At 39.8% G+C, this 144179-nt stretch overlaps 2 protein-coding genes across 4 annotated transcripts; one reads left to right on the forward strand and one right to left on the reverse strand.

Annotated features, from left to right (window-relative positions):
• The first annotated feature begins 3370 nt into the window (after positions 1 to 3370).
• On the forward strand, positions 3371 to 119536 carry PCGF5 (polycomb group ring finger 5). Of its 3 annotated transcripts, none has more exons than XM_045853947.1 (10): positions 3371 to 3489; positions 55123 to 55417; positions 76822 to 76918; positions 82392 to 82447; positions 82560 to 82619; positions 85737 to 85885; positions 99954 to 100052; positions 101859 to 101948; positions 109556 to 109615; positions 113671 to 119536. In XM_045853947.1, the coding sequence occupies exons 2-10, from the start codon at positions 55306 to 55308 to the stop codon at positions 113716 to 113718; spliced, it is 771 nt and encodes a 256-aa protein (XP_045709903.1). In that variant the 5' UTR covers positions 3371 to 3489; positions 55123 to 55305; the 3' UTR covers positions 113719 to 119536. The 3 variants fall into 3 exon arrangements, with proteins under 3 accessions (XP_045709903.1, XP_045709902.1, XP_045709904.1); XM_045853946.1 differs by lacking the exon at positions 3371 to 3489 and adding an exon at positions 52672 to 52837; XM_045853948.1 differs by lacking the exons at positions 3371 to 3489; positions 109556 to 109615 and adding an exon at positions 52672 to 52837.
• A 7810-nt stretch (positions 119537 to 127346) lies between these two features.
• LOC123829019 (NADH dehydrogenase [ubiquinone] 1 alpha subcomplex subunit 5-like) lies at positions 127347 to 141329 on the reverse strand. Its single transcript, XM_045854505.1, has 3 exons — positions 141270 to 141329; positions 128704 to 128787; positions 127347 to 127547 (listed from the first exon to the last, which is right to left on the reverse strand). Exons 1-3 carry the CDS (start codon positions 141327 to 141329, stop codon positions 127347 to 127349), a joined length of 345 nt encoding a protein of 114 aa, XP_045710461.1.
• Positions 141330 to 144179: the final 2850 nt, after the last annotated feature.

The raw sequence follows: 144179 nt of genomic DNA on the forward strand, positions 1-144179 counted from the left end.
AATTATGCCTTAAAAAACTTTTAAGGAACAACTCTGGCTCTCGTATTTACTAGTTGAATAGCTATGGGAAATCATAATATTTACTTATAATTATTGAAGACTGACTGTATGCCAGCCACTGTGCTATGTGTTTTACCTGGAAAAACATTTAATTCTCACAACAACCCACTGAGGTGGATTCTACTATTTTTCCTATTTTATAGATGAGAAAACTTAAACATAAATAAGTTCAAGGTCATATAGCCTAACATTTGTCAAATCGAGAATTTGAATACAGGTAGTCAAGCTCCAGTGCTCATATTTAACTATCATACTATTCCAGTTATCTAAGTCTTCTAGGTATCAGTTCTCTCACTTAAAAATGGACACGTTGGGCCAGACAATGTCTTTCTGGCTTTAAAAATGCTATGATTTTAATTGTATGAATTATATCTCTGCTTAATATAGTTAGGGTTAATCTGGGTTTCTGAGTAGTCTGTCTTAGAGAAATAGGATCTAAAGACAAATTTCTGAAAACCCGTTTTTATTTCCTAGCTGTCTTTTGGGTTTCAGATAAGTTGGATGATAATATTCACTGTTCCACCAAGCATGCCCTTCCTCAATCTCCATTTATTGAAATTCTACCTATCTTTCAAAAGCCATTCTCAACAGTTAGAGATTTAGGGTGGAGATGTATTAGAGGGTTGGGGTTTGGGAGAAATAGCTGTGCTGATGCAAGGAAAAGATATAGAATAATGAAGAAAGAATGGAGGTAGACACTTAGAGATGAGGGAGGTAAGAGTCCTGTCGGCAGTGTTAAGGGTGACCCCACACTAGTAAAGCCTTCTCCATAAAGGGCAACAGTAAACCCACCAAAGTTATACTCAGTGGTGTCCAGCTAATCGGTGTGAGTTGAGGCTTAAATGAGATGACATGTGAAATATCTAACATGGTGTCTAGAGAGGCATCAATGTGATAGCTCCAAATTCCATGACCTGCCAGAGGAACCTCTCATCTCTGCCATGCTGAAGAAGGCTGCCCTCCTGCCTGGAAGGAGAAGCACAAGCAGAGGTCAGAAGAGGTTCAATGGGGAAAAGAGAAGTCAGGAGGATAAGACAAGTACAGGCACCCAAAGAGAAAAAGGAGAGCCAAAGCTAGAAAAGTAAGAGAGAAAAAGGAAATGTAAGGGAATCATGGTAGAGAAGAGAATAGATATAGGAATGGAAGCAAAGAAGAAAAGGAAAGAGGGAGTTATGAGGCTTGGAAAGAAAAAGTTTGTGCTGCTCCTGCAGAATCTAACCCAGAGGAAGAGTCCCAGAGGTAATCAGGTGCAGCACCCAAGCTGGGAGCACTAGTCACTTGCCACAGCTCTCAGACCCATTCTCCCCAACCCCCACCGCTCTGCTCCTGCTCTGTCTTATAGGGGTTCTCCCCTCTGCCCTCTGTCATCTTGTCCATTGGCTTCTCCTGCTGTTTACCGCTGGGTGGCCCTGTGGTATTGGAAGAAGGAAGAAGTCAGGGGGGTTCTTCCACTCTCTTTGCTTCGGGAGGCACCCTAGCAGTAGTTACATTTCCTTCCAGGCTCCAACTCCCACTGGATAAGCCCTTCATGGTTCTGGCAGCCTCCTCCCCAGGTCCCTCCAGCCCTGTGGGGGGGTGGGGGGGGGGGGGTTGGACTCAAACACAGCAGCTGCTAATCTCAGGATTGCCTCACCTTCTCCTGGTTGCACTTCTAGTTCTTTCAACCCCCTTGTAACTAAGTCACTGCAGTGAATTATCACTATTGAATTTTCTGGGAAAGAAAACATTACTCTCATTTGGATTCACCCTCAGAGTTGAAAGGCAACGTTCCCAGTGGAAGCAGCACATCAAAAGAAATCCAGCCATTCCAAGGGTCAGGGAGGGTCAGAGTTCACTTCTCCAGTGTCTGATTGTAGAGGAACACTAACTGTCAGAGTTGAGGGACTCTTAGCCTAGGAGTTATCTGTAAAATGACTGAGTTCACGGCCATTCATGTCTATTCCTTCCTGATTTACTGTACTCACTTTGATCACTTGAACCTTAACTTAAAGAACATCCAAATTTTATTCCTCCCAGGGTTATTAAGTGCCCATTACGTGCATAGAGGATGCATCGCTAGATGTGGTGGGGAGGGGACACAGGAGAGATGAAGGGCATTCTCAATTTTTGGATGTGTCTGTTTTTAGCAAACTGAGGTTTGTGGCTATCAGGAGACCCTTTTGAGTTTTTACAGTCCCCGCAGAGCTGCAGACACACAGAGACAATTTTATCTTGAGAGCGTTCATCTCTGCCATCTCCCAAGTCCTGTGAAACCAGGCTCCTGTTCTTCAGGAATCCACAGACGGGTGGGGGCACAGTAGGCACAGACTGACCCTCAAGCCATGCTAATGCCAGCGGTAGGGTGGATTCTGCAGCGAGTAGGGGGGATGCATGCAGAAGACAAGCTGAGTCTGAGGGTTTGACAAGTGGAGGGAGCTCTGGGATTTTCCGGTTTCCTGGGAGAGAACAGAGCAGGATCAGTATTAGCTGTGAAAGGACAGAGGCACCTGAGATGTTGTTGTCTGTAGACCAGGCTAAGCGGGGGACGTTCTGGCAGTGGAGTGGAGACTGAAAGGTAGAGGCGGCCTGAAGGACTCTGAGACTAAGGGACTGGGGCTTGAGGACATGGGGAGTCATTGGCGGTTCTTGAGCACCATGAGGCAAGGTCACTTCTGGGATGGCAACTTTGCTGCTCGGATGGATGAATTACAAGCAGAGGAGAAGATGGGGACAGGAGAAGGAACTGCAGCTCCCGGGGACAGCTTGTGCAGGAAGCCTGGGCTTGACCATCGCCCAAGGGGCAGATCAACATCTGAGCTTCCTTTCCATCCATTCAAGGGCAAGTTTCCTCCGCCTGGGGGGGCGGGGGACGAGGGAGCGCCCCTTCCACGGTTGAGTGATACGCAGTCTCCAGCGTCTTAAGTTTCCAATTTCTCCTTGCCAATCGGCTACTACAGGTGGGCGATTGAGAGCTCTGGGCAAACATGTGGCTCCAGGGCTGCCCACGGCAGCCGCCGCGGTTCGTCCCCTCCAGGCCCGGGCGCCGCCGCGGGCCGTGCCGGGCAGGGTGCTCCCCGAGCTGCGCGGCGGCTGCTCGAGGAGGCCAGGCGGGCGGCAGCGAGAGGCTGTGCCCCAGTTTGTGTCCAATCAGGGAGTGCGGGCTGTGCCCCGAGCCGGGCAGCAATGCGTAAACAAACCCACGGCAACTCCTCCGCCCCCTGGGCTCGCTCGCCCCGCGCCCGCCGCCGCTGTAGCCGGCTCCGCTCTGCTCGCGCCTGCCCGCCCCGCTGGCCGGCCCAGCCCAGCACCCCCGCCCCTCGCAGCTCGCACCCCCGCCGCCCCGCCCCGCCCCCGCCGGCGCGGGCTCTCTCACCTACCGCCCCACGCGCGCGCGCTCGCGCACCACGCGCCCCGCGCGGCCCGCCCGGATCGTGGCCTCTCGAGAGCAAGGTAAGGGCGATGTGCGGGGACCCGGGCGGCTTCCCCTCCTGGCGCGGCCCGGGGAAGTTTCTGACGTCGCCCTTTTGAGCTGGGCTGGGGGAAGCTCTAGGCTCTCGGGGAGCCTGGCGGGCGGGAGGGGCGGCCCGGCCCCCGGGGGTCACAAGTTGCCCAACCTGACATTGGTGCGGGCGGGCGGCGCGGCGGGACCCGGCACCGTGCGGGCGAGGGGAGGGCCCCGAGGAACTTTCTCCTCCCCAGAGGGCTTCCCTCCAACAGCGGTCGCGGCCCCGCCGAGGGAGCAGCCGGCTCCCTGGCTAGAGGGAGACCATAAATGTGTTTGAAGAAGCTGACGCAGTTGGTGACGCTTGCTGCTTCCTGACGGCGACCGGCCGCGGCAGCGCCTTCTCCGAGGAGGGACGAGCGAAGTCGGCGCTCGGGCCCTTCCCCCGCCCGGGAGCCGCGCGCCCCGGTGCCTGGTGTGGGGCCTGTGGGCTGGGGACGCAAGCATCTGGTCCCGCTCCCGCTGGGGAGCGGGCCCCGGCAGCGCGCGTCGCTTCCGTTTTGATTCGCTCGGGTTATTATATAAGATGTCACGGAGAGGAAAGGGGCGAGCGGGAGGCATGTTGGCGAGGGAGCGTCGGCCAGTCGCGAGTGGCGGGAGGGGCAGGAGTCAGGGCCGGGCAGGGACCCACCTGTGCGTCCCCCGCGCCCCTGCGAGCGCCGCCCGCGCGCGTGCGGGGTGGGATGGAGATGAGGTCCGAAGGGGCGGTCGGACGTGCCCGCCGCTCCTCTCCGGGACCGGGAACACTCAGACAGCGGCCGAAACGTGCCTTTCCTCTCGGCCGCCTGGCTTGGATCTACACGTTTCTGGCTCCAGGCGTTTGTACTTTGAAACATTTGTTTAATATTAAGGAAGCTGCGTGTGCGGCCGTCATAGTACGCCCGGAACGTGTGCCCCTAAGCTCCAAAGCGCTGAATGAATCATCGCCCGGCGGACCGGGCACCGATGATTCAGGCGGAGTATACACGCGCGCGTACTCGCCGCGTGCCTCTGACCCAGGGTTACCTAGCGGTCCTACTGCAGCGAAGACGCCTGGAGGGGCGGGGAAGAGTTAATGCAAAGGGTTGACGGTTTATTTTTTCGCCCCTTCCACGATTGGGGGAACTTTGGGGCTGTCAGTTTCCGCAGATTTCCCGAGGCTTGTTTCACATTCTTGGAAGGGTTACAAGATTCCACCTGACTGCATTAATGAGTCGGTGGAGGAGCGTTGATTCGCTACAGAGCTGGGTCCTGTCTCATTCAGAATTCGGATGGTGTCAAGTGAAGTTTTGGGCTCTGAGAGAATCCTTCTAGTAATTACCTCTACTTAAGTACCGCTAAAGTAATTAGCAAAACTTAGAAAAGTTAGTGGATCTTAAGAGAAAAACAAGTGACTCCTAAGTAGAAAAGTCCTACTTAAAGATTTTATTTTTGGGGGCGGGGGCTTAAAAGCCAAATCCTAATAGTTTGCCATTAATAGCAAACATATGACCATTGTGATCTCCCTGAAAGACTAACTTGACTCGTTCCACCACAACTCACCCTTGTAAGATTGAGTAAAAATTTTCTCATCACTTAGTACTCTGCTTAGCAAGGAAGGCCCTCTGGATCGTCATAAGTAGCTTCTTACTCCTCACTCTAAGAACCACCTCCTAGTCCTATTTCATTTTCTTATAGTACTTCATCGCTCTATTTAGGGGTTCTTTAAATGCTATCTCTGCATTAGGATGTAAGCCCCACTCTGTCAGGATTTTTTTTTAAGGATTTTATTTATTTATTTTTAGAGATAGAGGATGGGAGAGAGGAAGAGGGAGAGAAACTTCTGGGTGAGAGACACAACCATTGGTTGCCTCTCGGATGCCCCCAGCTGGGGACCTGGCTGGCAGCCCAGACATGTGCCCTGACCGGGAGTCAAACTGGCGACCTTTTGGTTCTTTGCCCTCTGGCGCTCAGTCCAACTGAACCACACCAGCCAGGGCTTGCGGGCATTTTTGCCTGTTCTGTTCACTGCTATAACTTTAGCACTTAGAACCATGCCTGGTATATATTTGGCACTCAGTATTTGTTGGCTCATGAATATATACATTCATTTTTCCTGATTTCTTGGTAGAAACATCTTCAACAGTTAAAATTCAGTGCCTTTGTGGGCCAGACACTAAGATGGTACCGTTCTCATTTTTTTCTTCCACTTTTTTTTGGTTGGTTTCTTCCTCTGTGCCGTTAACTTACAGCACAAGATGGGTTTGTGTATCACATCCCAAGGTGCTGAGTATGAAGAAAGAGAAGGCATGTGGAGCCTTGTCAAGGGAAAGTGTGTTACTGTGTAAGTCAGTGGAGGATTAAAAATACTCTCTGTGCTAGTTGGAAAAAAGAAGTGCAGAATATTGAAATGGAATCAGCAAAATACTATATTTTTGTAGTCTTCTCTCCCCATTGCCTGTGCCCCAACCTCAAATTTAGCGGTAGTTGGGAAGGTCCATAGCAGGTAGAACTTAATATGAAGCATTAACTCAACTAAATGAGTACGAGGTTTGCATCTCTGCAGAGGTCTTAACTCTGCTCTTGTTAATGTTGCTAACTTAACTCCACAGGAGAGTAGATCAAACAAGTTATTTTAAATTATACTTTAAACAATTTAAGTGTATTATAACAAATTCAAACTATAATAATAAGCCAATGATATAATGGAACAATTTGAATGTAGTGCTTACTACTACCTCCTTAGAAGGTAAACTTTATGTTATTATAAACAATAAATTTGGGAAGCATATCAGCCAGCATTAGTGTTGTAGTAATATTTTAAGAACTTAGTACTTCCAAAGTCACTGCTAGAAGATTGGGCACCCAGCAATTCCTTTTCAGTAACACTCATTGTGGTCACTTACAGAAGCATACTCTCATGAGGGAGCTTAGATAAATTTAAAGCTAAACAGGACCTTGAAATTGCTTGGCATACTTCATTGCTTTTTACCCATCGCTTTTCTGAAGAAACTAAGGCACAGTGAGGTGTCTTGCCCAAGATGCTGGGCAAGGATGAGAACCAAGGGTTCTGGTGTATTGGTGGAAGTCCCTGAATTTGCCAAAGCTCCCATAAGTGGGGGAAGAGTGACTTCTGCCATTAGCTGATTGTCTGCCTCTTGGGAACGCTCAGAGAGTAAACTGTATCTTATACTCTCCCATGTGCCTTGGACATCTAGCAGCTCAACCAATGCTTGTTGAACGTGGTTGGACAAACAATGTATTTTAAGTTGAAAATATTCTAAAGAATTCAAAACGCAGGAACACAAATCTCTTTTCTAGATTGAAGAAGTTTTCTGACAGTCAGAATGCTGGCAGTAATTAACCTTAGAACTTTTATGGTAATGAAGCTACTATTTAGTTTCCCTGCCTCCAAAATTTCAAATAAAATAGCTTATAACTTAAGTGCACGCACTTGCTTAGTTAGCTTAACTGGAGAAACAGCAGGAAAAACCCCTGGTAGGTCTTGCCTCTGCCACAGTGTCCACTAGAAAAGCCTAGGCTCTGACAGCCAGATAGGCTCGGGGCTGAAGCTCAGCTCTGCTCCTAACGAACGGGGCTGGCTCTCTGTAGCAAACTGCCTAACTTTTTCAAGCATTCTCTCATCTCTAAAATGGGGGTAATAACACTTGACCCTAAAGGGTAGTTGGAGGACTGGCATGACATACATACAGTGCCTGGTGTACACTAGGCTCTTAATGAATGATAACATCTGTAATCAGGACTTCCGATTTGTGTGGCCATGGAAAGAGCTTAATCTCTCACAGCTTCAGTTTTCCCACCTGGAGAATAGGGGTTAAGATGAGAGGAGGGAGGATTAAGTGATCTCTAAGATTTTGTCCATCTCTATAGTTTAAGAAGCCAATAAAGAATGCATAATTCTCCTGTAATTTTAGTTTAAATGAAATGATTCATAGTGGTCTAACCAGGGGGACTATAAAATGTCTGGTTTCTAGGCATTCCTAAGAATTTAGCATAGTTAACTGTGATGATATTAAGTATATTTTCATTATTTTATATGCTATGTCTTGGATACAGAGTTAACTTAATATTTCCTTAATGCTTCAGTCTCTCAGTTTACAATCTATAGGGCAGCATAAGGACTATATAGGTTAATCAGACATGAACACTGTTTCTTTGAGAGGCTTAAGAGTCATATCTTAACCTCCTAACTGGGTTGTCCAAGTTAGGAAGTTACGAAAATATCCTCTAGAAGAGAAGCATAGAGAGCCTAAGTTACAGTAGGGACAGGTGGGTTGGGTAGAAATAAATGCAAAAGGACTTGTTGACTAATTGGGTGAGGGAATTGAGGGAGAAGTCAAAGACTGAGACTGAATGACTTTGGGTGGTGATGGCAGGAATTGAAATAGTCATGAAGGGCCACAAGTAAAGGCACCGCAAGTAATGTGCATTCAGTAGAAATTTGTGTCATTAATGGAAATTATTGGATTTGGATATTTTAATGAATTTTTTTTTTTTTTTTTTTGCCCATGGACAGTCTAGATGGCTGGGAGCCATTAGAAACAAGAAGATTTGGGGACATCCTTTTGAGGGGATGGTGAAGCTGTGAGAAAGGGTCCAAGTGTAGGGAAAAAGAATAAAAGGCCAAGGTAGGGCCTTGAATAAACCATTATTTGTGCCCTTAGCGGGGGAGACAGATAGAGGCTTATAGGACGCTGAGAAGAAAGAAGCAAGAAGAAAACAAAGAAGAGATTGGGTTAAAAAAAATGACAAAGGAAAATTTGGAGGAGGCTGATGAGGTAGAAGGGCTGAGACTGAAGGCTGGAAAGAAGTCATTAGATTTGTTATTGAGACCATTGTCAATCGCCTTTGAGGATCAGGGCCAGTGCCTCAGTGGAGAGGGAAGTCAGCCAGTACCTGAAGAGTGCGTGCATGGGAGGGAGATGAAGTGAGTCCCTGTCAGCTGTGACTGGACTGTGAACATCTGAGAGGACAGCGACTTGAAGCCATGAGAATGCCAGCGAAACGTTCTTAAAAACAAAACCTTAAGTCCTGAGGATGTTGTAGCTGTCAGTGGAGAGGAAGGAATTGAAGATCAAGAGAGGGAGTGGGAGGATAATTACTGTACCAGGCCCTCCACTGATAGGAGAGACGAGAGCAAGGTTGGGTGATTGTGCATCCCGATTGCCCAGGACAGTCTTGGTTCACAAGTGTTATCCCAGTCTGATTATGGAATAATATTTTAACAAATATTTGGACAAATAGTGCCTATTTTTATTCTAACAGAAAGACTTTTGAATAATATATCATTTGGTGACCCTACTCATGACACAGGTACTCATGGAAAAACAGATGTGATGCGGAAGGAAAAAGAGGTTAAATGAAAGTAAAGAGAAACTGAGATTTAGAGAGGAAAGTTGAAAGCTGAGAGGGAGGGTGGCTGCGTTCAAAGTGAGTTGGTTCCTTTCTCTTGGGGAAAAAAATTAACAGAGGAGACCAGTTGATTTGCTGAAAGTAAGCTGGGAGTGAGAGGGGTAAAGCTGGGAGGTGGAGGAGAGTGGGAACGGTTGGGAGTAGCTGTGGATTTGCAGGAGCCAAAGGGATGAGGGCCCTGACAAGTTGCTAAAAGGCCTTAGCCTTGTGACAGGACAGATCTTCCCTGTGTTTAGGCTTTCTCTAGCAATGCTCAGGAAGTTGGAAGTGGAGGTGGGTGAGTATCAGGGGAACTACCAACTCCATACAGGCCCTTGTTGAGTAGATAGGCAAGTGAAACCAGTGTGAATGGGCTGGGAAAATGAGCAGGAGATGTGAGATTAGAATGTGTTGTGAGTGGCTAGTGTAGGAAGAACAAAGAAAAGAGAAATGGTAATGTGCAGGGGTGGTTCTAAGCTACTGGCAAAGGGTATGTGAGGAACTTTCAGGGTGTCTTACTGTTATGGAGGGATCAGTTATGAGTGATGATGGAAATTCTAAGTGTGGCCAATTCTGAGGATGGAAAAGTGACACAGGTAGAAGGTAGAAGGTCATCGATCTTAAGGAACTATGAGGTCAAGATGTTAAAATGATTATATATCAATGTCAGTGACTTTTAAACATTCTGGAATACATTTATTATTAAAGCCTTTCCAAACTTTTAATCCATAGATTTGGAAAGTACCTTAAAGATAGGGAAGTTATTTCTTCATTTAAAAGATGAGGGTGCTAACATCTTTTAAAGACTTTCTGGAAAGATTATAACTTACCCAGATTACAGGTGTGTATCTCTGAAAAGAATTGGAATCTCTGAATCTCAGTTTAGCATCACTGTATAGGGCAGAAGCATAGGATCCACTGAACAAAATTTTAGAAAGCTTCCTCACCATTCAGCTCATCTACTGCTTTTGGAACACCAGTGTTTGTGGACCTGGAACTCCACTGACAGGAGCTCCACTGAGGAAAGGCCATATCTGACAAACCCACTACCAGCATCATACTCAATGGGCAAAAATTACAAGTGTCCCCCTTAAGATTGGGAACAAGACAGGGATGTCTGTTTTCACCGCTCTTATTCAGCAGAGTACTAGAAATCCTAGCCACAGCAATCAGAGAGGAAGAAGTTATAAAAAGCATCCAAATTGGAAAGGAAGAAGTAAAACTGTCTTTATTTGCAGATGACATGATACAGTACATAAAGAACCCCAAAGATTCCACCAAGAAACTACTAGAGCTGATCAATGAATTCAGCAAAGTAGTAGGATACAAAATTAATACCCAGAAATCAGTTGCATTTTTATATGCCAATAATGAAGTAAGAGAAAGGGAAATTAAGAAAACAATTCCATTCACAATTGCTTCAAAAAGAACAAAATACCTAGGAATAAACCTAACCAAGAATGTAAAAGACCTGTACTCAAATAATTCTAAGACACTGAAGAAAGGAATTGGAGAAGATACAAATAAATGGAAGCACATACCGTGTTCATGCATAGGGCGAATTAACCTCATTAAAATGTCCATGCTACCCAAAGCAATGTATAGATTCAATGCAATTCCTGTCAAGAGTCCAATGATGTATTTCACAGAACTAGAACAAATATTTCAAAAGTTTATGTGGAACCACAAAAGGCCCTGCATAGCAACAGCAATCCTGCAAAAGAGGAACAAAGTTGCGAGAATTATGCTACTTAATATCAAACTATACTATAAGGGCATATTAATCAAAACAACATGGTACTGCATAAAAACAGGCACATAGATCAATGGAACAGAATAGAAAGCCCAGAAATAAACCCATACCTTTACAGTCAATTAATATTCAACAGGGGAAGCAAGCTCATACAATGGGTTAAAAATAGTTTATTCAATTAATGTTGTTGGGAAGATACATGCAAAAAAATGAAACTAGACTACGTCTTATATCACACACAAGAATAAATTCAAAATGGATTAAAGAGTTAAATGTTAGACGGAAACCATAGAGCTCCTAGAAGAAAACATAGGCAATAAAATCTCAAACATTGCTTATAGCAATATTTTAGCTAATATATTGCCCACTGCTTTTAGGACACCAGTGTCCGTGGGCCCGGAACTCCACTTGTGGAGAGTCCATCTGCACAGACTTCTAACTAAAAGGCAGGTGATGGCACCTTTGAGGAGGACCATGAAAAGCACCGGTTCTTCCTCACCAATCAAGGAACAGATGACAGTCAGAAAACAAAATATTAACTTTGTTATCGATGAAACTTAGAGAACATTGCTTAGTGAAGCCCACAACAGTCTGGTGCACCATCTACACTAGTCTAGACTTCGACCCTACTGGATGGAAAGTTTGAGGCTGCAGAGCAGAAACACCCAAGTTTCTGCCTTTCACTGCCCTGGCAGAGAGAAAGATTAAGAGGCCAAATTGCTCCTGCCTAATATCTTTGGTAGAAAAACTCCACCCATTTGAGAACTGGGAAACAGACCTACGGCTGTTACACACCAGCCACGTAAATTGCTCCGCCTGGAAGGGGATGGAGATGGTGTAGGGCAGAGAAGACAGGAGTAGATCAGGAATGTCCCTCCTTTGGAAACTATACGAGAGTAAGAAAGAGGTATTTGTTCCCTTTAAACATAAAGTATTGACCTCTCTTAACTCTCTTGTTTGCATTTCAGTTAAACCAGCTTCTGAAACACCAGGTGAATTTTTCTGTTACCTAGAAGTGAGTGTAATGACTCCGAATGGTTTGAGCACAGCCCTTAGTTAATCAGTTTCACAGTCGAACCCCGTGGATCCTTCCGTCCTCCCAGGTCGTCTCAGGAAACCCGCAGATGTCAGACCAGAAACTTCCAGCTTCAATATCGTGTTTTTGAATTCGGCACTTTGGAAAAATAGGAAGGTCTTTCTCCTCATAAAATGTTTAAGGAGCCCTTCTTGGACACGGCACACTTGAAACTAATCCTTATTCTGTCACTATTAGTGACTTACTAATAACTACTGAGTGCCTTACTTTCCTCATCTGCAGCATGGGAGAAAATAATACCTGTTCTATATCCCAGGTATTGGATGTGAAAGCTTTTTCAATATAAATAGTCTTGTGCAATGGTATCAATATCACTTTAAGGGATTCAATGTCAACTAGGAAGTTTAAGAGCTTTTTAAAATGAAGTGTTTCAAATAAACAACTAAGATGACTATTGAAATTTGGTGGGACTCTGCTTTAGGCACTCAAGATAAATCACGATGACCTTTCTTCCTTCATCCCTGTCAATGTGTCTAATAATTATGGCCAAATGAGATTCAAGCACTATGTTTTCTGACAAATTAAATTTCTGCTTTTTCATTTCTCTTTTAACTTTTAAAAGTATTTTTATTGTAAAATATAACATCTGTATAACTTCTGAAATGTAAATGTACAGTTCATTAATTATAAAAAGTGAATATCCATGTAACTACTACCCAGCTTAAGAAATAGAACATTTTAATTTTTGCCCTCATAGGAATCATTTTTCTTTAAAAAAAAATGTGTGTGTGTGTGTGTGTTTTAGGGAGGTCACGAGTAGTGGCAGTAGGCAAAAATAAGTATAGAATATGTGCGCCTTTTCAGTGGAGTTAGATCGAAGGTGTAATATTAGTTTTCTCTTATTTTTACTCTATAGCTATTTCTTCTATAACTATGGCATTAGTGTTTAGGACAAGTGCTGCGTTTTCAGCTTTAAAGATCAAAATCTTCAGGCTAAGAATCTTCAGATTAGTGCTCTCTGGATGTGAGTGAAAAAGTTGTAATCCTTTGAATGTGAGAAAAGTCCTCGTGCTTAATTATTTTGTAAATGTTCTCATCATCCCTCCTTTGCCCATCTTTAGAAGCAAAACAGCTAAGACTCCAGTATTGATGACAACTTTGTGCAGTAGTCACATGTCTTCTTGGGAGGAACTTAATCATTATCGAGGCAAATACCTTTCAGCTCAGCCCACCATCGACTAGATTTGAAGTGGCAAGGAGGAGTCAATGAAAACAGCCTAATTGCACAAAAATCTGTATTTTCTTTGTTTAATTATAATCTAGTGTTTCAAATTCTACCATCTTTTAAGACTAGGTGAGTCAGTAAATCAAAAGTGTTTAGTGGGATTCAGAAAAGGATACTCTTGAATAAGTTTTGTATAATTAAAAAAGAAAATGATAAATATTGAAATCATTGGGAAAGTAGTTTAGCTAATCAGGTGTGTCTATAAAAACAGAAAAGTTACAAGTGTTTAAAAAATTAATAAAGGCTCATCTTTTGGGGCAGTTTGTTTGGTGGTAAGATTTAGTTACAGGGATTTTAGATTAGAATTTGGTGGGCTGAACATGTGTTTACTGTCAGTCCCTCCTGGGACACCACTATAGAAATGGTAAACCCGAGAAGAGGCAACAGCAGATGGGAGATGCCAACCAAATTTTGGAGGTTGAAAAGCAAGTAGACCTGGGGCAATTGACGTAGTATAATGGAGAAAGTTGATACTTAAGTGTCTTATAGGGGGTTGGGAGTACCTACCAGGGAGAAACAACTAGTTTATTCCCCCAAATCCCAGAAAGGCTCTGGAATTAGAGACTTTGAATTGGGGCCTAGGGCTGACAATAAGGGACTGATTGAAAGTCTGTAAAAGGAACCGCACCCTCACTTAATTTTCCCTGTTCCATACATACAGCAAGACAAAGTTCTTGCCGGAGACTGGACATTTTTTTCCCTGGAGGAATGGAAGTAAATGAACAATGTTCCTGATTTAGGGATTCCAGGCAGGACAGAGGGGAAGGGTGTAATGCTCAACTGAAAACAAATTTAATGAACTGTGCATACCAAACAGTGAGACCCTATGCTCTTTTTACCTCCCCTGATGCTGGGAAGGATATTATAGGACTCCTCTCAGGGAAAATGAAGATCCCTACAGTACAGGCCTATAGATACTGACAGCTGAGGTCCCACAACAACAGCAAAACAAACTATAGTGAGCCCACTAATCCACAACCCCACTTCTCCTCCTCCATGAATGTGGAACTTACAGTGAGCTTTTTAGTGCCTTCTCTTTAGTACAAATAGATAACCAATGAATATGAAATCAGAACAAATGAGAAAAAATTATGGAGGAAACAAATACAAGGAGAAGAATAAAATGAAAATAATCAAAACTAACACACATGTAATTAATGCAATAAGGCAAGGCTATAAAAAAGAATCAGAGAATAATGATCTTGAAAATTAAAAGTAGCATAGTAAAAAAAAATCATTGGAAGGACCAGAAGATAAGGTAGAAATACAAGCAAAAAGAAAGAAAACGGAGAGAAAAAATAGAATTAGATGATCAGTTTGGCAGGGATTATATCATACTAATAAGAGTTCCAGAAAGGAGCTACAGATAAAAGTAGAGGAAATTGCCAAAGAAGTAATTTGAGAAAAGTTTTTAGAACTGGAGGACATACATTTGTAGACTAAAGGGATTCACAAAATAGATAGGAGAATGAATGAAAAAAAAGATCGATCAATGTATAAGACATATTATTGTAAAATTTCAAGATGCCCAGAAAAATGGGAATATCCTAAATGTCATATTGGCGTGGGTGGTAGTGGGGAGGAGGACCCACATGCAAAAAAAAAAATGGAAATTGGAATGGCATCGGATTTCTAATAGTAACACAGGAACCTTAGGACAATGGATGAATTCCTTCAGAATTCTGAGAGAAACTATTTACAATCTAGAATTTCCAACACAAACTATCAAGTGGAAGACAGAATGAAGACAGTTTGAGGGTATGACAGGTCTCAAAAACTTATGTCTATGCATCATTTTACAGGAAACCACCAGATGGTATATTTTACCAAAACGTGGGCATAAACCAAGAAAGAATAATAAATGGGTTTCTAGAAACAGGGCATCAAACATAGGAGAAAAGCAAAAGAAAATTCTGGGATGACAGGAGAAATTTGAAGGTGACAGTACAGCCCTAGAGAGAAGCCAGTCCAAACCAGAACACCGGGGAGAGCCACTCCTGGACTTTCCAAATGAAAACAAAATCAAAACTGATAGACGATCTGATATATCTGACCAAATGCAAGATATTCTTCAGAGGGGCTTTCCAGTCCCTGTGGAGCATGTGGGATAAATTATTGATTCAAAAAACCTAGTACATTAAAAAAGGACAATTATAAACTCCAGAGAAAGAGCAGCAGAAGAAAAGACACATAGAGTGAGATGGGCTCAGCAGGTGATAATATTCACATAAGTCATAATGACATAAATCACTAGTGTACTACTAAGCTGCGCATATGGCCAAGCTGCTATAATAGAGACTCCACAGGACTGTGACCTGAACAAAGAAATTTACTTTTCCCTATGTGACAGTTCAAGAATGAGCATTGCCAGTGAGTTGATGCCTCTGCTCCGTGCAGCTTTTCAGGAACCCTGATTCCTTCCATCTTGCTGCTCTGCCATCTTCTAAGACATTGTTCTGATCTGCTTGGTTAAAACCCAGGGGTAGCATATCATGCTCCAGCTTACAGATGGGGATAGAACAGTGAGGGGCAAAGGTTTAGGGCCCATGCCTTTAAGTGACACACATCACTTTCACTCATATTCCAGTGGCAAAAATTTAATCACAAGGCCACACCTAGGGCCAATACCAACATGTTCAACAAGTGGTAACCCAGACACTGACCAGTCATAACACAGGTCTGCTGTAGAGCAGGAGGGTCCTGGTACATTTACACAATGGAATACTACTCAGCCATGAAAAGAATGAAATCTTACCTTTTGTAATAGCATGGCTGGACCTAGAGGATGTTATGCTAAGTGAAATAAGTCAGACAGAGAAAGACAAATACCATAGAAACAGACCTATACATGTAGAGAAGAGACTGACAGTTGTCAGAGAGGAGGGGGCTGGGTGGGCTGTGAAAAAGGTGCAGAGAGTAGACAGTATAAATTGCTAGTTACAGAATATTCACAGAGATGTAGATCACAGCGTAGGAATATAGTCACTGATATGGGGCCAGCTGGGTACTTGAAACATAAGAGACCACTCTGTAAAGTACACGATTTTCTAACCACATTGTTGTACACCTGAAACTAATACAGAATAATATTGAGTGTAAACTGTATTTGAAAAATAAAAATAATTAATTAAAAAAAGAAACTACCAAGGAGAAAAAGAATGTTCTGGAAACTCCTTGCTATATCAAATGTTAGCCCTTTGTTTGCCAGAGAAGGGAACATTGGGCAGGAGAAGGTCCCTGGGAAGGTGTGACAGCAGCTTGGGCAGCGGCCATTTAGCATCAATGTGGCAGTATTTTCATAACAGTTGGTACAGTGGTACTAAAACACACAGCCTGAATATCAACCCTGACCTTACATGACTGCAAGAGAGGCTGGGAAAAAATGGTGACATAACTGTATTAGGAGACTAGACGAAGATGAGCCAGTGCATAAAAGGACATCAGTATTTACACAAATTACTGTGTTTTTTTTTCCGTGTATTATGCTCACTCATGTTTTGTGCACGTAATACATGGAATTACTATACCCATTATCATACCCATGGTATGTAATAATAACTATACCCATGTATAATACACAGCCTTATTTTTCCCTCAACAATTTGGGCAACAAGGTGCATATTATACACTGCAAAATATGGTACTAAATTAAAATGGAAAAGTAATAAGAAATATCAGTGTATATATTATTTAGGATATATAATTAAATATCAAATGAGAAGCTAAGTGGTTTTTAAGTAGTTTGCCCTTGGGAAATGGTTTTGGGGGTGAGTGGAGAGGTGATGCAGGCTATTGCTGTGCTTTCATTTTGAGCCTGGCAATACTGTTTGAGTTTTTAAACAGTTTGCATAGGTCATGTTGATCAAAGTAGAATTAATAAGATAAAAAGTAACGCAGTGCTACTAAGTGGATTAGGGAATGATTTACATGGATCCAGAGCTTTCAAAAGTATATATTAAAGGTTAAGAAATGTTATTTTGAAGTTAGAATCCTTCCTCACAACTGTGATTCCAGCCCTCACTGTGTCTCAGAATCATTTGAAGGAGCTTTTTAAAAATTCAAATGACTTCCTCCATCCCAGGATTCCCACTTAACTTGGCTTTGGTTAGGTCCCAAAGAGTCAGTAACTTTTAAGAGGACCCCAGCCCCTTCTGATGTATAGGGAGCATGTTTAGTTTAGTAGCTTAAACTCCTTTGCTTCCGCTTTTCAATTGTTTCTTGCATTCTTGCTATCCTCTCTCACTAATTTTCCTTCAAGTCAGGTCTTCTCTACCTCTCACTTCTGAGCTAATACGGTCTATTCTGTGTCAGAAGAGCGGGAGGAAAGAAAGGGAGAGACAGGGGAGAGGTCGTTTGGAGGGCCGTGAATAATAAGAATGGCTATACAGACAGCCAATACTCACTTTCTTTTGTTTTGCAGAAACTACTTTAATTGATGACCTTATCTTGAATTTCTTATAGAGTAATTTTAAAGCTCAAGTTCAAGTGAATTTGAACTAATAACATTTTGCTATTTCTTTACCTTCAGTGTGGCCTCCTGGATCTAAATCAGCTGCATCCTCAGACTGCCCTCAAGTTCTTTTCCTTCGGGTTTTGCCCCTGATGCTCCCAGCTGTGGTCTACCAGATGTTCACCAATAGCGGCATTTCTGTTTTACACCTGGGATCACCAGCAGTTTTCGTAGCTCCCTAATTTTCTGTGAGGCAATTCTTAGAAAGGTGATTAGCAAGCAAGAGATGAAGAAATATTAGAATTATATATTTACCAAAGTTAGACATCTTGTTACATTGGTCTTTGACTAAAGAGATTTAATATACCTGAAAGAAAAAATGTTATGTGAATGAAAGAAATATTTAAGACCTCAGGGAAAAACTTCTTTAAAAAAAGTCTAACTAATATTAGATTTTTAAAGATACCAATAATTACAGGCATAGTTAAGGTTTCCTTTGTACTTTTCCCAGTCCCATTTCCAGCCTCCCTAGACTCACTGGTCCTCGTGAACAGGGAGTGCCAGTGACCTGCCTGTGAGGGTCGCACATCAAATCAGTGCCTGCCCGGTACTATGACAGGACTTCCTTCTAGCACTCTCTCCAGTATGTGGGGAGCTGTCCCACCAGTTTCTGAGGGATTACCTTACATTTAATACATGTGTAAAGCTGGGCCACAGTGTGACCCTTAAAGTGAAGGGTTGATTCATCTCATCAACAAGTCTTATTTAGAGCTTGCCCACTTAGTGCCAGACTCTCCCAGGCCATTATTACATTGCAAACTCAAATTCATTGGATCTCGGGTGGGGCCTGAGATTCTGCATTTCTAATAAGCTCCCAGGGGATGCTGCTGGTCCACAGATCACATTTAGGGAAGCAAGGTTCTTGCTAATGGTTGTCAACCCCCGTTGCTCTTTAGAAGCTTCTAGGACCTGTCCCTAGTGATTCTGACTTAATTGGTCTAGGGTGGGGCTTAGACATAATATACATATTTGTGTGTGTGTGTGTGTATTTTTCAACTTCCCAAGTGACACTAATATGCAAACAGGATTGAGAACCACTGTTATGAACTCTGCACACTTGCTGTGACACAGGTTATAGGGAACCGATCTGCCCAGCAATGGCAAATGTAGCTCAGCCCCATGGGAAACCCCATAGGCATGTGGTGACACACAGGATGCCAAACCCACGGATCAGTTCTCCTGTGGGAAATCAGGCCTGCAGTATATCTAGGCTGCTTTGTGACTTGCTCTTGCTGAAACTACCTCACTCTGAGTTGAGGCAACAAATGCTTACTGCATATCTTTAAAGTAACTCCCTGGAGTCTGTGCTAATTCTCCCAAGGATTGAAGTGTAACCAGACCAATTACTCTTATCGTTCCCTTGCATTTACAACATTTTTTCCTTGTTAATCTGTAAGAAGTAATCATCCTTTCCATTGCTATCTGTAAAAAGTGATTACCTAAAGCAAACCTAAGGATAATGAATGAAAACATTTCTTTGATGTATTCTATTAGAAAGCCAATAAAAGCCTGTCAAGGCAAGGGTTGGGCGTTCCTCTTGAGAGAGTGGCCGTGCAGTCTCTTTTTCTCCACAGGACTCAGTAGTCCGTGTGAATTTGTCTCGTCTCATCCATAACACCGCGGACACTGCAGGCCAGTGTCCACATCACAGGTAAAGCTTTCTTATGTGGATTTTGTAGCAGTCTGGGAAGCGCCTTATAGAGCCTTTGTGATAGGAATCCACCTGCTTTATAGATGCAGTTCATGGAGAAGGGATTCCTCTTGGATTGCTAGGTTCCTGAAGATGAGGTAGAGGTGGCTAACAGAGCAGGCATACCTCAGAAGGAAAACTGGCCTTTTCATTAAAACCCAGATGTCATCCGATACAGGAAGGATATTTGAAATGATGAACCAATACAAAGTTAGTATCTCTTTATACAGGGGGTCCTTCTCTTTTCTACATCCTTTCAGTAAGAGATCATGGAAAAATAATGCTGTAAACATTGATGCTTTATGTTTTCTTCAGAGAATTCTATAAACTTCTTATTATCCCTATGTATATGTTTACCTATAAATATGTGCTCTTACAAAGTTTCTGTGTAGCCAGAATTTATATTTTTCATTTGCCAATTATTTAGAAAAATTAGAGTATTTTCTGTACATTTTCTTTTGGTTCCTAACTTGTCTTAAAAAGTGAGTGACTTAGCCCTGGCTGGTACAGCTCAGTGGATTGAGTGCAGGCTGCGAACCAAAGTGTCACAGGTTTGATTCCCAGTCAGGGTACATGCCTGGGTTGCAGGCCATGACCCCCAGCAACTGCACATTGATGTTTCTCTCTCTCTCTCTATCTCCCTCCCTTCCCTCTCTAAAAATAAATAAATAAAATCTTTTTCAAAAAAGTGAGTGACTTACCATCTTGATGAAGGGATTTGTTTATTCTCAGGAATTTCCAGTGCTAATGGCAGATTGATGATTTGATTTTCTCAAAAATCAGAGGTCTTAGCTCAGTTCAAAGGTTAATTGTTTTGTTATTATTATAAGGATGTTCCTAGAAGCAGATAATACAATTTTATGTATATTAACATCATGTTAATTATAATTTCTTAAGGACAATAAGCTTTAAAACTAGCAGATTAAAAGTAAATATTATTATTCTGCTAAGAAATTGGAATCCTCTCCTTCATTCAATTATAAAATAGGCCTTAGATTTTATTTCCTTAAAATTATCTTGTCCACCTCATGGCCACTGATTTCAGTTAAGTCTCATTCATGTTAATTTCCTCACTGGACCTCGCTCCCTCCATTCTTGGCCCTTACAGTCCTTCTGCCAGAGTCCTTTCTGGTCTCCAGGGTCCTCTCTGCCTGAGGACAAAGTCCAGACCTCCAGGGTGTCATGTAGAGCCTTCTGACTTGGCCCTACCTTTTCTCCACTCTATCAGCTGTCATTTCCCTAGATAGCAGTTTAGTCACTTCTTAGTTGAGGACTGGGGAAGAAATATTGGAGGCATGAAAGGGCAGTTTAGGAGAGTGGAAGAATAGATCTCACAGGGGATATGAAGTGTGATTGCTGGAAGTGTCCTCATGGTGGGTATGAAGTGCGACCACTCAGCATTGTCTGCAGGGATGCAGGAGTAGAGGAGGTGGAGCCTTGCATTCCACCACTCAGCTTGACGAAGCCATTCCACGTTTCAGTCTCTGCTTTTGCACATGCTGGGTCCTCTACCTAGAACATGACTGTTACCTAATTTGCCTGGAAAAATCATTCTCTTAAGAAGCCCTGTTGATAATTTTCTTTTCTTTCCAAGACATTCTCTTGTCACCTCCATGGTATTTGGTCATCTCCCACCATTCCATCCCCATTGTTCCATTAACCAGCCACTCTGACTGCACTTAGCATGCTGTGACAAGTATTTGCTCCGACCTGCCTCTACTAGACTGTGAACTCAGCAAGGGCAGGGATGTGATCTTTTGGTTCATAACACAGTCCCTGGCACACAGTAGACACATATAATGAATGCTGGATGAACCAGTACAACATCTCTCCCTAAAGTGTTGAGAATCTGTTCTTACTGGATAAGGGCCATTTTAAAAGAGAATTCCACTTAGTAGTGTATGCCATGAAAAATTTTATTGCTTTAATTTTTAGTCTGATCTACCTCTGCCAAATATTCAAGTTAATAAAATCTTTCCATATATGTACATATATGTGCATGTGCATATACATAATATATATCTACATGAAAATGGAAGGAAGTTAAGGAGATCAAAGAATATGAATATTGTTCGGGGTAGCAAGCTCACAGAGTCCTACACGGTGCACATGGCTTTTCTGTTTTCTTTTAGATGGGTCTCTTTGTCTAGTAGGAAGCTGGCTAAAACCTTAAGAAACACCTGAGTCAGTATTGAACACATCTATATTTTCAAGTTGTATTGAAGTTATGAGTATAAAAATGTAGTTTTCAAAAGGTTTTTCCCAATCATGTGGAAACATATGGAGATTTTTAACTGCCAAAACAATTTCATGTAGTTGACAAATGAAAAAAACCCAGGGAGAAAATAAGGGGTACCTTTTTTTTCTGAGGAAATGATTTCTCCTTAGGAGTAGAGGGGACCTGAGTTCTGTCGTCATGTGTCATTAAAGGGCTGTGGTGTCAGTCTTTCCCACCTCTCTAAGCTTTAGTTTCCACATCTATAAAATATGAGATTTGTTCTAAATTATTACCAAGGTCATTTTGAATCATCTGTGATTCTGGGAAGTTATGAAACATAGCCGGTAACCATGGTGAGGAAAGTTGATTGGTGACTCCAAAAATAGACTTATTTTCTCCTTCCGCATAACATTGATGCTTACCCATTGAGTAAATCACCCTGTGTGTATTGCCTTAATAAAGCAATCTTATTTTTTCATAATGAGGAGTTCACAAAAGTGAATATAAGATTGTCTTTAAAAATACCAAACAAGCTCTAGTCTATTGTCTTAAATATAGATCTGAATTATTGTGCTCCTTTGCATTCTTGTTGTAGGTATTCAGAAAACAGAAGGTGGTGATTTAGTAAATTTAGAAGCTTATTTTGCATCAGTTCTTGCTGTCTTTTGTGTTTGTGTGAGAACCTCATTCAAAATATGTCTTATTTATTCTTCCCTTAAAATATGCTTTCCTTCATTTTCAGCTTCCAGCTGGCAACAAGTCCATATCTATAAATACTTACAGATTTTTGTCAAAATCCTTAAGCAACAGTTATATATATATTTTTGAGTAGCTGTGTGAGATTAGATAAGTCACTCTCTCTGAACCTCAGTTTCCTCCTCTATGAAGTTGGTATTTGATTTCTAAACTGCCTTTGTACCCAAAAGTCTTTCATTATTTTTCTTTTTTAATTATATTTTATTGATTATGCTATTACAATTGTCCCAATTTTTCCCCTCTCCACCCAGCATCTCCCACTCCTGTAGGCAATCCCCACACCATTGTTCATGTCTGTGGGTCATGCATGTAAGTTCTTTGGCTGCTCCATTTCCTATACTGTACTTTATATCCCCATGGCTATTCTGTAATGCCCTATTTCTACTTCTTAATCCCCTCACCTCTTCACCCATTGCCCCACAAACCCCTCCCATCTGGAAACCATCAAAACACTCTGTATCCATGATTCAGTCTCTGTTCTTGTTTGCTTGTTTTTTTTTTAAATTTAATTGTTGATAGATTTTGTATTTGTTGCCATTTTATTTTTCATAGTTTTGAACTTCTTCTTTTTCTTAAGTAAGTCCCTTTAACATTTCATATAATAATGTTTGGTGATGATGAACTCCTTTAGTTTTTTTCTTGTCTGGGAAACTCTATCTGCCCTTCAGTTCTAAATGATATCTTTGCTCGATAAAGCAATCTTGACTGTAGGTCCCTGCTTTTCATGACTTTGAATATTTTTTGCCAATCCCTTCTAGCCTGCAATAGGCTAGAAGTTTCTCCTTCTCTTAGGAAATCAGCTGACAGTCTTATGGGAACTCCCCTGTAGGTAACTGACTGCTTTTCTCTTGGTGCTTTTAAGATTCTCTTTATCTTTAACCTTTGGTATTTTAATTATCATGTGTCTTAATGTGGGTCTCTTTGCATCCACCTTGTTTGGGACTCTGTGCTTCCTGGACTTGCATGTCTATTTCCTTCACCAAATTAGGGAAGTTTTCTTTCATTATTTTTTCAAATAGATTTTCAATTTCTTGCTCTTTCTCTTTCCCTTCTGGCACCAATAGGATGCACATGTTGGAATGCTAGAAGTTGTCCTGGAGGCTGCTTATCCTTGTGTTTTTTTTTTATTTATAGCTTTGTCATCTCTCTCGAGCCTTAAACTGACTAATGGCAATTGGTAAACTTAAACCTCAGCAAGTCTCTGTTTTTCTCCTGGTACTTCCTCAGTATGGATTATTTTTCCACCCCGCAGGCATTTGTAGAGATTTTTGAAAAGTTTGTATGACAACTTTATTCCATTTACTTTTCTGTACGTTTTGAGACCAGATTTACTCAACACTCAATTTGTTTTGCTTATATATCTGGGTAATAGCATAAAAAATAAAGTTCTTATTTTTGTAGAAATAATAAACATTTTCTTCTAGCGTGCATGGCTGGAGGTCTTTATTAATGAGAACTAAGCTAGTTAGATACTATTGGCCATTGCTGTGGGGCAATATTAAGAGATCAGATCTTTGATATTTACCCATATACCTTATCATCGATTAAGAATCTTTGTTCAAATTAGTGTTTTAAAACTATTGAAACTAAAAAAAATATCTGTGGAAATGGAGTTAAAAGAATATTCTATGGTAGGTTAAGTTTATTTATTTACTCAAGAAATATAGTACTCATACAGTGCCTACCAGGTAGTCTTTTGATTATCAGTGAACAAACCAAAGATTCTTGATGTAATGGAGTTATTTCTATCAGGCAAAGACACACAAAAATAAATCAGCATAATAAATATTAATTATATGGTTTGTTTTAAAATGGTAAGAGCTATAGAAAAATGAGTTGATCCAAAAAAGGAGAATGAAAGATGGGTGGGGAGTAGAGAGCTGGGCTGTAGAGGAAATACCACGGTCAGGAAAGGCGGTGTGGTGGGCAGAAAGGCCCCTGAAGATGCTCATGCCCTAACCCCTGAACCCGTACGCAAAGTTCCATGGCAAAAGGGCCTCTACAGCCTTAATTGAAGCTACAGACCTTACAATACAGAGATCATCCTGGATTATCTGGGTGGTCTGATCTAGTCAGTGAGCCCTTAAAAGTAGGGTAGTGGTTCCAGTCAGAGAGCTGTGGCTAAAGTTGGAGTGATTCTAAATGCTAGAGAGACTCAGCGCACCAATGCTGAAGCAGGGGCATGAGGAAAGCAAGTGGAGCAAAGATCAACCTCTGACTGGTACCCAGCAAGGAAACAGGACTTCAGTCCTGCAGTTTCGAGAAACAGAAGCCAGCCAACAACCTAATGAGCCTGGAAGCAGATTTATCCCCAGAGCCTCCAAAAAGGAATCTAGGCCTATTGACACCTTGATTTTGGCCTTGTGAGACTCTGAGCCGTGGACCAGCTGAGCCATGCTGTACCTAGACTTCTGATCCACAGCACTAGGAGATAATAGGGCTATTGTTTCAAGCCACTGAATCTGTAGTAATTGATCATGGCAACAATAAAAAAACTAATACAGGGGATGAGGGAGTGAGCCGAGGGTATCAGGGAAGAGTATTCCATGTAGAGACAACAGGAGAGCCAAGTCCTAAAGTGAGGTCCACCTGGACTGTTGGAGGGACAGCATGTGGCCAGTGTGGCTGGACTGGAGAGAGCAAGGCGATGGGTAGCAGGAGATGAGATCAGGAAGACAGTTTGGGTGGAGGGCTTTGGCTTTTATTCCAAGTGAGCTAGAGAGACATTGCATCATTTTGATCAGAAAAACATTATCATTTGACTTAATTTTTAAAAGGATCATGCTGGCTGTTCTTTAAGCAGATTATAGGGGAGAAGCTGGAAGACCTATTCAGAAGTGACAGCAGAAATTCTGCGCAAGACGGTGGTGGCTTAGACTAGTGGTAGGGGAGATGATGAGAAATTGTCAGATTCTCAATATATTTTGAAGATCAAGCCTATTACTTTGTGACTTTGATATGGGATATGAGAGAGAGGGGAGTCAGAGATGAATCTATAGTTTGGGGCCTGAACAACTAGAAAGATGAAGTTGCCATCAGCTGAAATGTGGAAAGCTGTCGGTGGAAGAGATCTGGAGTGGAGGGGAGAATTGGAGGTCACTTGGTATGGAGTTCACATTACCAAGGATGAGGTGTCTGTTTGAATCCCTCTGGAGATGCAGAGTGTGGGAGGTAGAATAATGGCTCCCCAATTCCTAGAACTTGTGAGTATGTCACCTTACGTAACAAGAGAGACTTTGCAAATGTGGTTGATTTTTTAAAAAAGATTTTATTTATTTATTTTTAGAGAGAGGGGAAGGGAAGGAGAAAGAGAGGGAGAGAAACATGAATGTGTGGTTGCCTCTTGCGCAACCCCCTACTGGGGGCCTGACCTGGCTTGCAACCCAGGCATATGTCCTGACTGAGAATCGAACAAGCGACTCTTTGGTTCGCAGGCCAGGGCTCAATCCATTCAGCCATACCAGCCGGGGCAGTTAAATTTTTTTTTTATTGTATTTTTTTCCTTTACCACTTAGTCCCCTTATACTCCCTGTCTCTCCCCTCCCCCATCCCCTGCAATCACAACACTGTTGTCCATGTCTATGAGTCCTTTTTCCTTTTTGCTCAATCCTTCCACCCCCTCCTTCCCACCCACCTTAGATGTCAGCCTGCTCTCTATGAGTCTGTCTCTGTTTGGCTTGTTAGTTCAGTTTGTTCATTAGATTCCACATAAGAGTGAAACCATATGGTATTTATCTTTCTCTAACCGGCTTATTTCACTTAGCATAAGGTAGTTAAATGAAGGACCTTGAGATAGATTACCCTGGGTTATCTGGGTGGAGCTAACCTAATCACATGAATCCTTAAAGTGGAGAACCTTCCCAGTGGTGGTCAGAGGGGTATGTAACTCTGGAAGAATTGTCAGAGGGATGCAGTGTTGCCGGCTTTGAAGATAGAGGGAATGTAAGTGGCCTCTAGAAGCTGGACACTACAAAGAAACAAATCCCCTTTTAGAGCCTCAAGAAAGGAACACAGCCCTGTCAGCATCTGATTTTAGCCCAGTGAGACCCACATCTGACCTGCAGGACTGTAAGATAACAAATTTGTATTGTCTTACACCACTAAACTTGAGGTACTTCATTACAACAGCCATAGAAAACTAATACAGAGTAAATGGTTGGATATGAGGCTGGTGGTGATGGGGAAGAGAGATCTGGATGTTGTAGAGAGATCATGGAGATGGCATTTAAAGCTGAGAGACTGAATGAGCTCCCTAACCAAATGAGCAGAGTTAGAGAAGAGGGCAAAGCATTGAACCGTTTGGCACTCAATGTCACGACGTCAGGCAGAGAGAAGGAAAGAGCAAAGCACACCAAGAATGATGAGGCAAGAAGGCACGGGGCAAACTAAGAGAGAGTGATGTCCTATAAGGCAAGTGAGGAAAGTATATCAAGGAAGAGAGAGTGGTTTTGTGTGATAAATGCTGCTAATGGGTTAAGATGCACCCAGAAGGCACCCTTGAGAATCAATGAGGTCAGTGATTTTCAAAGGGGATTCCCCATCCTGTGATTAAACAGGGAACTAGAATAGTTTGTAAATGCTTCTCTCCCCACTCCCCACTCATGTCTCCCCTCCTGCCTTGAGAATAGCCAGCCTGTAGCACTGAGAAAGGCAATATCTGTGAAATGCTATTCATTTAAAACCCACTAGTGGGCATCTCATAGACACTGTTGCTCAATATATGTTTAATGAATGAGGGCCATAAATGCAATACCTCCCAAGCTGCTGGTGTTTCTGTGGTTTCCCCTGCATCGAGGCATTCCGTTTTTAGAAATTAGAAATATCTTTGATTTTAGGACCTCTTTTAGGTGCCTAAAAGAGATCCTAAGTATTTGTCGTTTCAATTTCACAACACTGATTTAAGCACAGATCTTCTGAGGAAATAGAAACATTCCATTCATTCATTCAGTAAATGTTGATTATCTGTTGAGTCCCAGACACTGGGGAAATTGACAGCAATGGACAGAGCAGACAAAAAATGTCTGCCCTCATGGAGTTTATATTCCACTTGGTTGAGACAGTCAATAAATAGGTAACATGTATAATTTGCCAGATGATGAGAAATGCTATGAAGAAAACCACTCTAGAGGAGTAGAAGCATCAGATGATATCACTCTACCCAGTTATGGTCCCATGGCTTTCCATCTTCTCCCGATAGAAGCCACAGTCCAGAAAGCCATACAGAGCTTGCCCTCACCTCCTTGACCTCAGTGCCCTCTTCGTTCTCAGTCACACTGGCCTCCTTGATGTTCCTCTGTGTTGTTCCTCCAGTATCAGCATTACTTCTGCCCATGACACTTTCATTTCCCTCTACGTAGCCACCCTGCCTTCAGATAACTATCAGACTAACTCCCATCTCTTTGTGGTCTTTGCCCAGATATCACCTGCTCCGTGATGCCTCTCCTGTCCACCTTATTCTGAAGTTCACTCACCCTCCTTACCCGAGCACCCCTTATTCTGTAGGAGGTCACAGCCCAGCAAGGGACGTAGCCAGGCACCACCCGCTGGGCACGACAGCTGGCAGAGCAGCATCCCTCCTACAGGCGGGTTGCAAAACGGTCTCTTTCAGTTTTGTTGGGGAGTTCTCAGTAAAGGCCCTGCCTGGTAATAGCATCGTGGGAATCTCCGCAGCCTCTTCAGTGGAGTGGTCCAACTCAGAGCTTAATTAGTGGGAATTCCCAGGATGACATTTGCCTTTGTCATACCATGGTATAATCTTTTATAAATTGAATGTAGTCTCTTGAAATAAAGGGTCCTCTTTCAAATGGATTGTTTCTATCCCACAAATTTTAACTGGGTGTTTTTGGTATATTTAGTCTGCTTCTCCTCCTTGGCAAAGCCATCCTTGTTTGACTTGTCCACGAGAGAGTTCTCTGAGCACCCTCCGTGACTGCCACATCTGACTTCTCAGCTTTCAGTTTCACCACCTATGCTGACCTTTTATGTATTTCTTGTTTTTGTGTGGAAACCAAAACTGCATTTCATACATAGCTGGTTTATATCTGCCTAGTTCCCATTTTATTAAAAACTTAGCTTTTTTTCCCTTGTCTCTGCCACTTTCTGGCCTTAGAGCATTAAAAGGAACAGCCCTGCTTCCACTGGCAAAGTTCCAGAGTCTGTGATTCTCATGACATAAACAAAATTTAAAATGTAATTGTTACAGGGTGCATTCCCTGGGGAGCCGTCTCTGAGGTGGAGGTTAGCGCTCAGGATGTTTGTTAGGGAGTCGTCTTCAAAGGGTGGGAAGGAAGCAAGAGGCCAAAGGCAAAGCTTAGCAGTATACGGGCCCAGTGACAATGTTGGTCGGCGCCACAGGGATCTCTGGAGCTGGAATCACTCTTCAGCGTTGTCTTGACTTGGGCAGAGATGGCCAGGCTTTTCTGCCTCAGCATCCCTCAGGCATTGTGTGTTGGCTACCTTGGGAGAGTGCATGACCTTGTACATAAAGGCTGAGGCCAGCTGCATCGCCACAAGGGCTGCAAGAGGGGGTCTGTGCAAACCTGGGCAGTGCCTCCCAGCTCCTTCCATGTGACTGTAGGTGCAGTTCAGCTACGGCTCCCAGACAGGGAGGGGCAGTGTTTTAGTTAAGAAGTAACCTCCATTGTCAGTTTAAGTTTGATAACGAAATCTGCCTTATTTCATTGAAAATAGGATGTTAGAGCCTCTTTCCAGCCCCCCAGTTTAATGAATGGAGAAATGGAGTAATAAAGGGGAGGAAATCTCAGTTTGGTTTCCCCTAGAAACAAATCCCAAGACAAGGATTTGAGAGTAAGTGGTTTATTTGAGAGGTATTCCCCAGAAATAGGGAGAAGAATCCCGCCCCTGCCCCAGCCCCGAAAGAGTGGGCAAGTGGGGCAGGAGGAACAGGAAACCAGTAAAGGTGTGTTTTCAAGAGAATTACTGTGCTGAACACCTGGAGCTCAGTCCCTTTTGGGAACTCAGGGCAACAGTCCACAGACTTTAGAGTCTCCTCCTCAGAGGGCAAGGAAGCGGGGCTATTTTCCCAGCAACTTCCCCATCTGTCCTTGATGAGGGCTGCTTCTTGAAGGCATTCATTGGCCTGATCCCTAGCTTATTCTCTGTGTGGGTCTGGCCTGCTGCCAGAGCCAGAGGAAAAGCTACAGGTGTTCACATGGAGAGGTGAGCCTTGAGGACACAGGAGAGGGTGGAAGACAGTGACAGAGTCTTCTACAAGGTCTGGCCCAAAACCGTATCAGACTAGACATCACATATCCTGCCCACCCACCCCAGGGCTCTTAACACTGATTATGGAATATCTTCCTCCATGGTACTCAGACCCATTCTAAGTGACCTAGTGAGGAGAGTGAGGCTCTAGACAGAGCTGGGGATCTAGTCCCTCTTTCTGAGAAAGAGTCTAGTTGGAGAGCCAAGCACACACTCATGTTGGAGGAAACACAAGAGGAGATTCCCTAAGCACTCGCATCAACTCTGGATGAGACGGCATTGAAAGCGGAGCGTTGCTTATGTTAGTGCTGAGATGCTTCTGTAAAGGGCTGGTCCAGAAGGAGAGCAGGAGATTGAGTCTGGAACAGTCTCAGTGGGAATGTGCACAAGGGTTGATGTGGACCAAGTGGCAGAAAAACACACTGGTTAGAAATTGGGGGCCATCAGAGTGAGCCGTCTAGTTTTTTATCCTACCTCCACCATGCAGGTGTCTTGGACAGTGGGTGAATTAGGCCTGAGTGTCCCCCTCTATAAATTAGGGCCAGTAGTAGAAACTAAGTCAGTGATGTAAAAACATCTGACCTAAAGCCTGCTGTGTAGGAAGGGTTTGATTATAAGCTGTGGTCATGATGATTGTTGGCAGAGGAGGATGGAAAGGTAAGGTCAAGTGGGAGAATGATTGGGGTACAAGATCGGAGGAGCAGGAAGAGAAATGCGTGAAGTACAATTGTGGGTCTCTGGGGAAGATGGGGGAGGCTAGAAAGCCAAGAAGACCTGCCCACTCAGACCAGGTTCTCATGGGAGCCTAGGTCACATCAAAGCGAAAGTTTATGGGGAAACCCAACCCGTCGAAGACATAAACAGAGCTACTTGTTTGAAAGTGGAGAAGGAAGCAAGGGTCCTAGCTTCCCCCTCCTCCTCAACCACCCACAGCCCCTGAGGGATTCTGGGAAACCCCAAAGCTGCAAGAACAAAAGCAATTTTTATTAGGCGGGCGTTTAAAAGCTACTGTAAACCTCATTTGTTCTGTATTGAGTTAGCTTTCCAGAAAAACATTTTTTTCTTTTAAGAAACTCATCTTGGATAAAATTTTGCTTAAGTGTGTTACTTTTTTGTAGTCTTAACAAGGCTGAATGAAAACCTTTTAATCTGTTCTCGATTTTTTATTATGGTAATGAACATTTAGTTATGGTTCTGTGCGTTAATGTGGTGATTTCCAGCCTCAGAGGTTCTCAGGAATTAAGACTGTTTACTTACACTGTTCTTTTTAAATCATTACCACAAGCAGCGTGGCTTCAAGGAAGGTCCAGGTTTGGATCCCAGCTTTGCATCTTATTACCACTATGACCTTGAACAAGTACTTAACCACTCTTTGCCTCAATCTTTTCTTCTATAAATCAGGAATATTAGTCGTACTTAACCCATAGAGTTATTGTGAGAAATAAGTAAGTTTTTATATGTTTATTGCTTAGAATAATGCCTGCATATAAAAAGTGCCATACAAATATACATATGCCATTATTATTATTATTACTATTATTATTATTATTGTATCTGTTTTTCTAATTCTTTCTTTTCTCCTCTGATGTACCATGGTGGTTAAAACTATGACCTCTGAAGCTAAATAATCCAGATTTGAAACCCACCACCACTGTGATCTTGGGAAAGTTAATTTAATTTTCTGTGATTTAGTTTATTCATGTGAAAATGGAGCTAATAATACAAACTAGTTCACAGAATTGTGAGGACTAAATAGGATAAAATTTGTAAAGCCTTTAGCACCATATCTGGCACATTGTATCACAATCATGATTATTATTAATTATTAAGGTTCTGAAGAAGGGATACGGTATCTGTAATGTAATATAGAGCCAGAAGTTTTTACTATATTGGCTCCTTAGAACCCTTTAGAAGGTTCTGTCTTGTTATTTAACTCATTTTCAGTTAGCAGAGGTTGTTAACGTATTGATCTTAAGTAATAAATATTTCAGCGTGCCTCTTAATATTGGAACAAGGGGTGGACGGTGGAGGGCTTGACCTTTATACTGTATAACTCAATGCTTATTATCAAACTGTCACTCAGAACTTGTGTTTATGTGGAATGAGTTAGATATTTTTTGGTTAAAATGTTGACATACAAGGGGACTTTTAAAAGGAACAAAAATAGTAAAGAAATGTGTTGGTGGGAATGACCTGAAACAACACAGGGAAGGCAAAACATTTTCTAACATGTATGAGTAGAGGTCAAATATGATTTAAAAAAATAGGCAAGCAAATACACAGTGATTTGCAGCCTTGGTGTGGAGGGGGAGATGTTCAGCTACTAGCCACCAGCGCACTCCTTGATATCAAGCATTTTCAGGGCTAATTTAGGTCTCTAGGACATTCCACTATCAAGATTAACCCATTCAGGAGGGTTTTGTATGGCATAGGGTTTATTGCATATTAGTGTTAAAAATATTACTGAATCCTTAGAAATTAGGCTCGAGGATTAGATTACATATCCTTTCAGGGTTATATTGGAGCCTTGTCAGACATACCCAGCAAAGGATCACGCAATTCTCTAGGGAATGTACCTTTCTTTAACTTCCTATTTACTGTTGATTAGGACCCAGGTTCTGTCTAGTTAAATCTTAATTATAAATTGAAAACTTGCAAGTGATTTCTGTCCGATAGAAAAGATAACCCTCAAAGTTTAGAGTTTTACTGACTATAGGACCTTAACCAGTTTTATATCTAGATCAGCAACCTTATTTCAATATTCTGTCTTTCATATACAATACTTCAGTCTTTCCCATACTCCACTGAACCAGAAGTATCATCCTGCTGGTTTCCTCATTAATGATTTAAAGAAGCCTCTGACACATGCTCAGTGTATATTTGTATGAGTTATATTTTTAACTTCTTAAAAACTGTATCCTGACAAACCAAGTACTTATTAGTGGAAATTTTCTTTCTTACTGTTTTCTACTTTCTCTAACAATTTTATTTGCTTTCCATTGTAATTTCAAAATTGAAATTAAAAGAATTTATTAGAAGTTAATAATTAAAAGAAGAATATATTTTATAGGTCTTTTATTCTTTTAATGTAGGCATTTTCTGAAGAACAGAAATAAACATAGGTAGCTGAAGTTTTAAATCTGCTTGTTTTAGGCTAAGTTGAATTGTGAACCTAATGGTTTCAGCAAGACCCACATTTCTGAAGTGTGTGATGTTAGTGTGAGCTCATACAGTAAGTACTCTTTGCTGTTTCGTAATGTGATTGTATGACTAGGTGCTGTTTATTGTAGTTTACTGAGTTTATTAAAATGTCCCATTTCATGTAACTGCAACCACAAACAAATGAGATAGTGGTAACTTTAGAGAATGTGTGTATGAATAGTTGTTTGCTATTATAAAGAAATTTTTAGAATTATGAATAGAATTTTAATGTACATACATTTCCATTCATCTTTAGTCCTTATGAAATATTCTGACAAGCCTTGCAGTAGGGAAGAGAGCTATTTGTTAGGGACATCTTCAACAGGATGCCAGCATTGGGTAATAAATTGAACTTATGACCTCTAAAGTCACTTGGATTGTTAAAGTTATGTAACGCTAAAGCTTTCATGAACAACGTTTTATATTAACCTCTCCTCCTTTTGTTAGAAATTTGCTCTCAATTGTTTTAGACACCCTTAACTAATGTTTACTTGATATTTAATGTAATTAATATTTAATTTTTCTAGAATGTATACTCCATGAAGACCGAGTCGTGTCTGCTTGATTCACCATTGTGTTCCAGGCACCTGCCATAGTACCTGTACGTGGTGGGCCCTGAACAAAATACTTCTGGCCCAGCTGATTCTCTGCCTGCTCACTTTCACTTCATTACAAAACAAGGAACACATTTAGAACTTGATAATAGACAAATAATTTCAAATGCTATGAGTGCTGAACATGGTTGGATGTTTAATCTAGGACTTCACCAAGCTGTGAGAATCATAGAGACATAGCATAACCTTTAAGTTCTCTTATTAGTCATTTGTTTCAAACTTTCATATTCTCTGCAGCATTTGGGGTTTTTTGCTTTTTTTTAAGATTATTTATTTTTTAGAGAGAGGGGAAGGGAGGAAGAAAAAGAGGGAGAGACACATCAATGTCTGGTTGCCTCTCACGTACCCCCTCTTGGGGACCTGGCTCACAAGTCAGGCGTGTGCCCTGACTGGGAATCGAACTGGCGAGCCTTTGCTTCTCAGTCTGGCACTCAGTCTAATGAGCCATACCAGCCAGGGCTGCTGCTTTTTTTTTTTTTTTTTTTTAATTAGCCTGCTTGGAAATTGCTGAAATGGGGAATAAATTGATATGAAATCATAGAGTCATTTCTATCCAGACAAACCTTTCCTTCTCAAAACTCTCCAAAGATAATAAGCATGGGAACCCAAAAAATGCTAAGAGGAATAGCTCAGAGGATAAAACCAGTTAGTTGTATGCTGCAAAGTTCCCCCACTCCCAGTTCATTGTTTTGCTCTGCCCTTTTCCTTACTCTTTCCCAAATTCCTTCCCTCTTTAACTGTCTTAGTTTCTTTTTCTGGAAATGAGTACTTTTGGTATTGATTTGATACGTGTAGGTCACCAAGTTCAAGAAACATATGTGTATATATGTATATAATTTATATATACATATAATCTAAAATAATTTATGATTTTATCTGCATAAACAACTTTTTAAAATGTATGGGTAAACCAAACTACATGCCATACAGATTTACTGTCCTAGTCCTTCTAGTCCAGTGAGAGTAGATTTATAAATATCATTATATTTAAAGTATAAATATATTTCTACCTCCCATTAGAGTTACTAAGTTGGGCAAAACCTCTGTTTCTTTGATTTTCCACATCATTCATCTTTAAGCACAGTTGCTCCCAAATAGTTAGAAAACATACCATTGAATTAATTTTCTTTTTTCTGAGTTTTGAGATTACTGGGAAATTTTAATCTGTGTACACTTGGCTTAGACCACATGGAGCAGGGACCTGCTGCCCTCACAAATGGTCTGTGAGGGCAAACGTACCTGCAATCCCAGATGGCAACATTGTAAGTGACAGGGTTGCATCCCAGAGTCCACATATAAACTAATCGTTATGAACCAAGTTTAAGGTATACTTTCTCCTCTAGAAGCAATGTTAGAAATATCATAAATGATGAGTTTCACAGGCCAGGCCACACAACTGCTGTCCGATGTGTGGGCTGGCCTGTGAAACTCATCATCCATCTAACCATCCCTCCATCCATCAAATACCTGGGAGTTTCTACTGTGTGCCAAACAGCACACCATGCACGAGAGTGCATCCAAATCACTTATGGTACATTTGCAGTTCACAGAGATGAAAGACACGGTATAGTAATATTTGGCAGTCTTTATCAGCTTACCAAGAAATTGGCATGTTAGTCTTTGTAAAATAGTCCTGTAAATATTTATTGAAGAATTGCTGTGTGCCAGGCTCTGTCCCTGTCACAAAGGAATAAAAGACAACAGGATGACAGCTGCCTTCAAGGAGCTTCCCAGCAGAACCTGAAGAAAAGTGGGTTTGATTAAAGGAGCGTGGAGAGGTCGGTACAGTTGCTTTCTGAAGCACTTTCTGGGCTTTGCAAAGACATTTTTATGCTCATGGCACTAATGCTTTGTTTGCTTCCGTTGCTTTCGAACCCTGACACCCAGTAAGCAATGATGACCTCTGCAGAAACCAGTACTGGATGTCGTCAGTGTAACTCTTAATGTTACCAACTATGTCAAGGCTCGTTTTTTTTTTAACCTCTTGAACCAAAGTGAACATTTTTGAGACCTTTGAGAGTTAAAAGAGTGCAGAAGGGAGTTAGGAGTTAGACAGAGTGTGCTTCTAGTGTGGGGAACAAATACTCTGAGAAGGAATCGGCAGAAAGAAACCTGCTAAGGCTTCTGCCTTACAGAGAGGCTTACACAGCTGAGCAAACTCGGCGGCTTCCCCTAGGTGCTCCCTTTGTGATGGGACTGCGGAACTGGCTGTCCAGGGCAAGCAGGACTTTGGATGGATGGAAAAGGTGGAAGGCAGCAACCAGCTTATCAGGGTAAACCAGAAAGTCTTGATGGTTGCCTGCAAGACCTCTGACCTCTGCTCCTGCCCTCTCCTTCCCCTCTCTGCTCCAGCTGGAGCAGGATCCCGCCTCCTACCTTTGCATATTCACATGGCCCTCTGCCTGATAGACTCTTTCCCCAGTTACCTGCACAGGTTAGTAGCTCATTCAGGTCTGTCTGCTCAGTGTCACCTGACTACAGTCCTTTCCTGACCACTCTGTTTTAAATAACACACACACCCTGCCACCCCATAGTCCATCTCAGCTTCATTTTTCTTTATTGCGTTTAACAACTACCTGACATTGTTTATTTGTCTTTTGTCTGTTTCCTTCTACTAGAATGTGAGCTCCATGAGAACGGGGCTCTCTTTCCTATGATGGTAATACACCATTGCACACAGTAGAAGGAATTAGAAGGTGCATTTTCAAAGAAGGGACTTGTAGTCTAGAAAGTGCTTTTTCCTAAAAAGAAAACTTTTAAAAAATCTTTTTTCAGCCTGGCATTTATTTGTATTCAATTTTGAGACTACTTTGGGTAAGGAGAGGGTGCAGTTGGTAATGGTATTCTGTATTCTTCTACTAGAAGATTGCGGGGAGCATTTGTGATTGCATTAATTTTCACTGTTTTTTCTCTATTTCTAACTTTTTATTTGGATAAATTGAAAATCTACAGAAAGCATGCTTGAATTGTTCGATGCACATCTGCATACCTTTCACTTAGATTGAACTTTTGTTAACATTTTGCCACATTTGCTCTCTCTCTAGGCATGCACATTATTGTAATTCTCACTGAACTACTTAAGAATAAGTTGTAGATATGACCCTTCACCTCTAAGTACTTCAGTTTGTTTCACCTAAAAAGGAGATACAGTTACCATATTCGGGAAATATAACATTGATGCAATAATATTATCTAATGTCAGACCCATCTTGTTGATGTCCTTTGTAACAACAATATGCATAGAACAACAGGGAGGAAGTCTCAATCCAGGAAACAGTCTGGGACCACACATTGCATTTGGTTATCAAGCCTCTTTCATCTTTCTGCTTGTCTTTTATGATATTAACATTTTTGCAAAGTATAGCCCATATGTTTTGTAAAATGTTCCCCAGAGTGGGCTTATTTTATATTTCCTCGTGATTAGAGTCAGGTTATGCATTTTTGACAGAAACATTACATAGGTGACATCCTAACTTTCTAAGTGCAGCCCCTCAGCAGGTACCCGATACCAGCTGGTCGTGACATTAAATTTAACCACTTGGTTTAGGTAGCGTCCAACAGATTTCTTCACTGGACAGGTACCTTTTTCCTTTTGTAATTTAGAAATAACCTGTTGAGAGATTCTGCAAAACTATGGAACTCTTCCACTCTCCAACAAACTTCCACCTAATGGTTTTAGGGTCTCTGGAGATTCTTGCCTGAATCTATGATAAAGATGTTAGTTGCAAAATGGTGATTTTCTGACTTTAATTCCTTATATGTTTATAAATTGGTATCCTATAGTAAGAACTTTCACTTTACCCATTTGTTTATTTTCTTATTATAAATACGGACTTACAGACTCATGGATTCTTTTCTTTAACACCAGTGTGTTAGGCCTGGCTGATGCGACTCAGTTGATTGGAGCTTCATTCCATAAACTGAAAAGTCACGGGTCCCATTCCCAGTCAGGGCACATTCCTAGCTTGTAGGTTCAGTCCCAGTTGGGGGTGCATCTGAGAGGTAACCAACTAATATTTATTTCTCACATGGGTGTTTCTCTCCCTCCCTCCCTTCCCCTCTCTCTAAAATCAGTAAACATGTCCTCAGGTAAGGATTAAAAAACAAACAATAAATCAGTGTGTTATAACCCATTACTGTCACTCATTCTGATGCTCAGATTGTCAGATTGACCTGTCTCACTGCACTGGTCCCTAGCATTTGAGGATAGAAATATCTACTCCCAGGAGTAAGAAATATTTTTAGTATGTTCACAGTGCTTCTGAAATTTTAGTTGCGTACAAATCACCTGGGGCCCCAGATTCTGCATTCCTAACAAACTCCCTGGTGATGCTGACGCTGGCGGTCGGTGGAGTGCAGTTGCTGTAGCAAAGGTGGACAAGTCTATGGGTTGATCTGGAAGACTTGAAATATGTCTTGCTCTCCCTGAATTAAGATGAAAATTTTGCCTCATTTACAGAGAAGAGACTGATCTTTCGAAATGTGTATGAGCTCTGGTAGGCAGTGGGGAGAAAAGTGCCACTCCCTAGCTGCTTAATTCTCAGAAACCAAGTAACTCTGATAATGAGGAACTAACTCTGCATTCCCCTCACTGGTGCTTGTTTCGCATTTCCCTAGAAATCCTGACCTTTTCGGGGAGCTGCCTTCAGCTGCTGATATCTGGGATTGAGAAACAGGGACTACCTCAGTGGAGGATGTGACTCCACCAGCATTCTGTTAGTCAGACTGAACTTTATTGATTCCAAGGAAAGTCAAGCAATTTGAACTCTCTTCATCGAAAAATAAATGTTCAATTTTTTTTTCTCTCTGGGAATTATGAGCTTCCTGTCATCGGCAGCTTTCAGTGACTTTGGGGCAAATAATTTCTTTTTCCCTTTTAAAGCCACTTCTAGAGAGATTGTTGTTGGCACTCCGGCCATCAGCAGTTTGCAGCCACTACATTTATAAAAATTTGAAATGTACATGGTATTTTGCACTGCTTAGTAATTTTGTTTAATCTACTTACAATTTTACCAGTAGCCCTTTTTTTCTTACGTGATTTTATATACCCACCTGTCATCTGACTTTTACATTTCCCCTTACTTCATTCTATTAAGAATTGAAGGGGTCTTCCTTATTTATAGAAAAAAAGAACTTTCAAGCAATGTAATCTGGTGGAGGTCTTAGAGGAAACCTCAGAAATCAGAGGATTCCTCATGTAATGGACTGAATGTTTGTGCCCCACCAAATTCTTCTGTTGAAATCCTACCACGTGATAGGATGGCCTTAGGAGGTGGGCCTTAGGGAGGTGATTAGGGTTAGATGAACTGATAAGGGTAGAGTCCACATGAAAGGGATTAGTGCCCTTAGACACAGGAGAGACCTTGCTTCCTCTGCTCTGCTCTTGGCCACGTCAGGATACAAATGAGGGTAGTCTGCTGCCTGCAACTTGGAAGAGGGTTCTGCTGAGAAACCCACTGTGCTGGCACCCTCATCTCGAACTTCCAGCCTCCCAGCTGTGAGAAATCAGTTTCTGTTATTTATAAGCCTCCCAGTTTATGATATTTTATTCTAGCAGCCTGAACTAAGACACTTGTTGATAAAACATTTATATAATCATCCTAGGTTTGCAGCTACCAATAAGCACTGGAGAGTGAAGGAGTGTGGAACCAATGTGCACATACCCACTCATTTAACAGAATCTGGAAGATTTCAAAAGTGAATGTTTTGTCTGTGTTTGTTGGTTGTTTTAATCTCTACTATTTGTATGTTTTGCTGTTTCTGGCACTAAGATAGCTGATAAGAGTGCTACACTTGAGTAAAGGTAGGGTAATTTCTGACTTGTGAATGAATGATTCACAACTTCATATGCCCCTGTGCTCTTCTTTCCCGGCCCACCCCCCTTCCTTCCAGAAGGCTGGCCCCCACCTCCCTGCTGAGGGGCGGTAGGTACTCGTCCCCTTATTGCAAAGAAACTACCTGCTACTAGAGCCCCTTTCTCTACCAGAAAGTGCCTTAGCTCTTGTGATGCCTTTCTTGGTCACAGCACATGCTTATTGCTCATGGAACTACATGGAGTTAATAGAAATTTCATTTTCCTTCTCTGAGTAATGTGTGTGTTACAGAGGGTATTTAATATAGCCACACTATGAAAACCCAACTTCTGAAACCTAACCTGGAAATCTCCTAGTTAGATGCGTAAACAAGTAGATACCTTTATGTTTTCTTTGTTCAAAGATGCCACCAGGCTTAGCCTGGTCTGGGATGATCTTGGCCCACAGAGGCTCCCTGATTGCTATAGAAGCATGGGGCCAGCAGAGCCTGTGGTCTGTGCAGGCCACTCACAGGGTATTCGGAAGCACGGCCATGGCTGGAGGCCAAGCCCCTGTGGAAAACAGAAAAGCTGTTTCAGTGCCTTGAATGCTAGACACCTGGTACCAATTAGACCACACCTGCTTTCTGCTGTTTGGTCTCTGCCATTCTCTCTTAAAAAAAAAAAGTCACTGAAAATAAGAAATGTTTGATTCTGACCCAGATCTCTATTATCTTTATAACCTCTCAACATTGTGTGTAAAATTTGGTGATAATAGTAAGAGAGGAAGTTTCATCTATTTTCTCTTTCAGATGTAGAATATCTTATTCTGACATTGAACAATTCTCAGGTGAGCTGCTTCACACACACACACACACACACCCCTCAGATAGACTGTGGTGGCATCCTTCACCGTGCCCAGAACAATGTTTAACATGTAGGTCCTGGGCAGGTTTACTGAATGAATGATCCAAAGCAAAATGGAATGGCAACTGGGTGTATTTTATTTTCATTTCCCATCTTACCAGCCTTTTCAAAACATCATTTTGATTCCAGCAAACTTGGATCCCTCATTATATTTCCAGTGCTGTATTGGAACATTGCTCGAGTATCAGTCCCTGACTGTTTATGAGCACACATATGCATAGACCGACTTGCTCTACCCAAACACAGAAGTGCCTCCCTAGTTGATGTGATTAACTGGCGGAATAGTCTGCAAGATTGCAGAGCACTTGAGAAGTTATGTACGCCTTTAGTTTTACTCAAAAAGTCTTAAGATGATTTCTTAGAGTGTTACTTCCTGACAGTATGCTGTACTAATCTCACTTTCTGTACTGCTCTAGAGGGTATTATACATTCAGCCAGCATTTGTGAGTGTCTGCTAGGTTCACAGACCTGTGCTAGGCCCCGTCTGGCCCTGCCTTCAGATGGTGTACGGTCTGAGCTGACAGATTGCATGAACATGAAGCATCAGTACTAACACTACACTGGTGAAATATCAGGTGCACTGCTCTCCTGCAGAAAAGAGAGACTCACATGAGGTGGAAGGGCTAGAAGAAGGAACTGTTTGGGAAGATGTAATAAAATAGCACTTGGCCTTAATAGATGTTGAAGAGGAGAAGGAGGGAGGGCATTCCATTCAGGGAGGAGCAGTATAAGCAAAGGCTGGAGATTGGTGTTCACATTCTGTTTGCAGGACAGTGAGGAGCCTGGTCCAGGCGTGGAGTAGAAGTTCTGTGTTGGAAACAGTGGCGAAAAGGTGCCAAAGCTGTCTCATGCCAGGCCCCACAGGTGCCTCAGAGCCGAGTGGTCTGGAAGGTGGCCAGGCAGCCCAAGGACGGTCCTAGAGCCGCTTTGCTGGGCTCCACTCCTGCCTCCACTGGTCATGAGCTGCGTGATCCTGGTTGTCATGCAAACTCTCTGTGCCACGGTTCCCTCATTTGTAAAATGAGGACAGTGATAGTATGTGTCTCACAGTGCTGGGTACTTGTTACAGGTCATCACATCCGTTATCAGGCGAAGGAAGGAAGTAGTGGCAGCCTTGCTTTAGGAAGCTGACTTTGATGTGCAGGATGAATTTCCACTCGTTGAAAACTTCATGGGTTGAAGCTTGGGGAGACTCTGAGGAGCTGCCTTTTACCTGGATGGAGTTGAAGACGGGCATTCAGAGGTGCCACCACCGTTTCCAGACTCCACAGAGACCAAAAAGTGGGCAGGGTGATGTGTTGAGCAAAGCTACTCTGTTTTCACTACGTCTGCATTCACAGATTTTAAGAATGCTCATGCTTGACAGTCATTCAGAAATAATTTGGTCAAACTAATTGGCAGTGTCCCTTAATAGCCAATGAGAACTCTTATTGTCAGAGGAAGTGAATTATTAGGCCAGAAGTAACTGGAAGATTGTTTCCTTGCCTTTTTGTTTCTTGGTTAATATTTTCTATTGTGTACCCAGAGGCTGCTGTGCTGACAGGGATAAGATGGAGAATTGAATTGGAATAAATCAAAATGGAAAATAACTGGGAATATCCCTGTAAGAATTGTCATGCCTCACTTAGTTAACACATGCATGCTAATTCTGTTGTGTTTACGCTTTGTGTGGACAAGAAAACGGAAGGCAGCTCTCCACATGAAAACAGGAATTCTTTTCATACCTTCCCTTGAAGCTTTTCTTTCTCTTAACCATGAGATTTTTAGCTGAAAGGAAGTTTAATTCATGCAGTAGGAAGTTTGAATTTTTACTAAACTTTTGTCTTTGTAAAAATGTGAGTAAGTTGCACTTTCTTTGCACTATCTTTATGCTAGAAATTGTATGAAAATTTTTATGGCACAAGCATTACAAAGGATATAGCACAGCATCTTCAAAGGATAATACTACAAAACACATTTTTATCACGGTAAGCTTTACTTCCTAAGTGCTGCTTGTCTGTATTTGATTCTGGGTATTATAGATGTTTCTGTATGTAGTATGGAGTGTTCTTGTGTACCATTTCAGTGGTTTCAAGGGTCAGGGCTTACAAACACTGATAGATCTGGTGTAGCACTCCAAATTTGATGCCACTCAGGTACCGACACCAACAGTTATTAATTAAGCCTTGACGATATCTGTCTTCTGAAACAGAAAAGAGATAACCAGTTAAAAGTGAGTGTGACTGTACTGTTTGAAAAACACGTCTCTCTAGTTCATTCCATGTGATTTTTAAGATATGCAATCATATGTGTACACATGTGTATATACATGCATATGTCTATGTATATATGTATCAAGTAATCTCTGTAACTATTTGGCTATATATAGTTCTAGGCCAGGTAGTATAAGTATTCATCTGTATCTGATTCCTTTGAAATGATTCAAAACAATGTATAGAATTAAGGGCAGTATAAATTACACTCCCCCCAACACACACACACACACCTTCAACGTGTAGTTCTGGTGCTGCCACTCCGGTTTCTGCCTGCATTGTCACATGGCTGTTGTCTCTCTGTGCATCTGTGCCTTCGCATGGTGTTCTCCCAGTCTCTCTCCTGGACTCCTGAGGACATCAGTCTTCATAGGTGAAGAGGCCCACTACTCCAGTGTGACCTCATTGTAACTTGATTATACTTTCAAAGATCTCATTTTCAAATAAGGTCACAGTCACAGGTACCAGAGGGTCAGACTTCAACATGTCTTTCGGGGAACACAATTCAACCTGTAACACACATTTAGAATAAATCTGTTCAATATTTAATAAATATGTATGTGAAATGTGTGTGTTTAATGTGGCATATTAGAACAATGGAGTTAATGAAGTACAAAAGTGTGAAACATTCACATTGGTTTTGCATATGGGTATTATAAATGTCAACTTCTAAAAGCAAACTTCTCCTTCTTCAGTTTTATTAATGACTGATTTATTATAAGATACTTCTCAAGTGAATTAACTTCTATGACATAAAGCATTCATACAGGTATTCATGCCTATGCTTGTAATTTCGGTTTCAATTACAAAAATTCTTTCCTTTTCTGGTAGAAATGAGTATTCCACTTAAAATTTTGGACTTCATTGGTAAAAAGGATTAAGGAATAAATTGTTCAGGAAATACTGTAAAGGAAATGGTGATCTACTAATTTATAATTATCAACTTCCAATTAACTTCCTTGTCAGTGCGTGTGATAAGCATCATCCTTCTAAAATTGTTAGGAAGTGAAGTATCATTATAAGTTGTTTAAATCAAGAACAACAATCCTTGACAAAACTTACCTTTTAAAAGCATGAGCAGATACATGTAATTACCTCTCTACCTTGGGTTTTTCTGAGTTTCTTAATATAGTAAATTAAAATGCTTATACTCAAATGATGAAATATCAAAGCCTCCTGTTTTGTAATTTAACAATATAGGTAGTGAATGAACCTCAGTCTTGATGATTTGGGTGAAAAGTACTTTGAAACTCCTTTACCTTGTTCATAGATTCTTCAGGGTTTGGATATAACAGTCATCCAAAAAGCTAGCAGGGGAGAACACTGTCAGTACCTGTCAGCATAAATTCCTTTCACCATCCGAGAATTAGAAGCATCCTATGTATCTCCTTAGTTGGTCAGGCCAATCTAGTTCCCACAGCTGCAGAATCCTTATTTCAAATGTGTCCTCTCTCATTGTATCTGCTCTTCTTCAGAGGAGATGAGATGGTGAATTCTCACCACCCTGTCCTCCGGGGCCTCTTCTCAGACCAGGATGCAGGGACTGAGGCAGCCACAGTGAGGCTGGCATGGTCATACACACACACACACACACACACACACACACACACACACACACTCTCTCTCTCTCTCTCTCCAGCGTGACCTGGCCAGGCCAGGCCAGGCCAGTTTGCAGCACTATCTCTAAGTATGTAAGCAGGTTGTTTACCCCTGGAAGGCCTGTGTTTTCTCTAGATCAGCATTCCAGAATCCCACATAGAATGGAAAACTACTTTCTCCTTAAATGCCACTAGGACTCTTTGGGGTCTTGAAGTCAGAGGTGAGAAGCAAAGCCTGCTCCTTGACAGGAGGGAATGTTTTGGTTTAATATTCCTTTTCTCTTTGTTGGTAGACTTTCTCCATTGTGACATAGGAGAAAGATGAGATTGTGGCAAATCTTGACAAAGAATAAAAGACAGTTTCTAATTCTCTGAGCCATTTGAGGATGGTGATGGTGAGGATGATGATGATACCATCACCTTTTGGTTAGTTAAACCACTATACTCTATTCATTGCCTGAAACATAGAAATGATAAGTTAAGGTGCTGTACTACAAGTATTCTGGTTTGAAACAGTCATCAAGAGTTATTGGACTTGTAGAAGTGGTCAACCCTGGGATATAGGAAGTTTTTCATTGCTATCATCTACACACATTCACAGAGATATTATCCAGCTCGGGAACTGGCAAAATATAGCCCAAGGGCCAAATCTGGTTCACTGCCTGTTTCTTGAATAAAGTTTTATTGGAACACAACTACATACATTCCTTTACATATTGTCTTTGGCAGCCTTTGCCCTATATGTGGGCAGAGTTGAATAGTCGAAACTGTGGCCCACAAAGCCTAAAATGTTTATCATCTAATGTGTTACAGATAAAATTTGCTGACCCCTACTTTAGGTACTGTAAAAATTCATCATTGTACAACCGTACAATCAAAGAACTTCAAGGCCTGCTGGTGGTTATAACAGATTCCAAGGCTGATGCAGTTCTGCAGACAGTCAGGTCAGGTCATGAAACAACTTGCCAAGGGTCTTACTGTTTGTTGGTGATTTTCTTTTACTTTTTTTAAAAACAGTATTTTTCCCCATAACTTTTTTTATTTTAAGATATACATAACAAAAAATTTATCATTTAACCAATTTATGTGTACAGTTCAGTGGCATTAAATATATTCATGTTGTCGTACAACCATCAGCACCATCCACCTCCAGGACTTTTTCATCTTCCCAACTGAAACTCTGTGTCCATTAAACACTAACTCTCTGTTCCCCCACCTCGTCCTATGCCCCCAACCACCACTCTACTTTCTGTCTCTACGAATTTGACTACTCTAATACCTCAAATAAGTGGAGTCACATAATAGTTGTCCTTTTGTGACTGGCTTATCCATGATTTTTTTTAATTGAAGGAAATATGCTTTATAGATACAGGAAAATTCTAGCCTTGTCCCTGACTGCTTCACCGCTTGACTTGGTCCAAGGTAAGCTGATCAATATTTCTTAATGTCCTCAGCACTAAAATGACACAGCTTTTCCTGAAGAATGCAACACAATATCATGATATTAGTCTACTAAGATTAAAAACTAAGACCTCAAAATTTACAGTGAATAGTCACAAAATATTAACTTGCAGTTCATGTCCTTGCTCCCAGTATTATGGTATAAGAGAACACACAATAACACTCAGAAAGTGACTTTGTGGACATGTGAACCAGAGCCAAAGATGAAGGATGATAATTCAGGTCGCATGACCCACTCCTGGGTAGGATCAAGCATACTTCTCTGGTGACTAGTTCAGAGTTTGCCAAGTTCAGTGTCTCCCTGTTTCAGACAGTGTTGCCTACACACTGTCCACACCTTACCCATGGCACTTCCCTTTTGTGTGCTTCTTGTGCATTTCTTCCTACTTACACAAAGTTATTTCAGACAAGGTAAAATATAATATAATAGCTTTTGGGTCACTAAATATGTCACATTTCTAATCCTGCCTTTCTAAGACTATACCCAGGTCACTCAGTTGGAGTTCTGAGTGCTCATAAAACTCTCCAGCCTTCTATATACATATTATTTCTTGATTTCATCTTGAGATGAATAATTTAAGCCATGGTTTTCATACCTTACTCATTTACCACTTAGAGAGAAACCTTATTTTAAAATTCTTGCAGGGGGAAGAAGGGCACCTGGCAGGAAAGTTGGGTGACCAACTGCTGCCTCCATGTACTTCCTAAAAGCAAATAAATTGTACTAAGTCATTTGTTTTAAGTATTTGTTTGTCACCAGGCCTTAAATTATATCTTATTTTTATTGTTGTCTTGTCCCAATAGCAGGAAAGAGTATAGATATGACATTCTTAAAATTAATTCAGCAAGTGTTTATTGGCTTACTATGTACTAAGTGCATTACTTGTATTATCTCATATAATCCTCTTAAAAACTCCTCTGAGATTTGTACCTTTATCATATCCATTTAAGTGATGAGAAAACGGAGACCCAAAGAAGTTCTCTGCCCTATCATACAGAGCCAGGAAGAGGTTGCCGAAACGTGAATCTGAGCCGTCTTGACTACAAAGTCAGATTTCGCTTATTTGCATGTTATTCGTCCAACACATGTTTAATGAGAGCATATTATGCTTCAGACTTGATTCAAGGGCTAAACCAGCAATTAAAAATGCCTTTCCATCATGGAAATTCTGCTCCGTAAACCACTTTCCTATGAAGCCATCTTGCATTCTCATCCATCTCTGACCTATGATGCTGGTGCTTTTTTTCAGCTTCTCATTAGGCAGGTTTGATAAGTGGCAGGAGATTTTCCAGTCACTTCTTTCAACAGACAGAACTGAAGAAACCATTGAAGACAAATATTGTTTGTTTCTTCTTGAATGATCAAGGACACGTTATCACAGCTTTGAGACTATTATTATTATAGGTCACCCTGAGAGTCAAGAAATAAGCAGGTCTATCTTATATTATAGCTAATGTCCCTAGCTTTAACTTAACACCAGTTTTCTCTTAGCTCTTCTGCAAACCTATATAAAAATAACCAGTAAAAAAAAAAAGAAAAGAAAACAGTATCTTTGTCATTAAGGCTTTGAATAGTTGACAACAGTATGGACACATTAATTTACTATTTGTTTTCAAGAGCGTTCTTTGTTTTTGGTTTTGATTCAAGACAAAATTATGAAGCACAAGAGCAAAGATCATCTTGGGTGGTTTGCCATCCTGTTTCAGATACTTTCTTTCCTCTTTCTGGCTCCCCAGCCTCCCAGCGAGCAAAATTTTACAGTTACTACTCCGCTAGAGAGTTAACTCATAACTAAAGCCTCCTGTCCTTCCCTGGCCTTTCTCCTATCATATGGACTAAGAAGTCTACTAATTCTGGCAAGCTGGGATCCTAAGAGCTTAACTATGATCCTGCTTGGAGAATTTGCATTTTGATGGAAAACATTTCTGCTACACCTTCATTTGAGGGGAATGAATAAAGATTTAGCACACCACTTCTACAATGTTGAACTAACCCAGGTTATTAAACATTTTGGGGGAACTAGTTTTCTTTGTATGATTTTGAATTGCTTAGTGAAATATTTAGGTTTTCCCAACTTGATTTTCTTAATGAATGTGATGAGTATTACTGCAGAGGGGGGGAACTTTCTGACCACCCCATGCCCTGTTTTATGCTATGTCCTGGATCCATCGCCATGTTCAGAGTGTCTCATTTGCTCCACAAACAATCCTTGGACATATCTTAGTGCCAGGACCTCTGCTGGGTGGTATGGGATTATTAGGTACTATTCAATTGCTGGTGGTCCACAGAATTACCACTTATACTGTGTATTTTTTACAGTTTACAATTTAAAAAACACTTCTTGCTTCTCATCTCGTTTAATCTTCTCTGTGCTCATTTTAACAACATACAAGAATCCAAAGGAGATCTTCCCTGTAAACTAGTGTTTAAGATGACAATATTTATCTCAATTTTCATAGGCAGAATATGAAGCCAAAGGAAGTTAAGTGACTCGCCCTGCCTAAAAACCAGGCTCTCCTGACTCTGGGTCTAGAGTCCTTTCTTCTAAACCATAGCTACTTTTTCAATTCCTGTGCCTAGCCTCCTTTAGTATTTGAATGTTTATGTTACTAAGTTTCTGTAATGTGTTTGCCTCAATTGAATTTCGTATCTTTTTTTAAGGTGGGACTTTTTTCCTATTTTTTCTACAATCATTCCTAACTTAGAATCATCTACATTCAGACTTGATGGAATATTTGTAGTTTCTGCATTTAAATTATTTGTTCACTTATAATCCTCAGGGATTTAATCTGACCTCCCAAAATAACAGTTGTGGTTCTATAATGTTTTAAAATATCATAACCCTGGTGATTGGAGTAAATCCAGTTTTTTCTTATAGTCTGTACCTATTTTAGTTAGTCTCTGTTCTTCCAGTATAAATGGAACTTGCTTCAGCCAACTGTTGACATCACAGCAAAGAAAATACAGCTAGCTTTTCCTCCTCTCAAAGAAGAAAAAAATTGTCAATCTGTCTCTTTAGCATAATGTATTTAAAGCACTTCAAAATGTTTAGCTGGCTGTACAGTCTTTCACAGACTAATCTTGCCCCATACCTATGCTGTTTATCTGTACCCACTTTTAGTACATTGACTTTCTCTTTTTTTTCTGGCTCTTTCATTAAATACCATAGCTTTGGGCATTCTACCTTGCTGTCTTTGCAACTGGCAGAGTCTTATGCATGTAGAAGTAACTTCTTAACCACCCATGGTATTCCATCTTTTAACAGACATTTTTGTCATTTGATCAGGTTCCACTTAACAATTTATTAATAAATGTGATGAATTGCTCCATAATTGTTTCTGGTGGATAAGTCTCCACTCCCTGGTGTGATTTTAATTAGTAGTCCTAGCAGGCAGGGATTATGCCTTAGCACATCCTTTGTAAAGATCCCTCCAAGAAGAAACCGAAGCAAGAATACACAGAGTATGTTTCAGAATATGTGCATTCAGCTTTTCAGTCAGTATTTATTTGAAAGTTTTCTGTTTGCCATCCACTCTGCTAGGGATGCAATGTACCCATTGTGCTTACACACTAGTAAAAGGGTCAGACCAGTAAATCCAATAATCCAAGATAGTGTGATGTGGGACTTGAGAGAATTAGTATAAATTATTATGTAGGTCTGTGGTGCTTCCACATAGAGGAAACTCTTAAGCAGTTTTGAGATATCTGTGAACATAGCATTTGAGATTATCTGATACCTAAAGGATAAATAAGAGTTGGCCAGATTTAACACGGTTGAAAGAGGAGAGAGGATTGGGACAGGGTGCTCGCTGGAAAGAAGACCCACCTCTCTAGCTAGAGGGTAAAAAGGTTCATTAAGGCTACAGCATGGAGTTCAAGGGAAATACTGTAGAAGTGACTGGGATCCAGGATGGATTGAAGTGTTTGGCTTTATCACAAGGGGTTTTTTGTTTTGTTTTGTTTTGTTTTTGTTTTGTTTTAAACCAGGGAGGAGCATGATCAAATTCGTACAAATTTGTAGTTAGAAAGAGTCTGTGGCTGTGCCATGGAGAATGTTTTGACAGAGAAGAGCTGTAGGGAGATTGCTTATGGTCTGTTGAAGTAATGGAAGATAGAGATGATAGTGAGAAAGTGATCTAAACCAGGGTAGGTTAAGTGAAAGGATTCAGAAGACATTTAGCAGAGAGTCCTTGAGAATTATTGATTGTAGGAGAGGGTGATTGGAAGTCCTTTAGTTCTCTGTTCTCCTATCCCTCCATCATTTATTTTAGGCCATTCATATATTTTCAGCTGTAGTATCCATGGCCATAAAATAAGTACACTTGGAACTAGTAGGACACTTTAAATTTTAATATATTCTAAATCTTTGCAGAAAGATATTTAGAATAAAGAGGGTAGTTTTATGTTAGAGATATTTTGCATTAAAAGATTAAATACCATACTGATATATAATAATTTACAATAATGAAAAAGTCATATTTATTATTTCAGGGAAATGTAAAGATACAATCCTATTGTTAAAATGTTATGCCTTTAAACAGTTCATTGATGATGTATTTATTAGATAAGGAAGGAATGTGAGCTTTTCAGTACAGAATTACCCATCCATTTGTCCAGTCTTAATGGAAATAAAAATCTAGACATAAAATACAAAGTAATGAAAACATTTGTTAGGTATACAGATAGTTCCAAGTAGTTCAAAGGTCTATCAAGAGCCATTAATGGTTCCCTAGTGAATCTGGATCAATGATCAAATGGAACAAGTTATTGCTCTCAGATTATGCTTCTTTGATAGTAAATCTCCAGGGTCTGGTTCCCTCCTAAATATCATCTAAGCAGTTATTTCCTGCCCACTCCTCATCCATTCTTCTCTCCCTTTGTTCCTTTATTTTCTTTAAGTTAATCCATTTCTTACCAGTCTTCCCTTAAGTTCTTAGACTTGAGAAGTTATCTTGAGAGGTGTAAATAATATGCAAATGGCACCTTAGTTTTGGTCTTGGCTTTACCAAAATCAACTCCATGTTTATGAATTTGCCACTTCTCAGGATCTTGGCTTCTATATCTGTAAAATGAGAAAGCTGAAGTAGATTAGTGTTAAGGGACTCCCACCTATGATTCTTTTATCTGCTTTTTTTTTTTCCTGGTTCTGCATATCCAATTGCTTCCAGGCCTTTGTTCACTTGAGGGTCCCACTGATACTTGAGATTTGTTATCAGAGCCATCCCCTCATATTGAAGGTTCTATGGTTTGTTCCAGCCCCGTCAGAACCAAGGGACTGAAAAGTGAATTACCGCAAAGCTGTCCCAGGGGAGAAGGAGAGGCAACACAGCAGCTGAAAGTCTTATGTTTAAATGCTTAGAACCTTCACTTTTAGGTCAGGAAACTTGCTCCTTTGAAACATTCTCTCTTGCATTTTCTTTTGTTGTTATTTTTATTTAACCAGATGTTTGAGGTTTTTATTTTCTTTTTCTTTTTTTTTGTTTGTGCTTTTTTTTTTCTTGGAATGGGAAAGGCAGAGTGGTTGCTAAAGAGGGAAAAAGAGAAACCACTGAACATTTTTTACAAATCATGCTGCCTCTGGGGATACAAGGCACAGATTTCCTTACATAGGTTGTAATTCTCTCCCAAGTTCACCATTTTCATTTTCAACTACAGCAACCCACCTCCACATCTGTCTTCAGGTACTGCTATGTATATCATCTTTGTGACCCCCCCCCCTCCATTGCCAATATAAATCCTCCTAATATCCATCCTCAAGCTCATTTCCTCACTGCTAATTAACCCTGCTTATAATGTTGATCAACAATCACATTTAAGCCCCTCTGGACTTCATTAAGTGTTATTCTTTGAAAATATATTTAAAATAGGTTAATGTGCAAAATAAGAAGATACCAAGTTGTATATGTTGTAACAGTATGTATGGTAATATCTTCCATTATATATTTTAAATGCACTAGTAATAGGGTAACTTTTCACATATTGATCTGTTTAGTCTCCACGAGATGAAAGATCTGAAGAGTATCTTTTAGCTATAAAGTCATTTGATTTGACTTGTTTTTCATTCTCATTGTGATTGCTGTGACTTATTCAAGTTGACACAACTTGGAAATGGGCATGTTGGCTTAAAAAAGACCACCTTTGCCTTAAAAATGTGGTCATTGATATTAGTAGCTGTTTCAGAAAATGTATTGCTCCAGCTGTGATACTAAAAATGGTAATTTTTAAATGTTATGTCCACTCTATATAGTTTAATTATGAACTGGACATTTCAAGAAGCTCTCCTAGTCTGCTTTTTGGTGTATTTTAAATTTGAAATGGATCTTTGAACCTGTACAGCTGCTGGATTAGCAGTTACTGAGTTCATTGGTTTGTCACTGGAACCATCTTCACAGTCTAACACCCTGGTAATAAGGAAAGTGACTCCAGTCAACTGGAAATAAAGCAAATAATTTGCATTAGTCCTCCCCCCCTCACCAAATACTATTAACTCCCTAAACATCACTGGTCTCACTTCTACAGTAGCAAAGATGATGCAGTTGCAACACCTTTACCTCTTTACTTGAAAGCTGCCTTTTGCTGATTCTGTTTGCCATGTTAGTTTTAACTTTTGTTACTTCTGTTTTATGGGTGGATACCACACTGTTTTCCCTGCTACCCTGGGATTTACTGGATTGCAATCTTCTAAGAAGTAAAGAACCAGGTCTAATTTATGTTTAGCAAAATAGTGTTGGAGTAGACACTTGTAAGTTAGTAGAACATAGAATAGTACTAAATGACTTTGACGAATCTTTTAATGCATGCTTTTGAATACACTTTTTGCAATGAATGGTCTTTTGTAGATCTCAAACAAAACAAAAGATAACATTTTTTTGTTTTCTTTTGACCCTTGCAGTCATAACTCTTTACCTTTTCACTAAGCCTCCCCAAAAGTGCTCTTGCTTGTTTACAGTTATCAACGATCATGCTGTCTGTACTCACCCCAGAGTAACAAGTTAATGATTTTTAAATAAGGTGCAAATCAAATGATGTGTTGTTCCCCTCTCAACCCAGTAGGACTAGCTTGGGGAATATGCAGCCCAGTAGATAATTTCGCAGGGTGACCCATTTTCAACACTGACTGATAATTTTAAACCCGCCAGGAAAACTATATCGGACATTGTTACGATAAAAACAACTGGGATGGGTTGGTGGTGGAGAGAATAAGAACCGATAAAAAATTTGGCCAAAGGTACGCGTCGCACAGAAGCCCCAGCTGCAGGGAGGGCGGGGCGCCCGGCACCTGCGTGGAGCGCGGGTCGGCGGGCGTGGCCTGCGGGCGTGGCGCCGGGGGCGTGCCCGGGGCGTGGCCAGCCACTGGCGCCGGCGGTTGAAAGGGGGTGGAGTTGCCCTTGGAGGCGGCACCGGCCCTGCGCCCCGAGGCCCGTCGCGCCCTATCGAGCCGGAGCCGAGTGGCCCGGCGGAGCCGGCGCACTCCCGCCTGCAGGGGGAGGGCGGACGGGGCGCCGGCACCGGCCAGGCCGCAGCAGGCGCTGTTTCTCTTTCACTTTCCTTCCCTGTGAGGCCGGCGCGCTGGCGGGCGAGGAGCGGCGGCGGCGGCGGCGGCCGGGGGGTAGGTACTGGGCGGGCTTGAAAGTGGCCGAGACCTCGCCGCCCCCCACACCCCCCAGTTCAAGTTTGGGCCGGGAGGGGGAACGGCACCGGCACCTCCAAGCACCTGCCGCGGCCCGCGCCGTCTGCAACCGGGAGAGTTCTTCTGGGGCGGGGGTGGCCGGCCGGGATGTGGAGGCTTCGGAGGCGCGGCCTCCCTTCAGAGACGGAGAGAGCGGCGGGCTGCGAGCGCCCGGCCGGGGAAGAGGCAGCGGGTCCTCCCCAGCTTGCCGGGGCCGGCAGAGCTGCGCGGTTCGCGGGGCCCGGCCACCTGCGCGGCGGGCGGGGCGGACTTGTGCCTGGACTGCCCAGGGCCGTACTGCCGGGTCCCTCCGCTGGACGACGCGGAAAAGTTCCCGGCCGCCGCTGCGCTGTCACTGCACGGACTTGTTTGCTTTCTCTTTTGGTGACAGTGCTCTGTGGCTTACGGTGTTCATACTGCCCCGGGTCCGGGCCGTGCGTTTCCTCTTTTAGAGGACTTTCTCTTACTTGGAGCTTTTTAGCAAACCTACCTGTGGGAAAGGCAGGGCCCTCAATCCCAGTGTGTAGAGGGGAACGTGCGGACCAAGGCGCGGATATTAAATGCTTTGCTGAAGGTCATGCAACTCGAAGGACCAAAACCCCGAGCCCGGTGTGTTAATTATGTTCCTCTTCTGCTATACCCTCCACACAATATTCCGAACGATGAAAGGATAACATGCAGACCCTGCTCCTTACACATTCTCAATGGCGATGTGTGGATGGAATGATGCATTTTACTTTTCCGGTTGCTTTATGTATGCTTATCTATGAATGAACAGCTAAGATAGGAAAAAAAGTTCCTGTTTATAGAATTAAACTTAGGAAACTAACACCTTTTTCACGTCGTGTTTTCTAAGAGGTTACATTTATTATAAGAAACCTTTAAAACTTTTTTTTAAAGTAACCTTATGTACAAGTTAGCTATGCTGAATGTGTCTGGAAAAAGGTTAGTGACTTTCAGTTTTACTATGAGCCAGTTTCATGTATATTGTCTCATTTAATCCTCACCATTCTTAGGAGGCTGACACTTATTTTCATTTTAAGGTTAACCACCGCCCCCCCCCAGACTTAGGATAAATAACATTTCCTAGGTTATATACACATTTACTAAATTTGACCAGTTTCTATCAAAGATTTTTGTATCTAATAGAAGAGATGAGTGACTAGAACTATAAATCAAAATACGTAACAGGAGAGAAGTAAGGGATAAAAAGTACAGAGAGCTTCAACTAAGGATAGCATTAGAGAAGGGTTTTGTAGGGTCTAGACCAGTGATTTTCAACCCTTTTCATATAATGGCACACATAAACTACTAAAATTCTGCAGCACACCAAAAAATATATTTTTGGCAATCTCACAAAAAATAGGTATAATTTTGATTCATTCACACCGGATGGCTGTTGTCATTATTTTATTTGACAGTCTAAGGGAAAAGAGGTCACTGACCCTGACTACCGGTAAATAGGTATTACATGTTTTAAAAATTCTTACAGGACCGGTTGAAAATCACTGATCTAGGTGGAGGAGGGGGAGGACAGTTGAATAGAGGGCTAATGGCCTGCAGAGTGGACTGTGGGAGAGTGATCATTTTAGTTTGCCTGAGTGTTGAAGGGTATGTTAAGGTCAGCCTGTGGAAGGTCTTATATAACAAGCTCCAAAATTTAAACATTTTTCAATTTGTAAAGAGGAGACACTGACATTCTCTGTCATTCTTTCTTTGACATTCTTTGCCCATCTAGAAGCAGAATATAAGATGGACTGAAGGTAGATGGATGAGGTAGCTGTGGATGGAAAGGAAAAGGATATGAGTTTGATTTGACTACAGACTAAGTATGGGGTACAAAATGGAAATAGGAACCATTTTGATAGGGATAATAATGACTTCAGTTTTGAATCCATTAACTTGTATCACCAGGAACTCCTAATAGGAGCCGTCAGCAGATAGTTAAAATCATTACTGCAGATGTGAAGTTCTCAAAACTGGAGTTGACAGCCTTGGATGTCATTGGTGACATCAAGGTGAGAGTTGAGGTTTCAGGACTGCATGAGTTTGTCATTATTCTGATCTAAAATTTACCAGGTTTACAAATTAAAGTGAGGGAAATGTTCTCTTCACATGTTTACCAGATTTGGAACATGCAACACTTGGCTGCTAATATAATGATATTAATATAGTATTAGGAATTTAACACTTTTTTCTCATCTTTTAAATTGCTGTGGAAACAGATATGGAAAAGCAGAACCACCAAAAGGAGTAATGACCAGCTGTTTCATGACAGACCTGGATGCTAGTTCTCATGCCTCAGGATATCCAGTTGGGAACTCCATACCAGCTCTTGGGATCAGACTTTCATCCACTTAATACTCTTCTTTATCTGAACTACTGAAGCCAGTCCTAGTTAACTACGAATGGCTACCCAAAGGAAACACTTGGTGAAAGATTTCAATCCTTACATCACCTGCTACATCTGTAAAGGGTATCTGATCAAGCCAACTACAGTGACGGAATGTCTTCATACGTGTAAGTAACCTTTATGCCATATACCCATCAGAGGTTGTGGGTTATACTTGCTCTTTTAAAATTACCACATTTTGTTTTATCTAGTTTTTAGCTTATAAAACAATGAATATTCTAAGAATTAACTTTAAATATATTTTCAGGATTATCTTTGTCATTGGGATACCAGTAGCATGAAATTTTCTTTTGTTATTTAAATTATCATACTTGACTTTTATCTGATTTATAAATGTTCTAAAAATATATCATTGGTTATAGTTTTTTAAAAGTAAAGTATTTTAGGTTTTTTAATTTTTTTTAAATTATACTGAAGGAATTAATCTTCTCAGAGGTTTTGTTAAAATATGCACACTTCAACCCATTTTTTAAACTACTTTATTGAGGTATGGCTGACATACAAACAGCTGTAAATACTTAATGTCTACAACTCAATGAGTTTAGAGCTAAGTATACACTGGTGAAACTGTCACCACATCTGTGCCATAAACATATTCATCACTTCCCAAAGTTCCCTCCCAGCCTCTTATTATTTATTATTATTTTTGTGATAAGAACACTTAACATTAAATAAACTCTCTTAGCAAATTTTAGGTATACAAAACAGTATTGTACTCATTGGCACCATGTTGTATAGTAGATCTCTAGGACTTACTCATCTTGTATAACAAAAACTTTGTACCCTTCAACTAATAACCAGCAACCTCATCATCACCTGGGAACTTGTTAGAAATGCAAATTAGTAGACCCCACCCCAGTATTACTGAATCACAAACTCTGGGAGTGGGCACATCAATATGTATTTAACAAGCTCTCCAGGTGGAGAGCAGGATGACAGTTAGTCAGGGGTGTAGGGGTTGAGCGAAAAGGAAAAAGGACTCATGAACGAGGACAACAGGGTGGTGATTGCTGGGGGAGAGGAGGTGTAAAGAGACTAAATGGTAATCGAAAAAAATACAATAAAGACATATTTTTTAAAAAGCTCCACAGGTGATTCTGAAGGATATTCAAGTTTGAGAATCATTGTTCTAAGATGATATCTGTGGAATTCCTAACAAGTTTCTTTCTTACCTGCCTTATTGGTAGAGAAAGAGAAATTTTTGTAGCCACTTATGCCAGGATTTTACATACTTTTGTGGTCCTGCCAATATGAATTTATTTTTGTATTTCAATGAAAGTAATTCCAGTACATTCTAGTTTAATGCCTATCATGTGCACAAAAGTAGATACTTTACATATGTACTAGATTTCACTTTAGCTTTACAGTAACCTTGGAGAAATTTGGAGTGGATGTGGGAAGGAAGAGAGGGTATAAAGTTTTTATTTTGTGGTTGTGGAAACCTAGAGTTAAGTAACTTGCCTGGTATCACATCTAATGAGTAGTAGACCTGTATTCGCCTCCCAAGCCCGTGCTCTAAGATAAAACAGTCTCTCTTTTTCAATCCTGCTTTCAGCTATACTCTATCTGCTGAACTGGCATGGTATTTTATACAAGTAGTTTTAAACAGGAGCGCAAAATACAATCATCTGAAAATGGTTAAAATAGCAAATTTTATGTTGTATGTATTAAATTTAAAAAATAGAATCACCTAGGAGCTGTTTCAATGTATACATGCTCAGAACTCTACCCAGAGAGGTTTGGTGGGTGTGTGGTGAGGTCTGGGCAGGTGTGTTTTGGAAAACCTCTCCAAGTGATGCTGGTGTATACTCCTTTGGGTATTACTGGCCTGTGCTGTTCAGTAGGCAGTTACCTATGAACTGTCTTGAAATACTAAGTCATTGTTGCCCTGTATCATTATTTAACTTGAACAATTACAGATAAAATATCAGCCAGCAGATATTTATTGAATACTTACTGTGTGCCATGCACCATTCTAGGCATGGAGGATACAGCAATGAACAAGATAGTAAAAAATAAAAATCTCTGCTTTCAAGAAATTCTAGGGGAAACTAATAATATGTGCCACATTAATGATAAATACTATGAAGAGGAACAAAAGCAGCTCTAAGATAAGAGAGTGAGATTATTTTATATGGAATGGCAGGGTTGGCCTCTTTGATATGATGAGATATGAACAAAAACCATAAAGGATTGAGCTCTGTGAATGTATGGGAAGAGTATTCTAGGCAGAGGGAAAATCAAGTACCAAAGCCTTGAGGTAGGAATGCCCTTGGCAGGTTCAAGGAAGAACAGTTAAAAGGCTATTGCTGCAGGTCAGCTGAAAGAGTATAGGACCTTCACCTTGGGTAATGAGGTGTGAGATGGAAGTGGGGAAGAATGATTGAACTGGATGTATTTTGGAGGAAAAGCCAATAGGATGTGGCTACTCTCGAGTGGGGACTTTATCTTACACTTCCATGTTTCCCACTGACCCAACCATGGCACCCAGACATGGTCCACAGTCTGTTTTGTTGTGCTGCTTCTAACATTTGTGCATTGTTTTTTATATTTGGATGTCTCTAGCAATAACTGCCAACTCTGTTTGGAGGATAAGAAGAAAGCACAAATTCTTTTCCCCCCTACCTATTTAATATAGATTTTATATCTGTTCTCAAAGAAAAAGTATTTGGGACATAATGAAATCCCAATTTAAATGTTACTTTTTTGGAGGAAAACCCAAAAATTCTAGAAGTATACATAATCAGTTTATAAGCAAGGGTTATGTTTATGTTTGCAACAGCAGTTTAAGGTGTAAGGGGGTAGTGACAGTTTAACTGCACAAGTCATTCTGGCCTGAAAAATCCCCTGGAAGTCTTCAAGTCTCTTTACCCAGAGAGGATGAAAATGGCAGAAGTGTAATTAAAAGAGAGTGGTAAATCACAAGTGTGACCTTTTATCACCAGCAGAAAACACAGAACAGAGTAAATGATGGAGTCAGGTACTCCACCCCATTGTCTAAGGAGACCTGAGGATTCTGTAGTGCTACCCTTTATGCACTTTCCGGTCCTTGGATTTCTATTTTTTTGTTGTTGTTTGTAGTTATATTAGGGCTTATAATGCAGAAATTATTCCACTTGCAAAATATTCCCTTATTTTTTTTTAAAGATTTTATTTATTTATTTTTAGAGAGGGAAGGGAGGGGGAGAGAGGGGGAGAGGAGAGAGAGAGAGAAACATCAATGTGCATTTGCTGGGGGTTATGGCCTGCAACCCAGGCATGTACCCTGGCTGGGAATCGAACCTGGGACACTTTGGTTCCCAGCCCGCGCTCAATCCACTGAGCTACACCAGCCAGGTATTCCCTTATTTATATCGAGAAAATAAATAGTACCACAAAGCAGTGTTCCTCAGTCATTGGTTTGGTCTTTGATGTTACCTGGTTTTCTCATGTGTCATGTGGGACAGACTTGGTGGTATTGTGATTTAGGAGCAGTATGAAATAGAAAGTAAGATGGCCAAAAGGGACAGGAGGAAAAGGAGAAGCATTAAGTGACATTTTGATACCTTGTAATATTTTCAATCTTGATTTAGTCATATAAAAAGAATATCTTATTAAGATTGTTCAAAGACTATAAGTTTATGATACTAGAAGTAAAGAGTAGTTCTCATTATGAAAATTAATCAGAAAGTTTGAAATATATAAACGGAGCTTTATTATTGGTGAGCAAAACCAGGTATGGAATCTGCCCTTCTGGACTTCCTGGCCAAGTGAAGAAAGACAGGGTAATCAGTTAAGAAATGTATAAAATAAAATTGGATGTTGATAAGTGGGACAAAAATAATGAAACAATTATAAAATAACAGGTATGTGTCAGGATATGGCAGCAGAATGGAATGCAAGAGAAGGAAATAAAGTGTTTTCTGAAATTCCTAAAGCCACAGGTCCTAGGCCTCCGCAGGCAAGGACATTAATTTTGTGGTCTGGCTGCAGTACAGGTGCATTGGGGTGGGAAGGAGGGGTCATGATAGGGTCTCCCTACTTTGACATGAATAAATGAATTTGCTTTACTCTTTTTTCAAAATATTCTGCAAAGGCAATTCAGCTCTTTTTCTCATCAAATCAGAAATGTTGTTGCCCTTCCACTCTTCCGCTGAGAAGTTCTGGAGCTGACGCTGACTGGCTTCCCTGTATTTGTAGCAAGAAGGGCCGAAAGGAGCGGCGGGGTGGCTGACTGCAGCAGCCTTGACATTCTCAGCAGTCCAGCTAGGTGGAAGAAGAAAGGGGCAAGCCAGGCTGCCTCCTGGGCTCCTGGCAAGGAGTTGGCGGGGAGGGGACTTACAGCACCCTACTAACACCACTTCCCTTTGTCAGGCCAAGGACATTCTGTAAAAAGATAAAATTTTTAAATGAGGTAAACATTTAAAACATGAATGAGTTTTTAGTTTTAAATAATCACTTAGCACTAGAGGAACTAAATCTACATCATCTGTGGTTATACGTCTATAAGATAATTTTAATAATCCAACAAACCTAAGGAAATAAACATTCACACAATTGTTAAATTTTAAAAACAAACAATTAGATGCTAGGTACTCTGCTAGCCACTAAGGTAGAGTGGTTAAAAAAAGGATAAACTAGGAACTTAATCTATCACTCTATCAAGCAAAACTTCTCATAAGACAAGACATTTCTACACATGTATTTGGATCTGTTTTCCTGTCTTTGTGAACTCGTACTCGGAGACAACAACTACCTATGCTGATCTCTCCCAGATCTTTATTTCTGGCAGTCCTTTCCTCTGAGCTTCGCAGTCCCACTGGATGTCTGCTCAGATATCCTAAAGCTGCCTGGAGTTCAACGTATCTAAAAATGAATGGTAGGATTCCAGCACTCAGTTGGCCAAACGGGAAATAGGCTGCACACTTGAGTCTCCTTACCCTCACTACCACAACAGGGACAAAGTTCTGACTGGTCCCTCTCTTTAATATCTCTTAAATCTGTCACTTCACTTCCTTCCCCTGTGACCGTTTGTTCTCACCTTCAATACTTCTCACCAAAGTCACTGCGGCCTACTCCTAACCAATGTCATAGTGGTGATTTTTTAAACATTTTACCATCTTCAGCACTCTTTAGCTAACCCAAAATTTCCTAAAAATAACCTAGTACCCTCAGGATAAATAAAGTGACTTAGGTGTGACTGACTTCTGTCCCACCATCCAAAACACACTTGCAAATAATTGGTTTAGCAGTTTGCTCTGCTTGGAATGCACTTCTCCTATATACCTGGCCAGCAGGTATCCATTCTTCAAAAATCATCTTCAGATATGCCACCCACCTGCTACCACAGACACATTTGGGTTAAGTATTTTCTTAGTACCTAATACTTGAGTTTGCAGTAAAAGTCTAAATGAATAAATAGCCAGTCACTTCATTATTTTATTGTGTGTTTTTTCCTTTCAGAGATTCAAATGCAGTGATAGGTAGCTTGAAAGGCATGTAGACAGTTTTTAGGACTTAATAAATTTTGAAAAACTGTCTTCTGAAGTATATAGGTGGGAGTCTTGTGGTCTTAGGTAAGGTGAGGGAGAGATGCTGGGTTGGGGACTGGAGATTGGTGGCTTTAGATTAAGGGTTGCACTATCTCTTGCACTAGGGTCCTGAGAAACTTTTTGAGGTTACTTAGAGTATATTTGCTGGTGGCTGTATAGGTTGTTGACTTAAAATGGAAGACTGTTCACTTAAACTGAGAACAAAGAAGCTTTGTTCCAGCAGTTAAAATGTGAAGAATACAGTGTGTTGATTCTTAATTCTCTTGTGGTTAAAAGTCTGCTTTAAGGACCTAATGATTTTTTCCTCGGGAAAAAAGAGAAGTTTTAGACATAGAATTCCATGGTACAAGACAGGATTTCTTCATTTTGCCCTTTGACAAATGAGAGATTATGGCATGAATCCCCTAAGAATGAATTCTTTGGAAAAACACATTGTTGTACTTAGTTTGTTTTTCATATATATATATTTTTTAAATTTATTTTTGGAGCAAAGGGAAGGGAGGGAGGAGAGAAACATTAATGTGTGGTTGCCTCTTGTGCGCCCTCTACTGGGGACCTGCCCTGCAACCCAGGCATATGCCCTGATTGGGAATCGAACCTGCAACCCTCTGTTGTACTTAATTTTTAACTTACACAAAGTACAAGGGTTAATTGGTAGTTAGATATAGTTGACGTGAAAATTAAGGAACTTGGTGATTTTATGTGGTGATATGGGAGAATGAAGGAGTAACTTAATCCTAAGATACTAAAATTTAAGTACTACCAACCATTTATTTATTTATTGTTTTGAACAAGTCTTATAAATACACAAGTATTCAAGTTATGGAGAACTTTTGATACATTGATATTCAATGTTTAAAGATCTTATGCTACATATACTTACTGTTCAAGGTGCATTCACCAGACTAGCAGCATCCACCAGCAGTATCAGTTGGGAACTTGTTAGAAGTGCTTATCTGTGGGCTTTACTATAGACCTCCTAAGTCAGAATCTCTAGGGAGAAGGCCACAAATCTGTGTAAGGACAATTCTTGGGTGATTCTGTGGTGACTGAAGTTTGAGAAACACTGCTCTGGACCACGCATTTATAATACTAGCATCTCTTGAACTAGGTAGTTTGCACTTTTAATCACGCAGTAATTAAATGCCAATGAAAGATTAAATTAATGTATGTCATTTATTGAATGTCATACATGGGATCATGAACTTTACTTTCATTGTCATAATATTCCCAAGAACCCTTCTAATTAGGCAATATTATTTAGTCATTCAACAAATGTTTATTAGCACCTATATTTTGCCAGTTTTTATTCTAGCCAGTGGAAACACAACAATAAATAAGACAGATGTAGTTTGTGCCCTCCTAGAATTTATGTTCTAATAGGAGAGTCAGATAATGCACAAGTAAACAGTATAATTTCAGATGCTATGTGTATCAAATACTATGAGGAAAAATAAAACAGAAGAAGGTATTTCTTGAGAGTTACCATTTGAACAGAGACCAAAATAACAGGAAGGAGCAACCAATGAAAAGGTTTGGGGCCAGAATATTTCAGATTCATATTCCGGGTGTTTTCCACAGAGACTCCGAAAGGTTAAGGAACATAGCTAATGAGAGCTGGAGCTGGGTTCTGAATCCCGGATAGCTGACTCAGACACGTCTTTGTATTCAATTGTCACTTCCCTAGTTTTCTTTCTGCTTGGCTATATCTTCTAAAATTTCTTTAACAACATGTGAATTTAAAATGTATATAGAATGAGCCTCTTTAACTGTGTTTTTATGACTGTATACCTGCCTCTCGCTCTACACACACAAATACATACATACATACAAGACATGATCTGAATGTATTATTGATCCTAAATAAATAGCCATTATAATGAAGAAAACATATAAATTGAACTTTATAATAATGTATTCTTTATAAAATTTGATCTTTAGAGTCAAGACTTTTAAGAATAAAAATCAAAGTTCTATCAAAGTGTTTGATCTCATCAAAGAACTGATAGAACTAATGAATGAATTGGGTAAACTTGCAGGATACATAATTAGTATAGAACAATCTGTTGTATTTCTGTGTGCTGACAACAAACTACCAAAAGAGAAATGAAGAAAACAATCCCATTTTCAATTGCATCAAAAAGAATAAAATATTTAGGAATAACTTTAACCAAGGACATGATAGATTTGTATATTTAAAACTATAAGACATTAATGAAAGAATTGAAGAAGATACAACTAAATGGAAAGATCATCCATGCTCATGGATTAGGCAACTTAATATCATTAAAATATGTCCAAACTAACCAAGCAATATACAGATTCAGTGTAATCCCTATCAAAATCCCAATGGCATGTTTTTATAAAAATAGAATAAACAATACTAAAATTTGTATAGAATTTTAAAAGACCCCAAATAGTCAAAGCTATCTTGAGAAAAACGAACAAAACTAGAGGCATAATGCTCCCTGATTTCAAATCTATAGTAATTAAAACAGTGTGATATTGTCATAATGACACAGATATCAATGGGACAGGACAGAAGAGCCAGAAATAAACACATATATATGCTCAATTAATTTATAGCAAGGGAGCCAAGAATATAAAATGAGCAAAGGACAGTCTCTTCAATAAATGGTGGGAAAATCAGACAGCCATAGCAAAATAATGAAACTGGACCATTATCGACCATTATCTTATATAATAAACAAAAAATGAACTCAAGATGGATTAAAGACTTGAAAGTGAGCCCTGACCAGTGTGGCTCAGTTGGTTAGAGCATTGTCCTGTAGACTGAAAGGTCACTGGTTGGTTCCCAATCAGGGCACGTGCCCAGGTTGCTGGTTTGATTGCCTCTGTGGAGGGAGGGGTGAGGGGGGGATAGGAGAAGATAACCAGTTCTTTCTCTCTCTCTCTCCCTCCCTCTCTCTCTCTCTCTCTTCACCCCTCCTTCTCTCTCTCTGTCTCTCTCCCCCCTCCCTCTTTTCTCCCTCTGCCCCCCCATCATCTTTTGCTCTGTTCCTCGCTCTCTAAAAGCAATAAAAAATATCCTCAGGTGAGGATTTTAAAAAAGGCTTAAAAGTAAAACATGCCTGAAACCCTAAAACTCCTAGAAGAAAACTTAGGTGGTAAGGTCCTTGACATAGGCCTTAGTGATGATTTTCTGAATCTAACACCAAAAGCAAAAATAAACAAGTAGTACTATATCAAACTAAAAAGCTTCTGTACAGCATAGGAAACTAGCAACAAAATGAAAAGGCAACCTATTGAATGGGAGAAAATAATTGCAAATCATATATCTGATAAATGGCTAATATTTGAAATATAGAAAACTCATACAACTCAATAGCAAAAGAACAATCTGATTTAAAAATGGGCAGAGGATTTGAGTAGACATTTTTCAACGCCATACATATGGCCAACAACAGGTACATGAAAAAGTGCTCAACATCACCAATCATGAAGGAAATGCAAATCAAAACTGTAATGCAGTATCACCTCACACTATTAGAATGGCTATTATCAAACACAAGAAGTATCATGTTGGTGAGAATGTGGAGGAAAGGGTGCCCTTCTGCACTGCTGGTAGGAATATAAATTGCTGCAGCTACTATGGAAAACAGTACAGAGGTTCCTCAAAATATTAAAAATTGAACTGACATATGATCCAGCAATTTTACTTCCAGGTATTTATTGAAAGAAAACAAAAACACTAACTTGAAAAGATATATGAACCCCCATGTTTATTGCAGCATTATTTACAATAGGCAAGATATGGAAACCTAAGTATCCATCAATGGATGAATAAAGAAAGTATGGTATACACACACACAGAGGAATATTATTTACTGATAAGGAAGAATGAAATGTTGCCATTTGTGACAATATGAATGGACATTATGCTAAGTGAAATAAGTTAGAGAAAGACAAATAATGGATGATTATGATTTCTCTCATAGGTAGAATCTCTTAAAAAAGGTTTTAAAATTCCACACTGATAGACACAGAGAATAGATTGGTGGTTGCCAGAGGTTGGGGGAGAAATGGGTGAACTGTTTTTGTTTTTTGGGCTTCTTTTTTTTTTAGTTTAAATAAATTATCCTTTTAAGGAAAAAAATCAAAGGCTTAAATAGTAGTTATATTAAAGCCTCAGTGGGTATAGATATAATGTTTTAGGGTTATACTAGAATTGAGTTTGCTGGTATACTGATGTTACATATTTCAAACAGTATTTTGGCAGTAACTAGTCACTCATTCATGAAGGTGATTATAGTGCTCATTTTGATGATTCTTTTTAAATAAGGAAGAATAATTATAGGTCTTAGACAACCTAGGTGTCATCTATTATTAGTAATAATGTTAAAGAAGAATTATATGAGATGTGTGCTTCTAACTTTTGAAACTATGCCTTAGATAGTAAAGAATGTTTAAACAGTTGAGCAAAGTATCATAGTGGACACTAAAAGACAAAACTAGGGGATAACAGATAAAAATGAAATTGTCTTTCATATTGGCTTCTGAGAATAAATTATATCTAGATCAGAGTGAGCTGGAACTGATATTAATGATGGATTGAAAGAAAATATATGACCTCAAATACGTATTCAGAATTAGAAACCAGGGTCAGTGTGCAGGTATGTTTAAGAGTCCAGCAGAAAGGCTGACTGTAAACATTAAGAATAAGTACAGTCTAGCCTGGACAAAAGACAGAAGATAATTTCACTTCAATACTTTAAAGAGTTTTCATAACTAATGGTGCTTCATAACACCGGTTTTTACCAGACTACTATATCATATTAAAAATTTTAATACCAGTGAACCAAAGCTATGTTCCCTCAGAGGCTCAACCACTGACATTTCTTTGCTCAGTTAACAGAAAATAATTATTGCATTTTATAAAACTAAAATAGATTTTAGCTTATATTGAATTAACTCATTTTAGTTGTCAAAAAAAATAGTAAACTCAGATTCTTTTTCTGTGATTTGAAAACATGGGCCGATTTCTGACTTGACTAAAAGAGTATACTTGTGGGTCCTAGAATCTTGGCTCCTTTTGCTGTTCCTAACCCTAGTATCCTCATTCCACAAGTATTCACTTAGCTCCTCCTCCTCCAGGTACAGTTGTGGGCACTTGGAATTCATCAGGCAACATAGTAGGCAATAAGTAATATTATTGGTATAGAAAAAGTAGCCCAGAAATAAACCCAAGTCTCTATGGTCAATTAATATTTGACAAAGGGGGCAGCAACATAAAATGGAGTAAAAATAGCCTCTTCAACCAATGGTGTTGGTAGAACTGGACAGCTACATGCAAAAAAATGAAACTTGAGCACTAACTTACACCATACACAAAAATAAATTCAAGGTGGATAAAAGATTTAAATATAAGCTATGGTACCATTAAAGTCCTAGAGGAGAACATAGGCAGGAAAATCTCAGATATTTCACACAGCAACATTTTCACTGATATGTCCCCTAGAGCAAGGGACGTAAAGGAAAGAATAAACAAATGGGATCTCATCAAAATAAAAAGCTTCTGCATGGCTAAAGAAAACAGTATTAAAATAAAAAGAACCAACTGTATGGGAAAACATATTTGCCATTGATACCTCAAACAAAGGTTTAATCTCCAAAATATATAAAGAATCTATACGACTCCACTCTAAGAAGACAAGCAACCCAATTAAAAAATGGGCCAAGGACTTGAACAGACACTTCCGCAAGGAGGACACACAGAGGATCCAGAGACACATGAAAAGATGCTCAATATCACTAGCTACCAGAGAGATACAAATGAAAACCATAATGAGATACCACTTCACACCAGTCAGAATGGCCATCATAAACAAAGCAAGAAACAGTAAATGTTGGAGAGGGTTTGGAGAAAAGGGAACCCTAGTGCACTCACTGTTGGTGGGATTGCAGACTGGTACAACCACTATGGAAAACAGTATGGAATTTTTCCCAGAAAACTAAAAATGGATCTGCCTTTTGACCCAGCAATTCCATGGCTAGGATTATATCCTAAGAACCCTGAAACACCAATCCAAAAGAACTTATGCACCCCAATGTTCATAGCAGCACAATTTACAATAGCCAGGTGCTGGAAGCAACCTCGGTGCCCATCGGTAAATGAATGGATCAAAAAACTATGGTACATTTACACAATGGAATTCTATGCAGCAGAAAGAAAGAAGGCGTTCCTACCCTTTGCAATAGCATGGATGGAACTGGAGAGCATTATGCTAAGTGAAATAAGCCAGGCAGTGAAAGACAAATACCATATGATCCCACCTTTAACAGGAACCTAAACAACAAAACAAACAAACAAAATGTAATCAAAGACACTGAAATAGAGAAAAGGCTGACAGTGACCAGAGGGGAGAAGGAAGGGAATTTCAGGGGAAAGGGAGAAGGGAGGGAATTTCAGGGGAAAAGGAGAAGGGTTTACAGGACCAAATATAAAGGTCACATGGACAAAAACTAGGGGGGGTGGAAATGGAAGGGACGTGGGGAGGGATGGGTGGATGGGCTGGGATGGGAGTAAAAGACAGAAAACTGTACTTGAACAATGATTAAAATAAATTTTTATGAATTTTTTTTAAAGTAATGTGATTGCTATAGAAAAAGGGAGAGCCAAGCTGGGTAAAAGGATTAGGGCAGTCAGTGGGAAGTTGTTACAATTTAAAAGAAGTCTCTGTTTAGGGTAGACCTAATTACAAAAGTACCATTTGACCAGATTTAAACAGATAAAAGAACTAGGCATTTACAAGTCTGAGGGAAGAGTATTCCAGGTACAGGGAATAGCAAGAGCAAAGGGTCTAAGGCAGGCACGTGCCTGCCATGTTGAGAAATGGTCAGGAGGCCAGTGTGTCTGGACAGCAGTGAGCAAAAGAGAGTTCAGAGAGGTGACAGGGGTGGATGTGTGCAGCTCTCATAAGGCCGTTGTAGAGATCTGGCTTTTCCTCTGAGAGAAATGACCCATTTCAGGCAGGATTTTGATAGAGGAATGACATTACCTGATTTAGGTTTGAAAGCATCACTCAGACTACTGTTGAAAACAGACCTGGTAAGAGGCTCTTGCATAAGTCCAGGAAACAGGCGGTGATGGCTTGCACCAAGGTGGTGGTGGTGTGAAAACAGGTTAGATTCTAGTTATATTTCAAAGGTAGAGCCAAATTTGCTAACAAACTGCGTGGACATCATGAAATAAAAAGGAGTCAAGAAGTTAAGGCAATCTTTTAAAAGTTTTTAAAATATTATTACTTATGCTTACAGTTATCCCCAAGTTTTCCCCCTTTGCTCACTTCCACCCAGCTCTGGAGTTAAGGTAGTCTTAAAGAATATCTGGCCCTGACTGGTGTAGCTCAGTGGATTGAGTGCGGGCTGCGAACCAAAGCATCGCAGGTTCGATTCCCAGTCAGGGCACATGCCTGGGTTGCAGGCCACAGCCCCCAGCAACCACACATTGATGTTTCTCTCTCTCTTTCTCCCTCCCTTCCCTCTCTAAAAATAAATAAGTAAAATCTTAAAAAATATATATCTGTAAGAGTTTGGTATGAGAAAGTTGAGGGATAAAGATGTCATCAGATCATACAGAAAAAGTTGAAGGTCAGGAGGCTGTTTTTTGAGACATCTAAATGGAGATGTCCATTTGGGAGTTGGACATGGGAGTCTGGAGAATGTCATCATATAGATCATATTTAAACAATGAGAGTACCGAGGGAATGAGTACTCACTTCTAGATGAGAGAAGAGGACAGAGGATGGAGCTCTGGGGCACCGAGGAGGAAGAGTCAGATAAGAAGAAAACAAAGTGTGGGATCATGGGAGGCAAAGCACACACATAGTGTCAAGGAGGAGAAGGGTAATTGAGTCAACTGTGCTAAGTAAGATGGGACTGAGAAAAGACCACTAAATTTAGCAACACAGAGGCCATGGATAATCTTGTCAAGCAGTTTCAATGGAATGGTAAGGAGTGTAAGTCTGCATAGGTGTGAGAATGGAAAATTTTTAATGTCCTGGTTTTGATCATTGTACTATGATTATGTAAGTATTTTATCTTAAAGTTTAAAAAAAGTGAAAAAAAGAATGTGAAGAGGGGAATTGGAGGGAGTGAGTATAGGTAGCTCTGAAATGGAGTGATAGCTGACAAAGTAAATGGGGTCAGCAGTTTTTGTTTTGTTTTAAAATGGGGCATAAGTTTGAATGTTGATGGGAATCTTCCATAGTTAGCAAAAGACTGACATAGGTGAAAGGGAAGAATGCTGAAGCAGTGTTCTTAGGTCATTGGGAAGGGATCAAGTGCACAGAGCAGAGATTGACTTTAGATAGACACATAGAAGTTCTGGAAATAAGCAAGAGCACTAAGTGTAGATGCTAGTCACATGGTGGTATGAATTATCTTTGTCTCAGGTTTTTTACTTTTGATTTCAATAAAATAGAAAGCGAGGTCATCAGTGGAGAGTGAGATTGGGGGAGGATATGTTGTGGATTTGAGGAGAGAGGGGAAGGTACTCAGAAATCATAATGGACTTGCAGCACTGAGTATGATTGCCTGGCAGATGAAGGACCCACCCTAGGTTCATAGTCATGAATTTAAGGTGAGACACCAGTCAGCATGGTGCATATTTTTCTTCCACAGCTACAATCTTGTATAAGCAGAGTATGTTGGATTTAGCCAGGATTAATATTTTAACTGAGCCAGTGTGATGGAAAAGAGAGGTAGAAAAGTTGAAGTAGAGAAGAACAGAGCTTCCAAGAGTATATATGAGGAAGTGATTACTGACTGACCACAGAATTTGTATTGATTAGGAGGGGTATGAAGGCTTTGCTGCACTCACTAAGCTAGGAAGCTCTACCCAAACCTTAGAGTCCCGTTTGACTCCATAAGCCTGTCTGTGAAAGTACAGCCTTCCTGGACATTTTGGTGTCCTGGTGTGCTTGAGGTAAGATCCTTCTGCTTTGCTGCCTGCTTCTCTGTCAGGGTGAAACAATAAAGCATTCTTCTTAGTAGAAAGTAATGCTATCCTTGGTGTTCTCCATGAAATTGCAACTCATGTAGGCTTTTGAAAGAAATGTGCCATTTATAACATAAGAGAAGAAAGGTGTCTATTAGTTCCTTATACAAGTAAAACTAGGAAGTACTGTCTCATAGAAGCACATATTCTGGAAAACTTTTGTGAAGATATTGTCAGTTTCACCTGTAAGAATATTGATCAAAATCACGAAGTTGTTGCCTCTTCTCTTTGCAGATGACCACAGTTTACTTGTAAACTGTTACCAGATAACAGATAAAGTTTTCAAAGCAAACTATACCAAATGAGTGTTAATCAAGAAGGGCACATAAAGACAGTGACAGTGTTTAAGGAAGGGAGAAAAACATGCTTCTGTGTTAACAGATAAAACCAACACATTAGGATGATTTTAATAAAGAAGCCAGCATTTGATCACTTTTAATAAACAGAACATTACTAATGAATGACATCACCAAGGACATGAGAGAAAAGACTATTGTTTTATTATCAATGATAGCAGCATTAGTGCTCAAGAAGAGAAATTTGTGTGGATTACTTTGCATCATCAGAGCTGGGAAGCTAGCTCTCTGATACATAGAGATGTGGATATATCCAAGATAGCAACAACAAATGGTCCTTGTACCCATTGTGAAGAACACCACCCTCCCCAACTTCAAGACTTGAAAAGAAAGATGTAGGCTAACCTTTTGTTAAACTGTGAAATCAACATACAGTAGTACTTCAGAACAGGTATAAAGTGAGGATACAGAATCTGGTAGCTCCTAGACTAGTGGGACTGTGCTAGAATTCCATTAAACATATAAAGTTAAAGAAGGAATGAATGTATAATGGAGAAGTCTTGGTCAACCTTGGACCCTCCAATCCAGAAAAAGATGTATCATACATGCCAATATAGGCAGTTCCCATTCAGGCGAAGCAATATGTAGAAAATATCATGCTTGAGTTGTAAGACTGTGTCTCTAGGGTGTTCATAGCTGCAGAGGATTAATACCAATACATAATAGACATTTCAAGTTCCATTAGCAAGATCATCTGTCATAAGATGGACATATCAAACTAATCATAGTCTGTTGCCATTCAATATTTGATACTTTGATTTTCCTTGTTATAATTTTATGTTCATCCAGTGGTATAATTTGTAGTTATAGCTTACATTGACTCTTTACAAGTTACCATACATTAATTTACACATTTTACATATATTTTTAAAAGATTTTATTTATTTTTTAGAGAGAGGGGAAGGGAGGGAGAAATAGAGGGAGAGAAACATCAATGTGCGGTTGCCCCTCATGTGCCCACACTGGGGACCTGGCCCATAACCCAAGCATGCGCCCTGACTGGGAATCAAACAGGCACTCAATCCACTGAGCTACACCAGCCAGGGTTACATATTTTACATATATATTATCTTATTGAATCCTTACAAGAACCATGTGAGATAAGTATTCTTGTTATCTCCCTTGTATAAAGAAGCACAAGTAAGTAATGTACCTAATGGCAGAACTGAGATTCAAATCCAGGCAGTCTGCCTCAAGATTGTCTTTTGTCTAGAGCAGTTGTGCTACACTACCTTGGCTCTGCATTATAGAAAAAAAGTATGTTAATCTCATATTCTTTAAATTATGGTTTGTCCTATAACAGTGATTTCCTAATAGTAAATAGTAAAGTGACTTCTGACTATGATTCGGTAGAGGTCCAAATCTTTGAATGAGCCCACCTATCAGAGGTACTAGTTGGTAAGGATTTTGTGGCCAGCTCCTGGCCTCCTCTGGCCAGGATTTCTGAGTTATCTTTTGACTGTCTTAGTGGAGAACGTTGCAGAGTTAGTCTTGATGCTACTCTCAGAGATTCTGATTTAGTTGGTTTGGGAGGGAGCCCATCAATCTGTTCTCTAAAAGTTCTCAATGGTGATTGTGGTGCCCATCTCAACTTGAGAATCACTGTTTTAATTGGCACATGACTCTTTCTCTATTAATTTGTGCAACAACCTAGTTCAAATCTAAGGTGGTAAAATGAAAGATTTTACTTAGTAAGCTTTAGGCAGAAATTTTGTGATGTTTGTGATTAACTAAATATACAGATCAGATAAAAATAAGAAATATTGATGCCAAAAACCAAGAGTTACTGACTTTATGGTGATTTGGTTTTCAGCCCTAGAGGCACACAGCCTGGGGATGGATGCCATCTCTGCTACACAGCTGGGCAACTGAGGCAGCCTACTCAGGCTCTCCAGTACTACTGCATTCCTCATTGCCTGGGGGCGGGTGGGTCAGGTGGTAACAGTCCATACCATAGTCTTTGTAAAGCCCAGAGCCTGATATTTGGTCAGTGCTCAGTAAATGTTAGCATTTGTTGCTAGTTAAGTGTTTTTTTTCAACTGGAGATGGCTTTGGTGAGACTAACTCCCTTTCTGAACTAAGTGTTTCTTGTGGCTGCAACATCTGTCTGCCTCTAGAGTGGCTGGTGAACATGAAAATTCTAATTAGTCTCCTTATAGTATAGTCTTAACCCAGACTGGGACTTTTTATCTTGGATCACTTGAGTTAACCAGTATAGTAGTTGAGCAGTTAAAGAGCTTGACATTAAATTTTTAAGACATTTAAAAATGTGTTGTATAGCTGGTATAAACCAAATTAAAAATTAAGAATCATGGGGTAGTTTTGTAGTGATGAGTTTTATAAACATCTAAGGGAAAGCAAATCCTTGTGGGAGGGCTCCGCCCACAGGGCCCCACCCCCGGCCGCCAGGGATGAGAATAAGTCTACCCAGACTTGATCTGCTCGGGAGGAAAGGTGGCCCATCTCTCAAAGGAGAAAGGCCAAGAGCCTTTTCCTCAATGGGCTTTTATTGGGTTTGTTTTGCACAGGAATACAGGTAAAGCTCATTAATCATTATCAGGCATTAAGGATCAAACAATAGATAACATGCAAAGAACTCTGAGGGCCTATTTTGAGTCAGGGTCTGTTAGCTAAAGGGCTACAAAACTTTGAGGAACAAACTAACTTCTTGCTTGGACCCTTATCATTTAATCGAGAGCATTCTAAACAAAGCAGGTTTCACAGGATTTTACATATTCTTTCTTAGGCCTGATTGCCCTAGGGAACCTGCCCTTTCCAGATCATGGAGGCACCCACCTCCAGCATTGTTTCAGGCTTAAGGCATTGTTTCAGGCTTAAGTCAGGCAGGGGAAGTAAGGCAGCCAAGAGATTAGGAGACTTCTCCCAGACAGAATGAGGACTCAGGCTCTGTTAAAGCTGAGGGTTGAGGGTCCATCACCCGCTTTTACTATAGCCCCCCAAGTCTTTCCCTGGGGCCTCTCCATGATCGTGCCTGTCTTAGGCCATTCCCCCTTGGGGAATCTTACCCATCATTGGCTAACCGATCAAGCATTGGGGGCCAGGCAGGGTAAAGAAAAAGGAGCAGAAGTGGTGCCCCTGCTGGGGAGATAAGTTTTGTCTCCTTAGTGGCTTATGGTCTGAAGGCCACTCAGTCTTAGCCATGGGGGCATTACAGCTTCTGAAACTAGGCAGGGCAGTTCCCAGCAAATCCTCACTGAACTTGTGGCTTGGATTTTCTCAGGTTTTAATTTTAAAAGCTTGTGGGAGGTAAATGTATTTACTCCAGGTTTTTACTTATTTTTTTAAGGAATAAAGAAGTTACTTAAAAGAGCTATTTTGTGCTAAATATCCAGTTTAAAAGGAATTCTAGCTCTACAAGTAGACATATTTAAGGCTCCCCAATTAAGGGGTAAAGCTTTTTAAACAAATTATTGCGGAGCAATAGAAGTAAAATTAGAAGAAAATGGATCATATAGGCATGTATTGGTTAAGCAAATGGGCTCTTGATTAAAATCCTGGCTTTCACCACCTTATTGACTTCAGGATTTTTGGCAAACTGATGAAATTCTCTACTTACTCTCCCCATCTGTAAGAGGCCTAATAATGTCACCTAAATAATAGGGTTATAGTGAGGATTAAATAATTAAATTGTGTTGAATTAAATATATGTGGAAGCATTTAGGGTGGTGTCTGGTACATATACCCCGTGTTGATGACTATAATGACTGGTGGTACCCACCACTGAGTCATCTGAACAAAAGTGAAAACTAGAGTAAAAATGTATTTCAGCATCTCTATTTTTTTCTTTCTAAAACTATTTGAAAAAAATTAAAAACAATTTTTTGGCCTTAGCCCCTGAAAAATATATTTTTTAATTTCTTTCATGTAACACTTGATGTAATAAGGTACATTCCTATGCCTTGTGGGATAGCTTATCTGTCATGTTTACTTGGTGGTCAGATTTAATAAAGATGCTTAGGATGTTTTGGAGAGATGGTACTTCTAGATAATGTTCTTTTCCTTCGTGAAGTTGAAAAATTTTTAAAACTTGACATAAAATTTGTGATTTCATATCAGAAAACCTGGAGTCAAGTCTCTGTGCTGCCACTCATCAGAGTAGACAGGTTACCTGGCTTGGAGGAGCCTCTTCTTCATCTGCAGAAGTAAAATAGCATACTGTATCTCAAATGTTGGTGTGAAATATAAATTCATCTCCAGATGGGGCTCTCTTTGTCCTTCTAGAATAGTACTATTCAGTAGAAATAAAATGTGAGCCACTTGTGTAATTTAAAATGTTCTAGTAGCCACATTTTTAAGAGGAAAAAATAATTTTAATATTTTATTTAATCAAGTGTGTTTAAATATTATTTCAACATGTAATTATAAAAATTGATATTTTTTTCATGCTAAGCCTTTGAAATCTACTATGTTTTATACTTTTCATACATCTCAACTTGAACTGGCAATATTTCATGTGCTCAGTAGCCACATGTGGCTAGTGGCTATCGTATTGGACAGTCCAAATCTAAAGTATAGATTAATATTCCCTGTCAGCATCCATGAGCACTGGTGGAGTCTTGGTCTTAATCAATTAACACAGATTTATTCTTGAAACTGTGTGTACCTCTGGATGGATGAACTTTACACTTCTGTCTTCAGCAACCTAGATGAGTATTTTTGTCCTTGGGATGACAGGCTCCTAACCCTCAGCCTTTTGGCTGACTCAGACCAAGGCTTGCCCTAGGCAAATCACGTGTCTCTCCATTTGGCCAAGGCTATAGACAACCAGAAATTCCTCAATCTTTGAGTATGATAAAACTTTTGAACGACAAGGATCAGAGCTCCAGGAAGGGTTACCCCTTTATTTTTGTCTCTAATCTTTTTTCTTTTGCCTTCTTTCCCAAATTTCAGAGATTTACCCCACTGTGCTAGGGGAAAGAGCAAATACTAGCAGTCTTCTAAAGGAATTCAGCTTCTCTGTCTTCTACTTTGGTATGGCTTAACAAGGTGGCCCTCCCTTCCCAAACATTCTTTTGACTTTTTAAAAGACTTTTAGAACCTTTTTGGGACCAAGAGATTTAGAGGACATAGGATATATTCATGTCTCAGCTTTCTTCTTTTTAATGTTTTCTGCCTGATACTGCCTGATACAAATTTTGAGAGAATTGAAATGAAGGGTGTTACCCTAATATCTGTATGTAATGGTAAAAAAAGATAGAAAAAGTGGGATTCAGGTGTAGTTCCCCCAAAAAATATGCTTAGATGTCACCTTCTTAGAAAGTCCTACACTGATCACACTATCTAAAATAGCTGCCAGCCCCCAGTACTCTCCACCTTTTTTTTTTTTTCAGTCTCATTTATTACTAAAGTCCTTTATTTGCCTTCCTCAATAGAATATAAGCTCCATAAGGGAATGGACTTTGTTTTGTTTACTTCTGCATCCCAGCTCCTAGTACAATTTCTGGCCTTCAGTAAATTTCTATTGAATCAATGAAAGAAGATACCAAGGTATTATTCTCTATATGTATTAATGATTTTAAAACTCGGTACCTAGAATTCTTCCCTGACCACCATTGCTCTGACTAGTGTGTGTAACATGCTTGAATTTTTAAACCTAATCTCAGTGATAAGAATCCTTCAGTGTTTACTCTTACTCAATCATTTAGATAAACTTTTACTTCTTTTAGATAGTGTGGGATGTGAGGGAAAAATAAGTCATTTGCAGTGGTGTTATAAAATGGGGCTTAGCGGAGCCTATCTGTGTTGGAGGAGTGGGTATTGGGACAGGGAAGTGGATGAACGTTTTTATAGTTCAGTGCTGTAAATATGTCTAGGTTTGGGAGCAAGACAGTTGGCAAAGTAGGTAATAGGAGCTTAGGGAAAAGTGGGAGAGATTCATAGCAAGAAAGATTATTGTTATTTGGAGGAAATGTAGGCTGTATAGGCTTGGGGCAAAAAAAGTTCACAAATCATACTTCTGTTATCTTCGTTTAGAATCTTCATTTAAAATCTTAATTTTCACTGTCAATTTTGCAGTCATTTTTTCACTTTACCTCTTGTACCTTTGTACCAACTTGGTGCCACTGCCATACTTTGTGCTCCATGGAATCATGGACCTTTAAGCATAGACTCTTCATACTTCACAAAGGCCAGAGTTCCATTGTAACTCCTGCTTTGTTCCAGGAGCATCCTGCCAATAAAAAGTAATACATGTGTTGAAAGCTCTCATGTTTTTTTAATGAACTATTTATTTTGCATTAAAATAAATTTCTAGCAAAAAGAAATAAATGCAGACTTATCAGTAAAAGTAAAAACGTTTCGGTCCTAGTTCTTTAAGAGAAAATATTTTATTACATGAACTAGCTTTTTTATAATAGTATGAATGAATTTGGTTTGTTAATATAGTTAGAAAAACAATAAGATGCTATATGCTTTTTATATTGTGGTGGTAGGCTTTATTTCAGTTGGGTTTTTTTCAGTGTTACAATTTAAAGTTTGTTTAAAGATTAGTACTCTACCTACAATAGTTAATTTTTAAAGACTATTTCTAATTACATTCAAAATTCAAACGATGCATTTTAACCTAACACCTTCTTTCTTCTTAGTCTGTAAGACTTGTATCGTTCAGCACTTTGAAGATAGCAATGATTGTCCAAGGTGTGGCAACCAAGTTCATGAGACAAACCCATTAGAAATGTTGAGGTAAGTAAATGTATTTTATAGTGCATCTAAGTAAATAACATAAGCACTTAATAATTTTTATTATGCATCAGAATATTTGTTGGTACCTTAATTCAGTTAATATAGGTTTTATGAAATTTATGGTTTTCATTTTAAACATTTTATTTTATTTTAGAGTATTTTATTAAGCAGAATTAAAAAGTAAGGATATACATATTAAGTATTTAAGAAATACATTTCCAAGTTAAAAATTATAACTTTATCTCAGGCTCTCAGAGTTAATTTAGTTGTAGCTATTTTCAGTATTTTAATATTCTACACACCACACTTCTTCTAAAAGATTTTATTTATATATATATTTATTTGTTAGAGGGGAAGGGAGAGAGTAAAAAAGGGGGGGAAATACTGATCAGCTGCCTCTGGTGCTTCCCCAACTGGTGGCCTGGCCTGCAACCCAACCATGAGAAAGACTAATTTTGGTACTGTTAATTCTTTTAAATTTATTATATGTTCAAAAAGGAGTTCACAAACATTTATGTAAAACTTACAGAATTTTTTTAAATGGCTACCATTTATTTAAGTTTAGTCACATATTTTTAAAGATGGAAATGGTCCGTGAGATCCTAACCCAAACCCCTTTTTCCAGATAGAAAATTGAAATTTACCATGACTCTGCCTAAGGTCTCAGCAAACTCAAATGTTACTTCCCATCTTTAAGCAAGGTGTCCTCATCATAAACCTATTTTCTTCCCACTGTTCCTAGCATAGCTCTGTCACAGAGAAACTGTGTATCGTAGAGAAGTACACATCTAAAAACTGCACTAGATGTTCTCTAGATAGCCTTAAATAATTTTCATTTCTAGGTGATGTTTGCCATCATTCTATAAATCTGGATTTGCAAGTTTTACATTTCAGACTTTTTTTTTCTATTTTAGTGCCTGTAGTTGGATTAATTTATCTGCAGGTAAATGTCTAGCCCAGTGTTTTTCAGAGTGTGGTCCCCAAGCTATGAGTATCTTGTTAGATATGATTGTTCTCAGACCCCACCTCAGACTTGCTGAATCAGAAAGTCTGAAAGTGGAGCCTACTGTAGGTAGCAAGCCCCTCCAGATGATTCTGAAATATGTTAACATTGAAACCATTGGTCTACTGTATTCCGTAGTCCTAAGCAAGGCTTCTGTTGATTGGATTTATATCAGTGCTTCTCAATCAGGGGTGATTTTGCCCCTCCCCCAGTGTACATTTAGCAGTGTCTGGGAGCATTTTTGATTGTCAGGACTGGGTGGGTGCTGCTGGCATCTAGTAGGTAGAGGCTAGGGATGCCAGATGCTGCCGAGCATTCCACAATTCACAGGACAGCTCCCCCTTCCCCAAGATCCAGCCCAATATGTCAGTAGTGCTGAGGGCAAGAAACTGATTTACATAATTCAGGAGACCAAAACAAACTTTATCTGTCAAATAAAATTTTTTCCTGATGCTCTTACCAAAAACTGTAAACAAATAGCACTTTAAAATGGAGTAGGTAATAATTACTATGTTGTAACAAATTATCTTAACTTTTGATTTTGACTGTTAGATACCTAAAGGAATCTAGTCATAATTTAATTAAATCTAATTCCCTTGGCTAAAATGTAGCATCATATTTTTTTAAATTTTTTATTTGGAAATAATTAAAAACTACAAATATTTGCAAAAATAAAAGTAGTACAAGGAATACTTGTATTCTCTCTACCCAGATTAACATTTTATCTCATTTGCTTTATCATATGCTCACATTTTTGCTCTCTCTGTTTTTTTCTGAATCACCTGAGGGTAAATTACATGCAGCATTACCCTTACCTCTGAATACTTTAGTGCATATTTCCTAAGAATAGAGATGTTATCTTACATAACCACAATATGATTACATTGATATAATACTTTAATTGCCTTCCAAATTTCAGTTTTTGTTAGTTTATCTAATGATATCCTTTATGGAAAGAAGTTTTTTTCTTCTAAACCACTAAAATTGCTACAAAGGAATTTTTTTTCAAAAGGCAAACTCAGAGATAATAAGAACAAGAACATCAGCATTCCTGGCACCTAGGATAACTCCTGGAATGTAAGATTCTCAATAAATACTGATTGAAAGGATGAGAAACGACATAGCAAAAACAGGAACTGGGAAGCCAACTGATGGTGGTGATGGTTGAGCAGACCCAGGAGACCTGAATGTATGAGGAGGTGACAGGGGAGGATCTTGACCAGCCAAGATTAAAGATGGAGAAAGAGGGCTATGGGGTTTGAGGAGAGAAAAAAGTGTGTTGTGTTGTCCAGGAAAGTGAGAGAGGAAATGGGCTGGGGAAATGTAGTGTGATTCCTGGCACCCTTCAAGGCACATTTGGGTTGTAGTTATGAATTGGAAGGGCTGTGGGTATGGATTTTTTTTCCCCAATCATGGGTGCAAAGTGCAGCAATAATGGAGAGTTGGATTTAAGTAGAGTTGTGGTTGTACCAAAGAGTTTTGAGCAAGTGCGTAGAGGATAAAGGAATCGAAGTATGTACATGGGTGTGGAGCACATAATTTCTAAACTGGGTAAGGAAGACAGACAGGACACCAGATTGGTGAGGGATATCTCAGAGGAATAGAAATGAAAGTAGTTGATTCCTGATCTGTTTGTACATAAGTGGGAAGAAATTCTTCGAGAGAATTTAGGAATAGGTGCATAGTAATTGCTTTCTTGTTTTTATTTTCCAACTCCAAGGAAAGGAAAAGGCTGAATGAGGGGGCATCTACAGTCATAGTACACTGTGAATATTTGTGTAATCATAACCATGTAAATACTGGTTATTTTAAAAAATGGTAATAAGACTGTGTCAGAAGATAAAAGTAAGGAAAAGGTGTATGTTAAGAGGAAAGGGGTGGGGAGTGCCGGATATCAGAGAACTCAGAGAACTAAACCTTTATCTTCCCTAAAAGGATGTGAGAAAAATCTACGCAGGAGGAAAAGTATGGCTTTGGGGTGTGTGTGTGTGTACGGTACATATATGTGTGTACATACATATACATGAAAGTGAATATTATAAGAAACGGGTTGGATTTGAACATGGTTGCCTCTGGGGTTGTAGGAATCAGGATGAGAATGTTCTATTTTAATAATAAGATTTATGGGGAGGTTTGACTTATAAATTATAAATATGTATTACTTTGATAAAAACAAAAATAAGAAGAAAAGAAATGCTACTTTTAAGTATTACTACTATTAAATAATCAGGGGAAGCTTGGTGAACAAGTTAGTACTTGAGTTAAGTCTTGAAGAATAAGGTAACAGTGGTTTGGTTGGAGAGGAGGAAAAGAGTATTGAGCCAGGGTAGAGAGTGTGAGGGAGAGAAACAGATTGCAAAACACAAGGCATTTTTGCTGGCTAGAGACAAGAGATGGTAAGATAATAACACCAGTTATGGTTTGTAGGTTGGATTCAAGTTATATAAACACTTGAAGCCATGTGGTGGGAAGAAATTAGTTCTTGAGCAGGCAAATGATGAATCTTTCTTAAGCACTAATTTGATTATTAGGAGCAGGTCAGGTTAAAGGAAAATAGCTCAACACTGTCCTAGTCTAAGTAGTGTGGTAATTGAGGAGCTAGAAGGGTAACAAGTACGGGAAGATGAGATGGAGAAATATCTAGAAGGAGCTGTCAGTGGAACTTGGAGACGTAAATGTGTGAGTTGAGAGTGGTGGGAAGAGGTGTGTGTATTAAGAAAAGTCTTACATTTTGAGCCCTTTTGGAAAGAGATATGGTCTTATTTGTAAATGTAATTTTTAAAAAGTAAGACAATGAGAGTGGTGTTCAATATTTTGTGGGAGGATTGATGAGACAGTGACACAGATGAACAGAAGGACATGCTTGAGATACTCAGCATCTGTTGGGAATGTGGAACTTGAGCTCGGCAGAGAGATGTAATATGTGTGTATATAAAAGTTGTCTGCTTTATATGATAGTTTAATTACAATTAAATATATAATTTTAATATAAATATGTATAAGTTAATTTAAACATATAAGCTACCTGTTTATACAGAGTTACAGAAGTGGATGAGGTCCTCAAGGAAGGCAGCCTACAGGAAAGGTCAGAGCGTGCAGAGTGCAAAGCATTGAAAATACTTGATTTAGGGGTAAGTGGAAAAGAAAAATACTTAGGGAGAAAAAGAGTAGACAAAAAAAAAAAGAAAACCAGGAAAGGACATTTTGAAGGAGGCAGTTTTAGACAACCCTGTCAAACTGCTTCAGAATAATATAGGAGAAAAAATGACTACAAAATAATTTTAAAAGTTTAAACCTATCCAGTTGGAAGTTATGGATGATTTGGGGAGTTCAGTAGAGTAAAGGAAGCAAAAACAGTATGTGACAGAAATAATGTCGATTGTGCTTTCCAAGATTTTCCAATTGGAAGAAAAGATTGGGAAATAGTTAACAGCTTGAAAAGACAATAAGTTAAATATAGGTTGGGTATTTTGAGATTCAGGGAAACTGTACATGTTTGTAGTTAGAGAAGAGTAATGCTGCTGAGCTGGATGAAGGTATGAAGAGATAAGAGGGTATTGTGGGAGCAAGAGAATTAGATTAAAGAAATGAAAGCCATGAAAAGGAAGCGTTAACACTCTTATCCGGCAAAGAAAACTAGAATAATGTCAAGCGAAATATTTACATTTTTTTATCTAAGCAGCAAGAATGACTAAATGGCCTAAATTTCTCAGAATAGAGAGTAGAATTTATTTCCTTTATAGGATAGAGCCAGAGTTGTGGTAGAGATTTTGAGAGTGAGTATATCAGCTATTGCTGCAAAACCAACCACCCCTTACATGTCATACTTAAACATTTATTTTTAAAAAGCATTTCTTATTCCTCACAATTCCTTGTTTCACAGATCTAGGTGGTTTTTCTGGTCTTTGCTGGACTCCCTCCTGTGACTGCAGTTAGCTGCTGATTGGATAGGCCTCTCTGCTGACCTCAGCTGTGTTCTGTCATGTTGGGATGGGCTGTCTACGAACTCATCTAAGATGGCCTTGGCAGGGCAGCTCGGTTGTTTTGTGCGTGGTACCTCATCCTCCACACCTGTTCTCACAGCTGGCAGGATTCTGAGAGAGAGCAAACAAAAGCACATGGTGCCTCTGAAGGCTTAGGCTCAGAACTAAGCACAGTGTCATATTCTATTGGCCTAAGCATATGTCAAGGTTAGCCCATATTCTTGGGGTGGGTAGATTAAGGGATGGAGTTTAAGTCATGTTCAGAGGGTATAGATATAGAGAAAACTGGGGACTAGGACCATTTTTGTAACCAGTGTACCGTTGTGGGAAAAGCTAGAAATAAGTGTGCTACATGTGCAGAGGACTTTGGTATAGATGTGCTGAAACTGCATGTTCTACATGTTCTGTAGGATGGAGATCTCAGACTGTTTATGTATTTGATTTTGATGTCTTCATTGTTAGTGTATTCTCTTTTCCCCTTTGGAAGGTTGGATAATACATTAGAGGAAATCATATTTAAACTGGTCCCTGGACTGCGAGAACGTAAGTTGCTCTTTGGCTTCTTGCAGATTTGTGTTTTATGAAACCAACATTTCTATTACATACTTTATGATTGATCCGTTATTTTTGTACTTCTTTTTTTCTTTTAAATTAGAAGAACTTCAGCGTGAATCTGAATTTTGGAAGAAAAATAAGCCTCAAGAAAATGGACAAGGTGACTTTTTCTTACATCTGTATCTGACAGCATCTTTCAAATTAGCTAGCTTTTTGTATCTTTGGTGAACTAATATCTCTCTTCAAGCTCAAATTTCTCCTATACAAAATTCATGTAGTCCTTTATTCATATTATGAACCTTTCTCTTATTACAAAACTGTTATATAAAAGCCTGAGACCACTCCAGTTCAAAGTGATAGGAATAGAGGAAATTGGACTTCGGGAAGAGAAAAAGGAGGTAAACAGAAATCCAACTACTGATTGCAGCAGTATTTGCTGGAGAGTTAAAGGAAACTGAAGTAAGAAAGAGCCATGGCCTAAAAGTGAACAGTGAGAGGTTTTGTCTTATTTTATTTTGTACGTTCATTTGAATAGGAGAGGGAACTGAGATGTGGCTGAGAGAATAGCAAGGGGGTCTTGGAAAGAAGTTTTCATAGGTGGAGCTCATCTATCCTGAAATTTGAAAAACATTTCTAGGTGCTTATTGGAATTTTTCCCATTATCACTGTTCAAAGTCCAAATTTCTCTTCTGGGTCCCCAGGAGACTCAGCAATCAGTGAATTTTTTATAGTTTTAGCAAAGTAGCTAAAACTGGGCAGAGAAAAGGCTTTTAGTAACTATGTAATTCACACAAAGAAAAAAAAGTATAACATACCTGAAGTTATAAGGAAATGGTATCATTTCCCATTAATTAATACAAGACTTATTTCAAGATGACCTAAGTGCCACTGAAATCTTTCAACAATGTGTGTGTGTTTTTATAGCCTCACTTGTGAGCTCAGTCTCCCACCTCTGGTTTTCCTATAAGATCAAAGGATTGTCAATTATACACAATTAAAATAGCGAGAAAATGCTCTTCCTCTTTTCATTTGTAGAATAAGGATCATAGTTTCATTAGTTTAATTTAACAGCAGGGCTGGCTTTGTGTATTAGGGCAAGTTTGAGCATAGTTTTCAATGACTGGGATAAGGTAGAAAGGGATTATTTTTTATCTATAACCACAAAATAAGCCTACATAAGATGAATTAACTAAAAAGAAACCAAGCCTGACAAAAAAATGGCTTAACTAAAGGCTTGTTTCACTCTAAGTGTAAATTACAATTTAGTGCTATAGTAAAAATATATATGATACAAAGTTGACTAAATGTTCATTTTTTGACTGCCTTCTCAAGAGGACAGGGTTCCAGGGGGTCAGCCTCAGAAACTATGTTGTAGGTTTAGTTTATGACTCTATGTATCCTACAGATTCACTTGTGAAGGACTACAGCCTACTTCGTGTTTTTCTTCCTTTTCCCATTATTTCTCCCTCTTGTTTTTTAAATATTTTATTTGTTTATTTTCAAAGAGGAGGGAAGGGAGGGAGAAAGAAAAGGAGAGAAACATCACTGTGGGAGAGATACATTGACCAGTCGACCGGTCGCCCCCAACCAGGTTCCTGGCCCGCAACCCGGCCATGTGCCCTGATTGGGAATTGAACCAGCAACCCTTTGGTTTGCAAGCGGCACTCAGTCCACTGAGCCAAACACCAGTCAGGGCCCTCTTTCCCCCTCTTTATTTTATAATATTTGGTCATTAGTTTCAGTGGAGAATTTGGGTCTGTTCTGGGAGGTGGGAGTATGGTTCATGAGAGGCAACTGCTATCTGTGTGGGTTCCATATAAATGTGTAGAAGAAACAATGCAGAATAGAACCCACTTGCTTTCTATGAGACAACTGTAATGCTTGTATCACAATCATTATAGAGGAGCTAACCTGTTGGGTTCTCCCCCGGCCAGACTCTCCTATACTGTAATGCTTGGCTAGCTAATTCTTTCAAGTTTCAGCTTAGAGATATTTTATCTGGAAATTTTCCCTGAATCTCTGCGTCACCCCAAAGTTTGAGTTTATTACCTTTCATATATGTGGCCAGGCCGTCTATTTTACATCTTTCATCAAAGGCCTTATCTGTTTTCTTTACTTTTCTGAATCTCCTCCTATCCCTGACCACTATGGGGATAAGGATGATGATAACACCCTTGTTTTAATATTGTTCCCTCAAGCCTAGCATAGTGCATATCTAATAGAATTAAAGGCACAATAAATGGATGAATCAACAAATATAGTTGTATTATATGTAGGCTGAAGTTATTTCATAGCTTAAATACATTTGGATATAATGTGAAGTACTCCTTTAAGATTTCTTCAATGGAGTTTTAACATGTTATATACTTTGTGTTTTTCTTCCTTTGTACATGTTAAAAGATAATTCTACTCATAGTCAACTAGCTGATTTTATGAATATCTATTAATTTTAAATTTTGAGAAGTTAAAGAGAATATTTCATAGCAGTGATTTTCAGCTTTTCTCATCTCATGGTACACAAACTAATTACTAAAATTCTGCACACCGAAGAATATATTTTTTGCTGATATGACAAAAAGGTATAGTTTTGATTCATTGTCAATTTTATTTGACAGTCTAAGGGAAAAGAGGTCAGTGCCCCTGATTAAAATAGTCAGATATTGTAAGTTTTGAAATTTCTTGTGGCACACCAATGTGCAGGAAATCGCTGTTTTATAGTTTTAAAAGAGTAGTTGGTTTTAAATTTGAATATATATATAACTTGGAAGTACTTTTATATCCTGTTTACTTCTAAGTGATCTAATCACTAGTTGCAATTATTTTTGTGACCAAATAAAGTAGTTCTGAATCTTTTTTTTTTAAAGATTTTATTTATTTATTTTTAGAGAGGGAAGGGAGGGGGAGAGAGGGGGAGAGGAGAGAGAGAGAGAAACATCAATGTGCATTTGCTGGGGGTTATGGCCTGCAACCCAGGAATGTACCCTGGCTGGGAATCGAACCTGGGACACTTTGGTTCCCAGCCCGCGCTCAATCCACTGAGCTACACCAGCCAGGGCTATAGTTCTGAACCTTTTATTTGGATGCCCCAGTCATCCTAGACATCTTAGGCTGTGTTCACAAGTAACTGATGATTCTTAAAAATATCATCATTGTTGAGTTAGTTGGAACATTTTAAAATTAAAGAATTTAACATTTATTTTTGTTTCAGTGATTAATATATTGTTTAACTTTAATATCAACTTTGAGTTATATCTTTAGTTTCATTTAAATTTTACAGATGATACTTCAAAAGTTGACAAACCTAAAGAAGATGAAGAAGGTGATGAAAATCAGGATGATAAAGACTATCACAGAAGTGACCCACAAATTGCTATATGTTTGGATTGTTTACGAAATAACGGACAATCAGGGGACAATGTAGTAAAGGTGAGTGGACTGGTACAGTTGTATTTTTAGTAATTATTTTATAGTAAACCTTTGATAATTTGTTGACGAATTTTCCTAATGTTTCAAAATGTTTGCTGTCAAAGTTTTTAATATAATTAAGTAGAATACCATTCTCTGGCCATCCCATACCTACAAATGGCCAAGCAATTGCCTCAGGCACCGGATTTTCAACCCGCACAACTGAACTGTCCTGGGCCAATGCCACCACCTAGTGGCTGATGCAAGAATCACACCTTTATTTCTCCTTTCCACCTCCTCTTTATGCCTTTGTTGGGAGTTCACATGAATTTTTTCCCTTTTTAAGTATGGTAACCAACTCTGACTCAGATCATTTCATGTTGGGAAGTATCTCCAACCTTTTTGTTCATCCTCTTCTAATATTCTCCATTTCTTTTTATTTGCAACTCAAAAACATGTCATGACTAACACATTTTATGAATAATTAATTGGTTCTGAACTACAATTGGATGTCATAAAATGCCTGTGAACTTTTAAAGTTCTGGAAGGCTCCCAGATTATTTCCTATAGAATCTCCATTTCTAACACTGTTTCTCTGTCTGCTATTTGATCCTTTTTGTAAAGGACCTCCATACTAAAGAATTTAAAACACCCTACTTGTTTTTAATTGCAAGAAACTTTTGTTTTCATTGTAAAAGTTTACTACTTTACCACTTAAGTAGATTTTTGTCACTTTGTCTTAGTAAATGTCAGCCATTGAGAATATTGCTGCTTTCTTTGTATTCCGTGTTTTATTCAAATAACTATATCCAATGTCTCTTCTTTTACTTCATCTGTATAATCTGTAGGCCAGTGGGTTGAATTTTCACTAACACATTTTTTTAAAGATTTTCTTTGTTTCTTTTTAGAGAGAAGGGAAGGGAGGGAGAAAGAGTGGGAGAGAAACATTAGCACAAAAGGTGCTGATTTGTTACCTCTTACATGCCCCCAACTGGGAATCTGGCCTGTAACCCAGGCATGTGCCCTGACTGGGAATCAAACCAGTAACCTTTTGGTTTGCAGGTTGACACTCAATCCACTGAGCCACATCAGCCAAGGCATGAATTTTCACTAATACACTTAATGACATTTTCCTTTTAGGAAGTTAAAATTTAAAAACAAATTTTCATCTTAGATTAAGAGTTCCCAGCATCTTGCAACAAAAATATGTGAGCATAGTGAGTCAGTGAATACTAATCAGCTTATGTGGATGTGGGACAGTGAAGATATTTAAAGAAGAAAAAAAATTTTACTCAGGGAACTTTGGTGAGGTCTTATATAAATAAACAGTATAATACAGTAAGAGAATGATTTGATTAATAGAGTCTGGTTGGACAAGGCATGTCATAAAATGCAGAAATCTTTAGAGATGTGTCCATTGTGCCTTTTAACCTTCCTAGGCTTCTCTGTTGTTTTTATGCTCTGGTGGATCACGTGTTCTTTTTTGTAAGTCTTTTTATCGGGGTTTTTAATAACCTTACATTTCTCTCATTGCCAGTCATTTCTGTAATTCTCATTTTGGGAGGTTCTTCTTAGTAGAGATTTGATCATCCTTTTATTCTTGAATACATGAGTTATTATCTTGTAGTGAAAATTAAGTCAATAGAAAGGCTGAATATCTTTATAAATAAATGTAAAGTATACTTCTTTGCAAGATTTCTCATAAGAAAGTAAGTGTCCCAGTTGGTAATTTCCCTAACACCTGAAACTGCACATATTTAAAGACAAATTCATTGTACTTTCACCTACCTTTATTCCAAACATGCAGTTTCAGTTACCATTACCGTCTTTCAACAAATCATACAAGTTCAAAACCTTGGAGTCATCTTTGACCTTTTACTCTTTCCCTTCGGCCTATTATAAGTCCTGAAGAATTCTCCAGTCTAGTGCTGCTCACCTTATATGTAGATTGCTCAAAGTAGTCTCTTAAGTATTTTTTGTACCTTAATTCTTTTATCACCCAAGGCTGAGTCCACAGCCTGAATGTGCTTAAGGCAGAGAGTAAAGGCCAGAGTCAAGGCCAAAATCAGGGCAGATAATAAATATTTTGGGCTCTGTGGGCCGTATAGTCTCTGCTGCAGCTACTCACCTTACTCATTGTAGCCCTAAAGCACCCATAGATGGTGGTGAATGAATGACATGGTTGTGTTCCAATAAAACTTTACTTAAAAAGATAGGTGACCAGCCAGATTTGCCTTGAGAGCTGTGGTCATAGTTTGCGATCTTCTGGCCTATAGAAACAAGTCTTAACACCTTAAGATATTATTCAAGGCCTTTAACTAACTAGATCCTATCTTGATAAGTTTATCTGCCATTATACCCATCAGTGAAACTTCTCAAGACAAACAATTATTGCTTTATATATGAGTACCAACATATATGTTGGCACTCATACCTGACAAAGGACTTGCATCCAGAATATATAAAGACTTATATTAAGAATATTAAAACCCTTTAAAATTTTGAACAGTCTTTTTTGGCATGTTCTTCCCTATTCTTACCTCCATCAAGACCCCAGCAGAGACCTCTATTCTTTGTGATGTTTGCTCTACCTTAGTGAATCTCATCTCTGAAATTCTATAGGATTTCCATTTGTCAATCAATTAGAGCTTAGTTTGTTATTTATTAAGTTAGCGTTTATTGTGTTCCTGAAGATACCAGGCACTGATGCTGGGCTTTTTTTTTTTGTTTTCTTTATCTTTTTTGGTATTGTCTTTAGAACATATTATAAACTCTTTAAAGGCAGGGAAGCAATGTCTATTTTCTTTTATAGCCTCCTCCACCACTTATTCCTTTGCAGTAAGATGTGATTCCCAATTGTGGTGGTGGAGTAGTCACATGCATAGTTTACATGGTATAGGTACTGCTTTTATAATTTAAAAGCCAATGCTAAGAACAAGAAGGCAGTGAAAATAGTAAAGACCTCCAAAAATTTGCTGCTCCATAAAAACAATTTAAAAACGGCCAAACAAACCCTTTAAAGTTAGCTTGTTCAGAATTCTAATAATTAACCAAAGACTTGCAAAAATCTGTGGAGCAATTAATCAAGAAAACTGTCTGATGTTGCGCCATTTTAACTTACCTTGGTCACATCCCCCACTCTCTCAGGCACAAAAGGAATAAAAGAGAGGTGGAGCTCTTTCAAAGCCCAATTGCCAAATACTTGTCATTATTTGACCTATCTGGTGGTTCCTGGAATACTCCACTTACAAGGGACTTTGAAAAGCTTGGACATAATCCTGGGAATCTAGAAGAGCAAGCACACACATGCTCAGGAAAGTCAAAAAAGACATGAATAGGTTGCTAAGCTCTCCCCTGTGGCTGACCCTGAGGCTCTGCACAAGCAGGAAGTGAAAACTAAGGCAGAGCTTTCAACAACCTGATTTACTGTTGGAGGCATTCCCCAAAACAAACGCAGAGTCCCTCAGCAAAGACTGGAGACTTAATTTTTACAAGTTTATAAGGAACTCTCTGTTCAGTCATTCACCAGTCACTAGATGGAAACTAGTGACCATATTATGTAAAGAATGCACACTTAACAGAATTAGTTTAGGTAAGTCATTAAAAAGAAACAATAAGAAGCAGCCACAACAATAAACCCTGAGAGACTAGAGGGAGTCTGATTTTCCAAGGTTGTCATATTATATTTAAGGTGTTCAGCTAAAAAAAAAAAAATGAGACAAATACAAGCAAGGAAGTATAGTGCATATACAGCAAAAGAAGCAGTCAATAAATGTGTCCCTGAAGAAGTCCAGGCATTGGACTTACTAGATAATAGATTTTAAATCATCCATTTTAAGTATGCAAAGTACTAAAAGAAAGCATGTCTAAACATCTAAATGAAAATATAAGAACAATTTCACCAAACAGAAAATATTAATAAAGACATATTGTTTTTTAAATATTTTGGAATTGAAAAGTATAATAACTGAAGTGAAAAATGCAGCATAGAGGCTCAACAGCAGATATGAGCCATAGGAAAAGAACCCAAAAACTTGAAGACAGATTGCATTTATTCAGTTTGAATAACAGGAAAAAAAAAAAGAATGAATGAAAATGAACAAATTCTCAGAGACCTGTAGAACACTATCAGACTTATCAACATACACATAATAGAAATTTCAAAAGAAGAAGAAAAAGCACGAGGGGCAGCCCCGACTGGAGTGTCTCAATTGGTTGGGCATCATCCAGCAAAGCAAAAGGTCCCAGGTTCAATTCCCAGTCAGGGCATATGCCTGGGTTGCACATTGGTCCCTGGTCAGGGCACATATGAGAGCAACTAATTGATGTTTCTGTCTCTCTCCCTCCCTTGCTCTCTCTATTAAAAAATAAATAATTTTTTTTAAATGAAGAGGGACAGAAAGTATAATTGAAGAAATAAGGGCCAGAAACGTCCTAAATTTGATAAAAACATTAAAAATCTAAGAAGCTCAACAAACTTCAGGTATGATAAAAAAGAAACTACTAGCAAGACACATCATAATCAAACTGTTGAAAGACAGAATCTTGAAAGCAACAATAAAGAAGTGACCCATCACTTACAAGTGATCTTTAGTAATATTACAACTGATTTCTCATCAGAAGATAAAGGCCAGAAAGCAGTAGGATGACATAAGCAGAATGATGAGAAAAAAAACAGAACTGTCAACCGAGTATTCTATGTCCATCGAAAAATTTGTATCTTTTAAAAAGGGAGGAAGTATTAAGATATACCCAAATAAAAACTAACAGAATGTGTACCTACCAGACCTTCTCTGTAAAAAAATAATGAAGGGTGCTCTTCAGGCCTAAATTAAAGGACCCTAGACCGTAACTCAAATTTACATTCATAAATAAAAAACACTGGTATAGGTAAACTACACAGTTAAATATAAAGACAATGTATTTTTTGTTTCTAACTTTTTTTTAGGGAGGGGACAGAGTAGAGGTATATAAGAGTAAATATTTATATACTATTGAAATTAAGATAGTAGTACTCCAAACTAGATTATTATAAATTTAGATGTTAACTGTAATCCTGAGGGAAATCACAAAGAAAGTAACTTGAAAATATGTAGGAAAAAAAGTTATAAGGCAGTTAAAATGATATATCTTTAACATGAAATAAAGCAGTAATTAAGAAATGGAACTTTCAAAATAGAAGTAGCAAAGTGGCAGATAAAAATTCTACCCTATCAGTAATTGCATTAAATGGAAATGGACTCGACTCTCCAGTGAAAGGCAGAGATTGGCAGAATGGATAAAAATACATGCTAGAACTATAGGCTGTCTACAAGAGACATACCTCAGACCCAAAGACACAAATAGCTTGAAGGTAGATTGGAAAAAGAAGTGCCATGCAAACAGTAACCAGAAAAACAGCAATGCCCATAGTAATATCAGAAAAAAACAGACTTGCAGACAAAAATTGTCAAAGACAAAGAAGGAAATTTTTTAATGACAAAATTGTCAATCCATCAAGAAAATATAACAGTTAAACATAAATGTACCTAACAATAGAGCCCCTAAATACGTGAAGCAAAAACTGCCAGAATTGAAGGGAGAATGGATGGTTGAACAATATACCACACTTTCAATAATAGATAGAACTAGGCAAAAAGGTCAATAAAGAAGGAGAAGATTTGAACAGCACTAAAACTAGCTAGACCTAACAAACATTGATAGAATACCCAGTAACAGCAGAATACACATTTTTCTGAAATGCATAATGAACATCTGTCAGGATATACTATATCTTAGGCCATAAAACATGTTTCAACAAATTTAAAAGGATTGGAATCATTCCAGGGGCAAAAGAATGGTTTGGCATATGCAAATCAATCAGTATAATATAGCACATTAGCAAAACAAAAGATAAAAATTATACGATCTTATTAGTAGATGCAGAAAAAGCATTTGATGAGATACAACATCTATTTATGATTAAAACACTCAGTAAAATGGATATAGAAGGAAAATACCTAAACATAATAAAGCCCCCATATGTGACAAACCCTCAGCTAATATATTCAGTGGTGAAAACTGAAAGCTTTTCCTCTAAACCCAGGAACAAGACAAGGATATCCACTCTCACCACCCTTCTTCAACATAGTTCTGGAAGTCCTAGCCAGAGCAGTTAGGCAAGAGAAATAAGTAAAAGGCATCCAAATTAGGAATGAAGAGGTAAAGGTGTCACTTTTTGCAGATGACATGATTCTGTATATAGAAAACCCTAAAGACTCCACCAAAAAACTATTAGAAACAATAAACAAATACAGTAAAGTTGTAGCACACAAAATTAATGTACAAAAACCCACTGCATTCTTATATACTAACAATGAAATTTCAGAAAAAGAAATGAAAAAACAAGTTCATTTTGCAATTGCAACAAAAAGAATAAAATACCAAGGAATGAACTTAACAAAGGATGTGAAGGACTTATATACTGAAAATTACAAAGCATTATTAAAAGAGATTGAAAAAATATATAATAAAATGGAAAAACATTCCATATTCATGGATTGGAAGAATCAACATAGGTAAAATGTCCATGTACCCAAAGCAATATACAGATTTAATGCAATCCCCATTAAAGCCCCAATGTCATTGTTTAAAGAAATAGAACAAAAAAAAATCAGATTTGTATGTAACCACAAAAGACCCCAAATAGCCAAAGCATTCCTGAGAAAAAAGGATGAAACCAGATGTATCACACTACATGATTTCAAATGATACAATAGAGCAACAATAATCAAAACAGCACAGTATTGGCACAAAAACAGACACATAGACCAGTACAACAAAATTGAGAGCCCAGAAATAAAACCACATGTATATAGACAAACAATTTTTGACAAAGGAGCCAAAAACACACAACGGAGAAAAAAGCTTCTTTAATAAATGGTGCTGGGAAAATTGGAAAGCCACATGCAAAAAGAATAAAACTTGATTACAGTTTGTCCTCATACAAAAATTAATTCAAAATGGGTCAAAGACCTAAATACAAGATTTGAAACAAACAATTGCATGGATGAAAACATAGGTACTAAACTCATGAACCTTGGTCTTAGAGAAGATTTCATACAGGATCTGGCACAAATAATGCCCCCTTTTAATTACAAAATCTTTTATTACAAATTCATAAACATATAATTCTGTAACATAACACTATCACACTCAAGCACACCATATGACATTTTAGGTGACATGTTCAAATTAAAACTATAAATTATTACACCCATATTATTACTCTACAACCACCCTCAGGCATTACTTCTGGTGGACCCTATATATTTGACTCTAAAGGCGAGGAAAGGAAAGGTAAAAATAAGTGCACGGGACTATATCACACTAAAAAGCATCAGCACAGCAAAAGAAACCACCAATAAAACAATAAGGCAACAGACCAAATGGAAGATATTTGCAAACAGAAGCTCCAACAAAGGATTAATATCCAAAATACATAAAGAACTCATACAACTCAACACCAAACAATCCACTTAAGAAAATGGGCAGAGGACCTGAACAGACACTTGTCCTAAGAAGACATATAAATGGTCAAGAGATACATGAAAAGATGCTTCACTAGCTATTGAGGAAATGGAAATCAAAACTACAATGAGATACCACCTCACACATGTTAGAATAGTTATTATCAACAAGACAAATTGTAACAAATGTTGGAGAAGTTGTGTAGAAAAGGAGCTCTCATTCACTGCTGATGGGATTGTAATCTGGTATAGCCACTATGGAAAACAGTATGGTGTTCCTCAAAAAATGAACAATAGAGTTATCATATGATCCAGCAATTCCTCTTTAGGCCGTCTCTCCAAAAAACTTGAAAACATTTACTCACAAAAATACATGCACCCCTATGTTCATTGCAGCCACCTGTATTCATGGTGGCCAAGACATGGAATGTGGAAACAACCAAAGTGTCCTTCGATAGATGATTGGATAAAGAAGATGTGGTACAAGTATGCCATAGAATACTACTCAGCCATAAGAAAAGATGAAACACTGCCATTTGCAAAAACAAGGGTGGACCTTGAGAATATTATGCCAAGTGGAATAAGTCAGAAAATGCTAAGAACCACGTGATTTCACTTATGTGAGATATAAAACTGAAACTCAGACATAGACAACAAACAGTATGGTGGTTACCAGAGGGGCTGGGAGGAAGTAGTAAAGGAACAAGGGGGTCAACTATATGGTGATGGAAGATTTGATTTTGGGTGGTGGTATACAATGAAATGTATAGATCATGAATCATAGAACGCTACACTTGAAACCTGTTATATATAATCTTGTTAGTCAATGTCACCCCAACAAATTCAATTTAAAAAATAAGAGAAAAGGACTGAAATCATACAAATTATAATTCTAACCATGGCAGAATAAAATTAGAAATCAGTAACGGTAGGAAATGGTGAAATTTACAAATGTGTAGAAATTAAGCAACACACTACTAAATAAGTAATGTGTCAGAATAAAGCGCAGGGGCAATTAAAGAATATTTTGAGATTAATGAAAATTAAAGCACAACATACCAAAACTTAGGGATGTAGAAAAAGCAGTGTTTGGAGGAAAATTTATACCTATAAATACCTATATTAAAATAGAAGAAAGATCTCAATAATTTAATCTACCTTAAGAAACTAGAAAAAAAAAACTAAAAGCAAGCAAGCAGATTATTAAATATTAGATTAAAAATGAATTAGAGAATAGAAAAGCAACAGAGAAAGTTAACAAAACCAAAAAAATTGTTTTTCTGATGATCAACAAAATTGGCACATCTTTTGCTAGATAGGCTAAGGAAAAAAAGAGAGGACTCAATGTACTAAAATCAGGAATGAAAGAAGGAATATTTCTAGTAATCTCATAGAAATTGAAAAGATTGTAAGGGACTGCTAAGAACAATTGTATGCCAAAAATTAGATAACCTAGATAAAATGGAAAATTTCTAGAAAGACACAAACTACCAAAACCAACTCTAGAAGAAATAGAAAATCTGAATAGACCTATGACAAGCAAAGAGATTAAATTAGTGATTTAAAATGAAAAGGAAGTTGCCACAAAGAAAAGCCCAAATGTTTAAAGAATTTACACTAAGTTTTCGTAAATGCATGGAAATGATAGAAGAGGAAACACTTCCTAATTAAATCTTGAGGCAAGCAATCCCCTGATACCAAAACCAAAGACATCACAATAAAAGAACTTTTAGGAATCAAAGGACACAATCAGCAAAGTGAAAAGGTAACCTACAGAATGGGAGAAAATATTTGCTAATCCTGTATCTGGTAAGGTGTTATATCTAGAACATGTAAAACTCTGCAATGCAAAAACAAAAACAATCAAATAATGTAATTTAAAAATGGGCCAAGGAGTTAAGAAGACATTTCTTCAAAGATGATATACAAATGACCAACAAACACATGAAAAGATGAGCAACATCACTAATCATCAGAGATATGCAAATCAAAACATATCACTTCACACCCATTAGAATGACTAATGTCAAAAATAAAACAGAAAATAGCAAGTGTTGGTAAGTATGTAGAGACATTAGAACCTGTGCACTGTTGGAAAGTTGTAAAAGGTACAACCTCTATGGAAAACAGTAAGGAGGTTTCCTGAAAATTTCTAAAAATAAAAAGAACTACCATGTGATTAAAAAGTTTCATTTCTGGGTCTATATTCCCCAAAATTGAAAACAGAGTCTTCAGATATTTGGACACCCATGTTCATTATTGCACTATTCACAATAGCCAAGAGGTATAAGCAGCCCAAATGTCCATCAGTGGATAAATGGATAAACAAAGTATGGCATATGCAATAGAATATTACTCAGCCTTAAAAAGGACGTATCCTATAACATGGGTGAACTTGAGGACGTTATACTAACTGAAATAAGCCGGTCATAAGGAAGACATACTGTGTGATTCCACGTGAGGTGCCTAATCAGATTCATAGAAACAAAGTAGAATGGTGGTTACCAGGGGCTGTGGGGGACAGGGGTGAAAGGAGTTGTTACTTAGTTCTTGTAGAGTTTCAGTTTGCCACCATGAAAATATTCTGAAGATCTGTTTCACAACATGTGAATACACAAAGCACTACTGAACTGTACACTTAAAAATGGTTAAGATGGTAAATTTCATGTTACATTTTTACCACAATAAAAATTGCAAAAAAGGGTTTTTTAAGAAAAACTGTGACCAGTTTTCTTCATTAATACAGATGCAAAAATCCTCAAAAAATACTAGCAAACTGGATTCAGCAGCTTACAAAAAGGATTATATACCCTGACTAACATGCAAAAATTAATCAGTGGTCATACACCATATTAATAGAATAAAGGGGTGAAAGACCACATGGTCATCTCAATAGACAAAGAGAAACTATTTGACAAAGTCCAACACTCAACGAATTGAATAGAAGGAAACTTCCTCTACCTGATAAAAGGCATTTACAGAAACCCATACCTATCACAGTAATTAATGGTGAGAGACACTGAAAGCTTTTCATCTAAAATCAGGAATGAGGATGTTTTCTCTCGCCACTTCCATTCCACATTGTACTGGAGGTTTCAGACAAGAGCAATCAGACAAGGAAAAGAATTAGAAGCATCCAGACTGGAGGAGAAGTAAAACTGTATTTTCAGATGGCATGATCTTATGTATAGAAAATCTTTAGGAATCCACAGAAAAACTGTTACAGTTAATAAGCATCTTAGCAAGGTTGCTGGATACAAGAATTAGGAATAAAGTTGGAATGGCAATCCAAAAACGAAATTAAGAAAGTAATTCCACTTATAATAATATCAAAAGAATAAAATACTTAGGAATACATTTAACCAAAAAAAAAAAATGTAATACTGATACACTGAAAACTACAAAATGTTTAGAAGGCCTAAATAAATGAGACATCCTATATTCATGGAATGGGAAACTTAATACTGCAGTCCTGTCCAAATTGCTCTTCAGATTCAGTGAAAATCCTAACCTGGCATAAAGGTAAACGTACAGATTAGTGAAATAGAATTAAGAGTCAGAAATAAACCCATGTATCTATGATGAATTTATTTTTGACGTGGAGGCCAAGATAATCCAAGGGGAGGGCATGGCACCGTTCCACAGATGATGCTGGAACATTTGAACATCATCCACATACAAAAAATGAAGTTAGATTCCTGCCTCATGCTACATATAAAAATTAGCTCAAAATGGATCAAATACCTAAATGTAATAGCTAAAACTGTAAAATGTTTACAAGGAAACATAGGGATACATTTTCCTGACCTTAGATTTGCAAGTGAATTCTTAGAAATAATACCATCAGCACAACATCAAAACAAAATATAATTAAGATTTTACCAAAATTGAAAACTTGTACATCAAAGCACTATCAAGAAAGTGAAAAGAAAACCTACAGAATGGGAGAAAATATTTGAAAATCACAAATCTGATAGGCCTTTAGTATCCAGAATTTGTAAAGTATTCTTCAAAACCAACAACAAAAAGATTTTTTTTTAAGTGAGCAAAGGATTTGTATATCTTCTCCAAAGAAGATATAAAAATGGCCAATAAGTACATGAAAAGATGCCAAACCTTTGTAGTCAGGAGGGCTGTGCAAATCAAAATCACAATGAGATACCACTTCACGTCCTCTAGGAAGGCTGTTTTTATTTTTTAAAGAAAATATTAAATGTTGGTTGAATGTGGGAAAATTGGAATCCTCTACATTACTGGTGGAAGGTAGGATGACGCAGCCAGTGTGAGAAACAGTTTGGCAGTTCCTCAAAAAGTTCAACATCGAGTTACCGTATGACCCAGCAGTTCCACTTCCAAGTATGTACCCAAGAGAGCTGAAAACATACATTGACACAAAATCTTATTCAGGAGTGTTTATGACAGCATTATTTTGTATAATAGCCAAAAAATTAAAACAACTTCCAGTGTCCATCGTCTGATGAATATGTAAACAAAATAAATCTGCCCATTGGAATATTATTCAGCTGTAAACTAGAATGAAATCCTGCTACATGCCACAACATGTACAACATGAATGAAACTTGAAAACATTATGCTAAGTGTGAAAGAAGCCAGACACAAAAGGCCACGTGTTACATAATTTTATTTATATGAAATGTCCAGAATAGGCAGATCCGTAGAGACAGAAATGAGATTAGTAGCTGGGGAAAGAGGGAAGGGGGAGAAGCAACTGCTGATGGGTGTGGAGTTGCTTTGTGTGCTGAAGAAAATGTCCTGGAATTAGAGTGGTAATGGTTGCACAACCTCATGAAAATACTAAAAACTACTAACCTGTATGCTTTAAATGGTGACTTTTATGATATTTGCATTATATATCAATTTTTAAAAAGTCAGAGTCAAGCTTTAGCCGGTGGAGATAGTAACCATACCGTCCTGAAGATGAGAGAAAAAACATTGTAAGGGATTCGGGTTTAAGATACAATAAAAAACAACCAACCAACCAAAAAAAAAAAAAAACCCTCAATAATCACTATCATAAGAACTAGAATTTTTTTAATTGTATCCTAGAACTGAAAGCCTACCTAACTTGCAATATGGACCACTACCTAAATAGTCTTTTAACTCTTCTAGAACAAAGGAATAAAGAGTACTCTAGGGTAGCCAACATTAAAGCAGAAAGAAGCATATTTTGAACCGTTCCTCTTCTGGCCGAAGTTGGAAGGGAAAAGTTAGAAGGCAAGGGGATTATGTCTTGAAAGGGAAAGGTAACATTCTCAAAACATAAATCTCTTTTTATTAATCATTTCTTCAGATATACAGGTGTGCCGGAAATGGTGATCCCCGCAGGGCAGCTCCACAAGGCCTGGGCTGCACCACCGGCCATGCCAGACAACAGCCTCCCCATAACCCACTGTGTACCCTACACATCTCCCTCTTCTGTGGGGTTACAAGATAAAATGGTAGGGAAGAAGCATTGCTGTCAGCTTCTCTTTAAAGGTTCATCTCTCTAAGGTTCTCCCTACCATCGCATCATCTTCTACTGAACACTCTTAACTGTCATTGCCCCTCCTAAAAAGTGCCCGTTACTTTTCAGAGATGTGTAGAGCAGGCATTTTCAACTGGTGTGCTGCAAGAATTTTTAAAACATGCAATACCTGGCTATTTAGTCAGGGACAGTGACCTCTATTCCCTTAAGTTTTCAAGTTACAAAATAGTTCTGCTTTTGGCTCTGAATTTAAGAACATTCCAAATTGTCTACCTAATTTTCTATACATATAAGTAGGAGTAATACTTTCTGTCTATAAAAGATCCAGTTGCTAGGGTTTGTTTTATATTGGTATTTTCTAAGGTTTGGGGATATAAGTTTGTTTTACAGGTTGGCTCATGTTTATCATGCCTACAACGCTGTTTCAATTCATTTTCAGCTTGTGTGTCCATTCTGCTTTGCTTCTTCTGTGTTAGTGATATTGGACCTTAAAGAGTAAATTAGCACTGCTGATGAGGTGAAAAAAATCAAGACATATAGAACATTGTTTTTCTTCCAGTAAAGTGCTGCTGTAGCCCATCTGACACGGACTGGTTGTGTTTCTCCCCATCCAAGCATCCATTCTACATGACTTAGTTACTGAGACTCTTGTTGACTAACTGGCCTCTCTGTATTGACCCCTAGGGCTGCACAGAGCCCCATTCAAAATCACTGCTCCTCTTTAAAACATTAAAAAGTTGTGAGACTTTGTAAAATGCCCCTAATGCTTATAGAAACGACATTGTATAATAAAGTATTTTTATGACCTTTCTTTACTTTCAGTTAAACTCATGATGCATTCTTTACCAAAATGTGTAGAGGTATGCCAGTTTTCTGTTTGCCAGGATTTTCTTAGCACACATAATAGTGCATTCTTGAAGAATAGCATGTATCTAAGAATTAGGAACATTTTTACTCACAAGTAATAAAGAGCTGTGAATTGAAACATTTTCAGAATACATTTTGAAAATAGTCAAAATGATAGTGGAAATGACGACTGTGGTTTCTTTATAAAACAAGGAAGAATGTTTTAATTAGTAATCTTTATTTCCTCTAGGGTTTAATGAAGAAATTCATTCGATGTTCTACACGTGTAACTGTGGGAACTATAAAAAAATTTCTAAGTTTAAAACTAAAACTTCCAAGTTCTTATGAGGTAAGTTAATAATTTGACCCGGATCATTTTGATTGTTCTCATCTGAAGTAAAATTCTAACAAAGTAAGTAAAAATTAAATGAGCATACTTTAAATTTGTAGAAACTTTGGTTACTTTCATATAAAATTTAATTCTTAAATGTAACATTCTATTTATGTAATCTGTATTTTTTAAATTTTAACCTTCTGACTAGACTGTAATACTAATGCATTTAGTGTTTTATAATCAGAAAAGATATTTAAATAGCATTAAGTATTCTCAAAATAAGTGTATCAGTTAAATGGATTCTATTTTTGTTTTTTTATGCCAGTGTGCTTTATTTAGGGTATGTCTTTTTTGTTTTTTATTTTTAATCTGAGACCTTTGAGATCCATATTTACCAACTGTTCATTGACTTCTTTTTTAAAATGTAAAACAATATCAAAAGGGATTTTGTAAATAATGTTCCTTTTATCCCCATAATAGGTGAAGGTAGTACTGTTTACCATTAAGTAAAAGCTAGTGTTTTAATATTACATCTGCATAAATACAGTTTACCAGTTTCTTTACAGAATAGAGAAAGTGTCCTGATGCTGATCTTAGTACCATATCCTTATCTATCCCAGTGCAAAGGACTTTTTCTGTGATTTTCAGTAATATTCACTGCCCCCCCCCCCCGCCCTTATTTTGCTGCCCAGTATGTAGGGGATGATTTAGTGAAACACCTGAAAGTTGAAAATTCTGTAACAGCATTGCTTATGAATTTATATTATAGGTGAGATAAAATGAAATTATCTACTTTGTTCTTTTAAACATAAAATGGTGTCTGAAAAAATATTTTGAAGTCCATATCAGACACCATAAATCATCAAAAAACTCAATATATTTTGGCTATTAATTTGTCTAATACAATTAGAACTATACTCATTTTAGACTTAAGGTTCAAAACTATTCTCTGTCTAGCCAAACAATTATTTAAAACCTGTTTTTCTTCCCCCTTTCCACCCTTTAAATTTAATTGTCAGTTTGCTCTTAATAGCTAGAGAGCCAAAATGTTTTATTTAAAGGGACCTGATAAACATTGAATTATGCTTTGTTGATTAGTCAGTCATAGTCACATATGGGAGTTGTTTGGTTCCTGCAACACTAGAGCAAAAGTGAGCATTGATAAGAACCACGCTTTTTTGAAGTTTCATACAAAGTGAGAAGAGGGCCCTGTAAGTATTAATGCAAGTTACCAACCAAGAAGAGCAAGGAGGCCTGAGAGCCCTGGGAGACACAGGCCAGTGGCATGGTGCTAACCATGCTGTCAACTTAGCTATAGGTAACTACCAGAAATTCTCACATACCTTGAAGGCCCCATAAATCATGTCTCTACATTCATTCATTTGCCCTCTTCAAAAATAAACTAATAAGAGGAAAGTAACTCCTTCAAATCTTGGGTTGGGAAGGTGAAAGGATTCTGAGAAATGAATATAAAACTGCTGTGAAGAACTGTGAGGTTCCTACAGTTCCTTCTCATTCAGTAAGAGGCAATCACAGAAATATGTCTAAAATCTCAAAGCTTGCACAGAGATGTGGGCTAAGAAAAGTTACATTGCTTTGCAAAATTGTGTGTATGAACTTGAGGTACAGGTAGGTGGGACAAGATAAAAAATGCTTCATGGTACTTATATCTGCTTTAAATAAAAACTGTTCTTTTTAAGTAAATGAATAATATTTCTATTTTAACTATTTGAGTCTTTTTTGAAATTTGAAAAAACATATAAAACACTTATCCATTCAAAATTACTTATGTTAATGGGCCTGTAACTGTTCTTTTTAAAGTTGGATGTGCTGTGCAATGGTGAAATCATGGGGAAGGATCATACTATGGAATTCATCTACATGACAAGATGGCGACTAAGAGGCGAAAACGTAAATTGCTTTTATATTTACTTATGTGTATTTAGTTATATACCATTACATTACTCAAATTTAACAGTGTTACCTAGAAACTCAAAGAACAAACTAGCTTGGGAAAGAGAAAGGACTGGTTTCTGTTTATTGTTTCTCCCAGTTATTCCATGAAAATTAGTCCCAAGTACAAGACCAAGGTTTATGTTAAATGTAGTTTTGTTATATTTAAGGTGAGTTTAAAACCCAATTAAAATATATTCAGAGTTCTGTTAACCTCAAGACAGAGAAGATGGCACTCACGTTTTTTAAAAACCTTCATAAAATATGGGAACATTTAACTATATGGAGTAGGGGGTGAGGAGGGTGAAGATCTGCCCTGTCTAGTATGTTTAATGGTTGGTAACATCATTTTTCGGTCATGGTAGAGAGGATGGATAGGGGTTAAAATCTAGGTAAGCTTTTTCCAGGTACCTGATTTATATTGAAAGTATGAAATTAGACCAAAGGATAAGTGCGTTTGCAGCAATTTCTGATGCCAGATTAGATTATTGTGCCTTAGGCTCTAAGCAATATGGGAAAAATAATTAAAAGGAAAAACCTAAGAAAATCCAGAAAACCTAAAAGGAAAATTTTATATTTTGAACTATATCTTTGATTAGGGTTAATTAGAATGTTCAAGCATATCTCATCTGAATTATATGTAACATTGATATTAGGGAAATTTTAGGGACTAGGGATTATAAGGCTAGTATGTAGTGGTAAGGAACGTAGTAGTGATACTAACAAACTTTCATCATAACCTGATTACATGAATAAACTTTGACTGCAAGGTTGTGACTTCCATTTAGCCCTTAAGATTTTGTGGTATTTACGGTAAAAAAAGTCATATTTTTTAAACTCTGTAATTTTAACCTCTCTATAAGCTAGGTTTTATTATATTTTCTTATGAAAATATAAATTAATCATAAAAACAATCACAAAGTTAAGAAATGTAACTTCACACAAAGATAGCTAATACAGAGTCCAGATATAATGAAGGTACAGTGGTTCAAAAGCATACTTATATTAAATGTAAACATCTATGGAACTTCTATGAAACCTCAAAATATCTTTTTTTGTGTGCCATTCAATGGGCAGGACATTCGGCTATTTTTAAGAAGAAATGTCTTGGTGTGATATAATAATAAATGAAGCACCTAGCTTCTTAGTCACAATTTTTTTTTTCTATTTGAGTCCCACATGGATCAAGCTTCCTTGTGAAACTGAATTATCAAGACAAGGAAGAAAAAATTGTTTTATTACTAGTCACCAACTAGTTGTGTGCCCTTGAACTCAACCTCTCTAGAGCTATTTTTAAAAACATCTAATTGTCTTTGTATCGGTAAATACTTGCCTTTATATGACATTTCCTAGTTCTTAAGTGATACTGCATACATCACCCTCATTTAATCCTTCCAACTAAAACGTTTCAGGTAGCAGGTACAGATTACAGAAACAGTCATTACCCAGCACTGTTGGCCTCTATTCTAGATAGTGTAATATTACACATAATATTAATATCGTATTGGTACAATTTTAGCTTTCTTTGGTAGTTCTTTGGGCATTTCAGTATGTGCTTGAAACCATCATTATGAATGGGTTTGCCCTAAGCTTGAAGATATGTAAGTAGCCTTCCCCTGCAAGGCTCAGTTAGCACTCGCCGTCCTTCTCAAGATTCCCTGCCCAAAGGTCACCCACACTGCCAGTTATTTTAAGGTCAGAGAAACAACTGATGCATTGAAATTGTTATTAATAGACTATAAATTAAATCAGCCTTTGCTACAATTATGATTTTGATTATACATTTCTGAGTAGTTTGAAGTCCTTAGTTGTTTAAGACATATTTTAACAAAAGTTAGTTCAAAAAACTGTTCACTATCATATGATTTACCATTCACGTAAAAATTAAACCAATAAGTAAAGAAATTACCACATTTTACATTTAGTGCAATAGTGAAGTAATGTACTAGCCTGTTTTATCTTTTTTTCCAGCATGAAAAACCTGTATTTGTTTGTTACCCTCCTCCAACTTGTTTCTGCCGTAGCCTTCACAATTTCAATCCTTCCAAGACTAAGAGTTCCGTTTTTCCAGTCTCTCAAATCAAAATCCCTGAAGTCAACCCTGATTTTTTTTTTATCCATCTTTAGCAAATACAGTGACCTCTACACTATACATATAATACTATACAGTATACAGGATAATCAGAATCCCATTGTGTTGTAACAGCTTCACTCTACCACCCTGATCCAGGCCACCATTAGCCATCCTCCCGAATCCCTACCAAAGTCTCCTACCTGGGCTCAATACTTCCACTCCTGCTGCCACCAGTTTCCCACTCCTGTCTTTGTCCGATGTAGCAGTTAGAACATGTTAAAACATGTCACTTCTCTGCTTTGAACTCTACAGTAATATCCAGTAGCATGTAGACAAAAGCCAAAATCCTTCCAGGGACCTACAGATACAGACCCACATGATTTTCCCCAGAATCCTCTCTGATCTTACCCCTTTTCTCTCCCTCTGGCTCCCTGCACTCTGGCCTCACTGGCCTCAGTGTTTTCTGTACTGTGGCCAGGCTTGCTCTGGCCTCCCCAAGTGTCACCTAACTTGCTCCCTTTACCCCTTCACTCACAAGAGTTATGCATCTGCATCACCACCTCAGTGAGGCTCCTCACTTTGCTTAGTATTACAATTCCCTCTCTTAATCTGGCACTCTTAATCTTTAAAAATCAAAATTTTAGCCCAGGCAGGTGTGGCTCAGTGGACTGAGTGCAGGCCTTCGAACCAAAAGTGGACAGTTCAGTTCCCAGTCAGAGCACATACTGGGTTGTGGGCCAGGTCCCCAGTAGCAGGGCGCACGAGAGGCAATCACACATTGATGTTTCTCTCCCTTTCTCTCTCCCATCCCCTCTCTCTAAAAATAAATGTTTTTTAAATAAAATATTTTTTAAAAATTTATATGTATATATATTTATTCATTCCTGGACATTGTATTTTATTTAAAAATAAATTTAATGAATTTATTGGGGTGACATTGGTTAATTAAATTATGTAGGTTTCAGGTGTACAGTTCTATAGTACGTCATGTGTATATTGTATTAAGTGTCACCACCCCAAGTCATGCCTCCTTCCATCACCATTTATCCCTCCTTTACTCTCTTCTACCTCCCGTCACCCCCTTTTCCTTTGGTAATCGTCATGATATTACCTGTGACTATGAAGTTTTTCTTTTCCCTTTGCTTAATCCCTTCACCATTTTCACCCAGTCCTCCAACCCCCACCCCCTTAATTCTATTTTATGCCTTCCATGGTATTTCATACCATCTGACGTACTATGCCTCTTGTTTATGTTTATTGTTTGCCCTTCAACTAAAATGTGGTATGAGGGCAGGGGTCATATTTGTTAACTGCTGAGTCTTAGCACTGAGAGCAGTGCCTAATACTCAATACTCAATAAATATTTGAAGAGTAAATTGAATGAAAATTTTCTTTTATAAGGTAATAGTTATGTAAAATATATTCTAAAGATTATTCCATTTATTTGAATCTCAATTTCTCAGTTGATTTTGTTAAACAAATTTAAAATTTTTGCACTTGTTCCAATTAATTATGAGTCATTAATTAATTGGAACATGGTAGTAATTGGAACATAGTAGTAATTAATTAATTCTGACCATTGAAATGAGTGGACAAATTAGCAATAAAACAATCATTTCTTGATTAAAACCCTACTAGCATTCACATACTTTCCCATCTCTGCAAGAGATGCCAGGTGCCTGAAAACTCACAGTACTTTACCCTCTGGCATTGCTAACTGGCTCAGCCTGGAACTGGGGACAGCTTCTCTCCTAAACAAATATCTACCTTATGGTTCTTTCACTTGCTTTTAGTACATTTTGATGTTAAACAGTTCAGTCCACTGGGATTTGTTTATTTACACACACATACCTACAACAAGGCTAAGACTCTAACTTAATCTAGTTGGGTTTTTTTTTTTTTGCCAGAAATAAGGTTTATTTAATAATCTATGATTTTCCTCATTGTTTTGAGATGTCACTGTTATCTATGCATATGTATCTGCATGTATTTGTATACACACAGACCCACAGATGTGTGTGCACCCTCATATGTGTGTGTGTGTGTGTGTTTCATTCCTGGGCATTGTATTTTGTTCTTCTGAGCGGGTCTTATTTCTACACCAGCATTACACATTATATAGCTTATAAAAGTTTGATCATATAACACCTCTACCTAAAACCTCTCAATTATCCATTTCCTGTGGAATAAATTTGAATACAGTCCAAACTTACAAGGCAAACAATTGGATCTTCTAGGTTACTTTATGCTGTGATTTAGTATGTTATGGCAAAGCTGCTTCTTAATTCTTTTAAAAATTTTGTTGGTTTTTTCCCATTTATATTTTCAGATGAGCTTGAGAATAGGATTGTGATTGCCATTGCCCTAACATTAAATTTCTAGGTTGTTTGGCTAGAATTGGCATCTTTGCCATTTGTTATTCTGTTCAGTGTGGTGGGGTATCTCCTCACATGTCTACCCTCTTCTCTGTCTCTGTCTCTGAATAGACAGTTCCTTGTTGGATGCCACCTCTGCCCCTCTGAGTCTTTTGCCTCAGGCAAGGACACTTCATATTCAGATCACCTCTACACCTTGTCCTGTTTTTAGGGTCCTAGGAAGAATCTCGGAAATCGATTTTGCTTCCATTTCTCCAGAGCGAGACACAGTCCTGTATGGCTCAGCACCACGCCTCTCCTTTACCTTTGGGCAGCTCTACTTTAAGCTCAGCCTACTTTTTACGCCCCTGCTCTTTCTGGATCTTTGGCTTCATTGTGATGCATTTTTGAAAAGACTTTTATCTTTAGGAATCAAATATCTGGTCAATCTTAGCTTACTCTTAGAAATTTTTCAATCCATAACAATATGGCAGCCTCATGATTGTTATCCACAAGATTGCCTTTTTAATATTGGTTCATCTTTTCCTTATTAGTGGGATAAAATACACCTTTAAAAAGAAACAGTGCTTGTCTATATGACTACAAATCACTTGGAGATCTTGGTAAAATAATAGATTCTGATTCAGTATGTTGGGGGTAGGAACCAAGAATCTGCATTTTTAACAATTTCCCAGGGGATGCCAGTGCATCTGACCTGTGAACCATCCTTTGAGTAATAGGATTTTCAAGATGTTATTTATGACCTGGCTTACCCTGTGGCTTCCACATCTATGAATTGAGAATGTAGAATTACAGAATTAGATCTCAGTTTGGAAGGGACTTCGTTGACTAACTACCAAACATGGATCCTGTTTATAATATCCATGCAATGTTCATCACATTCTTTGAAACATAAATGGAATTATATGTATTATTCTGCAACTTCTCGTTTGATAATGTCTTGCAGAGAATCAGTAAATTTTGAAATAATTCTATGTAATGAGTTGATAGCATTCTATTTGTAGCATAATTTGATTAACACACACCTCCTTGGTTTTCTGACATTACAGGCAGTGAGATACAATTCCAGTACATACATCTTTTTGCACATGTGCAAGTATACTCATTGGCTAGATTCCAGATATGCATTTACACGAGTATGTGTGTTTTAAATTTTGATAGGTACTAACTGATTGTCTTCTAAAAAGGTTTTAGCAATTTATAATCACACCAGTAATGTATAAAATAGTGCCCATTTTCTGATATCCTCACCAATACTGATATTACCAGTTTTATATTTCTTCTGAGACGTTTCTTTTTATATCCATTGCTGTGTTATGTTTTACATGTAATGTTTGTCTCTTACTGACTTCTAGGAGCTCCTTATGTATTCTGGATGTTAATCTTTTGTTATGTATGTTGCAACTATTTTCCTCCCACCTGTGTCCTGCTTTCTAGTTGTTGACTCAGTTTTTTGATCCTTAAAATTTAGTAAACACTAGCTATCTTGAAAAATTTTAGTAAGAATTAATGAGATATTCCAAAGCACTTAGCAGTGTTGCCTGGCATAATAAGTATTATTAATAGCTTATGTATGTTAGCTTTTATTATTATAATTCCTCTCACAGTCTTATCCAAGAGCTTACTGTTAATATCTCTGTTCAAGCCTTAGTTTTCATCATGAACTCACGTTCTTCCTGCTCACCTCTTCTTGGGTAGGTTCATTACCCACTCTTGGTACAGCCCCTCTTTTCCAGGTGGTCCTGGCCAGTTGTATCTTCCAGCAGCCCTGCCAGTCCATATCTAAAGTGACTGTGTCATGTTTGTCTTGCTTTGCTTTATTCAAATGATCAAGCAGTTTTAGAAAAAGCAAACATCTATCTTGATTGATATCAAAGAGATCAGTGGGGGGAAAATAGTGTAAGTGTCTCTTTCCACCTTAACTCTTTACACTCATTACATGCTATTTGGGACTTGCACAGTTAGACCAAGTTTGAGAGACGGAGTGCTCAGACTCTTCAGAGAGAGAGGGGAAGGTTGCCAAGGAGAGTAGTGCTGTGTTTTATGGCATGTCAATGAGCCCTGCACAAAAATGCAAGGACTAACTTTTGGAGGGAAAACTGCTGACATCTTTGGGGAAATGGAAAATTTCTAAAATTTTCTTTAAAAGGCTGCCAAATATATTTGTTTTAATTATTGCTTACTTAAGTATTCTTTCAAACTGTATCTTTTTAAAAGCTGCTCTGGGATATTGGATTTATCCTGGTTAATTTACACCTTCCGTTTTATGTATTTTTTTTCCATTTGGAAGATATAGGCAATGTTGAATTCACATATGCATAGTTATGTTAGCATAATGTTGAATATTATGTTTAACATAATACTGAGAAATCAATATTTGGGAATGATTTTTTAATATGACTGGTTAAACTGCTAAGAGTTAGTTTACAAATGAATTTACTCAATAGTTTTAAAATATGTTCATTCATTGATTTACTCATAAAACATTTTTCAGTGCTGCTGTATGCCAACTAGTTCTGGGCCTTAACTCTTAAGATTGCGAATGTAGATAAATTACAGATTCAAGGAGCTCACAATCTGATACTATTAAAATATAATGGAGACTAAGAATCTAATCTGATCAATGTGAAGAACAGAATGTAAAACAGAAACTGAATCCCTTACAGGTGGAGGCAGATTGCATGTCCCTGTCAGTGTGCTGCTAGCCTTAAACAGGGATACTTTCAGGAGGCAGTTGAAGAGGAGATCCAGACCAGATTACTCACAGGAAGGGATAGAGGAAAGAGGGTACCCCTCCTGGACGGGAGAGGCGAGGGTTTTCCTAGGAATTAGTATTGAAGAGAAAATGGAAAGGATGGGCTACCATTTTGGTAAAATATTTGCAGAATATTAGCAAAACTCTTACTTAGATACCAAAATTACTTCAAGCTAAATTTTACCAGTCACTAAGTTCTTAAAATCAACTTTTAAAAAAGCAACTACCATATTTTGGAAAGTGTTTACTTAAAATTAATCATGTTGACTCATGTTTGACGTTAAAATATTTTAAATTATCAGTTTTAAATATGTATCCAGTTGTGGATGCCTCTTATCTGATGAGTTCATCTCCTCCGCAGTTTCGGTGTCTGAACTGCTCAGCTTCGCAAGTCTGCCCTCAGGATGGCCCTTTGTATCAGGTAAGAGGCACTCACGACTGTACATGCGGCCCCAGGATGCTGCCCCGAGGGGACTGCTTCCACCCCACACTCAGGTGCCTAAGACGTGTGACTCTGGGAAACAAACACCTGAGCTATAAAACTTCTTTTCAAATTAAGTCCCCAAAGGTTTCCATTATTTTAGTGCTCTTGAAATAGCTATTTAATTTTACTAACCTAAAAATGAAATTATAAATGTTAAGGCCATAGTTTATGAGTTAGGAATTTTTAATAATTACCAGTTTTATCCCTTGAGAACTCTCTGCTCCATGCTAAATACTTCTTTGTGTGTTATTTTTTAAAATGAACTATTTACCCACGAGTGAAAGATAAAAATGCCAGATGAGGTGAAGCTGAAAAATGGCAGCAGCTAAGTGTAATTACGAACTTGCTCACTAGGCCCTGCCCTAAGGACTTCACTGAGTTACTGCTTTTAATACAGAATGATGGTGACCAAACTTGATAATGCACCAAGAAAACTTGAACATGCATCTGAGGAAAGTTTATCTCATAAAAATACATATTAAAAATTTGGAAAACAGAAGGGACTAAGGGTAGTATAGTAAGAATTACTGTCCATAGATGATCTGTGGATGATCCATAGGATTTCTTTAAATCTATGGATGAATCATAGCACTTCTTTAAAATCCTCATTGTTTGGAATATTACTCAGCCATAAGAAAAGAACAAAATACTACCATTTGCAACAGCATGGATAGACCTAGAGGGTATTATTATGCTCAGTGCATAAGTCAGTCAGAAAAAGGCAAAACCATATGATCCCAGACATGTGTAGAATCTAAAGACCAATGTAAACAAACAAAAGAGAAATAGACTTAGAGAGACCGAATTGGTGATTGCCAGAGGTCAGGGGGTTTAGGGGATTGGGTGAAAGAGGTGAAGGGATTGGGAAGTATAAATTGGTAGTTACAGAACAGTCACAAGGATATAAAGTACAGCGTAGGGCATATAGTCAATAATAATATTGTAATAACTGTACAGTGCCAGGTGTGTACTGGAAATATCAGGGGAACACCTTGTAAAGTATGTGATTGTCTAACCACTATGCTTTACTCCTGAAATGAATATAATATTGAATGTAAATTGTAATTGAAAAGGTTTTTTAAAGAACAGAAAAAAAGAGAAATAACTCGTACTTCATGGTCATACCCTTGAATTTACACATCTTAAAACTGTATTCAAAATTTGGGGGTCTAGGGGAAATACCTTGGTTTTTTATTCTAAACACTATAAATATACTTTTCGAAAGTTGAGTTCTTAATAACACTGTGCTGAGGCATCCCTGCTTCTTTTGGAAATGTAAAAATATAACAACTTTCTTGGAGTACGCTTTCTTGTGTGAGAGTATTTAGCAAGAAGGCTTTTAAAATGTGTATGCTGTTTGAACCAGCAGTTCCACTTATAGGAACCAGTCTGTGAGTGGTGGGTAAGCAGGGATGCAGGGACTAGACTGTATAGATCCTTGGGTCAAAATTAATTTGTAATAGCCAAAAAAGGGGGGGAAGCATAAAGTGAAAAATACAGCAAAAGAGATTTGTTTGATAGATTTGTTTTATAACTTATAATTCACTTATGTAAAGGCATTATGCATAGCCTTTAAAAATAATCATATTAAGTAGTACAGAAATAAATTTATTTTTAAATGGACAAAATTATTTACCAAACAATATGTGTAGCATGATTGCAGTTTTGAGAGACAAGTAAGTACATATATAAAAAGATTAGAAAGATATAAACTAAAATGATGATGATAGTTATCTTTGGATGGCGTCATTTAAATGATTTTACTTTTGTGTGTGTTTGCTTTTCTGTGTTCTCCAAATCTACATTAAAGCCAAGTTAGTTTTATGATAAATAACTTGTTTTTTAAGAAAAACAGTATGCCAGTGTTAATTTTAGGATTTTCTAACATCCCATTTGAAATATATACTTCGGAAGTATCTGTTCTTTATTTTAGAACCTCATGAGACCGAGGCCTAGCAGCAGCTCTACAAAATGGAGGTTCAGTCAGTGCGGTCACTTCTCCACCCTAGGGGGAGTGAAGTGCCGTGTTTCCTTATGTCAGAAGGCAAACTGAAATGCAAATAGAACTCGAAGTTCATCTTAATTTCCAGTACTATGACACATTTCAATAAAAGTATTAAGCTTCTTATGTTGCCATAGAACCAACACATGGTTACTTGGAGGAGCAATCAAAACCATCTTTGGTCCACAACTGAGAAAACCTGAAGCACTTAACCAAGCCATTCCCTCTCTACCTTCATGCTGGTAAAATCAGTGATGGAATTTTCTATATATTTTGAACAATCTCTAGAACAAATGACTTAACTATTTGCAGAAAGTGTGCAGATTTAGCAATCAGGAGTGGAAAACAAAGGTAGATTATTGATGAAGGGCAGGCTGTGGGCTGGCCTCTGGTAGGATGGGAAGCAGTGAAGTCAGTGTTGGATGTCTGGGTTGCAGTCCCCAAATCTGGCTGAGCTTCAGGAAACCCAGGGAGTTTTATAAAATGTATATTTCTGTGCCCCACTCCCAGCTACTCTGATTCAGGGAGAACAAAATAAAGTTTAAAATAAAACCAAGCAATCAAAATTTACACCAAAATCAATTTAAAGCATGGAAACCCTGAGAGACTGGGACTTTTACTCCAGTCCCTAGAAAACTGGTAGTGGGACAACCTTGTTTCTTCATCTGGGAGGAGCCAGTCCTAGGAATTCTCATTCCCACCCTCCAGTCCCATCCTGGGCTGAATGGTAAGAGATTCCAACACTGAGTTTTCTCAGTTTGTAACCTAGTTATGATAAGTAATGAAATGGTCATTTTCAAGATTGCAGAATCTCAGACTATCCTTTTCATTCATATGAAAAAAAAATGGTTCTCTGTCCTGGATTTTTACATTCACCTACACTGAGATGAAGGAGAAACAATCCATGGCCATTTCAGTCCTTTCTTGGTTTCATAAAAGTAGCTCCTCAAAATTTCATTTTAAAAGGAGGAATCTGCAGCTTTAAGAAAAGGAAGACAATTGGCACTCCAGACCCTTTCTGACTTGGGCTCTATACATGTGGTAAAACAGAGGGTAAAAGCAGACCCAGAAGTAGCAGCGTAGCATATACCATTTGTCTACAGGCAGCTGTTTCCTCTCTAGTGCCATATGTTGATGTATGACTTTTTTTTTTTTTTTACATAGAAGGACAATATGAACCATCCAAGTATATAAGAATCAAATCTAAATATGTAATAGTATCAACTGATTATTGAAAGGAGGCAGTAAACCTAAATGTTTATGTAACAGATTAGCTGCTTGTTTTTCTAAAAAGAAAACAAGTGTCAAAACTGACTAAAAAGAAATAGATTCATAGAGGGAGGTGTCTGTTAACTTGTGACTCAGCGGGCTCTCAGGAACCACAGCTCTGTTGGAATGCAGCCTACAGACTCGCCTTGTTCAGCCCCACGAGGTTGATGACCGAACACCGTTAAGGAGGGCGTTATGGCTTTCAGTCCTCCACAGGCCCTGCCTCTCCCTCGGTGTTACGTTAGTAGTTTTCACCTGTGCAACCAGTGTGATGTCTCTAGGCCTTTGAACTTGGCCTTTGTTGTATACTATGGAAAACTTTACTGATTCTAGAAAAACAATGGCAATTAAAAATTACAGAGTTTTCATAGATATAACAGAATGGGGGTTACCAGAGGGGAAGTGAGGTGGGGGAGAGCAAATTGGGCAAATGGGGTCAAATATATGGTAATGGAGGGAAACTACAGACTTTGAGAGGTGAGCACGCAAGAGAGTATACGGTAGTGAATTATAATGTTGTACACCTGAAATTTACACGTTATTAACCAATGTTACCCCAATAAATTTAATTAAAAATATATAGTTTTAATGTCACCTTGTTGTAATCACCAGTATCAGCAAATATTGGAAATTATAACCCCTCATTCTTAAAATCTTTTGTATATAATCTGTAGTTTTTTTATAAACACAGTCTTATTCATCATCTGTTTTTATTTTATAGTCATATCCCATGGTATTGCAGTATCGACCAAGAATTGATTTTGGTTAAACCAAGGGGCCTAGATCCCACTGAGATGAATCCTGCACTATTTGTTTACTCTGGACAGATTGCACAGCGAACGGTGTGTGGACTAGAGGGACACAACCAGACTTTCAGCATGCAAATAAGGCCATTGTCTGTCTCTGAATTGTCCGTCACATTTATGTTATTTCTCTTACGAGCAAACCAAGTGCCATTCTGCTACTGAACCACCTGCATAAGTTATTTGTGCCGTCTCCCCGTGTGCAAGTCCCGGTCGGTGTCAGTGAGATGTGCGCCACGATGCAGCCCTCGGAGTGTTCTGCTTGCCTGTTCCAAGACTGTTCTGATGTTTGGTTACACTAGTAATACGGCTTAATCTTTGTGGTGTTGCAGTTTTCACATACTATTTCATTAATTCTTGTTTAAATAGTGTATTGTACAAAAAACTAGTAATTATTATATCTTGAAATTATTTTGTATGGGAAATATATTTAGAAAAGTGGTTTCTGAGCCACTGTCCTGTTCTCAGTAAGATTTTTGTTTGCAAAATAGTTCATCTTTGGGGAAGAATTCCACTTAGTCTTTGAGCGCATTGTAATTGTAGGCAGTTTAAATCATCTGTCAGTGTAGTCTATCAATTGCACAAGGAGAGGGCATGTTAGCCCTCCAGATTGAAAATGTATGTGATTCTTGGAGAACTGAAGTTCGATTCACAATCATTCAGAATGTTGGCAGCTGATCACATTGACTTCTAAGGAAGTTAATGCGTAAGTAAGGTCAGTCTCCTTTCATAATGCCTTATGACTAGAGGGTGCTGCTTCACGAGCCGTCACTGAGTAGCTCATTTTACGGATGCGTCTCTATACCGTTGCTCTCATTTAATGAGTACAGTGTTGCTCTTTTTCCTTTGGCCTTAGGTATGTGTCACTGTGGCATGCAGAGGGTTAGGATGATTTTAAATATTAGGATCTTTAGAGCAGATAACAATAGCTATTTTATGGATCTCAAAAGTCTCAAAGCAATTGTAGATTAAAACTGTTAGTTACCTATCACATTTCCAAAACATTTGCATACAATAGAATAAATGCAGTGTAGTAAATATGCTAACCAAAAGTAATAGTCTGAGGATATTTCATTTTAGATCCTGTAGCAATCGGGGGAAATGGGATTACTGTTTTATACATAAGTTCATTAAGGTCAGAGCTGTGATGATGTCCTTGATTTTGCAGTTTTGTTAAGTCTTCCATTCATTTTGAGGTTATTGTGCAAGTCAGAGAAAGTCTTGTTACCTTAACTTATATAAAGAGCTTCATTTTAAATGTTTTAAAATTTATAGTTGTTTTCAAAAAACTTTGGAAATTGTTTTATTAATTGCTTCAAAACAAGTTAACCTCTGAAACTTAGGGAAAATCTTGAAAAGTAGGAAAAATATTTTAGAAATCTGACATGAGCACAACCTGTGTGTTACACACATAGTTTTTATACTGTATACCTGGTGGATGTGCTACATTTTCCAGTAAAATGTATCACAAATTAATGCCTTCTGACTCAAAATGCTCCTTAGAAATAAAACATTGTACAACGCTAAGAAACACATACAAAATACAGCTAAATCTTGATGCATTTCACAGTATAAAAAGCTGAAATACCATAATTCTCTTTTCCACATATCTTTGTTTCAAGTCAAAAAGTCTACATTAAATTTTCTGTTGTTTTTGTTCTGGCTTATATGAAAAAGGTTACGGCAATTTCATTATGTGTGTTTGGAAGGGCTCACAAGCGGAGTTTAAAAGGCAGATTTTTTTATTCAAAATCTTCAAAAATGGTTGGAATAGACCATTATCGTCACACTCAACCAAAAACTAAATTTACTCTTTAGCTACAGAAATTATTTTATCCTGTGAAATCTAATTCCCTACATGCCTAAGAAATTTTAAATTTTATTATAAATTTGACATCTAGATCAGTGATTAAAGTAATATTTTACATATGGAAGTTAACTTTAATTGACTTAATGCAAAATGCATTGAGAGTGCATTTTTAAAGCCACTAATGAGACTTGGATGTTTTTGGGTCCCTAGCCAAAACATACAACCTTAAGTGAATTTTATATATACAGTCTCTTTAAATTTATCCCGTTGCTTCATCATATGTAATTTCACTATTTTCCAAGGAAATATAAGGTCTGGCACAAATAATGCCCCTTTTTTATTACAAAATCTTTTATTAAAAAATCATAAGCATGTAATTCTATAACATAACAATATTACATTCAAGCATACCATGTGACATTTTAGGTGAAATGTTCAGATTAAAACTATAAATTATTACACTCCTGTTATTACCTACTGACCACACTCAAGCAGGCCTTACTTCTGCCAGACCCTGTATATAGGAAGCAATTATGGAATTTATAATAGTTTTAGTGCATTAACATTTTTACTGAAATGCAGTGGAATATGTGCCAAAACATGTGAAAAAGCCTGACATAAAGGACATCATTTGTCATTTGGGGGAAGGTACACATTTTATGGTGGTCCTGAGTAATTCGATATTGCTGCTGGAACCACAGACTTCTTCAGCTGACCTCTTTTGATACATTCAACTATGATTTTCTAAGTATGGGACCTCTTTCATATCTAGTAATACACTAAATTTCCAGCTAAATATTCCCTAAGTTAGGTTATGGAATTTGCAAGAAACCAGGTATAGAAAAAATATGCAGACAACTTTTGTGGTTAGTTTTATAAACTTAGGGTGCTAGTAAAATACTCTTTATATAAATAACCTATAGAAATAATAATCTAAATCTGCAAAATTGGAGAAGAAATAAAACTTACATTTTTGTTTAATGTGTTGCTTCTTAGATGTAAGAAACTGAAAGAACTTTACTTCCATAAAAGATTTTTGTAATCTGTTTTCTCTGCCTTAGATATATTAGTTAAAGGGTCAAGGAACCTTGGACATCAAGGCCTGTTATTTACAGACATCACTTTAACTGAAGTAAATCGCATCAGTTAATAGAAAAATCAGAATATGGCCTTTTCTCTAGATTAACAAAATGCTTTCAAGAAGTACAAATGAAACTAAAAGGCTCATTGATGGGGTACTATTAGCCCATTCTGTCTGGGGTACAGCTGTCTTGGGTGATGTCTTTCTACTTTTAGAAAAAGTATATTATTTCATTATTCATTGAAAATCTGTCCCATACTAATATGCCACATTTTATAAATGTAATGAGTTTGCTCAACTATCTTATACTCAAATGTAATCTAAATTTAAATGATTCTTTAAGATAAAAAAGTGTGTTACATAATATTATAAACTGTTTAGCTTTATTGAATTATTTAAGAGAAAGTGCCTCATTGCAGCTGTGCATTTCTGTTTTGGATTTACTGCACACATTTTGAGTTATCTGTACCTGTCTCCTATGAATGATTTCATACCTAAATAGGCACTTGTAAGTTAATCACTTTTTAAACGATTTTCATGAGGAAATACATATCACCAAAGACATTTTACTGCTAATTAATAACCATGTTGGAGAGACGGTCTTAACAGTTTTGGAGGCTGGAAATTTTTAGATTGCAATTTAGTTTTACATTAGGCAATAACCTTGAGTAATTGCTAAGTTATCGCCAAAGAAAGGCTTTAAAATGAATTTTCATGATGAGATTAATCAAATGCAGGTTTTTCTTATAATTAGCAGAGCACACTTTTTTCCAAATATGTGTCTTTTTTTCCCAGCACTATTTGACAGATCTTAAGAAATCTCAAAGGTGAGAAGGAGATAAACACAGCAAATAGCCTTTCTCTGGATGAAAAGTGGGAAAAGGACATACTTTGAAAAGAAAATTGAAATGCATATTTTAAATTCTAATTTGAGGAGCTTCTTACTTATTCCATGGAGGCAGTAGAAACAAACATTACATTTAATTCGTTCCTAGGTTCTTAATAATATGAGACATTTTATTAAAGACAGACTTTGGTAAGAGTGCTCCCATGTTCATTTGTATAGAAAATACTACATTCTGTTGGACTCACATAAATGCTTTTCTTTTATTCAAAAGCAGAATTTTCATAAAGGCCTGTTTTAAGTGTCTGCCCTGTTCTTTGGTAATTATTGTTACTAGAATTCAACCACACAGCCAAATTTGGCAAAATGGGTCTCAGATCCAGAGCATCTGTACATCTGATTGGATACTCTCCTTACACCATTCTCCTTGGGAGTCATGCCATGGGCCACCTTAAAGATAAAATTCGTTCTGATAGACCACTGCGTTAACCTCCTCAGAGAGTATAAAAATGGGTGGACTCTGTTATGTGCTGTGGTTTATCATGAGGCATTTTCTAGCAGGCTAAATAAGCTTTACACATTAAGATAGTGGTTATAGGAGAATTGCAAAAATGAATGAGTTTGCCATAACTTTAGTTTTCTGGATTAGAAACACAAAAACATGAAATGGTATTGCTATTTTAAGATGTATCTCTCTACAATAAGGAACATGTCTGCTACATCTGGCTTATTAATGATTAAGAATATTAAATATACCAGAGACTGAAACCCCTTGAAAGCACAACATAACCAACCAATTCTGGATTTACTTGATATATCTAGTTCAGTAATATTTTGATGGAAAAACATCAGAAAAAGTTCATTAAAATGCACTTAAATATATATTACAAGGTTTTCACAGGTTTTTTTTTCTTACCACAATGACATTTTCCCAGTAATTTAAAAGTGATTCTCTTCCTAATGTAACATAGTTTTCACAAATAGTATGTTTATTTGCTATTCTTACTATGCTTTCAAACAATGAAAATGCTTGAGCACTTCCATTTTAGAAAGTTATGAAATTAAATTTAATTTTAAATGCTTATTAAAATGTGTCTGTATACCTGTTAATGCCCCTTTTTCTAGGATCCAACACTGAGACATTGTTCAGGAATGCTTTTTAATTTCAACTACCTTTAAACCTAGAGTCAAGTGAGACTGATACGTTAACACTGGGTCTAGTTTCCTTCCATCCTTCAGAGCTTCATGGGTAAGAAACTAACCTGGTACAAATGCAGACGAAGTGTTTCTGGGCCTCGTAGAGACAGCAAACAGATTATTTATCCACAGACTTCTCGTCGGTCCACTGGAGCAGGAGTTCTACACGTTAGCAATGTGATAGGATCAGGCTGATAGTGTGTGGGGTCAGTTTTCTTTTGCTGTATTTTTTAGAATGGGGATGGGGCCTAAGTGTCCTTATGAAGCTGTAGTTACGACAAGAGCCTGTGAGGGGCACCAGTGTCTGCTCGTCCCTGCATCGAGCAACACAGCAGTGAGCACCAGTTTTAACAGAGTGGCCCTCATGTCACACACAACCATCATAGAACATACTGTACAGTTGTGTTGCTGGTTTTCCTTTGAAATATAAAATATTTTAAGCTTTTTTTGTCAAAAGTGGTAACATCTTAATACAAATAAAAACCTTTTTGTGGTTGTAAGATTTCGCTTATAAATCATTCAAATTGAAGTGAAAGATTACCAGGTCATTGTTAATGACTTAGTCTATTAAGAATATATGTATTTTTGTAAAGGAAAAGCACTTGTAGATATTTAATCAGTACAAGATATATGTCTGTTTTGCAGAAATAAAATGCTGCTTAGAGATTCTCTTTAAATATTTTTTATTTTTGTGCTCAGATGTACTTTCTGTTGGTCTCTGGAATGTCCTGTACAAGCTGTGTGGTCGCGCTGTGGGGCTAGAGAACTTCTGTTTTTAAAATCTGGACGTAGCCAAGTATCCTTGACCATGTTAAAAATAGTATCTTTGTTATTAAAAAATTGATTGCATAATTTATTGTCCGTCATCCTTAATGGTTGTAGACTGTAACTTCCATTTAAAAGTATCCTCCATTAGGTATCACTGTAGCAAGTTTTACTGAAATTTGAGTTTTGAGATTATAAACATTTTCTAAAGTGTTTGAGCCGTGTGGGATGGCAGGGCCCTCACGTGACACTTTGTGCGCTCGCGCACCCGCTGCAGAGCAGGTTCTTGCTTTGTTAGCTCCGTCACATCCAAATAACCTCCCAGATGTGATCGGGGCTCCGAGAAAGGCCCTAGAGGACTGCAAGACCACTTTCTTCAGCCAGTTACATAGCAACTTTGTTTTTGGCAGTACCTTCCTGCATACTTGCCTCTGGAATTCTAGGCAGGCTAAAGAAGACTTCCAAGTCAGGAGGGTTGCCGGGATTCATCTCTCTGCCCGTTGTTCCTTAGATGCCTGAAGCTTTGTCTCATACTAGTGGTGCCAACTTGTCCAGGCTTTCTCCCTTTGCGGTAACACTTGGCACTCTTATTGCAACCACAGTAATTAATGTTTGTTGGTCTTCCCATTAGATGGTGAGCTTTCAGAGGGATATTGACAGTGTGGCATATCTCCACCTTCACATGACACATTTGCATAGTGACTGGCACCCATGGAACTATTGAAAGAATCTAGATTTCAGGAAGCAGAGGCAATGCTGGCGATTGTCTCTAACAAGTCTCCTGGTGTCATACCCCTTCTCAAAATCACATCCATCACATTGGATTAGGGCCCCACCCTCATGACCTCATTTGAAGGCTGTATCTCAAATTCAGGTCACATTCTTATATACATGGGAGTTAGAGGTTCTGCATATGAATTTGGGAGGACATTACTGAGTTTCTAACAGCCATGGGGTGCCTCACAGACCTGGGTTCAAGGGCAGGTCGTTCTGCTGTGTAATGGGCAATTAACCTGGCTGAGTCCGTTTCCTCATTGGTGGAGCATGAACAGTAACAGCTTACCCACAGGTGTGTGGAGGAGTGAGATGCCGCAGGAAGTGCCCAGAGCAACGCGGGCAAGAACAGCAAAGGACGGCACACTTGTTTCCATCTCTACGCACTGCAGCCCAAGTAATTATGCATTATGCTGGTTTGCTGTGAGCTAAAATACTGTCAAATAACTCCAGTTTTGCTTTCCTAGAGCAATTCCACTCGCATGGTAGCTCATAAAACTCATTCCCACTGAATGTGCTAATGCAGAAACGACCCAGCACAGGGTCTAGCACACAGTAGGCACTTTTACAAGACGCTTCGCTTTCCCCCACACCCATTTAATCATCAGAATGCACCTATGGGGCATTCTTAGCCCAATTTCAGTGATGTAAAAGTGAATCTAAATAACTTACCATCACCAAGAGGTAGCCGGGTCCCAACACAGTCCCTTCTTTTTCCAAGGGCGATTCTGTCCTCAGGGGCACTGCCTCCCTCTTCAGCTTCGAGCTCCAGAGAAGACTGCTAAGGCCCTCCTGGCCCCTGAGGGCTGGATCGCATGGAAGATAAACACTTGGCAGCCAGTGTGGGCCTAAGGTAGCACAGCATGCATGGCACTGCTGTGGCCGACACACTGTTCTGAGCACCCACTGTACACCAGGCGCTGTGGTAGGCCCTGGGGATGCAGTGGGTGAGGCACACACCCCACCCTTATGTCCATGGAGCTTCCAGGATGGGGAGGGACTGAACATGAAACATACAACAAATACATAATATGAAGAACAGCAAGGGTTCTGAAGAAAATAAATTCTACGAGACAGAATCGTAGGTCCAAACCTTTCTGAGGAAATGACATTTAAGCAGAGAGATGAAAGAGTAGCTGGAACGAGTCAGGCCAGTAGCCATGGAAAGAGTCATGACAAAGAACAGTTGGAGCTGCAAGCAGCCCAGCCACCCGCGGAGAGCCCCGGTGGGGCGGGGCTGGGCAGTGACCAGAGCGATGCAACAGGATTCTGGAGGGGACACCAGGGGCCCAGTTTGTAGGCACTTTTAGAACCTATTTACAAGCTTATATTTTATTCTGAGCCCAGTCGAAGGACTGGAATCAGGACTGACATCATCTTGTTATTATTTTTAAAAGCTCTCTGGGAGCTTTGTGGAGAACAAACATACTGTAAAGGGATGGGGCCTAGACTGGAAATGGGAACAGGTTAAAAGCCGACAGCAGTAATCCAGGTAAGAAAAAACACAAGGTCCCAGACCAGGGTCTCCAGTACTCAAGACGGACAGAAACAGTCATGAAGAAAAGTGGGTTCCTTCACACAAATGCTCCCCACCCCAGCCACAATGTGCCTGCATTCCATGTGACCTCAGTTTTTAGGTCATGGGGGAAGCCTCAATGGGGGTGGGGAGTCCAGACTGGAAGGTGGGAAGGAGCCTTGGAACTGGAGAGAAGCGGCCACACCAGCACCCACCACTTCCTTAGGAAGCCTGGAGGGGGCGGGGCAGAGGGATGGAAGTGGGGTCGTTAGGACTGGGTGGGAGAAAGGACCCTGAAAAGCCGCTTCTACCAGTCCCGTCCAGGGCCTGCTAAGCAGGGCTCCCCACAGAACCTGCTGCCCTGCTGGTTGGAGCCCCAGCTCGCTGGAGAGGCCGCTACACTTCCCTCGAGGCCCGGCCAGTAGCACCTACTCTCAGAGGTGGTCCCATCTGCTCTTTCCCCAGAGCCCTTTATACAGCCCTGTCCTACCGCAGGTGCTGGAGCCAAACAGGCTTGGGCTCCACCACTGTTTAACTAAGGGTGGGTGCATTACAGAGTCTCTCCTCCACGGTGAATGAGACCCTACCGTAAATGTGACACTGAACTAGCAGAACTCACGAGATGTAATTAAAACACCTACTTATTTAATTTGTGCCTCTCATAGTCTCCTTCCACTGGATAAAAATGTCAGCATTCCTGGGACTTTTTCACGGCCTCAACTTAGAAACTGGAAAGTTCAGTATATTAATCAACGTTTCAATGTTCATTGCAGGGTTACACTTCTCCCCTGCTCCAAACTAGGGCCTGATAAAGGGTCACCTTCCTTCCCAAAATAGAGGGGGATGGCTTTCCTCCCTCTCCTCCCCCACTTGGTCTGGGTAGGAGGTGGGGGAGGAGGGGAAGCCGAGTGCAGCAGGGCAGGTCTACAGACCCCCAGCAAGGTGGAGCTGACTGGTGATCACAATTCCTTCTCTCTCACAATCCTTCTGCATTCTTTGCAGGGTCCCCTCTGGGCCCTTCAACCTCCACTCACTTGCAGGGGCTGTGCCTCTATGTCAGTGGGCTGTTCCTGGTGCCCCTCACCTGCTGTTCCAGCGTACAGCCCACAGCCTCTTACTACAGGGGTTTTCTCTCCCCACAGGCTGCCGTCCTGGGCAGGATCCCTTCCAAGTGGCTCCTGGCAGATGCTGCAGGTGCCCTATAGGGCCCCCAAGAATCATGCCACAGTGACCCCCATCAAAGACAAGTCTGTTTCCTGTCCGCCTGGTAGGGGCTCTCTCCCACTGCTGGCCTGATGCCTGGGACTCAGGCACCACCTCTGGCCTTTAGATTCCTCTGGGTGTGTGGATGCATATGCAGGGTGTCCCCATAGCCACAGTAACACACACCAAGCTCTCCCCGTGTGTTGTGGGAGCACCAGTCCCACTGGACTTGGTGGAGAGGACAGTGCTTCCACCCCTCTGCCCTGAGGAATGGTGTGCACAGCCCAGCGCACTCCACAGAAATCTTCCATAAATCCTCCCTCCTTATCCCTGCAGCATTCCCTTGAAAATGAGATCGGGAGCCCACCAAGCAACCTGAAGCCCTGGGCAGTGCGTGACCACTGGGTATGATCGTACTTCTCCTTCTCCACCTTCCTGTCCCACGGAACAGGCTGGCCAGGCTCCCCAAGAAAACATGGCTATCTCTGCAGTCACCTTGTCCAGAGGCAAGATGACACACAGTCTGTGACACCATGGAGCTCCTGATGGCACAGGCAGATGGAAAGAGACCCTGTTGTGCCTTGCCGTGCAGTGCCCAACACAGACAGAGACCTGAGGCCCTGGTGCCAACCCAGGCCAGACTCTTTCAAGACAGCTGCCGCAGAGAGCTGAGGGCTGGACCGAATGAAGAAAGGCAAAGGGAAGTCCTGTCTGAATTTCCTGAGTCCAAGACAACTGCTCTCAGGCACCCCGCGCGTGTGGAGTAGGAGGGAAAAGGCAAAACCAGTGTCACGTTTCATAGATCCTACAATGCAGAGGCTGGTCTCCAACCATGGCGTTGGTGCCGGCTCCTCTGGGCTGCTCAGGCCACCCCACTGGCACCAGGCTGCCATCATTTCTCAAGCTTCTTGTGTGGAAACAGTTGGGGGAGCAGCTGATGGCGAGGAGGGAGGGGGTGACCAAGGAGTAAGACGGAAACCCAAGGAGAGTGTTTCTGGTTCTTAAAAATGTGCTCACTGAAGAACAGCCCGGAGCTGCCACTGGGGTGTCCATCTGAAGCAGCCCCAGAGCTGTGGGTTGAGTGCGGTGATGGCAGGAAAACTGGCAGGGATCCAGGAGCCCAACTTCATTCCTAGTTCTGCCACTCATTAGCTGTGTGACCTTGGGTAAGTCACTTGCCCTCTCTGGTCCCTGCCTTGGCTACTTCCCCCTGTACCTCCCTTCCTGTAACAACCATCTTCGTTGTCCAGCCAGAACAACACACACCAGTCTGTGTAGTTCAGCCCTATGTTCTGACCCTAGCACAGGGCCTGGCCTATGGCAGTGCTCAAGCGGGAGGAAAAAACCTGAGTGAATAAGATGATCAGTGACTCTACACCATGGACCCACTGTTCTTAATGCAGAAACCAATGGCCTGCCTTTGCCATCCCCAGACTGGGGCACGAGGGGCCCCACCCCGGGCCTGCCTTTTTAGAAGGCCCTGTGTATCACAAGCTGCATGACACGTTGTTTTTTTTTTCCTGTTTGGTCTTTTAAGAAACTTTTTCCAAAAGTTCAGTAATCAATTGACTAAACAGGAATTAGGGGAGAGGAACATACCATATAATGGGGGCCCTCGTGGGGGAGGGGAGTGGGGTCATGGTCTCTGCCCTGGGAAACCACAGAAGGGGTGCTCCTGGGTTGAAGTCACAGACCTATATCACCCACGTGAGTGTCCGGCCGGGCACACAGATGGTTGCACCCTCTCCCTCACCTCTTGGCGGAGTGGTGGGGGGGCAGTTTGGGGAGGCCCTGGCTCCCTGGGAATCTTCCTCCTGGGTTCGGGGGGGTTCCCCTGGGTCCAGGTACCTTAGGCACCTGTGCCAAGGCCAGGCTTCTGCTGTCAGCCCTCTGACCCCTCTACAAGCCCAGCCGGCCCATGAAACCACCCGCACGCACAGGCAGCAGGCTGCTTGGAAAAAGAACAGGCTGCTCTGTCCTCTGGGGATTAGGCTACAGAGCCCCGGGTAAGAACTGAGAGTGTCTGTGTGACTTTATACATCACTGAAATATTTAGGGACACGCTATGAGGCACTCTTTTACTTCAAGTCCTGCACATTAGAGATGTGTCTCCTGGTTGCTCCATGCCCAGGCCTAACTAGTCAGTGCACCATCATTCCTTTATGCCTTTAATAAACCCTTCTTAAAGCTCTACTATGTGCTAGATATTGTAGGGCCTGGTACCAGGCCCTCCAAGGATGTGATTGCCCAGCGAAGGTGACAGATATACAAGGGCATGTAAACTTGAACGTTGCGTGCTCAGAGCCGTGACAGAGACACACACAGGGTGTTTGGGATCACAGAGAAAAGTGTCTAAAACAGAAAGATGACAGATGACTTTTAAACTTAAGTGCCTCCCTCACCTCACAAATTGAGGACAAACACACTGTCAATCTGGAATCCAAGTGCTTTCTGGGAAAACTGGAAGAATCCAACCACTACAAAAAATCTAGTTAAAATGCAACAGCAGAAGAAATGGTTACTGTGATTCTTAAGTGTGTAATATATATCAGGCCCTGTGCCAAACCCCTTTCATGTATTATCTCATTTAATCCTAAGGAACTTTATGAGGTTTCGTCATGGTCCTCATTTTGCAGATGAGAAAACTGGTTCAGAGAGATTAAGTAATTTGCCTAAAGTCACAGAGCTAATGACTGTTAAAGCTGGAATTTGAACCCAGACTCTATCATATTCCAGAATCTATTCTTTAACCATCATGGCTTTAAATAAGCAAGAGTTGTGTACCAGCACTACTCTGGGTCACACATACAAAAGGATCTTCCTGGCAATCACTACTCTGGAAAAGAGAACACTGCACATACCACAGACTTCTCAGCTTCTAAGGTCTATTAAGCACGTTCAACTGCAGTAAAAGTGTAGTTGTGGCCAGTCAAATGAAGAACCCCTCTCAGAAAAGGAAAGCTAAAATGACCAAGGCGTGAGGCTCCAGACAAGGACTGTAGACATGCAGGACGGCTCAGTCTGGAACAGAAGAAACAGCAGAGTACCGGGGTCTATAAAACAGGGAAAAGCCAAGACAAGGTGGTTTTCAGCATATCCACCTCTCCATCTCCCAGGGGATGTAGTGCCTAGGCACACAAATAAATCCAAACGTCAGTGCCCAGCTTCTCTTTCCCCTTAGCAGAGTTCGACAATGGGGACCATGGCATCCTTGGAAAAAACTCTCTTCCCTTGGCTTTCATGATGCAAATCTCCCCTGATCCTCCTTCTTCCTCTCTGCACGATGTAGGTGAAGGCAAGTGAAATGTCTGGGGAGCAAACGTTGAGGCATTTACTTTCAGGGCCATGCAAATGCCTCCCTCTTTGGCTGGGTCTTTAATTGTGGACAGCCTTCCGGAACTGGCCCTGGGTTCTCTCCTCGCCCTTTCTCACCCAGGCCTGCAGCTTCAGTGTCCACATGGATTTAGAGGGTTGCAGGCTGGTCTCTCCAAACCCCATCGCACCTCCGAGTTCTGAGCCAAACGTCCAACAGTCCACCGTGGAAGCCCCTCTTGGCCCACTCTTTCTTTTTCTTTCTTTCTTTTCCTTCCTTCATCCCTCCCTTCCTCCCTCTCTTTCTCTTTCTTTTTTTTTTTATACCTGAAAAGTAATTTCGTTTTTGTTTAACCTTAAACTTGACACCCAGCTACACTCATTGGAAACTTAGTAAAAACTACTTAGTGATCTCACCGGGCAGTTATAACCATACAACTAAGGTGTTTGGAACAAAAGCCATATGCCAGATAAAATTCAGGAACTCTTATTATCTCTTCTCTTATAGAAACTCTTTCTCTATCATGGTACACTTTGATTAAGGGCCAGAAAGCATATCCCTTAAATGAGACAAAATTTTAAAGTTTCCCAAGTACCACTGTAAATAAGAAATCTTTCTTTCAAATACAAAATCAATTTCCTCAACTGTACAATGAATTGTAATTTAATGTTTTTCCTCTTGCTACTTTACTTCAAACAGTGACCTATACATTTGTTTAAGCAATAGTAAATTTCTTTCTGGTTTCTTCAGAAGAAATATCAAATCTGTTAGAGACAGTACTAAAAATATTTCACCTATCAAATATATGGCCTGTGCATTGAAACACATAGACATTTTTCCAATTAATTTTCAAATTTTATAGAACCTCTATTTTATAAAATATCCTGTTTGAAATAATTTGAATGAATGCTTTAACAAAAACTGATTCATAAGTCCCTATTCCCATAATCATCAGTTTTAACAAGTCTCCTAAATATGTTCTGCATCAGTTTTCTTGATTATTAGATGTCAATAATATGGACACATTTTTGATGTAACAGAACGTTTAATGACATCAGTTTTCCTTCAACACACAAGTCGTTTGCTGATGATTATATCAGCCATTTCCATCGGCCGGCAGGAGGCTCTTCCGCTCCCCACTCCCATGGTTTCCACTGTATCATGTTTCCTGCCAGGCTTAGTTCACTTCCAGCCTGAAGAATCACCTCTTCTATTTGGCCACCCTGAATCTGGTCTTCTAATTTTTTAGCATCTGGTTCCGCTTTAGCCATACCCAACTTCTCATTTGTATTCTGTTCTGTGTACTTTCTACGTGCTGCATTTTTAGGGATTTGCTCAAGAACATCTAGAGTTTTTGTGTGCAATATTCCCAGCCTCTCATGCGGACTTGTTACAGAACACAGCAAGGGGGGCCTGGGACAATATACTATTATTGAAAGAAGGCCCCGGGTCCGTTATGTCTGCCGCACTAGGAAAGACGTCTCTCAATGCCAGAGATTCGTGAAAAGGAAAGGAAATGTCTATTTAATGCTATACAGACTTCAAGTAGTGACCTAATGTCTTCATCAAAAATCCTAAAGTCCCTTAAAACACCCACAAACAGACACAGTCCTTCCTTCCTTCCCCCTTTGCCCAGTCCAGAGTACCGTATCTCAGGAAAGGAAATAGAAGTCCATGGCTCAGGCAGTCCTCTGGTTCTTCCCAGTTAGTCCTCCATCTCGACGGGGAGACCTCCCTGGGTTCCCAGCACCCTCAGCTGAGTCGCCGGGATCTCTGCTAAAACCAGGTGGTGGTTCCCCTTCTAAAGCTATGGGGGTCCCCGCTCTGTCCAGGCCTCGTGGTTCTCCCTCTCAGGGCTGCGGGAGTCTCCACTCTGTCAAGGCCGCATGATTCTCTCTCCTAAAGCAGCACGGTTCTCCCCCCTAATGGCCGCCAAGTCTGGGTTTTGAATCCCGCGGCCAATCTTTTTCTGCAGCCTCATTTCCGACTCCTCCCACACTCGGCTTCACATGCCAGAATTCATATCCTTCCAGCTTCACTGGGCCACCATCATGAGTCTGGGCAGGCGTGGCCCAATGTCCTGGAGCCAAGCTTCTCAAGCTCCCACGCAGGCGCTGTAGCTTGGGGGATCTGCCCCCAGTCACGTCTTGGTGGGGAAGTTACTTCCATTCCCCTGGCTCAGGGCATGGCCACAGCTATTTAACATATCTAAGCGACCAGCCAAAGGCTATAGATATGTTAAATGACCACGCCAGAGGGTAGCTGCAAGGCTGTTGCTATGCAAAACAGCTCTCAATGGCCCTGCTCCATTTGTCCCTTCCCCCAACTCACACCTGTGGGGGACGGGTGAGGACATCCTAATATTTCCTGGACACCTTGAGTTTTGGACCCCATTGCAAATGCCCATTTGGGGTCCCCCCTCTTGGCTGCACCCTGTAACAGACTCACACACACCGCCAGCCCCAGGAGGCCAGTAGTCTTCTTTAGCAAGCCCACCACAACAGCCCGGAGAGCGGAGCACCCCTCTCCGCTCTTTCAAAGACATTTCCAACTAAACATTATCAAAGCAGAATAATTTAAGATCCTCTCTCCAAACAGTCCCCAGTACACCCAGCCTCAGTGAATGGTTCCAGAATGTATCCAGTCCCCCAGACTGAAACCTTGGGGTCATCCTTGGCACAATCCCCTTCCAAACGCCCCAGCCAACCCACCAAACACCGTCTGTTTACCTCCTTGGTGTCTCTGCTTGGACCTGCATCTAGTCTACCACCGCCCTAGTCCAGTCTACCATGTTCTTGTGTCTGAATAGCTGTGAAAACCTTTTATCTCGCCCTTTATGTGGGCTCTCAGCAAAACCCCTCTTTTGCCCATCTCTGAGTCCAGAGCAATGTTTTCAAATTGCAAATCTGATTATATTACCTCATCCTCTCCCTCCCCCGTCCCTTGCTCAGAGCCTTTCATGCACTTCCCATTGCTCTTAGGATAAACCAGAATCCTTCAAATGGTCTATGAGAACCTTCGTGTTCTGGGTTCCACCTACTTCTCCACTCTCGTTTTGATTTGTGTTTGGTCAAGGGACTCTGTACCAAATTCCCATATGTGTGTATGGGGAGCAAGGCCCCCATACAAACAAAGTACGTGATGTGGAGGATACCGGCCAGCAGTATCCATCTGGGCTGTGGATGTTCGTCAACACAAGAGAAAAACATACACAGAGGCAACCAGGTCCTGTGGGGTAATAGGAACAGCAGGGCCACTCCTCACATGGGGAGCGCCTTGGCCACCCTCCCTGGTGGTGAGAGCGCCCCGTTCCCCCTCCGGAGAGGTTTTTTATTGGTTTCGTTTGAATAAGAATTCAGGTAAAATCTCATTACTCATTGCTAGGAAGTAAGGATCAAACAATAGATAACAAGGAAGTCTGAGGGCCTATTTTGAGTCAGGGTCAAAGAGTTGTAAAACTTTAAAGAACAAACTTACTTCTTCTTTGGACCCTTATCATTCAACTGAAAGCATTCTAAACAAAGCAGGTTTCACAGGATTTTACATATTCTTTCTTAGGCCTGATCACCCGGGGAACTCCCGCCCTTTTCAGCACAGAGCTACACCACCCTGTCATTGTTTCAGGCCTAGGTGGAGCAAGGGAAGTAAGCCAGCCAAGAGATAAGGAGATTTTCTCTGAGACACTGAGGACTCAGGCTATGTCAAAGCCGAGGAGCAAGGGTCCATCACCCCCTTTTGCTGTAGCCCCCAAAGTCCTTTCTTGGGGGCCTCACACGTGGTGGTGCCTGTCTTAGGTCGTTCCCCCCTTGGGGAATCTTACCCATCTTTGGCTAACCGACCAAGCTTTGGGGTTCAATTATGAATGAAGCAGGAGAAGCAGCGCTCCTGCCAGGGAGATAAGCTTTTGTCTCCTTGCTGGCTTATGGTCCAAGGTCGTTCCCTCAGCCTTAGCCTTGGTGGGAGTTACAGCTTCTGATACCATGCAGGTCGGTTCCCAACAACCTGACACCAGCTGGGTGTCCTAAAATTCAACTCGACTGTGGCACTGTCAACCTGGTGACCGTGTCAGATCCCACAGGTGTAGGGCTCAGTCACACAAGACCGCCTCCACCCCCGCAGATGCCAGTTGCAAGTCCAGGTTGTCACTGGTGCTTCTGATTTACCAGCTATAAATTTGGTGAATTTGCCAGAGTAACCCACAGAATCCAGAGAAACATTTTACTTACTAGATTACCAGTGTGTTATAAAGCTGAAACCCAGGAACAGCCAGACAGAAGAAAAGCACAGGGGAAGAGCACCGAGCTTCTATGTTCTCTGCAAACATGCTGCTCACCCCAAACCTCCACGGTTCACCAACCCGAAAGCTCTCTTAATCCTGCCTTTTTTTTTTTTTTAAATAGAGGTTTCATTACATAGGCATGATGATTCAACTATTGGCCTTTGGTAATTAATTCAAACTCCAGCCCCTCTCCCCTCCCTGGAGGCCTGGAAGGCAAGACCGAGCATTCCAACCCTTCAGTCACATGGTTGGTTCCCCTAGCAACAAGCCCCCATCCTTAGGTGATTTCCAAAAATCAGCTCATGAACAAACTCAGAGGCAGCTGAAAGGGGTTTGTTATAAACATCAAGACACGTTCATCACCCTAACCAGGAAATCCCAAGGGTTTTAGGAAAAACCCTTGTGCCAGAAATGAGGATGAAGAGCAAATATATATGTATCTTATAAATCACAGTATCACGGTCATGATCCACAAGTCCCATCCAGACTCACCTGGCTTTCTTCTGCCCCTTGTCCTTGCTAGTTTCTCCTCATTACTGATGCTTTCCACGTTCTTCCTCTTACCTAAGTAACTCCAAACAACCCTTCACCCAGTTCAGTCATCATTACCTAATGGATTTAACCCTTCCCAACTCAACTCAAGAGATGTTTCTTCAGGGAAGTCCTTCCGAAACTCCATGACTGGGTTAGAAGCTCTAGAAGATACCAGATACCTCCTCAGTGGCAACTGCACATTTGTGGGATTGGTTCAATAGCTGTCTCCAGTGCTGGCCTGTTGAATTTGACTGTGTCTGTTTGATTCACTGCTGAATCTCCAGGGTCCAGCACAGGGCCAGACACACACAGTGGGCACAGTAGAAATATTTACTAACTGACTGAATGAAATAAATTTAGTGTAATTCAACACACTGTTTGGTGGGTTAAATTTGACAATGCTTATTGGGCTTCCATAAAACATATAGCCTGAGTGAGGGCAAATAGCATCAAATAAAAACCATCTGATAGTAATTTCATTGTGCTCAGATAACTTGGTCCAACTGTGGAATTTATGGGGATTCATGAGAGACTGGCAAAGCCATTGGACAGTTACATTCTGTGGTCAATTATACTCCCATCTTCTGTTTGTACTGTTCACTAGCAGTGGCTTTTTCTGATATTTTGTTTTTATCACTCTTCACCCATCCTTTCCCTTTTTTCTCCTATATGACTTTCAAATGATTTCATCAGAAAACTCAATCTAACATGCACGTTCTTTGATCCAGACACCCCAGGCGAAGAACTCTAGCTTACAGAAATATTATTATCATTGCAATCAATATAATACAAAAAACATTCACTGTGGCAGGAAAGTAGAAACCATCTAAATGTCCACCAATAAAGAAAAGGATTAATAAAGGGATTAATATCTTGATAAGGAAGAAAAATGAAGTTGAAACATAATACGTACATTATGATCCCCCTCCACACACACAATACAGGTGAATAAAAGAATGGGCAAAAGTAGTTTTACAGTTGTGAGTACTCGAAATAGAGTTTATTCTTGTATTATTATTTATGTATTAATTATTGTATTCTTTATTATCATTACTAACCCACTTTTGCCCATCCCTGTATATGTTTGTACAAGCCTTGTAAAAATCTGGAAGAATACACATCAAATTGTCATAGCGAGGAGAGAGTTGGAGGAAAGTGACCGCATTTCTTGCTTGATAGTGATCTGCGTCATCTGAATTTGTGATAAAAGAATGTTATATTTCCAACTCAAAAACTCCAGCAATATAGGTATTATATTCCAGCCCTTGTGGCTTCTATCGATTGGTTCCCATAAGAATCAGCTCAAGCTATGACTTAAGCTTCAGTCCAAGCTCTCCTGGTGGGCTGGGAAACCTACAGGGGACATTTCCACTTTATCACAGAACAAAATTTAGGCTGCAGGAAAGAAACTGGAGGGGGATAAATTGTAGACTATGAAAAAATTATTGGGATGGAAGTGGAAGAGATGCTTATAAAATTTCAAGCAGTCTGTTGTTTTGATAAGGTAAGAGATCACATGCAAAACAAATCAAATGTGCATGGGGAAGAGAACAGACTTTGTGATCAGAGAGACTCTGGGCAAGTTGTCAGCCACTGAAAGACTCGGTTTTCTTATCTATCAGCTGGGTAGAATGAAAAGGCAATGTTGCTCCAAGGAGTACATGAAAGTGGGCAGGAAAAGGTAGTCATTAACCCAAAGCAGTCTATAGATTCGATGCAATCCCTATCAAAATTCCAATGGCATTTTTTTTATAGGTATAGGACATACAATTCTAAAATTTGTACGGAATGAAAGAAAACTGCAAATAGCCAAGGCAATCTTAAGAGAGAACAAAATGGGAGGCAACACACTTCCTGGTTTCAACCCATATTACAAAGCACTTTGGCATTGACATTAAAAACTGATGCATAGATCAATGAAACAGAAGAGAGAGCCCAGAAATAAACCCACGCAAATATGATCAATTAATTGATTACAAAGAATACACAATGAACATACAATGGGGACTGCATATTTAAGAATATAACAATTATAAGCCGAGAATATACAATGGAAAAAGAAAGTCTCTTCAATTAATCGTCTTGAGAAAAGTGGACAACCACATGCAACAGAACGACACTGAACCACTATCTTACACCTTACACAAAAATTAACTCCAAATGGATTAAAGACTTGAAATCATTAAACTCCTAGAAGAAAACATAGGCAATAAGCTAATTAATATCAGCTTATAGGTGGTAATTTTTTCAAATTTAAAACCAAAAACAAAGGCAACAAAATGAAAAATAAACAAGTGGAACCACACCAGCTAAAAAGTTTCTGCACAGCAAAGAAAACCATCAACAAAACAAAAAGACAACCTACTGAATGGGAGAAAATATTCACAAATCATGTATCTGATAAGGTGTTAACATCCAAAAAATACAAAGAACTCACACAACTCAATGGGAAAAAAACAAACAATCCATTCTAAAAGTGGTCAGAGGATCTGAATAGACATTTTTCTAAAGAAAATATACAGATGGCCAATAGGTACATGAAAAAGTGTTCAATATCACTAATCTTGAGGGATTTGCAAATCCAAACCAGGAGGTGATGTTACCTCACACCTGATAGAATGGCAATGATCAAAAGGATAAGAAAAAAGTGTCAGTGAGGATGTGGAGATGGGAACTCTTGTACACTGCTGCTGGGAATGAAATTCATGCAGCTACTATGGAAACAGTAAAAAATTAAAAATAAAACTACAATATGATCTAGTAAATCCGCTTCTGGGTATTTATTCAAGGAAAATGAAAACACTAACTCAAGGAAATACATGCACCCACATGTTCATTGCAACATTCATTGCAATAGCCAAGACATGGAAGCAACCCAAGTGTCCATCAATGGATGGTTGACTAAAGAGAATGTTACACACACCCCGGAAGACTGCCCAGCCATAACAAGGAAACCACACCACTTCATGACAGCATGGACGGACCTTGAAGGCATTATGCTAAGTGAAATAACTCAGACAAAAGACAAATACCATCTCACTTGTATATGGAAATTTTTTGAAAAGGAACCAAACCTAACTCACAGACAGAGAACAGATTGGTGGTTTTCAGAAGGGGCGGGGGAGTGAAATAGGTGAAGGTGGTTGAAAGGCAAACATTTTCAGTTATGAAATTTGAAGTCCTAGGCATGTCATGAGTAGCATGGGAACTATAGTTAGTAATACTGTGTTGTATGTCTGAAAGTTGCTGAGAGAGTAGATTGTCAAAGTTCTCATCACAAGAAAAAAATGGGTGACTACATGTGGAGACGGACATTAAGTAGACTTACTGTGGTGTCGTTTTGGAATATGTACCAAATCAAAGCACTGTGTTTTACACCCGAAACTGATGTAACATGTCAATTATATCTCAGTTTTTAAAAGGAAGCTATTACTTTTAGCTTTTATGAGATGTATAAACTATTTGAGGTAATAAGAAATTAGACAAAATACACAAAAATGAAAATTATTAATGTTCCTTTTGAAAAAGTTCTGGATTGCTTTTATATTATTTAAGGAATATTATTGAGAGATTTAAAATCAGAATCACTCCGAGGCCAACAGGAAACCTACCTCGGCGCACTTCCTAAACGTCTGTGAGGGTATGAGAGGCCCCCAGATGCCCGTACCGTGTAAGGGCTGCTTGTTTTCTCTTTTCTCTCCTCTCTCTGAGCTCTTTGACTTCTGATTGATAGAGGAGAAAGCCCCCAGAGGATGAAAGTTCTGGACCACCACGCATTCCTGGGAATAGAGTGACCAGCTGTCCAAGTTTTAGCATTTACAGTCCCACAACGAGGACGTCCCTCAGTCCCACGCACCAGAATGGCTGTTCACCCACACCTGGGACCCTGGGACCCAGACCGCTATAGCCGTGCGGAGTTCTCTCGACTGCACTCAATCTTACTTCACAGCCGGTGCCACTTACTTCCCTTAGTAGGATTATTTTACCAACATTCCTGTGAGTCTTGTCAGATGTGATTAAATTTAGGCAACACAAACGAAATGAAAAGAGGGAAATGGAATTATTATATTTTCTCCTGTGAAAACCGGTTAAGATTTGAGATGACTGAAGGTGTTAAAGAGGGGTGTGCATGCCTCTGGATGAACACATATATGAAACGGTGCGTGTGTGCGTGTGTGTGTGCATGTGTGTGTGTGTGTGTGTGTGTGTGTAAAATACTTGGGAAGAGCAAGAACAGTCAGAGAATCGGACCGAGGCAGTAGCAGCCCCTAAAATGTGGGGAGAAGGCGCAAGTAGCTGCCAGGACATCACACAGTTCCCTACATCGGTGTCCAGGGGGCGCCATCAGCCTTCAATACAGCTCTGTTGCCTTTGGGGGCAAGTGAGAAAGAAGCCAGCGGATCTTGAGGTGAAGACTGAGAGTATGCAACCCACCACCTTTAGGAGTGGGGCGTGCAAGAATGAGGTGTTTACAATCAGAGGAGTGCCCGAATTTTCTTCTCATTAACTCCAGATGAGCGAAATAAACACCTCTGCCTCCCTCGTTCCTGCTTTTAACTTTGCAGGCCTCTTCTGCTTTGGGAAGAATGAGAAACCTCATCCCAGTAATCCCTCTGGGATCCGTACCCTCTAGAGAGAGAGCTGAAAGGCTGTTTACAGCATGTAATAGTGAGGCCAGGCCTCCCACGCAGTGTCCCTGTCCCCTGGCTGCTTCCACGAGGCGCTGGGGCCTCTGGGTCACCAGCTTGCATGAATAGGGAGCTGATTGCTGATTGCCACTCCTCACTAATTGATGTATATTTATTTCATTTGAAATATTCTGGAAAAAAAGACCTGTTTCTTAAAAGGAGAGATTTGTGTGAACACAGTGAACATTGGGGCCAGATTCCAAAACCACTAGGGGGTCAGCCCTTTTTCCATGTAAGAAGTGCTGCAGAGAGCCAAAGGGGGGGCTCTAACCTCATCCGGTAATCTAGGAACACCTGTGAGAAAGGAGCGGCTTGGTCTCTTGTCTCAAACCAATCAATGGAGATTGTGAGAAACAACACAACAGGTCCCAGATGCAGTTGCTTACGCCAAGTCCATGTCACCAAACTGAGACAACTCATCACAGTTTCAGCTCTCCCAGAAATGGAATCCGCACCAACAAGTTAGGCTGCCTGCCTGATAGACCCCGCCACTCGAGAAAGGAAAGTACGCCTGCATTTTGTACAGCTCCTCAGAGTTCCCTTCTACCTGCTAGATGCGATGTTGCCCTATTCAAATCAATCTTTACTCAAATCCCTAAACATTTTAATATGCATCAGTTTCTCTTTTGACACAATTAGAACATGTGGAGGTTGGTCCAGTGCTAGTGCTGGTGTTGACCTTTGCCAACCACATGACCTTGTGTGACCTATGTAAACCACATGAAATCTGGACCTCAGTTTCCTAATGTGTAATATGATGGGGCTTGCCTGGACGGTCCTCAAAGTTCCTCTATGTTGACACTTCATGAGGGTGATATCATTCACCTCAGAGGTAGTACCAGTTCTCAAACTGTTTGTTCTTGGGACCCCATCGCAGCTCTCAAAAATATGGAGAACTCCAAGGAACTTTTGTTTATATGGGTTAGTATCTTTCAATATTTATCATTGTAAGTTAAAACTGAGAATGTTTTAAAATACAAGAATACACAAGTTCTCATACAGAGAATTGACCTCATCATCCATCATATAATCTCTGGAAAATCCCCTCATGAGAATCAGAGTGAAATGCAGTAACATCTCAGTCTTATTATGAAATAATTTTGATCTTGTAGAACCCCTCCTAAGGGTCTCTAAGACCCCAGGGGTCCCAGGACCGCACCACTGTGAACACCATTGGTGCAGTGAAAGCCCCCAAAGCCAGTACCTGCACTTGAATTTTGGTTTTGTTATTTGCTGAATACATGACCTTGGGCATGTTACTTACGCACTCTGTGCTTCCACTTCCTGTGAAACTGCGATAACGAGAGTGCCTAATTCGCAGGCTTGTAGAAGGCTTAAGAAAAATAATGCATAGAAAGTACCTCAACAAATATAAGGGCTCCGTAAACGGAGGCATTATTAGTCAACTACAGATAAAATTTCATTGAAAAGTACCTTCAGAAACTTAAGAACAGAGAAAGAAAAAAAAAAAAAAACCACTTACCAAGCAACCAGACTGCTACGTTTGCAGACGGCACCTAGAAAACCAGCCTTGGGCAGAGAATTTCACAGGTCTTTAGGCCAGATTTCTCTGTCTCTGTGCTCGAGCCAACCCTGCTTCTGCAGAGTCCAGAGTGAGCACACTGGGCTTGGCCAGAGCTCGGTCCTCACTACGGGCAACCCAGAAGCTTCCCAGTTGTGCTGAAGCTTCCTCCACGGCTGCATGTGTCCAGCATGCACGTAATGAACAATTTCCTTGCGTTCATCACCTGAGTGCATTCCCAGAAATATGTGGGATTTCTTTTACTATTTGGCCGTCAGTACTGGTCACAATGGACTGACATATAGAAATTTTGGGTCATGCTCCACAGGTATAAGGCTCCCTCCAAACCCCTCATCCTTGCCCCTCAAGTTTTCCATATGTCTTGGTTGATGTAATGCGGGGTTATGAGCTCTGGATGCACATTGCATTTGTGTTGCCACCCTTCAAGGCCAGGCAGGTTCATGGAATCTGTGCAGACAGAAAAATATTCATGAAGCTGTTGGTATGTCTGGCATGCCTTATTCATGGGTGGGCGAGTTATGCACACTGCAACCTGAGTGTCTATCTGCATGTCTTGTGTCGTGGCCCCTGCTCCCCAGCGTGGCACCCATCATGGCACCTGTCCCCTTGCATGTCTCTCATCATCATCATCGCCCCAGCAGGGAGTCCCTACCTGTTTAAATACCAGAGGGGAACAAAGCTGGAAAACTGCCAGAACATTACATGGCACAACCTAATTCTGCGTATGCGAGCTCACTTCATATTGTGGGAACAGTTTATCAGGCCCAGTCTCAAGGCTATGAGAACACTAGTTATCAGGCCCCTCCAAGATTATGGGAACACTGCTCCCCTTAGCTACCCAGACACCTGGGTGAGGAAGCCAGACTGCCTCCATTTACCCTGCTGCATTCATCTGGAAAGCCGAAATACAACTGACCCTTAAACAACACAGTTTGATGTGTGGGTTCATTTAAAGGCAGATTTTTCAAAAACCCACATATAAATGGACTCCTGCAGTTCAATCCCAAGTTATTTCAGGGTCAACTCCACAGCCTGGGGCCTAGTCCCCCAATGATTCTGATTTGATTACCTCTCAGGGGTTACCTGCTCATTCTGAAGTGGGGCCAGCGTGAGCCGGCACTGCTCTAACTGCCCTGTGGTTCTCTAAGGATGTTCTCCAGCCAGGAACATCAGTATCACCTGCAAGCTTGTTAGAAATGCATGTTCTCAGGCCCGCCCCTATCTGTTGAGGGGGGGCCCAGGAATCTGTGTTTACCAAGCCTCCTAGGTGATTCTCACACAAGATCAAGTGTGAGGCCCGTGCTCTTGATTGCCAAACCTCCACGCTGGTGGAGGTTATACTTCCAACCTCCACCATTTCCTCCCTCGACTAGGTAAGCCTGTAAAAAGAAAGTGTCAGGTTCCTTCTTCCCAGTGCAAATACCTGTGTGGCCTGAGGTGGAACATTTGAGTGAGTCTGACATCATTTGCATGCGAAGTCCCTCTGCAGAGGTGCCGGGTTTTCAAGAGAGTGAATAAACCAAAGGTCACTGCATGTCACACATGAGCACAAACCTGCATTCAACTCAGTAAACGTTAGTTGCTCACACTTTTATTCAGGCATCAGGCTACTGCTGAGGGCACTAGAAAGACAGGCACAGCTCAGCTCTGCCCTGAGGACCACCTAGCCTAACAGGCACAGGGCACAGACACAAACAGGAAGCCGGGATGCTGGGGTCATCAGAGAGACTGAATTCATAGCAACGCTGAGGTCATATGGCAGCTAATATGATGGCAACGTCTCCGTGCGGCTGAGGGCAACAACCTATAGCGCAAGTCCTCACAACCTCACCCACTCCTCACACTCAATCCCCACCACAGCCTGTGATGTAGATTCTCGAATGTGCCCCGTTTTACAGATGGGGAAACAGGTTTACAAAGAGCGAGTACATTGCGAGGTGACACAGTTACCAAGTGGGGGCCCAGATTTAAAGCCACGTCTGTCTGACACCCAGCGATTATTCTTACATGTGCTACTTTTAACATGCAAAGACTGTGGCAGAGACTTTGGGAACATTTCCTAGCTAATTCTGAGACAAGAAACTGTGCTTAAAAGTTAGGGTTTGTGTGAATGGGTTGAGATGATGGCAGAATTCAAACTTCTGGTTAGACTGAGAGAACCGGAGGGAGAAACTGGGTCTTCTTGTTCCCACCCTTGTCGCCTGCAGAGCACTTGGGGCTTAGAGGACACCTCAGAAATGCTGGCTGAGCGAATCTGCAGGGCACCGGTTGCTGCCATGCCTCAGGGTGTGCAGGAATCGGGCACTGTGCCTGCTCTGTCCCCACCTGTGACTTGTTGGAGAGGCTCCGACTCTTAGCGAGGCTACAGAATGAGTGTCCCTCCAGCACAAACACCAAACAGACAATCACAAACCTCAGTTAGCCAGTGCTAGCCTCCCGGCCAAAACTGCTGAAAAGAAAGGGAAGTATTTGCAAATACGTAACATTATCTGAGTGACACTTAGATTGGGTATGCCTAATTTTACATTCTTAGTTTTCTTTACAAAAAGTCCATTTTACTTTGGAAACAGTAGGCTAACTGTATATGTATGTATATGTATATATATGAGAGGGTATACATATATATGAGTGTGTATATCTGTGTGAGTGTATATATACACATGTACAAATACATGTACGTATATATTCCAACATAAATAACATGACGTTGTATCACAAAATATTTTATTACAAAATCATAAGCATGTAATTCTATAACATAACACTATCACACTCAAGCACACCATATGACATTTTTGGTGAAACGTTCAAATTAAAACTATAAATTGTGACACCCATGTTATTGCCCTACAACCACACTCAAGCAGGCGTTACCTCTGCCGGACTCTGTGTGTGTGTGTGTGTGTGTGTGTGTGTGTGTGTGTGTGTGTTTTCCATGACCTTGGACATTCCATGTCCAAGAGTTGACATCCAATCCAAAGTGGGCTATTGACCTCTTTTTTTGGGGGGGAGGGGTGGACTTGAGGGGAAACTGAGTCTCCCTGTGGTGACTGGAGCTGGAAGGTACACAGCACAAACTTGGGTGCACATGTCGCTGGCCATGTGAGGGATCGAGTCCACGGAAAGAGGAGGTAGCGGACCGCCCACAGACAGAGCAGCAAGACGAGGGAGGGGCCCTGGAGGGGCCCTCCCGGCTCTGTGAGAACCTGGCTTCAGTTCTTCCCGAGGTGGCTCCGCCTCCCTGCTCTTTCCCAGGCTCGGTTTTTCACCATCCCCTTAGACTTTGTGACTCAACCCATTCCCCTTGGAGACGAAGCTCATTGGAATTCTGGTTCTGTCCCTTGTAACCACAGCCCTGACCAAAACAGGTGTTGAACAGCTTCAGGGTGATTAAAATGAAAACAAAAGAGAAAACAAGCAATAATTCTAACTTCTCATTTTTTGGCTGCCGCATGTCTTTCTTAAACATATGAATTTTAGGGTTAGTTATGTCACATTTAAACCTTATTTTTCTTTTCCTCACCTGAGGACACTTTTTCATTGCTTTTGGAGAGAGGGAAAGGGAGGAAGGGAAGCAGGGAGGGAAGGGGGGAGAGAGGGAGAGAGAAACAGTGATATGAGAGAGAAACACTGATTGACTGCCTTCTTGAACTTGCCCTGACCAAGGATCAAGCCCGCAACCTTTTGCTGTGTGGGACGATGCTCCAACGACTGAGTCATGCCAGCCAGGGCCAGTTATGTAACTTTCCAGCAAACTTTCTACTGAATTATAACACACAAAAAAAGCGCTGAGCAATCATGACTGTTGACAAAATACGCCTCTGTGTCGCCAACACCCAGATCAAGAATCAGAGCATTTCTAGCAACTCAGAAGCCCCTTTCCTGCTCCTCTGCCCGCAGGAAGTCCCCACCTCAAGGCAGCCACTGTCCTGTCTTCTGATGTAGAGATTAGTTCTGCCTGTTTCTGTACTTTAAGAAGCACGTTCTGTTCCACGTCTGGCTTGCTTTCGCATTTGTGAGATGCAGCCATGTTGCATGTGGTTGTAGTTCTCATTGCTGAGTCACATCCCCAGTAAAAATTTTAACTTTATTTTCACTTGTGGACAGTAGCCTGGAAGTCGGTACTGGGGACTTAGTAGAAAGAGCTGTTTGTTCTCTTGGTGATGCATGGATCATGACGAGGAAAGATCTAATTCAGCAAACTGTCTGGAACTTTTCAGCAGAGAGAACTTACTTTTATGAAGTTGGAGGTTTTATTGAGATTATTACCTTACTCAGCTCAAGTGAGGACACAGGCTGCTTCCTTCTCACGAAGGAGGAAAAACAACGAATGAGCTGTCCCCATCCTTGTTCAAAATACAGCTTCTGATAGAAAAGCCTACCACAGTTCTCCTCAAAGCTGACCCTTCCAAAAACCTGGTCAGACTGCACATTGTTCGTGTCAGCGTAACAGCATTCCGTGACTGTACAGGTCAATAACTCTCAAGTGCAATTAATATCGTGATTCCTGGAAGGCAACACCATCTTCCTAGTGTTTTACCAAGCAAGCAAATGGCAATTTATCCACAGGGCTCTTCTCTCGAGCCTTTCCCCACCAGCCTTGAGATTCAAATTCCGAATATAATTTTCATCAATACCTGTAGTTTTCCTTCTTTATGCTCCATGGGAATTAGAATGTAAATAATTACTAGCCCCCATTGAGGTGGCTTAAACAATAAGGAAATTTTATTCTTTCTCATCACAGGAAGTGTGGAGATGGGTTAACTTGGTTCAGTGACATCAACAAGGATCCGCTGGGTTCTTTCCGTATGGGACTGTCTGCCCCATGGATCCGAGCAGTGCGAGGCCATTCCAGGAGCCATATCCAGAAACAGGAACTTCCTGCAGCCCTGCCACAAAAGAAGATGCGTTTTTCTCTCTCTCCCTAGAAACCTTCCTCAGAGACCCAACATGACTCATTAGGCAGAATTACATTCAAGCCCATTGATGAAACCAACCAATGGCAGAGGAAATGGGGTTACCATACTTAGCGCAAAACAACAGTGTTTATCCCTATAATTAGGAATACAGTCCCCTTGCCTGAGTCACTTTCAGATACAACAGTGGCTGTGCTGGGAAGGAAAAAGGGGGGAAAGTAGCTGAAAACTACCCAACCACAGTGTTCCACAGTCCACTCCTTTGGCTTTCCAACATCTGGACACACCCATGCAACCCGTGTTCAAACCGTGTTCATACTCCCGCACAATTTATGTAGTCCATACATAAGCGGGAATAAACTGAAGTCTCACCAAAAGGATATATCTAATAAACACTCCCATTTAAGAAAGTGGCTGTTGTTGCTGGTCCACAGCACCTAGTATTTGCTGCAGAACAGGAACAGCAAGTACTGCTCCCCTGACCCAGCCAGCTGGGCCGTCTGGGATCTGCTGGAGAATCCCCCTTGTCTCCTGGCCTCCTAGCCTCCTTGGCCACCTCTCAGGTGAGCACTGGAGAAGATGGTCCCCTAGAGACTGCTGGATTTGGCAGCCCACTTCCTACAGATACAAATTCTATGGCCTCCAAACCACCTTAGGGCTTGAATGGTCCCAGCCTTTTGCCAGTTAGGTTTGGAATTTACCCATAATGGCCGACAATCTTGTCTGAATGAGGTCCGAGGGTCCCACTGTTCCTATTTCCTCACCATGCTTCTCTACGTTCTGTCGGCCCACAAGACCAAAGTTTAACGGCCTCCACCTTGACACAAGTGACACAATAGCCCCCCTTGACGCAAGTGACACAATAGCCCCGTGGTGGGAGAGGGAGCACATCAGAGGAGGGGAACCCAGCCTTCCCAGGGTGTCTAAGCTGGATGGTGCCTCCTGTCTTGTGAAGAATGTTTGATGAGAGACCTTATGGGGATGTAGGTGGGGATTCAGATTTGCTTTTATCCTAATCCTATCAGTCTTACCTCTTGCCAAAGTACCTCTTACCTCTGCTTCTTTTCTGCCTTTTGTGGTTTGCTTTGATTTTGTACAAACTTGGGATTTCTAACCTTGAAAATGCCCAAATTATGGAACTTTAAATCATCTTAGATTGCAGGTTATAGGTAGAAAAAGTCCATATCGAAAATCTCTATTTTCTTCCACATCTGCATTTAGACATGGCACGTTTCATCTGAGCCTGCCCCTGAGACTAGCAAAATAACCAGCATGCGCCAACATCCCCAATTTTTCTCCATTATCTCTAATCTTACAGTGTCTGTGGGAACATAATTAGGAACCTGAGGTTCAACAGATGACAACGTGCCAAATGCCGTGCAGACTCAGAAATTCTGAAATATGGCTTTTGCCGTTACAAAATGTGTAAGAGCTGCACGGAGGAAGAAATAAAGCAGTTGACCACCAAGAGAGGCCAGGAGCTGTCAGGCCTCAGTCCTTGAAACATCAGCTTTGCATTTTCCTTTTACGCACGAGTGCACTCCAGCTGACCCTGCCTACTCCACCTCCCAGACACTGTTTCAGAATCTACAGCAAAGGGAGGCTCTTTTATTCACAAGTAAACACACTTCTGAAAAGGGATTTGAATACACATTTTGAAAACAAGGTGAGTCACAGGAAAAATGTAAATACCTATCTGAAAATAGATTAAGATACTCTTCCTACAAAAGGGGGGTTGTATTTTAATCAGAAGAGCAGAGAAGACCGTAACATTAAGAATTTCCTTGGCCCTAGCTGGCGTAGTTCAGTGGATTGAGCGCAGGCTGCGAACCAAAGCATCGCAGGTTTGATTCCCAGTCAGGGCACATGCCTGGGTTGCAGGCCATGGCCCCCAGCAACCGCACATTGATGTTTCTCTCTCTCTCTTTCTCCCTCCTTTCCTTCTCTAAATAAATAAATAAATA

The sequence above is a fragment of the Phyllostomus hastatus genome, unplaced genomic scaffold (assembly GCF_019186645.2).
Source record: "Phyllostomus hastatus isolate PE091 unplaced genomic scaffold, TTU_PhHast_1.1 phas_scaffold_1066, whole genome shotgun sequence".
Taxonomy (NCBI): Eukaryota; Metazoa; Chordata; class Mammalia; order Chiroptera; family Phyllostomidae; genus Phyllostomus; species Phyllostomus hastatus.

Excerpts from the sequence above, each read along its gene's own strand:
- PCGF5 (XM_045853947.1), top strand. The coding sequence starts at position 55,306 with ATGGCTACCCAAAGGAAACACTTGGTGAAAGATTTCAATCCTTACATC. Across the intron at positions 85,886-99,953 it reads CAGGGGACAATGTAGTAAAG|GGTTTAATGAAGAAATTCAT; the intron begins GTGAGTGGACTG and ends TATTTCCTCTAG. Across the intron at positions 109,616-113,670 it reads AGGATGGCCCTTTGTATCAG|TCATATCCCATGGTATTGCA; the intron begins GTAAGAGGCACT and ends TTTATTTTATAG.
- LOC123829019 (XM_045854505.1), bottom strand. The coding sequence starts at position 141,329 with ATGGCTGCATCTCACAAATGCGAAAGCAAGCCAGACGTGGAACAGAAC. Across the intron at positions 128,788-141,269 it reads AACAGAACGTGCTTCTTAAA|AGCGGAGAGGGGTGCTCCGC; the intron begins GTACAGAAACAG and ends TGTCTTTGAAAG. Across the intron at positions 127,548-128,703 it reads TCCTGGGGCTGGCGGTGTGT|AATACAAATGAGAAGTTGGG; the intron begins GTGAGTCTGTTA and ends TACACAGAACAG.